General features: G+C 46.8%; 2 protein-coding genes across 3 annotated transcripts in view; one reads left to right on the forward strand and one right to left on the reverse strand.

The window, feature by feature from the left end:
* The first annotated feature begins 10,005 nt into the window (after positions 1-10,005).
* On the forward strand, positions 10,006-65,578 carry LOC113833950 (death-associated protein 1). Its single transcript, XM_027400070.2, has 4 exons — positions 10,006-10,198; positions 21,055-21,151; positions 63,243-63,285; positions 64,397-65,578. The coding sequence occupies exons 1-4, from the start codon at positions 10,144-10,146 to the stop codon at positions 64,508-64,510; spliced, it is 309 nt and encodes a 102-aa protein (XP_027255871.1). The 5' UTR covers positions 10,006-10,143; the 3' UTR covers positions 64,511-65,578.
* Positions 65,579-85,703: 20,125 nt separating this feature from the next.
* Ankrd33b (ankyrin repeat domain 33B) overlaps positions 85,704-144,179 on the reverse strand; it is a 63,898-nt gene continuing 5,422 nt past the window's right edge. For both annotated transcript variants that reach the window (XM_035439158.1, XM_027400071.2), the window contains exons 2-4: positions 108,172-108,301; positions 93,841-93,981; positions 85,704-86,873 (exon numbers count right to left, since the gene is read on the reverse strand). In XM_035439158.1, coding sequence (XP_035295049.1) covers positions 86,041-86,873; positions 93,841-93,981; positions 108,172-108,301 — 1,104 coding nt within the window. In that variant the 3' untranslated portion in view covers positions 85,704-86,040. The remainder of the gene's footprint in view (positions 86,874-93,840; positions 93,982-108,171; positions 108,302-144,179) is intronic.

The following is a 144,179-nucleotide window of genomic DNA, read 5'->3' on the forward strand; positions in this document are numbered from 1 at the left end:
AATCCTCCTTGACTACTCGTCCCACCTATCTTGTTTTCCTATTGGCCAACAGTACTTTATTTTATCAACCAATAAGACAACCATATACACAGAAGGACCTCCCCCATCACTCAAAGGTATTTTTGGAAGTTTTTTTTTTTTTTTTTTTGTTTTTTTTTTGGTTTTTCGAAATAGGGTTTCTCTGTGGCTTTGGAGGCTGTCCTGGAACTAGCTCTTGTAGACCAGGCTGGTCTCGAACTCACAGAGATCCGCCTGTCTCTGCCTCCCGAGTGCTGGGATTAAAGGCATGCGCCACCAATGCCCGGCCGGAAGTATTTTTTGAAGGGGTTGTTTCTTTGTTCTGTTTTTGTTTTTTGTCTCATAATGCTTTGTCTATACATTTTTAACCTTACATATAATTACTCATAAAGTTATGTTACTTATGTGATATTTTTCATTTTATATCTTATATATGTGTGTGCCAGTGCACACCTGTGCATGCACATTCAAGGGCCAGAGGAGGATGTCAGGCGCCCTGCTCATTCTTTCACTAGTTCAAACTGAGCTGTCACTAGGACTAAGGTTTTATCCAAAAGCTCAGCTGAGGGTTGTGAGTGTGGAGCTGCTTCTGAGGCCACTCAAGACTACATGGGCCTCATGGTGCCCTGGGTTAGTCATGCATATATGCAGAATACTACAGCCTGCCTAATTTATAATAATGGAAATTATGAGAACAGTCTGCAAAGTTTTATATGTTTGAATACTTGGTCACCTGTTGGAGGAGGTATGTCACTGAGGGTAGGATCTGAGGTTTCAAAAGGCTGGATCCATTCCCTGTACCTTCTCTGCCTCCGGGCTGCACATCAAGATGTATACTCTCAACAGTTCCTGCCATACTGCCTATGTTCTGCCATCATGGACTCTAACCCTCTGAAAATGTGTCTTAATTAAGGTTTCTATTGCTGTGAAGAGACATGATGATCACAGCAACTCTTACAAAGGAGAACATTTAAGTCAGGTGATGGCTTCAGAGGTTTTGTCCATTATCACCTTGGTATGACATGGCAGTGTAAAAGCAGACATGGTGCTGGAGAAGGAGTTGAGAGTTCTCCGTCTTCATCCACAGTCAACAGGAAGTGATCTGTCTCACGGGGCATAGCTTGAGCATAGGAGACCTCAGAGCCCATCTCCAGAGTGACACACTTCCTCCAACAAAGCCACACCTCCTCATAGTGCCACGCCCTATGGGGGCCATTTTCTTTCAAACCACCACAAAGTGTAGGCCCAATTAAAAGCTTTCTTTTAAAAGTTACCTTGGTCATAGTATTTTATTACAGTAATAGAAAAATAACTAAAACAGAAGTTTATTGGTTCACAGTTCCGGAGGCCAGAAAGTCCAGGACTAAGATGCCAGCACCTGGTGACAGCCTTCCTTCTGCCTCACCCACAGTAAAAGGTAAAGGAGCAGGTAGAAAGCAGGGCCTCAGACATGAACTAGTCCTTCTGTATGGAACTCATATGTTCTGGTACCAGGTCAGACTTATCTGGTGGTTCCCACACAGACATCAGCATGTATTCCATATGAAAATAAGGCAAACATTAAAGTTAAATGCCCAATAGAACTAATGTGCTACCACTTCTGACAAAGCATTAAGCAAATACAATTTACAAATGATTTACCATAAAGAAGAAGGAAGAAAGCTTACCTCAACATCTACAGCTCTCATATTAAGAGGCAGTGTTAGCAATCACTGTCCAAATGTAGCAGGTGTGACCTGTGAGCTCCATCATCTATAATCATTTCAAACATGATATGAAACTGTTGAACCCATGAGGTGAAGGGAGAAAGATTCGGAATTCAGTCTAATGATGAATTTCTTCCTGATCAACCAGAACAATGGAGTGATGGTTAATCTTGATTTGATAGCAAGGAGACAAGTGGACCGGGACAGGGAGGCACACCTCTGGGTGTATCTGAGAGGGTGTCCTCAGAGATGATTAACATTTGGAGTAGTAAGGAGGGGGGCATTGTCCTGAATGTGGGTGCCATCAGATGCCCCACATCTGATGGGGGTGATGAGATGAAACAGAAGCAGAAGGAAGTCCAGTGCAGACGCCCACACCTGCTCTTCTGCCTCCTGCACACCCAGAGATGAGCAGCCTCCTCTCCCACGTGCTCCCTGCACACTCCCGGCCATAACGTTTTGCCTCACTATACAAAGGCCCAGAAAGCAACAGAGTCCGGCACCAAGGCTGACGCCTCTAAAATCATAAGCCAGAACCAAATCCTTTCTGTCTTGTTATTTTCTCAAGACTATGTCATGGTGACAAAAGCTAACACAAGTAGGGCCCCTGTGTGCTCCAGTTGATCACATGACAAAGATTCATTAGGAAATCCAACTGTTTGGGGGTCACAGTCAAGTCTCAAAGTGATAATTCAGGAAGATGACACAGGAAGAACCAGTTTGGTCAACTTTTTTCAAATTTTAGTGTCTAGAAAGAACAGTTAGTCTAGTTAAACATTCATTGAAGTCTGGAACATTCTCACTCATAATCCATCCATATAACCAGAGAAGCTTGTTATTTCAAATAGCAGCCCAGCAGCTCGCAGTGCCTCATTCTGACTGTGTCTTCAATATCCCAGACTTCTTCTTTTTTTTTTTTTTTTTTTTTTGGTTTTTCGAGACAGGGTTTCTCTGTGCAGCTTTGGAGCCTATCCTGGCACTCGCTCTGGAGACCAGGCTGGCCTCGAACTCACAGAGATCCGCCTGCCTCTGCCTCCCGAGTGCTGGGATTAAAGGCGTGCACCACCACCAACCGGCTCCAATATCCCAAACTTCTAAGTTCAGTTTCATATATGTCCATGGTGTGACCTCTTTTCTTTCTAGGAGCATGGGGTGGTTTGAATGTGACCCTCTAAGTCTACACATTGGAAAATTAACCTCCAATGCAACCGTTGTATTTCGAGGCAGGCCCTGTAAGAGGCCATTACAACTCTAGCCAGAGCCCTCCTGAGGGGGTTAATATGATCAATGGGGTACATTCATTATCACCACTGTTTGTGTAAGAGCAAGTTCAGGGCTCCCTGCCTTCCACCATGTTACAAGACACACAAGGCCTCACCTTGACTTCGGACTTTTGCACCTCTATAACTGTAAGAAATAAATCCCTTGCTCTGTGAAATATCCAGGCTGTGGTGCTCTCTTACATAGGAAAAGGTGAGCTGCAACCGAGCCCACTTGGGAAATACCCTAAGATGCGGTATCATGAACCATCCCAGCCAGGATGGATGCAGGAATGTCCCAGCCTGTCCAGTATCTTTTGTGGTTGTCTATGAACCTGCCTCATTCATTGCCTTCTGAGAGCATGGGGAGCTGTTACAATTAATCACACTAACACACAGCCTGTTACCATCTTCTGAGCTGTAACCAAAAGTGAACTTAACAAAATTTAGCCTAAAAAGGGACATGAGTATGATGTTCATATACCAAAGAGCTAGATATCAGCCTATATGTTATAGAATCAACTAATGATCATTTTGTGGTTAAAAAAAAAATTCTCAGTCACTTACGCTATCATCACATCACATCTGTCATCTCCCATACAGCAAACACTTTCTAAAAAGTAAGGAGAAGCTAGGAATCCAAAGCTCCTGAAGGCTACACACTTTCTGAAAGTTCAAGTTCCCTGAAAGCTACGGATGGTGTGATAGATGTTCCGTAGCTCTGAATTCTGACCACAGACTGGAATCACCAATGAGCATCATAGAGTATCAGAGTTTCCGACTCGATAGGCCTGAGGCTGGATGAGAACTTGACATGTATGCTGCTGGGCTGGGGACCATGCTCTCAGAACTACCACTCTAAAGAAGACAACTGCAAATGCTGTAAAAGGCACACACACATGCTGCCAATGGTGGTTTTTGCTTTGTAACAATGCATGGAACAGTTGCAATAGAGGTGGTCTGGGCTGCAGGACTGAAAATAAATACTTTCAGCTGGCTGCCTGTGTTTGTACTTGAGCTTGCTGGAGCCCAACCATACCACACCTAAAAGCTATCTAACTAAAAACTATCTCTACAAAACCTTAGGAATCACATTTGACCAACTATCTGTGGCTCAGTTAAACTAACACTTAAAATAGAGGGCCACATTGTGTCATCCACTGGCAGTTTCCTGAGAGAGGACAATCTTGCCATGTCCAGAACTTCCTGGTCATTGCTGAGGCTGCACAGAAATCTTTCCTTAACCTCAGGCACACCCCTGCTGTGTTGTGCAAAACTTCCCATAAGGTTTCAAAATGTTCTCTTTCAATGGGTAAGTGGAAAGAAAATGAAGATGACAGCACTCCCTAGTGACAAAAACGAAAAAAAAAAAAAAATCAGTAGACAAGCAAACCTAAGACTGGTAGGGAGCATCCTTTTGTGGTTTGTTGCTGAGTGGTGTCTTGTTACACTGTATCTTTTCCGCAACCTTGCATGGAATGCTCAAGTGTAGCATTTCTTCCCCAGATGGCCCTCGGCTCTTTATTACCATAAAGAAGATGGGAAGGCACCCAATGAGCTACTGAAATTGTTTCTTTCCTTTCCCGTGGCCAAAGGTAGTCTATTAATTTGTACCAGGGAAAAGCTTCAGAATGGCACCCAGAGGGTCCTTCTACCCCTAAAGGACAGGTGGAGATTTGTCCTTATCTGGATTAACAACAATTGTATTTCCCAAGCTTGAACTTTTTCTAGTATTGAACAAGAACAAAACAGGCTTTGTTGTAGACACTGAGGACCAGGATATGACAGAAGTCATTATTTACAGCCTTCCCCAGCCTGGGAAGTCACACAGACACTCTGGTGGGAGCAGAATAATTAATCAATGATGGGAAATCACCAGCAGAGAAGAAAAATGGTTTTGAAAGAAACCCAAGTAATTTCAGCAGGAAAATAGGCTTTAAATTTGTTAGGAATATTGCTTTGCCACCTCTAACCTCAGGAGATAGAGAATCAGGAAGAGATGAAGAAAGCCACAGGAAATATCTTCCAGAAGCACATCCAGAGATAAGCTTGTTAATATAGGCTCTTAGCAACTATTATGGGACTTAAACTTAATATCGTCTTAATCTGTTTTTTCATGACTAACAGGAAATACCTGAGTTGGGATTTTTAAAAGGAAGGAAAGAGCTGTTTCTGCTCACAACATAAGATCCAGAGGTCTCATCTAACGATGACCTTGGCTGGCAGTCTCTAGCCAGCATGTGCATCATGGATGAGAGCTGAGCATCTGTGTGTGTGTGTGTGTGTGTGTGTGTGTGTGTGTGTGTGTGTGTGTGTGTGCTCAACTCTCTTCCTATCTTTATAAATCTACAAAGATGCAATGGTATGTCTTCTACCATGATGAATTCCATCCCTTCCTGAATGGCCCATCTCCATGTGGCAACCTCATGTCAAGTCACCATCCTTTTCACCAGGATGGAATTTCCATACATGAAGTCTTGAAGACATTCACATCACATCCAAACACAAATAGTCAGCTGGTTCACCGTGATTACTAAAAAACAACTGACCGCACCAATACATCAACTTTCACCTTATGAAATTGCCATATTTCAAAACCTTCTCTACCAGTGGGATGATAAAGCTCCTGTGACAAGACACACTGACAGGATGCTCTCCCTTGCCTAGTGTGAGGACAATGTCCCAGGAGCTTCCTCCCCAACCCTACAGCCACTGTTAATGAGGAAAGCATCCAACATTAGCCGAGAATCACTCTACAAAATGAGATTGTGGGAAAAAAAGACCTTTGCTCAGCCTTGTCTGGCAGTCTGGGTGGGCACACAAAAGGGCACGGTGGCCAACTCCATGGGCTGGTGGGCCGCTGACCAAGTGCTGGCTTGCTTTTTTTCTCTTCAGATATCTCTCTGCTGTGTAGATTTGACAAAGGGCCTTGTTTTGTAGTTTTCTTCCAAAATGCACTCAGAACATGTCTCTGTTTTCTGAAAGTAGTCTCCACATCCAAGTGGCAAGTTGAGAGAGGGCACAGCACAGAGCTTTGAAGGAACAAAGTGGCAGCAGTATCCGGCAGAGTTCTTTCTCTCTTCCTCTCAGGGGAGCCCTGAGAGGGAAGGGGGTACACTAACTGACCAGAGCTCTGAGACTCACAACCTACCACACAGACGTACAGAGCAGGGCCCAGAAACAGCTGAGGTCAAACATCTGGGGCTGCAGCAGAGCCCACACAGCCCCTATCAAAGGGGCTGCCCAGCAGCTGTGAGGCTGAAGAAGCAGGAAAGACTTTAGATTTCACCTGTTGATTGACACTCCTGTCCACTGGCCAATGTGCTGATAATCCCAAGGCCTCCATTGTTCTTAAGCCTTTTCTCTTTTTCTACTTTTCTTTTGTGCCTGTGACATACATGTATGTGTATCTATGCATTTGCACGTGTGTAGGTGAGCATGCTCATGTGTGCATGCATGTGGGTGTCTGAGGTTGATGCATAATCACCCTTCATTGCTTTTTTACATTGTTCCTTGAAGCAGAGTCTCTTGATCAAAAACCCAGAGCACACCCAAGTAGCTAGTCTTGCTAGCTAGCTTGCTCTAGGATCCCAACTCTGCCTTTTGAGACTGGAATTGTAGAAGGCAGCTATATCCATCAGGCACTTGTATAGGTCATGGGTGATCCAGACTCCAGTCCTCATATGTGAGCAGCAAGGGTTTTAACTGGTGCATCATCACCTCAGTCACAGATTCATCTTTATTCTGAATCTTCAGTCAGTGTCACAGGGCTGACCTACGAAAGTTCACAAACCATCCTGGGGAAACCTGGTGGCGGTGAGAAGAGGCTAGGCTTCTACAGAATGACTGGGAGATAACGCTTATAATGTACTAAGATCTTACTGTTTCCTACTCTGTCTCAAGGCTACATTAGAGCTTTCTTGTAGCTACGAGATGGGAGATATTGAGGTAATAAGTGCAGGTACAAAGATGATGCAGCTATCTGGACTTAGGACAGGACCTCCTATGTCTACTCACTACATTCTCATATCAGGTGTGGTGAGCATGTGGTCCTCCGTCTTCCACCTGCTATGCCTCTCCCCTGTGCTTCCTCTGTATGAACACCCTCCCACCTCTAGCCAAGTAGAAAATCAAGTGCTCTTGGCCTTGGACACCTTTATCCTCACCTTTCCCTGAACCAGCACAAAACAATGGGAGCCTGTGACTATGTAGAATGTGAGTTCATCACATTCTACCCTGTTCATTTTTTTTCCTCCAAAATCTCTAAACAAGCAACATGCTTTGGGTAGACTTATGTTCAACCCTTAAGGCTTACACAGTGTTCCCAGTATGTCATATTATCAATGCATACATCTCAGAGACATTCTAGAGGGTACATTATGAACTCTGTGTTAAGACTTGGGCACTGAGCCTCAGGGAGGGCGGTATTTTCTGGAACTCATAAATTGATGTGTGGTCTAAATGGGTCCAAACATGTCTACAGTCCCCCTTCATTGACTCTTCTTTCTAGTCTACCCACATAGGAAAAGTCCCAGCAGAGACAGGGGGCTTGAAAAGGTCATGATGGCCTCAACACCCTCCTGGGGCTTGTCTAAATCCATGCTCTCTGAAATTGATGGGCTCACAGCCAAAGAACCTTCCGGAAGTGTTTTATGTATTTTTTAGGGCAAAGTTACATCTTAGTAGCTCTGTCTCCTGGATAGATTCTTTAAAAACAAAATAACAAAAAATTTTATTATTCAATTTTAGATTCTGGGCTCCCCTGAGATGAATTTGTCTGGCTGAAAGCCTCTTTATCCTCAACATCTTTGTTGTGTTTATTTTTTATGCTTATAGCAATTTATATACCCTTGTAAGAAATTTTATATAAGGAGATAAATGCTAAACCATAATATTGAATCAGTATTTGAATCCCTATGATAAGTATTATTAAATCCAATACAGAATCATAATCAGAGACTTCCACAAGGTCAAATCATGGCTCAGAGGACAGACTGGAAATGCCATTTGTCCACGCCCTTCCCCTTCATTCTCCATTAAAACCATCTTTTCATAAATAATCGACAACATGCTTGGAGTTCTGCAGGGAATCAATATTCATAGTGCCAGGACTCTCGTTTTCTTTATAGTTTCTGTTTCCTCACTTCCAAATAAAGATAAGAGGAATACTTTCCAGGGTTCAGGTTGGTCATTTCTTTCTTCAAAAGTATTTTACTAAACTATAAGTTCATATGGCGATGAAATTGACTCCATGTTCTTTAACAGCTATCGAGCGCTTCTGAAGATCCCCTGGATGGTTTCTCAATCACTTTGTGACTGAGGACAAGTTGAAACCCAAGTGAAATCTTCAAGGATTACTTGCCTCTGTGCCCACACGTGCACTTGTGTGTGTGCCTGCATGAGTGTGTTTGTGCATGTGTGCATTTGTGTGTATATGCCACAATCTCACTTTTCTTTGGCTTTTGGAACCTGTGTGGAATTTCCCCCCATGTATTACATGCGTGGATGTCAAATCAATTATACTTCATTTTATTTATAGCTTCTATAGCATAGTAAAGAAATATCTTTAATTCTATGAAGCTAAGTAAGGAATGAAAGCTACCTTCCCTTTATGAAGCCAAATCAACAATGGGAAAGAATTCTGTGTGGTGAGTAAGAATATAAAAGTTCTTACCCATAAGACAGCAGTACAGGAAGACAGAAAGTAGAGGCCATCCTGGGATAAAAAAGCAGTTGAACTGACTGATACACTGACTTATTTAAATACATCACAGGACAATTTCTATATTTATACACAGTGATAAAAACTTCCATTGCACAAACAAAAATGTATTCTCTAGGATATCATGGTTCACAAGTACTTTCAAACATGCAACCTGAACAATGGAAAGAGCACATTCTCTCAGGTCAGCCGACCTTACAAGTTGCTTGTGTTGCAGGAAGGAATCGATCTTTCGAGGGTCTGGAGGAGATGGTATGCGGCAATGGAAACGGTAGATACTGAGACTGGAAGAATTGGCCTGTCTCTCTAAGGAAAGGTCAGAATGGCCAGTGTGAGCCAAGGAGCCATGAGCAATGAGCTGATGGTTTGCCAGGCCCCATCACAAAAGAGCCTGGTGGGCTGTGTGTCCTACAGGTTGCATTTGGTGTCTGTAGGGGCTTCAAACTTGGGAGCCTCCTCTACTAGGAATTTGTTTTCTATACAAGCCTGCAATCCACCTGGCTGCCTCTTGAGGACTGTGAGCTAAATAAGTACCTCTTTTATGAATTACCCAGTCTCAAACTACAGGAAAGAGCACCCAAGGAAATGGTAGAAAAGAGAGCTGAGGCTGATGTTTGCGAGATGCAAATATTTGCAAGTCTACAAGGAAGCCGGCAGAGAATGGCAGCCTGGGTGGCCTCGGACTGGACAAGGCGATGGCACAGCATCCCTAAAACTCAAGAGGATCCGCAGCTGTCCCCAGTGCTACTAAGAGATCAAGGACACTGGACAAGTGACCTTTGGATTTGGCAGCGTGGGGTCAGGGAGGGGACTAGTCAAGACGTTGTGGGGTGAGGAGAGCAGAGGCGTGTGGCACCGGCCTCTTCGAATAGCTGTGTCGTCAAGGGTACAAATGCAGCCCAAAGGGGATGGTGGTGCGCCTTTTCCTAAAGACAGGAGACTGCCACTGCTGATCCTGTAGAGATGCACGTTCTGAAGAGGCACTGGATGAGTCAGTCGCACAGCGCACAGCAGAGTGGGCCAAGGAGCCATGAGCGATGAGCTGATAGTTGAGAGATGACGCGGCGGGCGACGCTTCCCTCAGTGACATCTCGGCCTGAGGAGAGCCCTGCTAGCTCAGCTCCCCACCAATCGCGGAGCCCCGCGCCCTCCACGGCCTTGTCACCCCTACCCCGCCAGCGGCCAGGAGATAGACGTGGCGCTGGTCGCTGCGCATGCTCCACACAGCCGGGCGGGGCAGGGTGGGGCGGCTCGCCCAGCGCGGGTGGGCGGGGCCGTGCCACGCAGCCTCCCGGAGCCACGCCCTCGGGCCAAGTCAGCAGTGCGCGTCCCCGAGCTGCGCGCGCCCCACGCCTTCTTCCCCTGGGTCCCGCGCGCGCGTGCACCGCCGCCCACCCCGCCGTCGCCGTCGCCCCTCGGAAAGCCAGCGGCTCCCGCCATGTCTTCGCCTCCAGAAGGGAAGCTGGAGACCAAAGCCGGACACCCGCCCGCCGGTACTGACGGGTTTGCACTTTGTCTCGGGGCGCCGGGCGGGGGACAGGGCAGGATCGGGGTCCCCGTGTCCCGGTGCCAGTGCGATGCGCACGCGCGCACAGGTGAGCGGGGACCCCCCGCGGGTCCCAGGTGAGCGAGACACGTAGCCAGCTGCGGAGTCGCCGCGAGTGCCCGCGCTAAAACCAGTTGTACAAGTCAAAACTCAGACGTAGGCAGTTTCTCCTGCGATTGCACAGATGTTTGGGGTGAGTCCCCAACAATTAAAAGGCAGCGTTATGTCATGGTGATTAATCGTGGGCTGACACCGTTTCACACTGACAGACCAAAGGAGCGGAAATAATTCTGATCGTTTATCACCCGGCGTGACTTCCTTTCCTCACATTTTCTTTTCTCGTCCAGTGGTTAAAACTATGTTCAGAGTTTTTAAAGCAAACTCTGAACTTCCAAGCCAAGGGAGTTAAGTCCAGGAAAGAGCCACCTTTCTTAGGAAATGGCAAGCAACCTTTGTGTGCTTTGGGCGCCGCCTCCACTCGGTTCCTGTTTTTCCTCCCCGAGGCCGCCCTGGTGGGGTTAGGTGGCAAGGATGCCTGTGGAAGAAGCATCGCTGAGAGCCAGCTCGAAGCCTGCGGGTCCCAGAAGCCACGGCTACTTAAAGTTCCTCCAGATCTTGACTGCACATGCTGGTGCTATAAACCAGGGCTTCAAACAGCAAACCTTAGAGGAATGTGCTGGCTGGGGTATACATCTGTGCCTTCTTTCTGTAGTAAAAAGTCACACTGCAGCTGCTGGGTTTAGAAGTTAGAACAGGATCCATTGCTATGCAAACAAACTCTTTGTGTAAGAGTATGTAAGGTTCTGGGTTCAATCCTCACTTCAAACAAAACAAAGCCACCCTTGAAAGATTTCCTTTAAGACACTGGTTCCAACTGTAAGGATTATGCTGGCTGCCCCTGTCACCTGGCAGAATGCACTCAGGCAGTGCTCTGGTCAGCCCAGGATTCCATGAGTACTAGTCTGCACCAGGTGCAAAGGACCCCTTTAAAAGAAAGACCCCGCCCACTTATGCCCTCTTTCCCGCCCTTCCCCTGGGGCAGACAGACTTTTCCTGTCTCCCTCTTCTCTTCTGTCCTCTCAGTCTCTTTACCTCCTTTCTCTTATCTACCATCTCCTCTTCCCTTTCTAATAAAACTTCTCACTTAAGCTCTGTCTGCCTGGCATGTTTGTCCCTCTGCCTCTGTCACCCTCACCTGCCATGGAATCCTCCAAGGTCCCCCTCATGCTTTATCATAATACCAACCCCCAACCAGATCTATCGGAAAGTGGTACCCACTTGCAAAGGGAAAAGTAGTCTTCTCCAGTGGTCTCACTGGGTATACTAAAACCACACTTCAGGGCAGGCCTCATGCCCAGTAGGTACGCGGCCAACACAAACTGAACTCAATGGTAGTCTTTGTAGATTTCCTGTCTCCTATTGCTTTGTTTGGGCCTTTTTTTTTTTTTTTTAATCTTTTCCTTGTGTATTTTGGTTTCTGGTTTTGTGTATTTGTGTGTGTCTGTGTGTGTGTGTCTGTGTGTGTGTGTGTGTGTGTGTGTGTGTGTGTGTGTGTGTGAGAGAGAGAGAGAGAGAGAGAGAGAGAGAGAGAGAGAGAGAGAGAGAAAGTTGATTTTCTGTTTTTAAAAAAGGTGTGAAGTTGAGTGGGTAGGGAAGTGGGGGAGGGGAAAGCACATTCAGACTATATGGAAAAAATTCTTTTAAAAAAGGCAAAACAAAACAACAACAAAAAGATTTCCATTTAATTCCTAAAGGAGTAGTTTGAGTCCACCTACCTGTGGGTCTGCGCTACCTGCCCTGACCCACGCTGCAGGGTTCCAGGCAAAGGCCATGGGCCTGATGCTGTTGAGTCTCCCAGGATAAGGAGTTCATTAATGTGTGCCTGAGTCAAAATACCATTAATTAAATTGCACATGGAGACTATCCATATGCACATCTTTGTGTCAGAGGAAGAAGAAGCACACATGGGGGAAACTGGAGCGTTCCGGCTTTCCTTGGTTTGCACCCAGACTTTTGAATTAGAAATGAAATACCTTGTTGTGCCTACAGAGAGAACCACCTTTCTGCACCTGTGTAGCAGTGCCCTTGGACTCCAAGTCAGAGTTTTGAGGAGGCATACCACTGTGCTTCTCTGGGAGTCCTATTTCCTCACCTGACATTAGAGGCTGGATCAGATTGTCTTCCTCTGGCTAGCCATTGGTTGAGCTCGGCCTTGGGGTTATAACTCTTGCTCCTTTGCCTGTTTGTTCCTCTAGTTAATCAAACAGATAAGCTTAGGTGACCTTAGGGCAAGCCCTTTAGCTATCAATAACCGTAGCTATCTGTGTCACATGCCGGATATCCCAAGGCCAGCTGGAGGTGCAGGTGGGAAGAAGCTGTGGTTTTCAGCCGTGCCCCTCCTGCGCATGTTTCTCCCTATCTGCACAAGTTCCTGGACTTAGCCTTTCTGTGACAGGAAGGCCAGAGTGTGCCTTTCTTGGTCTGGCAGTACTAGAGAGCAGCAGCGCTACAGAATAAACATTTTTAAAAAGAAGAAAGGGCCACCCGCTATTAAAGAATAATAAAGGATTGCCAAGAACGCAGTTCATAAGTCAAAATGACTGCCTTAAGAACTTCGGGAACACTTTCATTAAGTGCTTACGTTGTATAACAGACTTGTGCTTACATCTTTAATTGGAAATAATAAAATTCTCTTCCCATGACTCTTTTGCTGTCCTCTCTCGTGTTTTCTCTTTATGGGCCTCTCCAGTGCCTACAGTGCCCCGTCTCCCTCATTGCCTCTCCCACTCTTCTGGCTTCCTAGCTTTCGGCAGCCTCCCTGTCATCCTCCTTAGCACTGGTAAAGATTCAGAGAGGTTGAAACTGTAACTAGAGTCTGGACAATGTAACAACATACCACCAAGTATGCAAGTGCTAGGCACTTTCACTACAGTGGCCTACCATCAAGCCAACAGTGCCATTTAAGTCATTGGCACAGCTACTTGGGGTGACTTGATAACCTCTAAGAGCTGGTCATGAGGGTAGGGGACTGGCCTGAAGGACTTCAGCAGCCTGACAGTATTCATCACTCAACAGACACCACACCCAAGCTCTGAGACTACTGAGATGGTTTGCAAAGAGGAGGGTGGATGGACGGTGCTGCACAGAGACCTTCCTGTGATAGGTGGTACTTCACTGTGTTCTGCACACACCTCCCTGAAAGCATGCCAGTCAGCCCTAACTGTAGCCCACACTGCTGCTTCTCCTCAGAAAATGTGTACGGAGAAATGGGGGTGAGCCAGTCCATTTCACTGCTGTTACTAAAGCAGCAACGTATAACGAAGCTGCCCGTGTTCAGTTTTAACAGCAGCCATGGTCTTTCCAGCTGCCCAAGCTACATGTACTCATCCCTGCCAGTCCCCCTATGAACTGGATAAAGATTTGCTTGGCAAATACATGTCTCAGGCCTATAGCCCCCAACACATGCACCCATTGCCCAGAGGAGTCAGAGCTCCAGATCAGGTAATGAGATCCTGTCCAGTGTTGTTGATTTTCTGTGAGGCTTTCCCCCCAAAAGTTGTCCTCACTTCCACCACAGAACTAAGTCAAATGAAAATAAATATAAACGTGACTGTTTATGTCAAGTTGCCATTTTCAGCAACACAATAATCCTGCTCCATTACATTAATTGTTCAGACACAGATTCAGGATGTGTTAAAGCCTGGGGATGATAATGGACCCTGAAGTACTTCCTTGCAGGAAGTTTTTTTGGGTTATTCAGACTGTTCCGTTGCTGAAATGGAGAGTGAATCCGCCTTTTATTGCAAAGAGCATCCTGTCACATACATGGAAAACAGGTTCTATATTCAGCTAGTGAATCCAGGCAGTGACCACAGGTGGAAGGGAGCAAGCACCCTCTGCTTCCACTCCCAGCATGCCACGGGGCAGACGATGCTTTACTGACTGGTTTCTCTTAGTTGTTTCCACCAGGGTTGATCTAGAATTTCTAATGCAGTTATAGTTGCTTCCTCTGTCCCTTAAACAGCTCTGGCTCTCTTCCCCTTCTGGAACCTTCTGTGTGTGCCCTATTCATTTCAGCTGCTGCGCTCTGTGTCCTAACTGGGGTTGGTGGCCTTTTCCCATCCATATCTCAGACATCTTTCTGTTTACATAGGGAATATTCACTTTTTAAAAACAGTTCTTTTAGGTACAGTAAATGAGCTGAAGAAATCAAAGTTTCTTTTTCTTCTGCTGAGCCTCCAGCAAGGAGCAGTGTGAGTCCTAGATACTCTCTGTGCCATGATGCTGCCATGTCTGCTCAGGCTGCCACAGAGGGGTGAATGTGGTAGACGTATCAGGTGTCTGGTGGGGCCCATAAGAGGCATGTTTCGCTGTGTGAGTTTCTGTAGCTACTGCAGGTAATTATAGTAAACTTGGTGGTTTTAAACCACTATGAACTTAAAGTCACTAGACAAACAATTGCGTTTATTTAAAGTCAAGTGGGAAATGGTGCACTTTGCTCTTTTTAGTCATGCCCCTTTGCTTTTTTATCTCAGTAAATGCAAAACAAGTCAGTTCTTTCTTCTTGCACAGTCTGGGAAGAGTTCACAGTAGGTTTCAAAATGCTGAGGTCAAGGTGTGAGCAGGGTTAGCATCCTCTGGCGCTCTCAGGAAAGCCTTCTTTCCAGGCCTTCTCCATGTTGAGTTCATCTGCATGCCTTGGTTAGTGGCCCCTTCCTCCATCCCCGCTATGCCCCTGGCTCCACCTGGCTCATAAAGAGTAATCTTAAATTCATCTGATTAGCTTTCTAATTCCATCTGCAACCCTAATTTCGCCTTGCCATAGAACACATTTGGGGAAAGGGGACATTAAACTGTCCACCACAGTTACTCTTCCCCATTCTGTTGCCCATGACCCAGCTAAATGGCCTTAAGCCAATTGCAACAGAGTCCAGAAGTGGCACCAACCAACACCTAACAGTCCCTGCCTCCAGGATTTCTGGTGCCAATTCTCCCCAGCACTTCCAGCAGTGGGTCCTGCTTTCTCTTCTGACTCACAAGGCTGCTCTGTGGCTGCTTCTGCACTCAGACACAGTGGTGGTAGGAAGATAGACACAACCTTCCTAGACCACACCCTGTCTCTTCATTTTTCAGCCCCGGAGAGTGAAAGGAGTTGCCGTGTGTGACTTAAATCACTTAGCACCTCAGCATCCTGTATCCTAAGTGCAGAGAGTTTTCATTTTCCTCTCAGCTTCCTTAGTGATGAGCTATCTGAGGTGCAGGATCAGGGCATCAGGGAGGGACTGATAATTTCAGCACATATCACAGAGAGCCTCTGTTGGAACCCTACACAGTCTGGGGCAGAGGGTTCTATGGGATCTCCCACAGCTGACAAGCTGATAGGCCAGACATCAACACCCAGTGTCTGCACTTGGTTCTGCCCTCTTTCCGCCACCTTTTCCTTACAGAGCTCACAGTCTGGGTTTCATGAGCACCATGGAGGGGAGGCCCCTTCCCTGCCCGGTGACATAGAGACACTCCTAATAAAGATAAGCTACATTCGTTCCTTTGCCCCGTTCCCTTTCATCTCAAGCCCGTATCCCACATCCCCCCACCTATCTCACATATCCTAGAGGAGGTCCAATTCCAGCTCCCCTTGCTTACAAGCCTCTACAGTGCACTGTGCTTAATTCCTAACCTACAATGTGCTGGTCGCTTTCTTTTGTTCTCCCCACCAAAACAGTCGTCAGAGCCCTTCAACTCTTAAGGGTGGATTACCTACTTTAGATACCATTTTCAACCGCTCTTCTCAAAGAACAACAAGGGCAGCTGCCCTTGCACAACATGCTTTATGATCTGCACTCAAGCTTTTGAGACATGGTGTGTGTTATTAATAGCTAAACCCCCGCCCCATCAGATGCTGTGCCCAGTATCCTGCAGGGTCCTGAAAGACCTTTCTCTCCTCCATCTACCATCCTGCTACAGATTTTCCCAGCCTCTTGCTGAGCCTTAACAATAACTGCCAGTGACTCCCTCTGAGTTCAGCACTATGACAGTTGAAGGGAACTTTAGCCAGGGATGTCTGGGTAGTTAGTCACTGCCCCCTCCATTTGCTTCCGGGTCTACCCTCTTTCCATCTGGACAGTTGTTCCACAAATTGCTTTTTATTTCAAACTTTTTCCCTTCCTGCAGGTGATCTGATGATCTGGACTTGACTGTAATCTGTCTGCATTCTGTGCTTGGAAGGGTTCCTGGTGATTAAGGACATAGATCATCTAGATCGGTCTGGTCCAGCTGTGCCTTTTGCAGACTGTGTGCCCCTGGGGGAAACTGGGCCCTAGCACAGGGTGACTGAAGTGTGATGATGGTGCCTCGAACATCGTGACAATAAACAGGCAGAAGTGGCAGGATTACCCAGGATCTGAGAGTCACTGGAAGCGTCCTTACCTAGCCATGATTTCGTGATGAAGGTCGGCTGATTGCCAACTGTCACCTGCCAGCACCACAGTGGTCTCCTTCCCTGTGGGTTCTGTTACCTCCACGGTGAGGAGATATTCAGGCACACAGGCTTTGAGTACTTGAGATTGTTCTGAGCTGTGAATCCTCACTTCAGTGCATGCTTGGTAGAGTGGAGCGTATCATATACGCCAGGCTCTCTCAGGAGATGCCTCGGGAGCTGATTGAGTTATCCTGAGATGTCTCTGGATATCTGGACATGTTTCCTCACAAATAGAGGGCCCTGAGACACAGAGAGTGTCAGACACACATGTATATACGTTTGCACAAGTGGGCAGAGCTGGGGTTTGAATCTGAAGGCTGGGCATACAGTCTTTAACCTCAGCATTACGCTCAGCCTAAAAGGAAGCTGTCACGCTTCAAATGTGAATCTCATCTCAGTAACAACCACAAAACAAAAATCTGGAATTCTCCTTTCTGAGTGTCTCTGAAAAAAACAAAACAAAACAAAACAACCTAGATTTGCAAATGATTCCACAGGGGAAATATAGCTCAGTGATAGAACATTTGACTGTAAATGAGTCCATAGATTTCTAGTTTTTCAAACAGAATTCTAGATAAGGTGATAGAACCATGCAACATGCTGTCATAACTTTTGGCATTATTGCAAGCTAAAATAAATCTGCCTCTGCCTTGAGTTATTATTACCATTGGCACTTTTTATTGCTGCATTAATCACAAACATACTGAGATGGATTAATGGAGTTAATTGTTTTTAGAAACTAAATTAGATGGAAGTGCTAATGCTAGGTGACTGGGCTCTGGCACCATGGGCTTCTGCAGAGGAGTGAACAAGCTGTTCTGGGGACACCTGCAAGGATGTGACCGTTTCAGATGTCACCTTGACATTCACTATCAGTTCTCTTTGCCTTCATGGCACAGCCCTTTTCACTTGTTGTCACTTTGTGGAACACATCTGCCAACTGCCACACTGAAATGTTCCAGAGACGTCATTTATCAGTGACGGTCCCTTTGCCACCGTTTCTGTAACAGAATGCCTCACCTGGGCAGCTCCTGCAATAGACATTTCTTTCTCGTGGTTCTGGAGGCTGGAAGTCCAAGATGGCAGATGGATTTACATGACCTTTTCTCCATGCATGTACACGCCGATGCACAAGTGCAGTTGTGTTGGAATTCACCTTCAGATTTAACTTATCTTTTTAGAGGCAGTGATGGCAAACACCATCGCAATCTTAAGGCTATGAATATTAATACTTCACTATATGTATTTAATGACCATATGTATTTGATGGCATACACATCACAATCTTAAGGCTATGAATATTAATACTTCACCATATGCATTTGGTGACCATATGTATTTGATGGCAAATGTCATCACAATCTTAAAACTATGACTATTAATACTTCACCATATGTATTTGGTGACAAAACAGCATTTTCTGGTGGGCATGGGCAGGAAGAAGGAAGTATATTCTGAACAGCACTTATGGGGCAGTTCTAGACTCTTTGTTTTGTCAAAAACGTCCACAATTCTCACATAGAAAACCACAACACACCACAGAATTTTGATCTAAGTCTCCACTTCAAGTGGGGATGGAAGTCTTAGGTTAAAAATTTGCCTACAAATGCTGTCTCTTTAATTTTTCAATCTGAACTCATAGTGAGGGGAATCCCTAAGGACCAGGAACAAAGAAGGATCTGAAATTGAGACATGAGATGGGCCTTAGTGGATGGGGTGTGGGACTCCTACATCCCCACGTAAAGCTGGGTGCTTAGAGGTCAGACTGTGGAGGAGGGGCCTCTCCAGCGGCACAGTGAAACAGCAAGAAGCCGAATTCCATTAGCCCAGGCTCCAGATGGAAATAAAAGTCTAAGAATTTGTGAACTCAGGAATGCCTTTAGTGCCGGTTAAGTTGAAATATACATTATATGGTACATTTCTCGACTTACTAGGCTATGAGAAAATAACCCGCCAGAAGCAAGGTAAAGGAGGAAAGATGAGATTTGGCTTACAATCTCAGCCTCTTGAAGCCAGGCAGGCATGGCAGAGCTCAGGTGACTAGAGGGTGTGGTGACTGGAGACTTGGCAGATCAAGAAACAGTGCCCAGGACTGTTACCAGAGCTGAGTGATAATCCTCAAAGCCACCCCCACCCCGTTAGCTGTTTATGTCCACCAGCTAGGCACCATATCTCAAAGGCCCACAGTCTTGCTAAGCAGAGCCACCAACTGGAGGCCAGGGGCTCCAAACACAGCCGAGTGGGACATGCCACATTCAAACCATGACATCTGCTGTTGCCCTTTCCATGCTAAGAAATCCACTGGAAGTGTGTCAGGGCCTGAAGGGAAGCGGGTGCAGCGTCTCCACAGAGCTACTGTGTCCACCAGGAAAGACTCATGTGGTGTCGCTCCCAGGGAAGATGGCACAAGGTCCACAGCCATCAAGCTCAGGGTCAGCAGACAGAGGCAGACAGCAAGAGTAGATGCACAAAGACCTCAGATGGCAAAAGAGTGGGACAGGCAATTGTAAGACAGGTGTGCCGGAAACAGCACATGATTAGAAATGAGGGAAGAGCAAGTCCCTTGAGAAACCAGTATCCTTGCCTTCCTAACCTAAGGCTGGCCATGTTTCCCAGGGAAATCCAAGGATGAACCTGAGAAGACCTTCGCCTGCTCCTGGCTGTCCATCCACACTGTAAACTTGTCCATTCTTGTGACCCAGCAGAGTCCATCTAAACCAGGAACACCAGTGACAAGCTGACTAATCCACTCCATGGGAGTGGCTATGCTGTTGTAGAAAGCTATGGATATTCGGGAGGACGGGGAGGGCTCTGAGTGCCACTACTCTGTCCACACTTAGAGGTCTCTGTCTTAGGAGGTCCCTATCTTAGGAGGTCCCCGTTTATGAAGCTATGTGCTGGCAAGAACATGCTTTGGAAACTAATTCTATTTTAAAGAAAACAGTTTATCCTGAGCCAGATTGGCATACCTGTATCTCAGGAACACAGATTTGGGGGACTGTCACAACCCCTGTGAAAGATGTAGTGAGCTTTTGTAGCCACAGAAAGAAGTCACAAGTCAGTACAGTCAGCAGATGCCTTGTCAAGTTGTCAGGAAGGTGGGCTGGCCCCAAGTGGGAAATCTTTCCTACAGGCTTCAGCTGTTACTTCATTCTTAGTTTTAGGTCCAGTGAAGGCTACAGGTCTGCTGTGCTGTGCTTAGCATGAATACATCCTAGAAGGTCATCCAAGTCTTGAGAACATTAGGTTAGAGATAGAGGTTGAAAGTCGATGGCTGAATGTAACCAAAGTAGTTTTAACTCTCAGCCTGCAGGATTCCATCTGTGCACTGTTCCAGTGCTCAGCTCAGGCTAGATCAGGCATTCTCCGGAGTCTTAGAATCAATCAGCTTCTTCAAAGAACTTCAGCTCCATATCATGGTGTAAGGCTTGGTGAGCATAGGGCCTGTACTTGCAAACCCATGTCCTGGAATAAGGCTACTAAAAGATGATACTCAGAAGCCAAGGAGGGATGGGCAGGGAAGACTGTTCATGGGGATGGGATTTCTGCACGGGGTGAGGAAAAGCAGTCACAGCAATGGTCTCATGGCTGAATGTACTTGGGCTGTATTAGACAGTCTACACAGGTGAGTTCTGTAGTACATGAAGTGTGTTTCCATAAAGAGAACATGACCCCTGGGAACCGCAGCCTTTGTAGCACAGTTTGGGAAAGGTTGTTCTGAATGGCCTTGTGGCCCATGGCTGGGCTCTGAGATTCACCCAGTAGCCGTCTCTTGAGAAGAACCCATCTGGAGCTGGGCAAATGGCAGTGTCAGCCCAGTGCTTACTCTGAAAGTCTGAGAACTTAAGTTCAGATTGCTGGCACCCACCCAAAAGCTGGGCATGATTCATGTCTGTAACCCCAGTGCTAGGGAAATTCCCAGAACTCACTGGGCAGCCATGGCTATGTCACCATGTCCAAATCACTGTTGTTTAAAGAAGTAAGGTCACTAAGCGGGGTTTAAGTGGCCCGTGTTATGTCCGTATGACATATAGACCCTAGAGTAGCCACTTTGTCACGTGGCCTATGTTCTACTCACACTGCTATTCTTAGTACTTAAGAGGTGATCAGAAAGGAACTCAGGAGCCTTGGGAAGTCTCTAAGATGTCAAAGGGCACCCAGGACTGTATCAGGCCCAGTCTCCTCTACATCACACTACCCTCCCCTCATTTATGATTATCTCTGTTCTTGGAGTCCATTCAAGAAGGACAGCCTTCCATCAGGTGCACCAGGTCCTGGGGCAGGTGCGCCTCCACCCTGGTCACCCGACTTTGTTTTTATTTCAGTGAAGGCTGGTGGAATGCGGATTGTGCAGAAACACCCACATACGGGAGACGGGAAGGAAGAGAAGGACAAAGACGAGCAAGAATGGGAAAGCACCAGGTAAGAGGCCTCTAGTGACTCTAGCAGACTGTGTGGATGACCACTTGGTTAAACATTAATGTCTGTTCTGTGCTTCTGGTACCTCCTGGGCTTCCAGTCTGCATGCTATGTGTTTTTCTTTCCCATCTTGAGTCAGGGTTCTGTGCAAGCAGGAGGGAGATGGTTCATCTGAAGTGTACCATCTGGCTCACCTCCCCAAGCCCTGTCCTCTGGTGTAGTCAGGGCTGCTGAGCCCAGCAGCTGAGCAAGAGCATAGCCTCACCGGTCGGCACTTTAGTCTGGGACTGGGGAACACACAGCTTCCCCCTCTCCTAGCAGGTCATGATGCTGGAATGGAGGAAATAGATTCTTATGCTTGGTGGTTCTTTGTGCTCAGGTCTCTTTGCATGTTCCAGAGACGTGTGTGCTGCCCATCTGTTGACAAGAGCTCTCCACTAGGCTGTAGCCTGAAACCCCCTGGAAACTCCTGTGGCCATTCACACTAGTGGGACTTTAGCTTCCTCACAGGCAGGCTAGAGAACTTCAGACTTGAGAAATGCTTGGCAGGCAGATCTGTAATAAGCAAGGCTACCCTCCAAGTGACCTTGTGTGTCCTTCAGTCACATCTCACATTCTGTTTGCCCCTCTGTGCTAACCACCTGTTTTCCTTGAAGGTCCTGGGCTCAAAGTTTGGTTTGAGGGCAGCATCCTTCATCGAGAATAACCCTATCATAAGTTGTCACCACAGACACAACCATGAATACATACAAATGGAAAAGCATCCGCAGTAACGTTCCACTGCAGACAGTGTCTCCACTCTAACAAGAACAAAAGGATGGCGGGGGAAGGGGGCAAGAATGGGGGAGGTCCAGCCTCTAGATTTTGAGGGATGGAAAGTTACCTGTGTGTGTAGGAACAAGGACAGGACGACCCCTTGCATTTCTTTCTGACTTTCCTGTGAGAGGAAGTACAGCAGCTATAGGAGATGAGCAGCTACAATAATGAGGATGCGTGGGGTTGAAAGACTGGGCGTGCCCGCCTTAGATTACAGCAACATCTTCACCTGAAAGATTAATCAATCTCCCCCACACCTGTAGAGCTGGGGATGCTGAAGCAAGCTGACTGCAGAGTAGGGTCTGTGTAGATGCAAATAAAAATTCTCTGTAGTGTTTCCCGGAAGTCAGATTGCTGTGCTCCTTGTGGCTACATTGACTTTGGCTTGGCTCTTCACCAATGTGGCTTAACCCTGTGACCTAATGGGAGCATATCCCGAGTGGGAGAAATTTGAACACTAAGCTGTTGACTTGTGTTGCCAATGCAGGCATCAGTCCTGGTACCCTGTGTGACGGTGTGAGTTTGACTTTTCCCACCCTCCCTGTTTTGTGTTGGGTGACTGAATTAATCATAGTCAGCACAGTCAGTAATGATGATTGCTGTTGCTTTTTTTGAGATTTTGAAAATACTTTTTATTACTTCTCTGTATGTGCACACATATGCCACAGTCTGCCTGTGGAGGCCCGAAGACAACAATCAGGAGTTGTTTCAGTTGTACCATGTAGATCCTAGGAATTGAACTTGGGTCATCAGGTTTGACAGCAAGTGCCTTTATCCACAGAGACATCTTGATGGCCCTACTTTCTGGTTCTTTTTGGTTTTGTGTTTTTGAAACACAGTCCTGTTTCTGTCTCTTGAGTGTTGGATGTACAGGTGTATGCCACCATACCAACTAATCATGGTTGCTTTGTGGTGTGTAAGGAGCCTACTTGTTCTGAACATTGCATCCGTCTTAATACAAAGGACGCTCCCCGCTCTTTGTTATTTCCATTTTAGAGTTGGCTATTGTCCTCATTCCAGAATCCCATCCTTAGCTCTCCAGAGGGTACACTTAGCTTCCATGGGCTCTTAGCAAATATGTGTCAGAGTGCAAGCAGCTGGCTCCTTTTTTCTCAGGGTCAGCCTCCAGGCTTTGCTGACCAGTTCACCTCCTGTTTGCAGATGGACACTTGCTGACTAATTCCCATCAGGTTTGACAACAACTATGCCCACTGTATGGATGAAGGAAGCAAGGCTTAGGGAGGTCGTTCAGTCCACTGATGCTTAGCCAGTCAGTGTCTTAGCTGAACTTCAGCCTGAGAAGCCCGAGAGCCCCACTGCAATCTGGATCCTTCTCTTCCTAAGATGAATTAGTTCTGAAAGTCCATACTTCTCGAATCCATGACCCTCCATTACTTCTGCACCTTCACCATGTTAAGATGGGGAGTTGTCGATTTTCAGCAGGACTCCAGGGGCATAGCTGGCATCGCTTTATACATGGAAAGGCCTGTTTGTTTGCAGAGTGTATAGAATATGAAGTCATCCTCCTGGTAATGGCATTGGGTGTGCAATTTGAGCTTACTTATTCTCACAGTCCTAAGCTTTTTCTCCGGGTATGAAAATAAGCATGCCATCTATATCACAAGCCAGTTTCCCCCTCAGATCCAAGACTGTTTACCAACTCCGTTCTAGTGGCTTCCTCCTTCCTCTTGAGGACAGAGCAGAGATTACAGAGAAAATGAATGTTCAGAGCCCCGAGGAGGTCATTTTGTGACCCAAAGAATCCCACAACCTTCCCTGGCAATTATTTCCTCACATAAGCTTATGCAGCCCTTAATCTTTAATTTTCCAGAGATTTAAAAAAAAAAAAAAACCTTATGCTGCAAGGCTGTTTTGAGATATTACATTTAAGGGAAAAGAAAGACTCTATCAAAACCATGAAAATCGGGGCTGGAGAAATGGCTCAGTGGTCAAGAGCACTGGCTGCTTTTGCAGAGGAACCATGTCCCATTCCCAGCACTCAGATGGAGCCTCACAACCATCTATGACTCCATCAAGGTATGCAATGGCTCTTCTGGCCTCTACAAGCACCAGACGCATGAAGTACAGCCCCAGGCACATTTGGTATGTATTCAGACATGCAGACAAAATGCTCATACCCCTGAAATAATGAAAGGTAAAAAGAGAACCTTGAAAGTATTCTAAGACCTCTCTCTCTCCTCTCTTTCTCTCTCTCTGTGCTCCTGGTATTTTCCCTGTACTCACACGTCCCCCACTCTCACTCCTCCCCACCCCTTTCTATTCTCTGTACTCATGTATCATGTTGGGAACTGCCTAACCACATCTCTCTTGAGGACCAAGCCTTGGTATGTAGCACTTGCTGTTTCTGTGCTAAATACTCCCACCATAGCCTGTTTTAAGTAGAAACGTGTATCACTAGCGCAGACATGTGAAGAGGGACCTCTAGCTGACACTCACACCAGAGCTAGCTTAAGTGTGCCAGGAACTACAGTCTCCTTGTATATAGTTGCATTTGTTGTTTATAGTCCGTAGTCTTGAAAGAGATTAAAGATGAGAAATAATTTATGATCCACTGTAGATGTCCACATATTTATTCTGTCTGGTGCCCTCTATAGTGAAGGTGTGTAGCTTGGAAATGGGTTAAGGTTGCCCCTCAGACACTCACTCCTGTGTTCAAATTCAGCCCCCACTGTAGGCACTGAGAGGTGGAAAGGTCAGACGACTAGCAGGCTTTAAGAGGTGATTATGTAAGTCAGAGCCTGAATTCCAGTGGCTTTATATAAGACAAGATGGGGGCACAGAAGAGTGATGCATGCATGATACCCCAAGCTGCCCTGCACTTTCTTGGAGCAGTCACCAAATGCAGCCTCTGACCTTGGAATAGACATGAGCCGAGGTCAGACTCTTTTCTTTAAAATTAGATTACTACGTTACAGTGACAGAAAATGGACTGTGGCAGAATGTCTCTTGGGGATGAATTCTTTTCATCTCTTATCTGTCTGAAAATGTGTTTGTTCTGCTTTAACTTTGAAAAGATGGTATATCCGTTAGCCTCCTTGACACTGTGACAGGACACACGACATCAACAACTTAAAAGGAGATGTGTGCTGTGCTGGTGGAGCGTCTGGGTGTGCCCATTCGGCTCTGCACTGGTGGAGTCTGTGCTGGTAGAGGGTCTTCTCAGGCTGCACAGAAAGTGAAGGGGGCTGTGAACACAGCAACGGTGTCATCCATATGCTGGTTTTGTAGACTTTCTCTCTGAGTCTCATGGCTCCAGTGATACAGATCCTTCTGTTCCACCATGCCCTCCACTCCATGATGAACTTTCAAAACTGCACCAAAATCAATCTCTCTTTCAGTCGTAAGCATTTGGTCATATGATAAAGTCAGTCAGAGAACTGGAACTGTCAGTGGGGTCATCGCTGTGACAGCCTGGCTGTGTGAACCCACAGGAGTGTAGAAGTGCAGAGCCGAGACATAACTGTGGAAGACACATGGCCCTGGGGACCTTACATAGGAACAGGTGGTCTCCTGCACGCCCCATCCTAACCCCTCCACCCCCCAAGAGAAGCTGGATATCCCCAGGTCTATGGAAGTGTTCACAGCTGCTCTGCTTCCAAGTGGCACTAGCCTTGTCCAGCCTAGAAGAAGCAGTTTCCACACAGCCAGCAGTGTCTGAGTTGAGAGATCTAATCACACGATAAAGGAAATGCTCTATAAACAAGCAGGAAGGACCCATGATTGGGTCCTGTCACCAGTCCTCCTAGAAGGGGGAATGAAGGAACCAGACCCTCACCCAGCTCCCTGCTTTAGCAACCATGACAGACTGCAGAAAAGCCCCAGCCAGACGTAGGCCTCTGACTCAGCTTGTGTTGCTGAGTTTCTGGCCTTCTGACCTTGCTGGACCTGCCCCAGTCACTTGGAGATCACATACCTTCCCTGTGGCAAGGAACCAATCAGAAGTTAGCTGGTGGGCTCTGGACGTGCTTTATGTATGGTAACATCTGATGTCCCATGGCTTGTAGATGTGTGCCTTGAATGGTCTGCCTTTACCTCACACACTCCAGCTCCTCCCATCATGTGTTCCCATGGCCTCATTTCCCTTCTTACTGCATTAGGGGTCACCTTGGTGACCTCTCTTTACCCATCTCTGACAAGACCCTATTTCCAGATAATGTCATAGTTGAAAACTTGCAGGTTTAAGATTTCACCACACCCCCTTTAGAATGAGCCCAAAACAAATGCCAAATTATGATCCATTGTGGTCTTAGTGATTCTCTCAGTAAGTTAGCTATTGGGATAAGAAACAGGGAACTCAGAACTCTGAAGCCAAAGGATATCACAGCTGTGTGCCACTTACATCACCGAACCCCTGCATGAGACTGTTTATCTTTGAGCTGTGACCCGAGTGTTTAAATCGTAATGGCTCTGTGTGGTAGACTAATGTGAAAATCATCCGTGAGTTCAGTGCTGTCTTTGGTGTCCAAGCCAGTCACCGGCTACCTTTCGAAAGTGTGTCCTTTTCCTAACATGTATGCAAATATAGGCAGACCAGGACAGCTTGGTGCCAGCAGACCAAACTCTGTGTTGCATTGGGGCCCCAGTGACATGACAGCAAGAGCTGACCCAGGTCAGTATGCAGTGGGTCCCAGAGCCTCGAACTGCACCAAAGGCATCCTGTCTCTGTGTCCAGGGCCTTGTGTGACATGCAAGGTTTTTATGGAGGGCTGACCAGAGGCCCCTGTTTATGGATCTAGAGGACACAGCTGTCAACAAGACCCTGGGAACAGAGTGTACCTGTGGTAAAATGTATGTAAAATGGAAGTGAGCAGCCAGATATACATGAGTATGGCAAGTGGTATGCATTGGTGGCCCTGTCAGTCAGCTCTTCATCAGGGTTGCCTGAGTGAGACTAGGGCAGCATCATTTTAAACTTACAGACAGAACCAAGGCAGGTTGTCTCAGTCACACATGAGCGAAGGACGGGTGAGAGTCACCATTTGACTGTGGCTACTCAGAAGGCTGGCAGGGCCAGCACTGGCTCTGTACCTCAGCAGGTCAGCTGGTAGTGTGAGCTGCACTCTGTCAAGTTACATTCACCGGCATCCAGAAGAGATGTGCAGTGTGATGTCTGTCTGTCTCAGACATTCTCAGTCTATCCCATGGCTACCACCCAGAGTCGCAGACAGACCCACTGTCATAGCCATGAGGCCACTGTAGACAAGACTTCCTCATAGCTGTTGTCTCTCTGAGTTTCCTGGGCTATAATGGTGGTATGCCACAGGCTGGGTGGGTTAAACAGCAGAACTGTGGTCTCTTGGTTTCTTAAAGCTTGAGGTCAAGTGTCAGCAAGTCACACTCCTTCTGATGTGCTAGGGGGTGTCTGCCCCAGTGCTCTCGGCATCTGGTAGTTTATCAACATGCGGACAGAAAATTCCGTTTTCAAAAGTACACTAGCTGTTAGTGGAAGTTTCTGTCCTACAAGCCACTCCCAAATAACTACACAGAGCCTTAATATTATAAATGCTCTGCCAATAGCTCAGGCTTGTTACTAGATAGCTCTCACATTTAAATCAACCCGTATTTCTTATCTATGCTTTGCTATGTGTCTTGGTACCTTTTCTCAGCACAGCATGTCCATCTTCTCTCTGTATCTGCTGGTGACTCCTGACTCCACCCGTCTTCCCGGCATTCTCAGTTTGACTCTTTCACCTAATCTTATCCTGTCCAGCTATTGGCCAGCCAGCTTGTTTATTAAACTAATCACAGTGACGTATATTCACACAGTGTTAAGGAATATTTGGCAATTAGTCATGGTAGAGTATGGCTCTCAAACATTATATAACCTCAGCTTGACTAATTATAACTGCAGTGACATCACTTACAAATAAGACCCCATTATCAGGCTGGAGAGATGGCTCAGAGGTTAAGAGCACTGATTGCTCTTCCAAAGGTCCTGAGTTCAATTCCCAGCAACCACATGGTGGCTCAACAACCATCCGTTATGAGATGGTTATGAGATGGTGCCCTCTTCTGATGTGCAAATATATATGGAAGCAGAATGTTGTATACATAATAAAATAAAATCTTAAAAAAAAAAGACTCCATTATCAGATTCAGGAGCTAGGACTTCAACATACATTCCTTGGAAAAAATCCACCATACCCCACTGACATCCCACAGGTAATGTCAGTAAAACCACTTAACTATGAAGTCCCATGGCATATGAGACCCTCTGCCAGCATTTACTGTTGTCCTGGTTGAGCACTATAGCAACCTGTCTTCCAGGCCACATAGACATTCTGTCCTGAGGGCATGGCCCCATACTTTGATTTCATGCCCCATCAATTTTAAAGAATATTTTCTGTATTCATCCCATTGGATTGTTTGAGAAAGGTCTCATTATGTAGTCGAGGCTGGCTTCAAACCTGAGATCCTCTTGCCTGAGTCTCCCAAGTGCTGGGATTAATTGGCTTGTGCCACCATGCCTGGGTCATTTTTACATTACACGTACACACGCACGCGCGCACACACACACACACACACACACACACACACACACACACACACACTGTTTAGTACTATACCTCCATTCTGTAAGTTATATATTATCTACAAAGTAGGTGGCAACCTAACTGATAAAGGTGAAATAAGCAATAGCAACCTTGATACTATCATTAGCTAATATCTCAAGGTCCAGCCACCCTTGTAGTGAAGTTTCCCATTAATGATTCAGGTTGTGAGTTTAAATTTATAATGACCTTCTGGGTAATTTCAGGTTTGGTGGGGGCGGGCGGCTTCTTGTCAAATCCAATTAGATCATTGGCATTTGCCACATCGTTGGCGATGAACCGAGATGAGAATATTTCCTTTCCTTTTTGCTCACAAGTGTGCATTTAGATCAGCTTCATTGTAAGTCACTTGCCCATTTTCTGAAAACTAGTTTAACTTCATTCCTAAGGCAGCATTTGAACACAGTTCTAGGCACTTGGAATGTGTCAAGTATGAATTGAGACAGTTTGCCTCAGTAAACTGTCAGCCATACACATTGTACATATATTGCAAGGTGCCGAGGGCAGATAAAGGGAGATTGGGTGTGAGGGGTCACCCCATCTGCTTCCACGGGAGCCCTCGGGGCTGTGAGACTTGGTGATAGGCAAATGTGTTAAGTGGTGGCCGATTTAACTTACTATGGTGTGCTTCTCTGGGGCAAACAGGTGTGAATGGAAGGGCTATCGTGTTCATCTGCCTCTCCAGACTAAACACAAGCCATTCCAAGCTCAAGACCTGCCTTTCTTCTCTGACTGGCTCACACCCCAGTTCCCATCTTGTCATTGTGTACAGCAGAAGTTAAACCTGTCTTCCCAGACACATACAGTATGGGTTTTGCATGATGGACAAGATCCTAACTGTCTAAGAAGTGAGTTAAGAGTCTCCTTATAAGCAGAGCAGGCCATGTGTGGAAAACAGCAGCATCAGGCATTGGTGTTTCCCCATCCAGCCTGATTGCTCTCACTAGAACGGCAGCAGAGGAGGGTTGCATTTGGTGCACAGCCAGTCAAGGTGTCCGCACACAGTGATGGAGAGAAAGCACACATCACAGACTCCTGGCTGAACTCTGAGTCTGGGGACAAGAAAGGAAGTATGAAGTCTCAGCTTTCCTCTCTCTTGCTGCAGTAATGGGCTTTGAGGTAGTATTTGTCCAACATCTGGCTCCATAGCAGGTGTGGAAACCAGAAGTGGTTTGTCAGCTTCTCTATGACCCTTGAAAGCCAGATGCATGCACTTTCCGCTGCAGTGGGGCTCTTCTCAGCATGTGGAGGAGGGAAGAAAGAAATGAGACATTTCAGTTTGTTCACACCAGGACTGGCCTCTCTGTTCTGTTTATGGAGACCCCAGGAGTTGCCCTGTGCATCAGGAGTGTTTGCTCACCATGAACACGTGAGGCAAGCTTGGGTTTATAAAATTAAATACTTAACAATAACTCTGTGGAAACAAGCCTTGGTTGAGTCTACTGCCTCATATTTACTTGAACCTTTAGGCTCCTTTAAATAACCCTGTTGGCTTCAGCTGCCCAACAGCATGATGCTCAGAAAATGCCTAGCAGAGTCTTTAAAGATGTATTTCTAATAAGACTACTAACTGGCTGACTTCTTCCAGCCAGTGGGACAGGCTACTGGGCCGGTGGAGGGGAAGAGCCCTCTTGACCTTCCTGGCCCTGTTTTGTCATTGCTCAGCTCTCTTGGGGCAAAGCGTTCATTGATTTCTGCTTGTGTTCATCCAGTGGGACAGGGTTTAGTCATTAAAGGTGAGTTATTGTGGATCGAAAGTCTGAGAAGTGTCACACTCAAAAAGGTCCCTTCGCTTTCACAGGACAGTGACTGCATCTATGGACGCTGTCCCCAGAGTATAGTTGACATGTCTCCCTCTTCCTTTATTGTTGCAACCTATAAAGGCTGTTTGTGCCCAAAAATTGATAGTTCTTTTAGGATATATACTCAAATATTAGAGTTTTTGGTCATGTCTTAAAATATTATTTATGATTAAATTATCTTAAGCAAAATTAAACTTTATTAAGCAAACCAAGAATGTTTTTTTCTTTTTAGAAGAGCCTGCATCTGGAACACTGGAACACTATATAGACCACACTGGCCTTGAACTCACAGAGCTCCACCTGCCTCTGCTTCCCCAGTGCTGGTATTAAACATGAGTACCACCACACCAGGCCAAACCTAGATTTTAAAGGACCTTTTCTCAATACTTTTTTTTTTTTGAGACAGCATCTCATGTTGTCTGGGTTGATCTTGAGCCTGCTATGTAACAGCCAAGGCTAGCCTTGAACTCCTGAGCCTACTGCCTCTCAAATGCTAAAATCCCAGGTGTGCACTATCATTTCTGGAGGTACTCAATATTTTTATGATACTTTTACTTTTAATCACAAAGAGTATGATATACTGTAAGTGTTTAGGACATCTGTACCCGAGTGCTTTGACTTGCACTGATGAGTGTCCCACGAGTTCAGGTGGCCGTGTCTTATGGAAAGAATGTTGTAATTGAAAAACAGCAGCTCAAGAGAGAAAGACACCATGAGAAGGGTTCAAGCAGCAGGTATTTTATTAGGGAAAGGGATCATAAAGGGAGGAAGGGGAAGACCAGCCTCCAGAGGCAGGAGCAGCAGGAGAGATGAAAGAGGGAGGGGGTACAGAGAAAGAAAGAAAGAAAGAAAGAAAGAAAGAAAGAAAGAAAGAAAGAAAGAAAGAAAGAAAGAAAGGAGGATGGGCGGTGGGAAGGACTCTTTTTAAAGGGAACATAGTGAATGTGCACAGGTGGTACTCTTAGTGACTGCAGCTGAGGGTATATCCTGTCAGAACCCCAAGGACAGGCCAGTACAGGTGCCTGAATACTAACACTGAATGGACAGAGATGAGTGTCCCATGAGTTCAGGTGACCGTGTCTTGTGGAATGACTGGATACAATCTGTATCTAGCCCTTCTATGAGCCATTTATGTGCCTGACAATTCATAGGTGAGGGTGGGAAAGAAGTCTCTCCATCACCATACTCTGACCAGCTCCTGGGAGGTCTCTCTGCCCCCAGGACCACACAGGGGCACAGAGTACCAGTGTCATGACAGAGAGCCCTACAGCCACCTTGCCCCTGACCTCCAGCTCTGCTGGCCATGGCCAATCTTGCTGACATTCTAGGAGCTGTGTAAGGGACATGATAAGCCTGAATAGAAAGAAGCAGAAAGGGCCTGCATCGTTTTAATCAAGCATTTACATCCAGTGTTGTTCCTGCTGTGGATAGTGGCTCACAAGCACTTCCCTTGATCTGAGCTCCCCACAAGGGAAATATTTCTCCTTTAACAATGTTTGGGGATGTGATGGAGTTCACCAGTGTAGTACAGTTGATGAAGTGGGCCATGGACTGAGGGTTTGAGGCTTCTGGCTTCAGATGGATCTGGACATCATTTTGGCAGTTGTGCAACATGGTAGAGCCACTATAGCGTGTGCAAAGACGATCCGTAGTCCGTAAGGCTAAGATTTCTTTATTCAGATAAACGCCAGCCATGTGCCTGACAATTCATAGGTGAGGGTGGGAAAGAAGTCTCTCCATCACCATACTCTGACCAGCTCCTGGGAGGTCTCTCTGCTCCCACAGAGCACAGAGCGTGCCCAGAGGCAGCAAGCTAGGAAGGCCAGAGAAAGAAGGGGTCTCCACGTGCCTGCGGGCCCCTTAAGAATTGCCCCTGCTTCATCTTTGACCTCCCCACCACGCCCTCATGGGCATGGCCAGGCACACCTGTAGGGGCTTCTAGGAGACGGGGCTACAGTGTCTCCCTACAAACCACAAAGGTCACAGTCAGGATGAGGTTATCCAGCTGTAGCTGGCGTTCAGGGCTGGTAAGGCATCCAACCACCATTGGCTGTAGATTGGTAAACTAAGTGATGGGGGTCACGGTGATGTTGGTCAGGCCAATGGAACTACTTATTTAGTGTCTCCTGCCACAGCATGAGAGGACCTGAAAATACTGTGTCAAGTGAAAGAATCCAGGGGCAAAAGGACTGTCCACAGGAGTCCATGGGCAGGTCCAGTGCAGCCCCATTTGCAGATTAGGAAGTAGAATGGAAGCTAACAAAGGGTATGGGGGAAATGGGGAGGGGCGTTCGGTGTGCAGTTTGATGCCCAGAGGAAAGGGTTTTGTCTCAACACTGTGAACACACTCAGCACTGCAAAAATGTACACCTGAAAATGGCAAAAGGGGGTCAGTTTGATTGTTTCTTACCAGTATACGTGCATGAGCACAGCACAGCAAAGAGGCCTCCTTGTTCTGGCAATACTTTGGCAGCTCAATTGCTAAACAGCACTACTTGTGATTCAGCAGATGCTAAACAGCACTGCCTGTGACTCAGCACATCTTCCTCTAGATGTTCACCCAAAAGGATTCAAAACCAGGGACCAAACAAAAGCCTGTCTGGTCTTTGACACCGTTGACAAGAGCTAAAAGGTGACACAATGCCAAGTGTCTGTCATCTGATGAACAGAAACCATCTGCTCCATCCATGTGGAGAATGAGTGAGGAATGAGTCTGGTTACGACAGTAGGTGGGACTTGAAAAATGTTTGCCCAGTAAGGGAAGCAGATACCAGTGGCCGTGATTCCAGTATCATTTTCAGGAAATGTCTGAAGGAAGAAAATCTATAGAGACAGAAAGGAGCTCACTGGCCACTGATGGCTGGGGAAGAAAAACGGCCCATACAGTATGGTGGGCTTAATGGGTATGGGTTCCCTTGAAAATAATGGAGTGTTCTAGAATTAGATAGTGACAATGGTCCCATAAGAAAATGAATTCAGTGAGCACTGTCACCTTGTACAATTTAAGGTAGTTGAAATGATGATTCTCATATCCTATGGGTGTTACCTCAGAAAAGGGGAGGGAGCCCTGGCTGTAGTCCAGCCTCCATTTTTTTTCTTAACTGGGAAAGCACACACTCATGTGTCAAAAGGATTTCCTATAGGGCTATGGCTGCTGTCCCGGGGGACCAGGACTTTTCTGAGAGAAGGGGAAAGACAGATGCTTGGACATGATGATCTCATTGAAGAAGAGCCAGGGCAGCTGGGCCAGGCACACACTGGCATCCTGAACTCATTGTACATTTGTTTCCTTAGGCTCAGGGAGCTGGCCACAGATAGATGGGCCATCTCCAAACAAGTAGTCCCTGGAATAGGAAGCAGGCATCTCTTGTGTCTGGTTTTAAAAGCAAGAAGGTTCTATGCCAGAAGAACTGGGTCACATGACTATCCCTAAATCTACCATGCCTAAGATTCTCTTAGACCCACAGTCCTCAGCAGAATGAATGTTTGCCATTGGGCTACATCTTAAAGGTTAGTCCTCATAGGTACCCTTGGCACTAACTCGTTAAGTTGCTAGAATGTCATTGCCTCCAGTCTTCTAGTAGACACGTTCATGGGACAGAGATTTGACATCCTTTCAACAGCAGCTTTCAGCCATCCCAAGGGTTCACACGGCACTGCTGGGTACCAGGTACTTCACTATGCAGGTCATGCTAGTGAGCTTGCATCCCTTTGGTGACTGTAAGCCTGGATAATTGAAGTTATATTTATCACCAGAAAGAACTGCCATGGGCATCTAGGATTCTTCAGCCCCTAAGAAGCTGCATGTAGAAGACAGTGTTCTTAACCACCCATGAAGATAACCTGGCTCAGTCTTCTTAACCTCCCATGCAGAAGACAGCCCCACTCAATGTTCTTAACCTCCTATGATGACAGGCCAAATCAATGCTCTTAACCACCCATGTAGAAGACAGCCCCACTCAATATTCTTAACCACCCATGATGACAGCCAGGGCCTTGTTGGGGATGGGCGTGGGCAGAGAAGCAATGAAGATGGATGCAGGATAGCTGTGTCAGGCCATGGCTGGGGAGGCAGTATCTGATAATCCCACCAGTGTGGGGAGTTCACCAAGCCCGGTTCCTTCGAGTGCCGGGGCATCCAAGCACTTCTGCTCTGCTGTTTGCTTGTGCTGCTGGGAAGAAGGGCTCATTATGCTAAGGAGAAGCTGGACTGGGACATTTGCAGGCATGACTTCGAGAGTTATGGCAAACCCGAGTCTATCATTTACAAATGATACACGGTCATCATAGTTGCAAGGTGTGTGGCCCAGGTACTATTGGCTCAACCTCCCTAGGATTTCACAAAGTAGAGCCCCATTGTGGGACAAGCACAGCATGCTAGAGAAAAATGAGTGTGTCTTAGATCTTTCAAGTATGTCTTTGCTATTTCAGTCAAAACAGTTGTACAGCCACTGCCAGCAAGGTGTTAGGTTTGTGTGAGTCACAAGGAGAAGCTGTCCAGTGACATGTGTCTCCGAAGCTGTCTCAGCGCTTTGAGTTTGAAACCTGTGCTTTTCGTGGGGAAAGGCTTGTTGGTATCTCGCAGTCTTAGTGCATTTTGCATGTCTGTAACCAGACTCCTGGAACCAATGGATTATAAAGCAAGGCTTTGTTTTGGCAAATGGTTCTGGAGATTTATAGCTGAGAGGGACTGCATCTGTCTATGGCCCTTGCAGAATCACAAGGTGACATGGTGTGTCACATGGCAATAATGGGGGGGAGGATTTGTTCGTACATGTAAGTGTGCATGTGTGTGTCCTCCGTCTGTCTTCTGGTCTCTGCCCCTCTCCTTATAAAATCACCAGCGTTCAGTCACTTGGCTTGCTGACCTTATGTAACTCCAACCATCCCCTTAGGCCTGAACTCTAAATACCATAGACACTAGGACTTTCCAGTGGGAATTAAATCTCAGCACTTCAACCCTCAGCCAATGCCCAAACCACAGTGTATTGAGTCCCAAGCTAGGACGAGTGGCCTGAATGGTGTTACTGGATATGCTGTTTAATTTACAGCAGGACTTTTGTATGCTGTGGACTGAGAAGCACATAGAAAAAGTTGTAATTACAGTGTGTGTGTGTGGTGTGGTGTGTGTGTGTGTGTGTGTGTGTGTGTGTGTGTGTGTATGTGTGTGTGTGTGTGTGAATGCCATAATACATACGTGGAGATCAGAGTACAGATTGGGGGACACAGTTCTCCTACAAGGTAGGTCCCAGGGTCCAAGCTTGGCAGCAAGCTCCTTTACCTGCTTAGCCATCACCTAGAATTTTGATGGGAAAGTGTGAGGGTTAGTGTCAGTTAAGGGGAACGGCATCGATGGTCCTTCTGAAGGGGCAGAGTCATGCTGTGGACACTGGAGTGTGGATCCCCTCTTCTCTTCCCACCCCTTCCTGTTCACAGACTGCCACCATCCCCTTTTCTCAGCGCACTCAGCTCCCCAAGGCTTCCAGGTGGGATGCCGTGGATCATGGTCAGATGGTCACTTTTCAAGCAGGACCCACTTCTGGTTTGTCACTGATTTGAGCCTAGAAGGCTGGTGATAGTCTGCTTTGCTCAGTAAACTTATCAACACAATGGAGAAAAAAAAAAAGCCAGTGGAGGACATCAAGGATTGATCAACCCCTAGTATGGGGACGGCTGAATGAAATGTTCTGGCTGACAACAATGACAGCCAGGCCCTGGGGGAACAGACATGTGTACCCAAACAGCAGAGGTGGGTGGGCATTACCTAGACCAACTGGCAGGCTGTCCAGGTAGCATCACTGACTGAAGGATGTGTGTCAGTGAGGTGATCTCACCGGGTCTGCTTTATTTCACTTGCTGTGGAACCTGCATTCTCACACTGGCTTGTAATTCATTTCCCTGAAGCTCTGAGAAAATGGGGCCTTGGTGGTCACTGTCACCTGACCCTGGACAGAACCTGAATCTTCCCAGCCTCTTAAGGATCCTCCGATTTGATGTTTTAGAGCATAGCCTGCTCACTAAAACACAGGACAAACTGTCAAGACTAGTAGAAACCCAGTTCAAATGAGTAAGAATGCCGGATTACCAGGTCCAAAGAGCACAATTCGTAAAAGGCTAAATGTTTGTAAATAAATACATGTGGCAAACAAACAAAAAAAAAAGACCACACTTTGCTTACATGAGAGAGTGCTAACAGGGGCTGCGGAGATGGTTCAGTCAGTAAAGCTCTTCACATAGCATGAAAACCGTTTCAGTACCCAGCACCCTCAGAAAAGCTGGGTGTAGGATTTTGTGCCTGTTATCCTGCTCTGGGGGACATAGTCAGAGGGTCCATGGGACTTACTAGCTAGCAGAGCTGAGATCTACTATGAGGTAGAAAGCCATTGAGAGAGATGCTCAGTGTCAACCTTTGGCCTCCACATGCTTGTGCACGCCCAGGACAGGGAGGGAATTTCCTCCACAGTTTCTTCTGTGTTCAATGCCTGTTGGTTGGCTGTCTCAGTCTAGATGCAGAAACATAGCAGACTGCCTACAGACTCAGCATGCCTGGAATGTCCCTCTCCTTCCTGCTTCCCAGATGCCTTGTTGAGCCAAGGAATCGGCACTTTCTCCTCAATGTCAAGAGGAAGTCCCCTCCTCTGTAGGGTAACCTGTAGCCACGCCTGCTTAGGGGCTGGCTACAGGTCTGCCTATACTCCTCGATGAAATCAAGGCCACAATCCCCTCCCTCATACACCTCACACTTGACTGTGTGGTCCCACTGAACACTGTGGCCCAGCAGACTGAGAAACACTTGGACTTAGGATTCACATAAGTACCAGGGCCTCCCTCTGTCATAGCACTGACCCGATCATGGCCGCTTCTCTACCTACAAGCTCCTAGTGCTGCTTCTGTCATGCCCTGCTGTGTCAGCCACCTGCTGTCCTGACATGTCGAGAATCCATTCTGGATACCTCGAAGTTCTGCAGTCTGGATCCTTACAGCCAAGACACACCCCCAAGATGGCATTGCTCTGTCTGGAAGCATTCCAGTCCTCCAGGCTGCAGAGGCTTAAGCACCATCCCATATCCATCCAGAGTAGAGAAGGGAAGACTTCACCCCTCACCCCTGAGTCGGCTGCTGGTGTCTGCAGTCAAGGAGAGCTGTCTCCCTGTCCCCAGAGAAGAGAGGGATGTCACCAGAGCCCTGTGCAACGTCAGCCAGCCTCATATCAGGGAGGATCCCACTGCATGCACAGGTGACACCTGGTCACCATGACACCACTGTTTCACTGTGGGAACTGATGCTCAAGGGGCTGCTGTTATAGGATCACTGGACTGGTTTTTATTCCTGTTTCTCTGGAAATGGTGATGGTTTTTCTCTGATCTGGAGAGAAAAAAGGAGGGCTGAGGTCTTTGTTCTCTCTCCCTCTCTTAATTTTCTTCAGTGAGTCTCTCTTTCTCTCTCTCTCTCTCTCTCTCTCTCTCTCTCTCTCTCTCTCTTACACACAGTCACACACATACACATACACACACACACAGTAGTAGACTAGCATGTTGGGGCACACACAGACTCACACACACACACACACACACACACACACACACACACACACACACACACACACAGTGGTAGACTAGCATGTTGGAGCAGAGGCTGAACAGCACTCACAGTCCTGGTCTCCTACCCCCTGGACCAGGACCTTACCAGCCATGGCCTTCCTCCTCTGGGTAACAGGGAGTGGGCAGAGCCTCCCACACTAATGTGATGGCAGACCACAGGCCAATCTGTATCTGTGGATCTGCTGGACCTGGGACACATTTCCCTTCACTGCCAGGGCACTGAGATGGGAGCCTTCCTCTAAGGTGTACATACTCCTCAGCCTGAGTAGTGTGCACTGTAAGAGGAAGAACCTCCTTCATGAGAGAGTTGTTACAACTCCCTGATGCACTTCAGGATTGGCAGGTTCCCCTGAGGGGAGGAGGAGGAGACAGAGACAGAGCTGTCCACAGAGTAGCATTCCAAATGTTTTTCATGGGACTCTAATCTGCTTTGCAAAGTGTATGTCATTCAGCCTACTGAATTTGTAATCACATGCATCCTCCCTGGGCCCTGGGGGATAAGAGGTTTAGAAGGTTGTCGTGGATGTTAAACAAGCAATCCAGCCTTGTTCAGGAAGTCTCATGACCAAATAATGGCAAATGTAAGCTGCCCTCATACCCTCAGCCTCATCAAGTTCACGTCCTGCAGGGAATTTGATGTGGCTCCATTTTATGATTGAAGAGTTCAGCCCAGAAGGGCTAAGGGCATGTTCTGGATCACCCAGAAAGAACCGGCCAAGCTAAGGTTTGGCCCGAATGTCTAACTCCAGAGGTGTCTGCCGCCCTCCAGCACACCACCTCTGTTCTGGTGACTGGTGCTGTTTCCTGAAGACCTGGGGCAGATTGTTGAGTAGGGTGTGTGTGGGGGGGGGGGTCTGCCTGTAACTTTGCAATTCCGAAGCATCTTTGCAGAATAGGATTTCTTTACTGGACGCTGGTACCCAGCTCAGGCCATCACAGAAGGGAACACTGCTGTCAGCTCAGGCACTGAGAGTCACATGACACTAGGGCAACTGGTGTGCAAGTGTCTTGCAAGTGGCCCAGGCTTCTGTGGAGACAGCCTTTTTTCGGCTGCTAGTGTGGAATGACAGTCCACATCTCAACCAACCAACCCAGAATCTAGGATCCTATACTTCCAAACTGGACACATTGGGGCACAGATGGACACCCTAGTTTCCAAGACTAGAAATCCCCAAGGCTGATGCAAAGAAAAGAAACCAGGAAGGAGAAATACAAATGGGGGAAGTTTGAGTCATGGTAAAACTGATGACTCATTGATGTTAAGCCTGTTATGACCCTAAGTGGAAAAAACAAAACTTGCCTTAAATGAGAAGGGTGGTACCCATGGAGCCACAAACAAAGACAGTTGAAGAGTGAGGTTTCTTTTCCTTGAGCCACAGCCTGTTCCATGCTGGACTGTAGATGGAAAGGAAGGCAGAATGCTCTGGCCCTGGCAAGACCGCGCCCTTAAAAGTGTCAGAAAGGCAGGAAGTAGGCAGGGTAGGGCTGGACAGCAGGCGGCCCTGGAATCCCCAGGTGTCTTTGGGGTAGTTCAGACCTTGCCTGTGGTGCGGATCTTTTCTGAGAGGACTGGACAGCCCAAGCCAGGGAAGCAAGGAACCTCTGCTCTTCAGCCTCCCCTCCTGCAGCCTCCCCTACATCCTCCTCCCCTTCAGTCTCCCCTCTTGCAGACTCCTCCCCTTCAGGCTCCCCTCCTGCAGCCTCCTCCCCTTCAGCCTCCTCCCCTGCAGCCTTCCCCCCCCCTTGTCTTTCGCCCCCCCCCCCATCACAGGCTTGAGCTTGACTCTTTCCTGTTAGTCTGTCCAACATCCTTTTCAGTCACCGACTACATGTGTGATGTTAAATTAAACAACTTAGGGGCATGTCACCTCCAAGATTCAGAGTTACGCATGGACCATTTTCATCCTAAGCAGAGGAACCCTGACCTGCCTGGGACTCTGTCCCCTGCACCTCAGTTGTCTCTGGGGTCCTGGCCTATGCCGGCTGGGTGGTCACAGGTAGGTCACTAAGCTTTGGTGCTTGTGCCCTTGTCTAGAGCCCAGAATTTTTACATCTCTTTTCCTGATGCGACATTGGTGGTGGGAAGAAAAGGAGGATCTGTAGTTTTGAAAAGTGGTCAAAGCCTGGAGTGCTTTAGTGAGTTTTCCTATTCATGAGGTTCCTGGAGCCTGCCTAGAGACTGGAGGAGACCGTTCTACGGAGAGCTTGCTGGTTGGTCCTTGCAGAACATCTCTATTGGGAGGCTAGTTCCCACGTTTCAAATTTACTCCACTCCAGGATTAGAGGTGCTGTAAGGTTTTTTAATTTAAATAAGTTGGGATTTATTGATTTATTTAGTGTGTGTGTGTGTGTGTGTGTGTGTGTGTGTGTGTGTTGTCTGCATGTATATATGCATTGGCTCGCCTGGAACTGGAGTTACAGATGGTTCTGAGCCTCTGTGTGAGTTCTGGGAACCCAAGTCTTCTGCAATAGCATTCAGTGCTGGTAACATCTCAGCCCCCTCCCCAGCCTTGTGCTTATTATAAAGGCTTCACAGAAAATATTGTGCAACATATGTACAGCACACAGCAAGTGTGTGCTGTGCCCGGTAGTGCATTAGTCCTACCCCACAGGTTACTTTTCATGCTGGACATTTTCTTTGCACCCAAACAATCCACCATTTGTAGCTGGGCATTTGCTGCAGCCATCTTCCAAACAGACGCCTGGCAAACAGTTTAATAAACAGTCCCTGAGATGCAGAGCTGGACAGAAAAGTCCCCTTTTCGGTACCCAAAATAGAAGGTGTTGCCATTCAACATTCTAATGAGGGTAAGACAAAGACATGAGAAAAAATGCACAGCCACTGTAGTCCGGAGAGTTAGATTGATTTAGAAGCCTGAATGCACATGTTTATTCATTTACCTGAGTGTCTGACCTGGAGTCTGTGACGGCATCTCTCCCTGGAAGGGCCTGTGTTAATTAGTGCCTATGGATTGCAGTCTCCCGTTACTGAAAATGCTCAGGACCTCCTGTGGGATTTTTGTTTCTTTGTTCCTATGCTTATTTGTTCAGCTGTGTACAAGTGTGTCAGCAGGTATATGAGTGCAGGTAACCGAGGATGCCAGAGGCACCAAGTCCTCTGGAGCGGGAGTTAGAGGTGGTCATGAGACAACCGATATCAGTGCTAGGAGCCAAACTTGGACCCTTGGGAGCAGTACATGCTCTTAACCACTGAGCCATCTCTCCAGCCCAGGAACTCTCATCTTATGGATTTATGTGGGTCTTCTTAATAGGTAAACCTGCAAGTTCCTCCTCCCCTTGTAGGCTCTACCTTTCTCTAGTGTCCCAAGGACATACAGGACACACACTTAATAGCAAGTCATGGTACTGGTAGGATGGCCTAGAGAGTAAAGGACCGCCGGTGTACAAGTCTAGTGGATCCTATATAAGGCATCATGGAGAAATGTAAGGCCTGTTAGGAGAGTGGGTTGCCAGCATGAATTATCAAACTATGGGGGGGGTGTGAGTGTGTGTGTGCACGAGTGCGTGCGTGCACGCCCCTGCGTTTTATCATTGTTTAATTTTTTATCTCTCTGCCGGGGTTAGAGTCTCCGCACATGCTGCCTCAGACAGACTAAAGATCCGGCTGCTTTCAAGTGCTTGCTCTTCCTTAGAGGTGGCTGTGGTGGCCGAAGGAAACAGTGACACAACTGTTCAGGGCATGTCTGTCTATATCTCCTCACCGCTGGAATGCCATCAAGGAATACAGCTTTGAGGAGTGGCTGTCCCTTACAGTGTCAGGACTTTGTGGATGCAGTGGCTGGAAACATAACATGTAAAAAGATTTCTTGGAACATCGAACTCTGGCCACCTAACACTGTGGCTTTGTTGATTAATACCGGCTCTGTGGGCTCCTTCCCCCATGACCTTAGAGGATGGTGGGGTCTCAATCTCGAAGAAGAGGTAGCACGATTGTCATCCACTGGGTATTGAGCGAGAAGGCCATTATTGTTACGTTAAAACATCTTAATAGGTGGCATCCAGCCTGGGTGCAGTGTGGCCTCTGGCAGCCACCCCTTGCCGAAGTAAATGTTTAGAGTTACCATAATACAGAGGAGCTAGATTTAAGAGATTATTTCTTGGTACCCAAAGACATCTAGATTTCGATTTACCTTGCATATTGACTGTGTTTCTGAGTTCCTTTCTTTCTACCTTTTTCTTTTCTTTTCTTTTTTAAACATTTTTGGGTCTATTCAGCCTCATTTTCTCACAGATTTTTTTCACGGGTGGCAGTTATTTCTACATCTCACTGTAATACCCCTTTTTGTCCCTAAAGTTTGGTATGCAGTAATTACAGAAGTCATTGGGTATCACGATGGCAAACACTGGCCACAGTGCTCACGAAGCCATGGCAGAGTTGCTGTGAAGTGGACACCAAGCAATCCTGGCCCAATATGTTTCCCCTGTCGGAGAAATTAACAACGTTGTTTATTGCTGCTAAATCCGGGCATGATGTATCAAGAGACATGCTGTCAGGCCCAATTTAGGATCATCAGATTAACTATTGCATGTGACAAGCTGACATGTGCAGAAGGTGATAAATAGCTCCTGTTGAATTCTGTGCTGGGTTCTTGTGGTTAGGGGCACAGGTGATGAGCTATACTGACACCCCCCCACACCCTGCTGCATCCTGCTTCTTCTTCCCATGGTGTCACAGAACTGGTCCTCCAGACTTGAGTTACCCACACGCTCTGTGATGCTTGTGTTTACACATTATTGTATTGCTTGAGATGGGTGCTGTTTACCTAGTTTTGACCCAACAGTTATTTTCAACAAGTATTTGTTGGGGACACAGGGGACTAGGGAGATGGCTCAGCAGTTACAAGCACTTGCTGCTCTCCTAGAGGGTCCAGGTTCAATTCCCAGCATCCACTTGGAGGCTCAGAACCTAAACTCCAGTTCCAATGAACTGAATGCCACCTTCTAGTCACCAACGTCACCAGGCATGTGCGCCAAGGATGTAGCTCGATGGCTATATATGCTTGTCTAGCATCACCAAAATAAAAAGAAGGCATTTGCCAGGTTGTCGGGACATTGTCAGTAGTCGGTCTCAGGGTCAACAACTGTCATCTGGGAACTCGTCACTGACCTGCTTCTACACTTCTACACCTCCGAGTAGAGTAGGGCCCACTGCAGGGAAGCACATTGCCAGGCCACAGGTCTCCTGTCCATGTTCAAGCAGAAAAACACTGAGTAGACCAAGGAATTTTCCACATATCAAGTCATTCAGCCCTCAGACCCTGTGTTTTTTCCAGTTACTCTTCATCCATCAGACTTGCCTCTCTCCCTGCCCTGTCATTTCTAAGTGAGGAGCAACCGCTTCCTCCCTGGTTCCAGGATTGTGTCTCTCAGTACACCATGCATGTGTGCTGCCTGGAGTGATAGCTCCTGATGTTCAGCATTCCCTCCATGTCTGGGGCACAGTGCAGCATGGTGGGTGCATGGCTAGGAGAGAAAGACTTAGGTGTTGTTAGCCTCAGCCCTCCAGGACCATGGAGCCTGAGGTTCTGGGTCAGAAATGAAACAAAATAAGAATCTCTCATGTGGAAAGATACAGCATGTTATAGGTGGTGGTCACTGGTCATTCTCAGCAGTGACTATGAATTGATGTTTTGTCAGCTGTAACCAGCCCATGTACCCACAGCTATCATGCTGTTCCACTGAGACGGACTGATCCTGGGACCACTGGTGTTGAAAGTGTAAAGGCATAGCAGCTGGCAAGTAGCCCAGCCTAGGTTTCCATCCTGGCTTGTCCTTCCCACAGCCTGGGCATTTTTGTCTGGCCAGGCTACGGGCTCCAGTGAGAGGCACCATTGTAATGATAACTTTTTCCACCAGCCTCCTGAATTCCACTGCCACATTAGAGCCCCAAAATAACACACAGAGATTAATATTAGATACAGTGCTGCTGGTCAATGACTAGGATTTCTTATTTGCTAGCTCAGTCTTAATTATCAACCATAACTACTAATATATATATATATATATATATATATATATATTTTTAATAAGGATTTATCAACCAATAAGACAAACATATACACAGAAGGATTTCCCCCATTACACCATCTTCCCCGGCCTCCATCTAAGCCAGGCAGAGGGCTGAAAATATTCTTTGTACCACATCATCTGAGGTCATCTTCTTATTCTCGTGATCAGGAGGTCCTGGGCATCCAGCAAATGACCTCCTATGGCACATGTTAGAAATCCACAGTGCACCGTGGCATGGGACCAGGTAAAGGAGTGACCCTTGCCTCAGAGAAAGCCACAAAACTCTGTTCATCCCACGATGCTGTTTATTGCATAGCACCTTCTGGGAGTATCATCGGACATTTCTGGTCACACTCGGGAGGTGTGTAAGGGTGTGAAGCCTCCAATGGTGCCATCTACATGGTGTCCTTCCCTATGGCCATGCCCTGTCTGGGAATCTGCTACATCTGGGTCTTGTACACCAGGCAAGAGTGACGTGGCATAGACAGAATAGCTGTGTATTGCTGGAACTGGGCCTCTGTATATCTTCTGTAACAAGCAGCTTACCTCAGTCTTTTTAGGACCATGTGTGTGTCTCAACGGCAAATAAACATTTGCAAGGTGCAAAACCTTGGCAGTTCATGCTGCTACTGAACGACAGTCTGATCTGTATCTACTGACCAAGTGAGAGAGCAATGTGGAGCTCCCTTTCATATTGCAGTCCAAACCTGTCTAAGGGAAATGTGATTCATGCACAAGCAGAAGTGTCCGTAATAAACACACTAATTATTTGTGTAGAGATTCTTATTATGGGATGTTTCTAATTTCCTTCCAAAGTCTTGTTTTCTTAGGCTTAGGGGTTTTTAATATTCTCCTGCCATCTTTCTCATGTTGTCTGTAGTCCCTCCCCTGGCAAACACAAACTTCAAATTAGTGCAGGAACTAAGCTTGTAGTCTGTTGGAAAACTCGTCCCCCTGTTAGGGACACACTACCTTTCTGTCCTATGGTGTATCTGGTTACAGGTTCTGGGAACCTGTTATAGTGGTCACAGACATTCTGTAGCAGATCCACCCTTGTGACAGTACCATAATGTAGGTGACTTAGTCACTTTTTCCATTACTGTGACAATTGCCAGAGGAAAAGAAGGAGTTGTGTGTTTTGGCTCACAGTCCCTACCCACAGTCCTTGGCACTGTTGAGTGGGGGCCCAGCTCACAGTTCCTACCCATAGTCCTTGGCACCGTTGAGTTGAGGCCCAGCATCATGGTGGCAGGAGCATGTGGCAGAGACCACTTACTCGTGGTAGACAAGAGGCAGAGAGGGAGGCCAGGAACAAGGGCCAGCCCCCAGAATGTGCTCCCAGTGACCTTCCTCCAGCTGGCCTCCACCTCTCACAAGTTCCCAAAACTTCTAAAAACAGCATTGTCAACTGGAGACCAGGCCTTCAGCAATGAGCCTGGGGGTGTCTCACACAGCATAGCAAGAACTGTACTGCATTTCAGAGTTTGAATTTCAAAGCGTATCATCTATGGCTGGAAGCCCAGGCTCTGCTGACAAATCTGTGAGTTTGAATCCTAAATCTTTTGTCACCATTTATGTAACAATAGGCAACAACTTTTCTTTCTTTTTTTTTTTTCCTTCGAGACAGGGTTTCTCTGTGTAGCTTTGGAGCCTATCCTGGCACTCACTCACAGAGATCGGCCTGCCTCTGCCTCCCAAGTGCTGGGATTAAAGGCGTATGCCACCAACGCCCGGCCTTTCTTTCTTTTTTTACTTATGTATTTGTTTGTTTGGGGTGTATGTATGTCTGTCTGTCTGTGTCTATGTGTCTTCAAGAGGCCAGGGGTCCCATCAGTCAAACAATAATATCAGAGATACCAAGAATTAGATGTCATGGGCCACAATCCTGAGGTTGTACATGCAATGGCCACACAGAGTCCTGTGAACATAGGCTAGGTCCCCTTCAGCTCTCAGCCTCCTCTTCATCTGTATGGGATGAGGTCAGCACTGTGTGGTCCTGGCCTGTATATGAGGCTGAGGGACCATGGGCAGAAAGGCACAGACATCAGTGAAACACCATCAAGCCACAAGCCAGAGTGTTCGTACTCAGTGAGGTCAGGGAAGAGAAGAGCAAGCTGTAGCTGGCAGTTCAGAAGGCTGTACCATCCCCTCTACCTGGCAGATGGTTTTCATTGAGAACCTGCCCTTTGCAGATCGTGTGTGGGACTGCACAGAAGTTTTCTAGGCAATCTGAGGGAAAGGCCTCACGACAGTTTTACCATCTTGTCTCTGCCAGGTCCACTCCTCTGTCCCAGTGGGCGGGGTGTGGCATAGAAACAGGTAGGGTGCATAGAGCAGAAAGTGCCAGTGCCACTGAGGCAGGCAGATGAGACGGGGTGGGGGCAGGAGGGGGGCTTGGAAATCTGTGCTGTTTTCACATTTCCGAGCTAAAATGCTGATGACAGTGCCCCCGAGGTGAGCTTCTGGGCCTTATCTCTCCTCCTCAGGGTAATGCTGTGTTTTTCTGTAGACGAATGAATGTGTTTTTGATGGTGGGCTGTGAAGGTCCTCCCCTTCCCCTTCCCTTCCCCACACCACAGGGAGTCCTTCACTCTTACAGGACATGAGGCCTTATAAAATCTGAGACGCTAGGGGACAGTGAGATGGTGTAGTGAGTCAAAAGCACTCACCATACAAACCTAATAGACTAAGTTCAATCCCCAGAAACACCCCCCACAAAAAAAGAAAAACAAAACAAGCAAACCTGTATGCAGTGTGGCATCCGTAACCTTTAGCAAGCTCCTTTAGCAAGATGGGAAGTAGAGGCAAGAGAAGCTCATGAAGCAGCCAGCCAGGAATACCCCTGAGCAGCTGAAACAGCTTGCTTCAATAAGGTAGAAAGAGAACCAACTCCCAAAAGTTGTCCTCTGGCCTCCACGTGCACACTGCACACCCACGCCTCCACAACACCGTAGTGCAATAACAAATCTTTTTTTGTTCTGAAACTGAGAAACAGTTTTGGAAGCCCTAGTGATCCCTGGTAGAAGAGATTGGAGCTGCAATGGAAACTTGGGGCAGAGAGCTGTGAGCTAAAGGTGCCCTTTCCTGCCCTGAGAGTTTAAGGGACATGCCCCGTCTCTCAACCTGGCCAACGGCTCTCATGTCTACTGAGCTTCTCACTGGCATGTTGTGAGTGCTGAGGGCCTCTCCTGCAAAGGCTTCTGCACCCACGCTTGTCTGTCAAGAAGCCATTGGCACACGTCCCAGGATGCTAGCTGCTTCTATAGCCAGCAGGGCCTTCTTGTGCCAGTCCATTATGAATTATTGAATTGCATGCATATTTATAGCAACTTCCTAGTAGTTTAATAATTTATTCATCCCGTATGGCTCCTTCGGTCTATTGCTTTTAATTGTTCGGGGAGTCTTTTTAGAGCTAACTCTACCAGGTTAGGCTCTCAGAATGACACTTGCAGAATTCTAAAATAGAATCCCACACGCTCATCCCTGGTTGGAAGCGCCTGCTGCACAGTAAATAGAGATCCATACAGGAGTCCAAAGCGTGTTCCCTGCCCACACGCATCGCTTCTGCTACGATGCTGCAGAAATAGCCGGCTCTTCTCTTAGCCTGGAGATCAGTACACGAAAATTCAGTATCCTACAGCTGGATTGTTAAGATGAGACAGATGAGGGACATAATGAAAAAGGCATCATATACAAGAAGAAAAGATCCTTCTATGTCTCAACAATAAGCTGCCTGTTAGGGAGCATCCTGTCCTGCCAGTGTGGCCCAAAAAACGAGCCATTCCTCAGATCCGGCACCTCCCCCACCCCCAGCTCTTATCACTCAGTGACAGACAGAGATCAGTGAAAATGGACATCTTCTGTTTCCCTGCAGGCAACTGAACCCAGTAGTTGGAAGATGTCCCCGGGTAAGAAGGGATTCTTTGGTGATAGAGTCTGGCTGTGGAGACAGAACACACCAGATTTTCCAGTTGATGATAAGGCTAACACCCACACATCTTTGTCTTGAGAACAGGCCTTGGACATAGTGGTCTCTTTTGCATTGAGTTAAATGACATCACACAGTATAAAGACATCAGTTACTTTTTTATTTTTTTTAATTTTTTAATTTATTTTTACATCCCAATCCCAGTTCCCCCTCCCTCCTCTTCTCCTATCCCCCCCACTCTACCCCCTACCTCCCATCTGCTCCTAGGAGGAGGGTAAGGCCTCCCCTAGGAAGTCTGTCCATCTAGTTGAGGCAGGACCAAGGCACCTCTCCACCCCCACACCCCTGTGTCTAGGCTGAGAAAGGTATCTCTCCATATAGAATGGGCTCCACTAAATCAGTTTGTGCATTAGTGTTAGATCTTGGACCCACTGCCAGTGGTCTCATATTGTCCTAGTCACACACCATTGTCACCTATATTAAGAGAGTCTAATTCTGTCTTATGCAGATTTCCCATTTGTCAGACCTGAGTCAGTGATCTCTCACTAGCTCAGGTCAGCTGATTTTGTGGGTTTCCCCATCATGGTCTTGACTCCTTTGTTCATATTATCACTCCTCCCTCACTTTGATTGTACCCCAGGAGCTTGGCCCATTGGTTAGTTGTGGATTTCTGCATCTGCTTCCATCTGTTTCTGGAAGAGGGTTCTGGCTTCTCTGGGGTGGTGAATTATAGGATGGGTATCTTTTGCTTTATGTTTGGTATCCACTTATGAGTGAGTAACTACTATATTTGTCTTTCTGGTTTGGGGTTACCTCACTTAGGATGGTTTTTTTTTCTAGTTCTGTCCATTTGCCTGAGAATTTTAGGATGTCATTGTTTCTTAAGGCTGGATAGTACTCTGTTGTATAAATGTACCTTTTTTTTTAATCCATTCTTCAGTTGAGGGACATCTAGGTTGTTTCCAAGATCTGGCTATTACGAATAATGTTGCTCTGAACATAGTTGAGCAAATGTCCTTTTGGTGTGAATGTGCCTCCTTTGGGTATATGCCCAACAGTAGTATTGCAGGGAAGACATCAGTTTCTCTACATGATAAATGTCTTCTATGCCCAAGCCTTATGCTGGTCACTTGGACTTTCAGAACCATCCCAGATTTTTAGGGACATATGGCAAGAGTCCTATGAAGAAAGCCAGTCTTTGCTGGCCAGTGCCATGAGTTAGTATACAGCATGGAAACAGGGTTATTTCTGAATAAATTTAACTCAGTCTCTTGAACATGACCTTCAATAGGAACACACTTTGTCCTTCTCTTTTTTTCTGTCCCCACCATGTCCTTATCATGGATTCAACTCCTGGCCCTGTGCCCATTCTCCGGTTCCCTGAAGAAATGCTTCTTAGCCTGAACTCATGGTAGAAGGTGGAAGGTTGAGCAGAAACTAAGGGGAGAACTCATTAACTTGGGCTCTAGTGTAGTGCCCCATTGTCCATGGATCCAGCTCGACCAGATCACTAGGTAATGAAACTGAATCCACACATGTCCAGTCACTCTTTCTCAAGCTTCTGAGGCTGAGAGTGCACAAGTAGCCACATACATTTCTACAAAGTGAGCAGGGGTTATCACCTCTGGTTCCTGACACAAGCAGCCATATACATTTCTACAAAGTGAGCTGGGGATAGCACCTCTGGTTCCTTGACTCCCTCTGTGACTGAAATCCTCTACCAAGCTTAATGTCATTCTCTGATGACGTTGCTGGCACTCGAGGCACATCTGTGTGCACCAAGCAGTATGCTGGGCACTAGGTACTCAACTCCCCATAATCCCCAATCTTCAGAGGGAGCAGGGGTGCAGGAGCTTCCATCACATCACATTTCGGTTTAGTGGGAAGTTCTTGTGAAAACACAGCTGCCTTGCATCAGTCCTGCCCTTGGGGAGTCAGGGAAAGTACTGAAAGGTACCATGTGTGGCAGCCTTTGGAGCGGATATTAACCAGCTGGAAATCAGCAAGGTCAGAGTCGGCAGAGGGAATATGAACATTGGTTCTACAAAAGAAAAAAAAAAAAAAAAGGAAGTCTCCAGAGCCTGCATAAAAGTTAGGATTGCTCTAGACTTGTGTCTCTACTTGGAATGGCATACAACATTAGTGTGGTTATGCCTTTGAGAATGAAGAGGGCACTGTCAGTCATTACACCTGGACAGACAGACGGACTATCCTGGAGGCATGGCCACCCTGCAGAAGACACCAGGCTTCCTCCGTGTTTCCCTGAGTAAAGTGTCTTCTCCCTCTGCTGGTCACCAGGGAGACAGCAGGAGTTAGGAGTGATCTCATTTGCTAAACTGTTTCAGAATAAAAGGATGGAAGACAGATACAGTACCGTCTGCCATCACAGTCATTTCTGAAAACTACAGTGCCAAAAACGTTTGTACTCTGGTCCAAGATAGCCATCTCAGGCCTCTGTCTCAACCCTATAACTGAGCTGTAAAGATGCTGGGGCTTTCTTTCTCTGCCAATTGGTTCCTTATTGAGGCAAGTGCCAAGGAAATGCACCAGATTGCATCCTGAATGTGGAGAGAATCCCTGCTTCCCCTGTGTTCAGGGTTAGTACTCCTGGTCCATCTTCAACAGCTTTGTATGAGCAACAGAGATGCAGGCATTCCCATCTAGGAACATCTGCTCATATGCCTCATTTTAAATGAGAAACAAATCATAGAAAACAGACTCCCAGGCTGGTGAGATGGCTCAGCAGGTAGGAGCCCACTTGCCACTGTGCCTGATGACCTGAGTCTGATCCCTGGGATCAAACTAAGAGAAAGAGAGCACCAACTCCTGCAAATTTCCCTCTTATATGTGTGCCATAGCATGTACATGTTTACACACATGTACATACACATACAGCATATACACACAAAATACATGTTTAAAAAACTTTGTAAGAAAACAAGTGTTTCAGATCACAGCTGTGTGCACATGTGTCTCATCAAGCCCTAGTTCTCAAGCTGGTGTGGCCTCTCCCTCAGGTCCTTCATGCTGGATGTCTGGTAACTTTTGGGAGGTCCATACAGTACAGGCACAGATTGATACCCCTGCTACTGTACATCAAGGGACACGGGCCTAGGTTTTCCAGGGTAGTTCCAGCATCAAGCATCTTCCCTGACTGTCCAAACAAGACCTGAGGCAGATGGTCTCTTTAGGAATAACAAAATGCAAAACTGTAGCTTCCCAGTCGAGGGAGAGACACCTAGCCCCACAGAGAGACCAGCCCTGAGTCCTTATCTTCTCCCTTAGATCTCAGCACCTTCCTGAGGTTATACTCCATTAGGTCAAGCGTTGCTGCTTCTGGTCCACAGCACCCAGCACTGCAGTAAACACTAGGATGGCTCAGGGAGTGTGGGTGTACTGGAATACCAGTCCCCACAGGCTGGCCACTGTGCTCTGTACACTAGGGTTGCACTGGATCCTTGCATGCAAGGTCCGGTTCCCAGCCAGAACGGCTCTTCCACTAAACCTACCCTCTCCCCAGTCCTGGCAACTCCCTATTTCCTGGCTGGCTGGCTGCCTGCCTGCCTGCCTCTCTCTCTTCTCCTCCTCCTCCTCCTTTTCCTTCTTCTTTCTAATTCTCTAATATGTTACATCCTGACCACAGTGTCCCCTTCTGTTCCCATCCCCCAGGTCCCCAGTGCACCTGCAAAATCTATTCTATTTCACCTTCCCAGGGAAATCCATGGGGTTGCCCCCCTGAGCCTCCTTGTTACATAGTCTCCTGGGTCTGTGGATTGTAGTATGATTACCTTTTACTTAACAGCTAGTATCCATTGTAAGTGAGTACATACCATGTTTGTCTTTCTGGGTCTGGGGTTACCTCAGAATGATTTTTTTCTAGTTCCATCCATTTACCTGAGTATTTCATGATGCCATTGTTTTTAGCAGCTGAGTAGTAATCCATTGTGTAAATGTACCACATTTTCTTTATCCATTCTTCAGTTGAGGGCACCTAGGTTGTTTCCAGGTTCTGGCTATTATGAATAGTGCTTATACCAACCTAGTCGAGCAAGTGTCCTTGTGACAGGATAGAGCATCCTTTGGGTATGTGCCCAAGAGTGGTATAACTGGGTCATGAGGTGGGTTGATTCCCAATTTTCTGAGGAACTGCTGTATTGATTTCCACAGTGGCTGTACAAGTTTGCACTCTCACCAGCTCCACTTGTTGGCAAATGTCATCAACTAATTGGTGACAGTAATGGCTATTCATAAACTCCTGCAATGTAGTAACACTGATCTTATACTTTCTTCACTCAGAATAGATGGGCCTAAGGAGAGATGGAGAGACAGACATTCAGACAGATAGGCAGACAATAGATACTTGCCCAGCCGTGGTGGAAAAGGGACAGTTCAGGTGTGGGCCTGTTCATAGGCACCATCTGAACAAACGGATTATAAATATGAATTCTTCTCTCCTCTCAATGCTTAAAGAGTAAATTTTTATCTAACCTGAATGTTTCTTGGATGCATGTTATATCCAGCCAGTTGAGGGGTTGGTCCAGGGTTTCTTGTAGACACCCTGTTTATACTGTAGCCATGTCTCCAGTTCTGTCTCAATTCTGCAGAGGAACCTGCCCAGATCACTGCTGGCTCAGCCCTTTCTGTAAAGCACCAGAAGAGGGCCACACTGGTCCTGCAGCCCTGCTGCCCCTCCCACCTCCAAGTGTGCTAAGGTGGTCCTTCCCCTCCTACTGCCTGGCCATATGTTACTAACAGGTGTCTTTCTGGGTCACAGCACACGTGGAAGAAGTTTCCCAGATTAATCTGAGCTCCAGGGAGGATGTTTGGCTCCTTGTTTCACAAGGGAAACTGGGGTTCAAAGACTTTAAGTGTCATTGTGCTTGGCTCTGGGTTAGAATACAGATCTCTTGCCTGCCTGCAGGTCTTGGTCTCTTTCAACCTTTGAGAATGCCTGTCAGTCTGTCTTCTGCCTTCTCACTTCACAAAAATAAAGCCCGACAGCATCATCTGTCCCATGGAAAGCACAAGGAAGTAGATACCCCGCTGTCCCAGGGAAAGTGTGGGGAAGGAGACACCCCAGCTATACCAGGGAAAGCACAGGGAAGAAACAGAGCACCTGGCAGGAGGAGAAAAGAAATCTGAGTGACTGAGAGCATTACTAGAACCCATGCTACTCCTCCTCCAACACCTGAAACCCCAATTTGCCAAGATCACAGAGATGCTGTGGTTCATCCTAAAAATAGCTTGATTTGGGGTGGGGGATTGGGCATCCCAATAGAAGTTCCATCGTGTGGAAATTCTGTCTGTCCCTCCTTTAGTACATGCTCAGGGTTTTCATGGTTTCCACAGAGACTGGCCACATTGAACCTTGATAATGTTGTTTCTGGAAGATTATCATGACCTTCCATCTCAGCTCCTAGCAGCCTTCATAGGTTCTTTCACTGGCCTCTTGATGACCTAAGGGACCCTGTGGGAATAGTCCTCACCTTTGCTCCATCTGTGAACAGGTCCCCGGGTGGATGTCAGTACCTTCTTGCTAGGGCAGAGAAGGGAGATAGCATCATGAGGACAAGCCCCACCCCTCCAGCTACTGAACAAGCAGAAACCAAGAAGCACACCAGAGGAGGCACAAACACTCCTGGATTATGAGTATACAGGCCAACCTTAGGGCCCTGAATATTGATTGATCCTAAGTAAGGCAAGATCAGAGAGCATCATGGTTGGTCTTTGTCAGGCAGAGAGTGGCACCTTTCCCTAGGCTCCCAGTGCACTCAAAACCAAACTCTGGGGGTCTTTGGTTCTGGTTTGTACCACAGCCTGCCCTGCTGTGCTCCATGCCTGGCTCTAAACATGAGGGTGGCAGGGCGCCTGGGTGGAATGGAAGTTGTTCTCTTCACTAACTGCTTTTAAGAAAGGAGCAGAATTGGTGGTGGGTTGGATTTTCTTCATACTTTGCTGTCTTCCTTGGCTAAGTCTGGAAGAAGCCCAAGTGCCCGCTGGGATCTAAGGAGGGTTCAGAAGCTAGCATCTCCATCTCCGCACAGGCAGCAGTTGAGTTTGCATAGCAACAGACCAGGCTGGCAACTGATCTGTCATCTCATAAGCTGGAAGAGAATGATGCTGTCCCCTCACCAAGTCCCTCTCCTCCACATGTGATGAAGAGGGTCACAGATACATCATCCTATGCATCCTGCAATTTAAGAAGTCACAGCCCTCCTACTGGGGAGATCCTCTGTGGCAGGCTTGGACCCCAGCTGTGTTTTGTTCTCTTGGCCATGCTTGATTCTTGCTAGATGCATAGCTTCATGGCCTAGTGGTTGGTAGAAGCTACCCTGAGGAGGTAAAATCATCACTTCACTGCTCCTATTGCTGGGTTCTGCCTCCTGGTGGCCATAGATAGGTAAAATCATCACTTCTCTGCTCTTATTGCTGGGTTCTGCCTCTTGGTGACCACTGACCTGGAGATGAAGCCAGTGCACACAGTTTATGATGTGTGGGTTTATCATTGAGCCCTTTCTGGTAAAAATTCTATTAGCAGTTGTCCTGCCAGGTTTTTCTCCTTTGGGAACCATAGAAGAACTTGAGTCTAAAACTACGTACTTTGTCCTTTGAACTATGGATACCCTCCCTGTAGAAACCCTGTCATTGTAAAGCACGACCCTAGAACCTGAATTTTATTTCCTGATGTAACAATTAATACTCGAGTTTTCAGTACCTGCCTAATCAGCATCGGCGATTCCCTGGTACTTCCTTGTAATTGAAATTCAGAAGAATGCACCTAATAACATCACTGCCTTCAGAATCAAAGATGGGAGAGCTTTAAGTGTGCTGCTTACTGAAATCAAGGCACTTGTAAAGCTTTTAATGCGTGTATGGTTTTACACATAGCCTGATGATCACACAGACTAGTCTCAGACAGCTCTGGGTGGGTAACAGCACGCAGGCCACTCCTACCCTGTTCCAGGACACTTTCCAGACATCCTTCAGACAGGCCCAACTCCCGAGTCAGCACGTGCAGGGGCTGCCTTCCACCAACCAAAACCCTTCACCAGCAGCCCTGGAGCTAACCATCGGGGCCCTGCCCTGCAGCTTCTCGCTCCCAAACTGCCATGTGATAGAACACAGAACACTTACAGATCCAGTTTGATTTTTAGATGTGTGTTCCTTCCTTTCATGTTGACCCACATTCTTCCTAAAAGTCATCTTCCCTGGAACCCCAGCAAAGCAAAGCAAAGCAACTTGCCAACTTGTCCTGTCAGAAACACAGAGCATACTCAGAGTGGGCTGCAAATGCTTGAGCACTGGGGAGCCTCTCCTTGTAATTTCTGCCAGTCCTTTGGTACCAATGATGCTTAAGGTGAAGAGAGGGGGAACTCAAGGAGGGCATCCTGATACCCCTCAGAGGAACCGTAAGAAGCCCTGAAATTCTTTAGTCAAGGAAAGAATGAAGAAGGAAGACAGGAAAGGGAGAGAAATTACCTTTGTGAAGGTTTAATTTTATTATATGTATGAGTATGTGTGGGTATGTAACACATGAGTGCAGATGCCCCCAGAGGCCAGAGGTATTGAATCCTCTGAAGTGGGAATTACAGGTAGTCGTAAGCCACCGAGTGTGGGTGCTTGGAACCAAACGTGGGTCCTCTTAACCACCAAGCCACCTCTCCAGTTCCGGAGAGGAATTCTCAAGTTACAGTTCAGAAGACAAAATTAATTCCATTATTGCCTGCCAACGTGAGCTTGTGAACAGGGGTGTGCTACATACTGCCATAGGTTTATGCGTTTAAACTTACAGCTGCTGCATGAGGTGGTTCTCACTCCCATTTTACAGGTAGATAATGAAGCCAGGAGGCTGCTCGTCTGGACCGAGAGCCGCTGTCTCCATAACCCACCCACCCCCAATGCCAATGCCTCTTTGCACACTTTGCTCTGTGCTTCAGAGTGGTAAAGTGTATAGAGACAGCAGTTCTGGGCTTTCGTGGCCAGGGGTCTCTCGTCTGTGGTAGGATGAAGGTAGTGACTCTTGGGCCCCCAAGGTCCTCACCACATATAGAGTCTGGGAGGAGAGATCAGTTATGGAGTAGCAATGATGGCTGTCCTGTGTGTAAGAGAAGGAGGGGAAGTAGGTAAGAAAGGGGGGAAGAGAAAGGGTTCTGTTTTCTGGTTGCAAAGAGTCCTAGCCAAGAATAGCTTTCTTTGACTGCCTAAAGATCAAGTGACAGTCGAAGCCCCTCCTGGGGCAGCTGGTAGCTCTCACCCTGCATCCCTGAGTGAGTGCATAGTGAGACATTAAGTAGAAGCCAGACTAACCCTCACTCAGCCCTGGGAATTTTAGCTCCTGTTGTGTGGAAGGAATAGACTAAGTTCAACCCTCGAGGTCCAGTCAGCCAAGTCTTATAAGAGAAGTGATTTAGAGCCCCAAGCAGGAGCTACTGCTCACATGGTAACCTGGCCCTGGCCACCTCTGACATTTGGGAGAACGGACTAGGTGAGGATTTGTCCTGCAGAGTCAGGCCCTGGACTTGTGAGGTCTACACGAAGGAACTGGCACGTAGGACCAATTCCAGGGAGGAATTTTCTCCTCGGTTCCAAGCAGCTGCTCTAAACCAGAGTGAACACCAGCCACATGTCTGCTAGCCTAGCCCCTGCCCTCTTGAAAAACACGAGCAGATGCACATACCAAGGGGAGAGGACTTGGAGCCTACCCTTTGGGTTAGCCACACTGAAAGTACTTGGGTGGAGTTGTGCCTCCACTAAGACCCACCTGACAGTGACTCTTCAGAAGACACCGGTTTCCTGATGCTGTGCCTGGCCACAGCCTTCGCCAGCTCTGAAAGGACCAATGGCGACATCTGGTGGGAACATTGGGCAGCACAGGAATCAGCCTCAGCCTGCAAACTTGAAGAATGCCATTACAAACCCTGTCTGGGTGCAGTGGAATGAGATAGTAGCCTCCACTCAGCAGCCATGCTAATGGTTATTCAGGTGTCCATGAAATTAATAACCCCAATAATAGGATACGAGGCCAGGAAGGTATTAAAAGGCAGGAAAGGACTCATCTTCCATCTGTTTGCTAGGAGATGCTTTGGGAAACACCCCAGGTGGGAATTCTGGGAACACACAAGGCCACAGGTTCAAAACAAGGCTGAAAGAAGCAAGTTGTCATATAACTCTGCTTCCATGCAAAGGGCAGCCAAGAGGTGTGCATTCCACAAGAGCCGCCCAGCCAGTGGGGCCTCTTTCCGTTTGTCCTGACAAAGCTACTGAACTGCATGCCCACTTCCACTGAAGTCAGTGTGCTCTGACTTCAGCATGGAGTCCTCAGATCTGTCACAGAGATGTGCACACTCACAGAGCTCAACCATAACATCCAAGGGTCAGCACTTCCGTCCCAACCCCTACAAAGTCCCCCAACATAATGAACAGTGCATTGGTATCCACTCAAGGCACTTAGCACTACTCTCTACTCCTGCAGGAGGCCACTGAGCCCTGCTTACATTTGAGCCCCACCCTGGCACTAGCTGTTTCCATCAGCTTTGCCTGGCTAGTGGGAAGGTGCAGTTGATTTCAGCTGAGGTATGGGTATGATTTTGCAGCACACCTCTGAGGGACTGTGGTATCCTACCCAGTCAGTGTGAGCCTCATCAGTCCAGTAGCAGTAAGGCATGAACTGGAAGTGTCCAGTAGTGGTACTGTGACTGACTTTGGTGTCGTCTTCTACCTGGACACCAGTGCCTATGATGGACTTCCCGGGATTGAGGTAGCCTGGCACCCCTTGTAAGTGTGCTTCAGGTAAAGGAGGACTCTACTGCAGGTTTGGCCACAGGAAAGGAACCTGCTCGTGCAACTGCTAAACCTCTTCCTAGAAACTGATGTCAAGACTCTGGCACTCCACCCCTGCCTCACCAAGCAACTTTGACATGCTAGAGGGAAATCCTCTTCTAAATGCTGATGTACCTTCAACCAGGACAGCCCCTCCCAGCCCCTCCCGGAGCTTTTTCTTGATGGTGTTACATTCAGCTGGCCTGTCATATCCCAGCATCGGTCCCTTCATGCTGTTTCCTGCTTGGTGGCAAAGCTGGTAGCTCATTTCTGACAGCCCCCACTTTCCCCTGAGCCAGGCTGGCACTGTCTGTACTTAGGGAGGGCAGAGCCATGGCCAAGCTCTAGCTTTTCACTGCCCTTGGGCATCACGTCACTTTCATTTGTGTCTTGACTTCAGTGAACTAGGAACTAAAGAAGCAGCTGTGTAAATCATGTCAGAGACAGACCAACAGACCAAGTAGAGTGAGGCCTGGAGAGCTGTCTGTCCTTCAGGTGCAGTCTGTGATGGTGTCTGTTCTGATTTGAGGCCTTTCTCTGCTTATTCTGTATAAGCAGGGTGTGACTCCATGTGTCTAGAGGATCTGAGGATAAAAACAGCCGAGGTAGTTAGAATTAGTGGTAGAAACACATGCCTGGGGAGCAGGTAGGGACATGTCGTTATCACTCTTGTCATCAGCTGACTTATGGAGTGCATGATATATGCTAAGCCCCATGAATGTGTTGCGCAGCACAGAAGCACCTGAGGAGGGAGGGTTTGCTGTCCATCCTTGTTACACAGGAGAAACTAAGCCACAGTAAGGATAAGCCACGGCCTATCAGCTGATCATCAGCAGAGCTGGGATCCCAGCACAGACCCTCTGAGAACCTAGCCCCATGCTCTGGTGGCTGGAAGCTACCTTCTGTCCTGTCCTTCCCCTCAGGCCTATCCTCTGTACCATGAGTCAGTGCAGTTCGGAGCCTTTGCTCCACTGTGTTCTTGAATTGAGCTGTTTGAGACACTGGAGCATATTACCAGGTAAGAGCATGGCCTGAGAGCCCCTGAGCTCAGCACCAGGACTCAGAACAAGTCTGCAGCATCTCGGACCTGTGTTTCCTCCATCAGACTGAAGTAACACTTGCTGGGAAGACTCAATGAGCTAGTAACCCATGCATGAGTTCTCTGTATGCCACTTACGTGTTGAAGACATAAATGGCAGTTTCTAAATGAAAAAAAAATTATAAAGTCAGAAAGCAAGTGTTTGAATAGATTTGAATGAGTTCTGTCAAATACGGGGTTCTTGGATTGCATTTACATGCTTACCTTAAAAGGCTGCATCTTGAAGTCATTGCACAGTTTGGTGAGTGAGGCTCAAGTATGAGGCTCACCAAACTGAGGGTGCCTATGATGGTGGCCATGGGCCCTGGACAACCCTGAGTCCGAGTCTGGCTCCCAGCACTTGCCTGCTGTGTGGTTTGAATCCTGCCACTTGGGTTTACGTGAACAGAGGAAAACATTCACAGGAGTAGCTTCAAAGTCTTGCCGTCTTCAGAGTTTGCCTGGGATGCACCATGTGACCCAGACTGCCTCCCAACCCCAGCTTCCCACATTTCCATTTCAGCTTTCCTAGTGCTAGGATTACAGGGTACCGCAACCTCTGACCAGAGTGTACATTTTAAGACATATGACCAAAATGGGTTTGAAAAGATAATATTTGAACTTTATGCCTCATGTTTTTAGTGTTTATTAATTTTTAATATTTAATGTCAACCTGATACAGAAATTTAATATTTACCTCTCCAGTTTGCCGTGTTTATTCCCTCTCAAATTCCTTCCCATGGGGCCTCTGGGCTCTCTGTACCCCAGCGAGGCCAGAGCTATCGGAATGTTGTCCTGTGTTCATTCTTCTTGCTGCTAGTAAGTTTTAGGGACAGTGCTCCTGAAACAACACCCCCCCCCAAAAAAAAAAAAAAACAAGATCTAAGTAGCTGCATTGTACAGGACCTGGCAAAGCTGGCCGTCACCTGCTCATCATTGCACCCACAGACAGTAGAGCCTCTTCCACCTAGTGATCCCCCAGCACAGTTGCTTTTCGGAGTCCAATGTGCTTTCCAGAACTATCCCTTTGAGTACACTGAGATGGGGTGGTGACTTGTAGATGCATTTGTAGGGCGTGGTCATTGTTGTCCTTGAGCTGCCTGTGACCACTGTGCCCCCAAGCCTCCCTGTGATGACTAGGATAGGTCATTCTTACCTCACTCCTGGGGTCTCCTTCCAGCCCTCAAGTCTTTGTAGCCATCTAAGGTTATGATGGGACCATTTCCTTGAGAGACTCAGGGAGTGGTAGGGTGATAAAGTAGCACCCAGGAAGGCTGTCTCCAACCGCCCTGGAGCCAGGGCCACAAGTGGGCAGCTGCTTCCATGAGTGTTTCCTCCTATCCTGATTCTCATACCTCCTGTCAGTCATAGGGCATAAGCCCCACCCACCCATCATGCTTGACTCAGCAAATACCCACAGACCATGGCCGGTGTGGACACAGAGGAGGCAGATAGAAGGACAGTACCCAAGGGAGCCTTGGGGTGCGATGAACTGTCCCTGATGCCCAGGAGCAGGTGCTGATGGGAGGTCCCTGGTAACTGGTTTCCAGGAGACGTGGGCAGCACCTATCACAAAGTAATTAAGAGTTGCAAGCCATTTTAACGGAATGACTCTTGGGACTAGGATGGTAAGTCTCTCTGGGTTCAGGAAGGGGTTAGGCTCATCATTTCCAGTCTCTAATTATTTTCTCACCTTGGTACCAGGACAGCAGCCCTAAAGATTTGTCTGAGCTGGCTGTATGTAGGATAGATGGGTCTGGTGCCCTTGCAGCCGCAGTTCCTGGGGTGACCCCTGCCAGAAGTAGCCAGCACGTTCTGAGACTGCACATCTGCAGCTCCTTCAGTACATGAGGAGGTTGGGAATTAACAAACTGACTCCTCTCTGTAGTTAAACAGGCATGCAGTAGAGAAAACTCCAACCCAGTTAGCCCCACCACAAGTGGGGTGTTTCTGAGCTGTTTAGTGAGATTAAGTTTCCTCGGCTCATGGAACAACAGAAATTAATTGAGGAACTTCAAGTGGTTTTACTGAAGTCTGTAGGATGTAAGCACTAGAGAGCTTTCTAGACACCAGGCCTTTGGCTACACCCACACACAGCCTAACTGTGGCTTCCTTCAAGGAACCCTGCAGCACAGCCAAGCAGCAGAGCTGTGGGAGGTGGCCTGGAATTCCACTCATGAGATACTTCCTTAGCCTCTGCGTAGCAGGCCTGGCATTGAGCACAACTGCATCCCAAGGACCTCCCTTCAGCCCCATGTCCTGTGCCAGTCTTTCTGGCCTGTGACCTCGTCCTTAACCTCCTGTCCCCAGTCTACTGCTGAATGCCTCCCACACATCATTAGAACAAAACACTGTTCCTGCTTCAAACGGAGTTAAGAGATAGTTTGCTCTATGACAGCAAATATGAATTCCATAGAAGTTAATATGGTCCAGACACATGAGTTCCAATGCTTCCAGTGAATTGTTCAACCATGGATGCAGCTACGTGAACAAAAGAAAGTCATAAATCAGTGCATTTGAGTGGGAGAGAGGTCAGTTGGTAACGCCCTTGTAAGTGTGATGGCCTGAGCCCAAAACCCAGTACAGAAACAAGGTGTGGTAGAGTGCACATGTAATCCCAGTGCTGTGGATGTGGGTACAAGCAGATCCCTGAACTCACAAGCCAGCCAGCTGGGCCTACTCTACAATGAGAGGACCTGTCTCAAACCAACAAACAATTAGAGTGTACAGTGCTTGAGGAATAACCCAAGGCTGGCCTCTGACCTCTACACACACACACACACACACACACACACACACACACACACACACACACCAATGCTCCTGTCAGGTTCATCAGGTAGAGGAGGTCATTGCAAAATGTCATTTGCGCTGTGGGTTTCAGACATTGTCTAATGACTTTTTGGCTTCAGGGTTGGTGGCAGCTAATCTTCTAGTCCTGTTTAGTTGATACATTCCAAAGGTTCTGTCTAATAGTCCAAAAGAGCAGGTGCAGATGTGGGTAATGAATGGCTTTTAAAATAACCAGGGAACTCAGTTTCCAACACAGGTGGGCTCTGTCGGGGGACATTGGTTCACGCTCTACCTCCAACTCATCCTGGTGTTTCTAAACTCTGCACCACCCCTCTATCCAAACAATCACTGAACATACAGGACTTTATATATGTAGAAATATGCTCTCCTGTTCCCAGTTCAGAAAGCAGGCTCTAAAACAGTGTGACCAATTTCGGAAGAAAAAAAATTAAGGAAAGAATGTGACCAGTTCCATAGGAAGATGGGAAGGAGACTGTCACAGCAGTAGCAGCAGGGTGAAACTGCAGCAACTGAATGAGTTTGGGCTCATCTGCTTCCCCTGAGCGAACACGTATTCCTTTGATGCTACATTCTGCCCCTCAGTACTGTAGACAGTCTCAGGGAGTTGAACATGAATTAAGATGCTGAGAATTGATAACACAAAGAAAATGTATACAGTTAATAAGTGCTAATAAAAAAAGTTTCAAAAACACATAACGCTGGGGCACTGCAGGTAGGTGGATCCCGGGGGCTCACTGGCCACCCAGCCTGCCTTCATCAAGATCCAGGCTAGGGAGGAGGCTTGTCTCAAAAATACAAAGTGTACTGCACCGGAGGCTGACCTCTGACCTGCACTCGCATACACACACCACACACACTTTAAAGTCCTGAGGCAGAAGAGATGGCTCAACAGTTAACACTGGTTGCTCTCCCAGAGAAGCTGGGTCCCATTTCAGCCATCCTCAGGGCAGTTCACAACGCACCTCCCGTTCTGAGGGATCTGGCGCCCTCTGCTGGTCTCTGTGGGCACCAGGCACACAGGTAGTGAATGCACAGATCGAGCAGGAAAATACACGTGATTTTTTTTTTTTTTTTTTAACTTTTATAATACTTGGGGGCAGAGTGGTGGGGACACCAGGGCTAGGAGTTTGCATTGACCCTGAGTCTCCCTGGTTAGAAACTTCCAGAAACCATGGACTCTAGGGACCCTATAAAGGAATACCCCATGTGAAGCTGTTCCTGCTCTGCATCAAGGGAGCCTGTTTCCACAGTCTCACTCATCTCAGCAACAAAAGAATCGGGGCTTTGATGTAATTCAGCTGCTATTTGCTACAATTTGTTTCCACTCTCACTCTTCCTGGACTAAACTCAGAAGTGTCCCCTGAGCTCCACAACTCCTAAGCCTTGCAGCCCCCAAGTTCCACAGTCCCAAGCCCCACAGACCCCCCGAAGCCCTACAACCCCCCAAGCCCACAGCCTGATTGTTGACAAAGTAACAGAGGGAAAGAGGTCAGCTTTCACTTCCAGGATCCTCCTTCCCTCCTCCGTGGCAGAAGCCACCACTGCTCATTCTAGGCTCTCTACAGTCACTTTGCTCCTTTTTCCATTGTGCGAATCACTCACTAAACCCTCCTTTTTCCTTTTTTGTTCTCCAGCCCACCTAAACCAACAGTGTTCATCTCTGGTGTTATGGCTCGGGTAAGTGTGACACGGATGGATGGTGGAGGTGTCGGGGGGCAGGGTGTGTGGGGGGTAGGGGGAGACCTGCACCTGACCTGTTCCTGTAAGAATGTGGACACAAGAACTCCCATGCAATCTCTTCTTGCCTTTGGTAAGCACCAGTGCTACCCATCTGACCTGGGGCTGATGGCTTTCTTGGGTGACAGACTTTCTTCCAGGAGTGTGAGTCAGTGGGTAGGAATTTGTGATGCCCACAGCTGAGCACCTGCCTCCAAGCTGCAGAATTACCTCTTCATCACAGGCTATGGCTCTGGGCCTTACGAGGCTTGGCCTGCACACATCAGGACAGGGTGTGACACAGGAGACTTAAATGGCTTACCAGTTCAGGATGTGTGAGTGAAGGTTTGGTATTCCGTATGCAACCAGGCATGTACACGTATGCCCTGCCTGAGTGCTCTTGTCTGCCTGGCCTTCAGACTCCAATCATGTTTCCTGCCATACCACGCACTTTTAAGGGTCCCTCCTCTCTTAAAATCCAAGCTCCACTGTCCGAGGAAACCACCGTTGTCGGGGACAACTTAGCTAACAAAACTGTCACAGCCATCTGAAACCTGGGGCCAGCCCATGGCAGGTGTGCCATGTGCAAGAATATTAAATGTCTGCATATGGAAAAAATCTCCTTGATTGCACTGTCCCTTGCCCAGATCAAAGCCCACTGTTGGCATAAAAAGCTGAACATAGCTGGGCCCTTTCTCCAGGCCCCTGAGGGTTGCTTCTCCCTCCAACCACTTATCCCAGGCCTGCTCTCAGCCTTATTGACAGATCCAAGTGTGAAACTAGATTTGGCCTGTCTTGTCCCAATTCAGATGACAAAAACAGACCTAGAAGGGAAAGCAGCTGGGTCTTCTCAAGGCAAACCTGCAAACACAGTCACTGTTCCATCATGGGGCCTCATGCCACTGCCTGCTCCCTGGTTCTGCTGCCCTGCAGGGCCTGGCCAGCCACAACAGTAGCCCACTACTAACACATCCCCCACCCCTCCAGGAAGCTGGTGGAGTGGGGTTCAGAGGACTTTTCTTTCTATTCTATCCATTTACTGTTAACCAGCTTGTATATTGTCTCCTTGCAGGGTGACAAAGACTTTCCCCCGGCGGCTGCACAGGTGGCCCACCAGAAACCACATGCTTCCATGGACAAACATGTTTCTCCAAGAACACAGCATATCCAGCAGCCCCGCAAGTGACCTGCGCACAGACCCCAGTACCCAGGCCCCAGCACCCTCTGCAGCAGCACCCAGGCATGCCTCCCATAATGCCCCCCCCCACCAAAGGAACGAGCACTTTCTGAGCAGTTTACCAAGTTCAGAAACCTAAGACAAAATGAACCCCCATTGTCTCCCATATTTAAAACTACAAGAGGCTCAAACCCCAAACTTTGTTTCTGAGAGTCCTAGTTGTGTGTCACTGAAGAGCTATTGTACCCAACCCCACCCCAGAAGTGCTATTAGCAGGACTTGGCAAGTCCTGAGGAAGCCCTTCATACCAACAATCACTTAAAAGTCCTTACTCTTGATCCTAAAAGTAAGAAGGCATTTTGGGGTGATTGGTAAAGTTAGAAAAACAAAACACTAGGATATGGCTTTTATAAATTGTGATTACTGCTGCAGAATCCCTGCTTTTTTGAAAACAAAAATCAAAGGGCTCCTTTAGCCAGATGTAAAACCTTCTAGAGTGCTGCTCATGGAGAATGCTCCTGCACAGCCCAGTGGCCTGCAGTGGACTCAGCTTCAGGTCACAGAGGCTCTGTGAGCAGTTTCTGCACCACAGGTGTCCTGGCACTGTTCACCAGGACTGTGCCATTTTGCTGAAAGATGGATGGGCTCCTTGAATTTTATAAGCAGTTTATAAGGTGCCCCAGCAGTGGACTTAACAGGGAGCAGGGACACAAACCTCCAGACCCTGTCTTGTCAGTTTCTTCCTTCTTAATTACTGAAATGACGTTAGAGACCTGGATTTGGCTGCAGCCCTGCCATGGAACCTATGGAACCAAATAGACTAAAGGACCTCAGAGCAGGCAATACCAGGTTTCCCCTGTGCAGACCTTTCCACCTTCTGTAGCATAAATCCTGAAGCACCTACAGTCCCTATTAGTTCAGCAGCCTGAGGGGCCACCCCGTGTTCCGTGTACAATGAGCTGGCTCTGATGTGCGTCTGTGGGCTCTAGGTCACTGAATGTGACATGTTTTCTTAAATGAATTTCGTAATCATTGACATTGAGAATATGTTGATTATAATAAAGCTCCTGCATTCTGCCTTGGTCTCCCTCTTATGTCTCAGAGATCCCCTTTTCAGCTCCCCAGGGCTGCCAGCTGTTGCAGTGGCAGTTACAGACAGGCACGTGTGATGGATATCCTCAACACGGATTTCACACACACACAGTTGAGCTGCCGGACACCTGGCAAGTCCGGCATAGTCGCCTTCTGTAACTGTGAGAGGATGGAAAGGCTTAATCCCGTTGATTGACGTGTCCTGATTGGGTCCAGCAGCTGGTGCTGTGCTGTGTAGGACCTTCCAGGGCAGAATTAAAAGAGAATTAGTAGTAGTAAGCCCAGGGGTAATGCTGAACAGCTTTTTATATGCCAGACATTTACCTATTTCAGATCTTCCTAGACAACTGCTAAGGCTGGAGGCCCAGCATCAGGCCACCCAAGTTTTTCCACCCACAGGGTGTGTAAGTTGGGGAGGACTTGAGAGGCTGAGAAAGGAGGACCAGGAGTTAAAAACCACCTTGCATGTGGCTGCTTCTGCAGGTCCCTCTGGCCCTGCCCAGCCTTGGCTAGTCTTGTCACCCATGGAGGCTACTGTTGGTGTCCATGTGTCCCTAGTCATAAAGAACAGCAATGTTGATCTTCATCTTGCATCCAGGGACAGAGAGAGATGTTCTTGGTAACTAAGTGTGGTCAGTAGACACCAAAACATCCCCCCACCTGTCACCTGCTGCGGGTTTCAGAGCTAGCCCCAGAATGGACAGGCAGAGAGGCAAGACAAGAGAGATAAAAGTGCTAGGGCCCCACACTGAGCAACTGTCCTGGGTGCAGTGGCTTATGCTGTCCGTGGTTCAGTAACATGTCTGCAGTTTCCAAGGCTCCCTGTGGTCTAGGCTCAGCTTTGCACTGAGTGACCTATCAGTGGGTGTGTTCCAGTATGAGGGAAGACAAAATAAATCTCTCTAGCAAGTCCCATTATCAAAGGGCTCTCTGATGAGACACACCAATGGCCAGTAAGCACATAAAAGGGACATGTCCTAGCTGGGTATGGTGGCACATGCCTATAATCCCAGCACCTGAGAGGCTAAGAAAGGAGGATCATGAACTCAAGGCCATCTTGAGCTGCATAGTGACACCTTGTCTCAAAAGATAAATAAAAATAAATAAGAGATGTTCCTCTTTAGTCATCAAGGAGATGGAATTTAGACCCACAATGAAATACTGCTGCAGAAAGTCAGCTAAAACCAAGTCAGACAGTTACAAGAACTGACAAGGATGTGTGGAAAGCAGGGTTTTCTTACAGCGCTGTTGGGAGTATAAAATGGTGCAGCCCCATTTGGAAAGAATCTAGCAGTTCCTGAGCAATTTGTAGGAACTGCCAGCTACTTACTGCTGGGCATATGTCCAGTAGAAATAAAGACATGCCTACACAATGCTTGCACACGGTGTCCATAGCAGCATTATCCAAAAGGTAAAAATGACTCAAATGCCTTACCTGGACACTCCCCCCTGGGAGCATTGCAGATGTGAGCATGGAGGTGCCACTGAGGCAGGGTGGAGGCACGCCAGGATGTACATGGGTTAGATAAAACACGAAACAAGATCAGGAAGTTAAGTAGGTGACCCTGGGCTAAGAAAGCTCCCATAAATAACCCTGGGAGTCTGGAACAGAAGAAAGCCCGACATTGTCTCCTCACATCCAAGGAGGACAAATGCCAAATTCAAATGAGTCCTGGATTTGTTCTAGGTAGATTAACACTCATCCGTTCTATAGTTTTTCCTTAGCTCCTAGTGCCTGGGACAATAGAATCCAGAGCTCAGGAGGAGCCTTGGTTTTAAGAACTGCTTTGTCTGCTTGTTACCCAAATGGCCTTGGGAAGCTTGGTTTTTCTTTTCCCTAAGTCTCAGTTTTATCATCATAACACAGGGAAGGTTGCAGAAGTTCCCAGATAACCCTTGTACATGCTAAGACAGTCTCTGTTAACACCGATGTATCATCATTCTTCCTATTTATAAAGCAAGATCAGAGATGCTGTGAATTCTGCCCAATTATCAAATCTCACGAGGAGGTTGGGGAAGAAAAGGGGAAGCCAATCCTGAGATGCTTCCAGGAGCACGGTCAGATATCACAGCTTAGCTGCTGCCCGGAAGGTACACACTGCTACCCTGCACAACCACCACTCACTCTTCCTTATGTCCAGGTGTGGAAAGCAGGTGAGCCTTCACATGCATCCAGGAGCAAAGACACTGGTGGGACATGCCACAGCTTCCAGTAGCCCCAGCCACTGGACAGTGGAATGGCCTTCAGCCACCTGGCCTAGTGGAGCCTAGAACTCAGATGTCCTAGAGCTGGGGGCAGGGAGGGGTGCAGATATTGCCAGGCCCAGCAGGCTTGTGATTAATTAATTATTTTCTAAACATCTGCCTCCCGCCACCACAGCCCATGGTGTTCTGCTGTTCTGCAGATTCCTGAACTTGCCAGCTGCTGTGCTGATTAAATATTGCTTTTTACAAACTCGAAAGGAACTTTTCCCCTAAGACAGGGCATCCTTCTGGCCTCTGCAGGATCAAAACACAAACCAAATAAAAACCTAGGCCTTTCGAAAGGCTCCAGAGAGACATCTACAGCCATATGCTCCTGCAAAACCAGGGGACAGCAGGAGAGAATTCTGAACACTTGAAATTTCATCAAAACTGTGGCCTGGGCCAGGAGTCCCCAGAGAGCCAGAGCCAAAGGGTGTGACTATACACAGTCACATCTCACATAATGGGCCTCATATATCTCATTCTGTTTTACTGGGTGTTTCCATGAGATTACCTCACCTAGGGACACTGCACCCGTCATGGGCTGTGTGAGTACACATGAGGTGTGAAAATGGCAAAACCATGTCATGGCTCATTTCTCAGAGCATACACTTGTCCTTAAGTGGCATCTAACTATATGCATGCATGCATGCATGCACAAACACATTCATGGAATACTTTTGCCCTTATTTACAATCTCCTATCCACATACAATGTGGGTTCTTTTTCATTTTATTTGTGTGTGTGTGTGTGTGTGTGTGTGTGTGTGTGTGTGTGTGTGTGTGTGTGTGTGTATGTCCATGTGCATTATATGGGCTCCTGGTGGAGGGCTATGCTCCTGAGCACAAGAGGAAGCCAGAGGAGGACATCAAGTGTCCTGTTTTCTCATTCTCTGTCCTTTCCTCTTGAGACAAAGTCTCTCACTGAGCCTATAGCTAGGCTGGCAGCCAGCAAGCCATAGTGATCCTACTGTCTCATTCCACACAGCATTGGAGTTACAAGGACACACGGTGAAGCTTACGTGGGGGGCGGGGGATGTTGAACTTGGGTCTCCATTTTGTGAAGCAAGCTGTCTTGCTAAGCCAGCTGCCAGCCCTTCACTCTGTATTTTTAAAGTTTCAAGTACACAATGTATTTTGGCCAGATTTATCCTCCTTTCCCCCGCACATGTCATTCTTGAAACCCTGTCTTTCCAACTAGGCCATGTTCTACTTTTATGTCTTGTTGTTGTTGAGTCTGTGTAGGCCTGACTGGCCTGCAACATGCTAGAAAGACTAGGTTGGCCATCCTCCTGCCTGTGTCTTTTTTTAGTGCTGGGATTACAAGTATAAATCACCAGGTGTGGTGGCGCATGCCTTTAATCCCAGCACTTGAAAGGAAGGAGCAGGCAGATATCTGAGTTTGAGGCCAGCCTGGTCTACATAGTGAGTTTCAGGACAGCCAAGGCTATATTGAGAGATCAAGTCTCAAAAATAAATAAATAATAACAATAAGATACAAGCGTGAGCCACCATTCTCAGTAGAAGGAACTGATAAAAAGAACTGGCCCATGAACCTACAGACACTGGCAAATGGATCCTGCAGACTGTGCTGGGAGGATGCAACCCTAGGAAGGCTGAGGTGGCTGCAGCAACCCAGGGGTTGGTTGTCTGTGATGGGCCTGCATGACTCTCGGAAGCATCAGCCTTGGACAAACTGCTTGGAGTTCAGTCACACAATGGAGGACAATCTGCTTTAGCCAAAATCCACCTATTGAAACCATGTTCAAAAAGCCCCCATTGAGCCTAATGTTTAACCAAATATCTGGACACTGTGGCATGCTGACACAGAAATGAACCAATGTGAGTTCACCACAATTCATATTATCAGGGCCTCAAAGCATTTGGGATCTATTTCCCTCTGGCAGCACTGGCATATCTGCAAGTTTTTGCAATGTTCTGTCTAGCATTTAACTTGCTCTTCTAAACAAGCATTCTAAAATTCAATTAACCACATTCATGACAAGAGAAAATATTTTTCCCTCTTCCTCCCCTTTAATCCTAAATATTGTGGTAAATCCAACTGCCCTGCTTTAAAAAAAAAAAAAATCCAATTTGTCAACTGGAAAACACCCAACACCATCTGATAAAATAAACTAATATAATCAGGAGGATTTGGGAGTCTTCTTGGAAGTCCTAAATGAAATTTTTTTATTGCATGTCAACATTGTTGTTATGCACTACTGCAGGTCACTTGAAAGACACAGGTCATTTGAAAGTCACAAGAACCCTTTATAGTCTCTTCCAGAGAGATTCTTGGGACAATGGAATGTATTTAGAGAATCGATAAGGTCCCTCATTATCCCAAGAATGGTGGCTGTTAGGAGTAATATCACCCAACAGAGAACATTTGGCAAAGTCTGGAGACAATTTTTTTGTTCACAACTGGGAAGCTGGGGGAGGGGCTGGTTGGTCACACAAAGGGGGGGGTGCTCACTCAAAAGATCAACAATGCCAAGACCATCATCATCATTGTATGTGCCCGTCCTGTTCTAGAACCCCTGGTTTATTATAATGGAACTAAACAGTCAAAGGCAATTTCCCCTCCATCTGGAATCTTGAAAACACTCAATCCGAGTTTGCCGGATGAAGGCAGTGGAAGTGGCTGCCACCGCCTGCACTGGTGTGCCTTCCCCAGTCCTCAAAGCACAGTAGAGCAAATTGCCGCCATGCAGATTCGCTCCTGGATGCGTTAGATAGAGCAAATCTCTTCCTTCGGGGACTGCGTGCGGCAGAGCTACAGTGTAATGGTTGTTTTCTCCAACGCTGATACAAAGGAGAAGCGAGATAAATGTCCCCTGGTGGCTTCCCCCGCCAATACACAGAGGGCAGGCAGGACAAGCTTACAGGCTTTTGGCTCAGCTATTTAAATTTTCTCTAAGAAAGGTCTCGAAACCTCTTTCTGAATGGTTGCAGCCTGTTTTCCATAGTGAGCGGTGTGCACTCAAGCTGATTAACCTTGGAGCTATCAGGACTCATTGCAAAAAAGACAAGTAGCTGAAGAAGAAAATGGGTGTCTCTGTAGAATGAGCTGCTAGGAAAGAAACTTGAGTAGGTAAAGAGTGCCTGCAGGAAGAGGGGACATTGGCCTTGGATTGTGTCCCTGTCTTCTAGCACCATTGCTACCTATCACAGCCTTCAACACACCCTCATTTCTGTCCTGGGGATAAAGGACTATTCATGAACACCTATCCACCTGAGAAGGCACTGTTGACAGTCCAAGGACATGATTTCACCCATCTGGCTTGGTGAACTATGAGTTTACTGGGCTTCCTCACAGGTGCCTGGGTGACTTGGCAGCTGCATCACTGAGAGCCAACCCCAGCATGGGTACCACTCATGGATACTACATCTCAGAAGCCCCCTCCACAGCCTGCAGGGAGCTTTAAGATTTGCCTCTCTCTATTTACATTTCCCTATGAAGGTTGTACCTTTCTTCTGAGTTCTTCTTTCTTTTCTGTTTGATAAGCCTCCCTTCTCCATCCAAGAGGTGGAATCAATCTACTCCCACAGAATTCTGTGGAATGTACTCACTGAGCCCCACACCACCTGAAGATGAACCTGGAAATCTGGCTTCTTGACAGCCCTCCTGCAATGAAGCCATATAGTTGTTCTATGTTCAGCTGCAACAAATTCAACTAGGTAAGTCCATCTGCAGTAAAAGACAAGCTTCAGAGCCCTGAATAAAACAAACTCTAAAATCTACTGCTTTCTCACCAACTCTACTCCCACCAGGATGCTGCCTTCACCTTCACCTGACAAGACCGGAAGGCAGGGCAGAAACCCTCCATCCCAAGTTGTGCCTCATCCTCAGATCCTCAAAGTAAAGAGGATTGCAATACAAGAACACCTGTCAAAAACAAGCAAAATCTAGAGTCACATTTCCGTGACTATAATAAGGAACCCTCTTTGAATGAGTTGCAGTGTCCTTCCAGTGGCTTGTGATGACCTTCCTACTCATTTAACACCCTCGATGGACAACAACTGACTGTCCCTCAGAAACTGGTTGTTTGGTATCACAACTAATACCTTCTCAGCTTTAATACAAATTTTCCTCAATCCAGAAAGTCAGATTATTTAACTGTTCTTATAGCTATTCTTATCATAAAGAAAGAAAAAATCCCCAGGTATCTTGGGGTTGGAAAGATGGCTCAGGGAGTAAAGGTGCTTACTGAACAAGCCCTGCAATCTGGGTTTGATCCCCAGATCCCACTCAAAGGTAGGAGGAGAGAACTAACCCTACAAAACTGTCTTCTGACCTCCACATGTGACCTGTGGCATGCTTACGCACATATCACACACATTTCTCTCTCTCTCTCTCTCTCTCTCTCTCTCTCTCTCTCTCTCTCTCTCTCTCTCTCTCTCACACACACACACACACACACACACATACACCAGAGTAATTTTCTAAAGTTAACCCAGAAAAGGACAACAAAATCCAATGTCACACTGGGGGCACAAGACAGCACATCTAAGGCAAGCTGGCATTAGTTCATTGAATAGGTACTTTCTCTAAGGACATTTAGTTAACCTGAACATAATGAGATAATGATAAATGGTGGGCACTTATTTGCTTTGTTTAGACCAAGTAAACTTAACCATGGTAACACCATGTTTCATTAATCATGGAGACATTGAACTAGACAGATACCCCTTGGAGGAAAGTCTGGGGCTAAACCACTACTGTGATCAACCACACAACTGCCACCATCATCGTTAACGTGATTATCAGGACCCTCAATACCACCAACCCTGGCATCTCCATCTTCATCATCACCATCTTCATCAACCTTTCTACATTTATAGAACTAAGTACCCAGCCTCCCAGCAACCCTACTTGCTACACATTGTTATTTTGCAGACAAGAAAAATAAAGTTTAGTGTATTGCAAGGGGATCAAGACTCACTAGACTCAGTACAGGTTAAGTGAAGTTTATCTGGGGAGAATGCACTTACACAAGAGGCGGTGACCACCACAGGTTCCAGCTCCAAGGATCCACCCACACTGTTCTCTGTGACCCGACTGGAAACAAGAGAGAGCACTGGGGTCAGGGGACCCAGATCAAGCCCTACCCTCCTTCACCCAAATGGGCGTGGTTGGTGCTAGAGGTGTGGGTGGGGTAGATATCTCACTACAATTCCTCTTTTAGTCTAAAGAAAAAGATTTAGGATTGATAACAAAACTATATGCAAAGATAGCAAATATCAAGTATGCTCTAGGAGAAGGAAAATTAAGAACAAACACACTATCGAGAGTGAAGCAACAAGAACAAATGGCAAGAACTACATTAGTGACGTAAAATAACAAGCCTGATTCGCACGGTGGCAAAGCTTTGGTTAATCTGACACTAAATTCTATGTTTTCTAATGCTAACCTTTCTTCTTTTTTTTTTCTTTTTTCCTTGTCTCTAAAGACAAGCTATCACACTAGCCCAGGCTATCCTCAAATTCACAAATTTACTATATGGCACTAGCTTACATCTGTCTTATACTGACTTTCTTGCCTCAGCTCCCCAGGGCTGGCATTATCAGCATTTACCACTACACCAGGCTGTCCAGCACCAAAGTGTCAGCTTTGAGAGTGAACACCTAGCTGCTTCTCAGCATCTCCTGTTATTAATAGCAAGACCTCCTAGGTACTTGTCCTCTTCATCTCTCAGTTTTCCCATCTGTAAGAATAGTAACAGTCCCTGTGTTTCAGTACTGCAGCATGCCTGCTCTGTGACTTGTATAAAAGATACTTTGTAACTATTGTTATTATCTGTTACATGGAATTGTGTTTCTCATAGTGTTTTATTAGAGCAACATAAAAAAAAATTAAGACAGACCAACTCAGACCCTGAGGGAGAGGAGGATCCTCTGTACTTACTCTATGGAGGGGGTCACGAGTTACACTTTGTCGTGCCCCGTTTAGTTGGAGGTGGGCACAGGAAACCACACAGGCTGTGTGTCAGGATTATGTGAAACATGCTTTTCCTTTCTGGCTTCCTGTAGCATCTTATCTGTCTAAAGCTTCTTTAAGAAAGTAATATGAGCATTGGCTGCCTACAGATGAGGGGAAAAGGTATAGACTAATTCAGTACTTGGTCTGCTGATTGCTTTCTAGAAGCAGTGCCCAGCTCTAACCTCAGGATCCAGCAAGGCTAGTGAGCAGTACTGATGGGCTATGGGGTTGGCTGGGTCACATGACAGCAAAGTGGAGGCTTTCCTGTCCACAGTAGACTGTGTCTCCTTATTGCCAGGCTTTGTTCCCTGTTCTAAGAAGCTGGATGGCAGAGGGCAGGCAAGCAACATGACCCCACTTAGAGGGGCCCCTCCTTTCAGAAGGTCCAAAGCCAGTCCTCAGACGAGCCCTAACACTAGTCATGGGGGAAATTACAGGCTCTGCCATCAGCCACTCTTGAAACTCCTGAGTTTCAAGATAGTTAGAAAGAAAGATGTTGGCTCGGAGGGTTGGGATGCTGTCTCTGGTACTATGGATACTGCCATTGATACACAAGTTATGGATTGTACTGTCTACTGGACTTCAACTGGAGTGAGACTCCTGGACCACTACTACAATGTGGTCCTGAGACCACACCAAAGTTCCACCCCACCTGCAACTCCCTGACACCAGAGTTCACACAGGGCTGGGACTGAGTGGGTCTAGCCTCTGTCTTCCCAGTGATTAGAATTCAGGAAACCTTTAAAGCACATCTCTCTTCTGCTCCCTGCAGGCCATATTTTGCTACTCGACTCTCCGTCAAGAATTACTGGGGATCTTGGGAGATATCCCTGATGGCCTGTAGGGCCTAAAAGCAGAGGAGCGTTGGGGAATTGTTGAAGATTCTGAAGAGACTGAACACTGAGTCTATGTTTAGAGTCACTCCCAGAGGCCACTCTCCTGAGCTTGAGCTTGGGTCAGCACTTTCTGGATTCACTAACAAAACACATATCACAGAGGAAAAATATAATCAGGACTGGCTTCCAGTCTGTCTGCCTCCAAAGACTTTGCTCGTACAGCTTAGACTATGCACAGTGTCATTCGCTTTAATTAAGCAAGGCAAGCATCTTCTTCCCCGTATGCCTTTCTGGGAGAAGAGCCAGGCCACGTCTAATAAAGCTGGGTATTTTCCACATTGTGTCTTCAGCTGAGCTGACTTAGCTGGTTTTCATATTGTTCAACATTCTCCTAGCAAAATGCCAGTACCCTGATAAGCATGGCCCAATCTGCAATGTCCAGACAGGCATTTCATAGGACAGTCACCAAATCCATGCTGATGGATGGCAAGCCCTTTTTCTGACTCCTGGGCAGAAGGGGTAGGTAGGCAATGGGTGCCTTCCTATGAGAGCTCACCACAGGGAATGATGGGAGCTCACCACAGAGAATGATGGGAGCTCATCACAAGAAATAATGGGAGTTCACCATGGGGAATGATGATGGGAGTTCACCACAGGGAATGATGGGAGCTCACCACAGAGAATGATGGGAATTTCTGCTGGCAATGCTGGGTGCCAGAGAAAGTAACACAGAAGACATCAGGATGACAAACAGGGCAGGGCCATGGAGGGGGTGAGGTTGGTTGGTGAGGGGTTCTCACTAGGCCCATGGGCTACAGGAAAAGTGAGCCACGTGCTGGATTTCTGATATGGGGCTGAGTCTTCCAGATGAGGTGGAGCCATGAGCAGTCCACCTTTTGTCCTTTGGAAAGCTAAAAAGCATGAACCACTGGTCCAGTCTGCCTCCAGGTTCATGCTTTTTAAAGGACAGCAGCTGGACTCTGCTCACAGCCATCGGCATGGTGAACACAAAGGAACAACTGCTACTAAGCAAACCCAGGGGTACAAAGACGTCACCACCTGCTTACAGTGGGTGGAGGAGCAGATGGTACGAGTACAGCTTGTGACCTGAGAAGGTAGGGTACCGGAAAGACTGGTGGGGCCTCTGCTGAGTGGCCAGGACAAAACCAACAGAGGCACTAGGTAGAGTCTGAGTGGGTGGTAAACCTCCAAGCTGTGAGTGTTGCTGGCTAACAGACAAAACATTCCCATCTGTAGGGAAGAAAATTGTTGTCCCATCCTTATGACATCATGGATGAAAGGAGGGCCCGAAGGGCTATTAGTACAAGACAGCGGGAGATTTGACTGCCTGTGCCATTACTGGGAGACAGCAGAGCCTTCAGGAAGTGGGGCCTAGCAACTGGGAGCATGCCCTTGAATATGGCATATCATATCTTACTGGTTCCCTCCTCCTCACCCTTCTCCCTCTACCACAGGCTTCCCTGCCTTGGTGTTCTGCCTTACCAGGGCCCCAAAACAACAGAGCTGGAATTCTCTCTTCCTTTAAGTTGACTTTCTCGGGTGTCTTTCTGACAGCCACAGAAAATTAACAAGAACTAAAATTAAAACTCAACATTAGGCAGCACGTGAACAATTAGCTTAACCATAAGAGACTTTCGTGCCTTAAACATTTTGTTCTTCACTCTGTTCCCTGGAGAAGCCATTTGCAATTGACAGCTGCTGGGAACAGGAAAATTCTCCAATAGCATGTCACTGTGTATATTTTTAACTACACTCCAATGTACTTTTTGTTTTGTATTGCTTTGGTTTGGTCTTTGTCTTACTGGTTTTCTTGTTTTAAGTTTGTTTTGCTTTTGGGGTTTGGGTTTTTGTTGCTTTCTTTGTTTTTTTATCTTTTTGAGAGGGAAGAAGAAGATGAAATTGGGTGTGTAGGGATTGTAGGAGGATCTAGGAGTCTTGGGGGAGGGGAAAGAATATGATCAAAATATATTGTATAGGACTTTGAAGATTCCCCCCATGGAAGGCCTCATCCTCCCTGGGGAGCAGAAAGGGGATGGGATACGGGGTTGGTGGGGGGCAGGGGAGGAGGGGAGGGAGAGGAAACTGGGATTGACATGTAAAACAAGCTTGTTTCTAATTTAAATAAGAAAGAGGAAGAAAAAATATATACTGTACGGAAAAAATTCAATTAAAAAATTTTAAAGAAAGTAAAATGCCTTATACCCTTCTACCTAACAAATACTGTTTCTTTATTCATATATAATATTGATATGTACATACAAACAGGATATTTTATTATCTCTAAATGGTAATGTCCAAGAACATTTAACAGTCCATCAACGAGGAGACAAATCATATTCACTTCCACTCTGGAATTTTACACAGTAAAGAGAATGGAAAGGATCTAAAATGTTTCCTATAAACAATGTGTTCATAGAAACCATGTATTCAATGACAGGGGACTTGTTTGTACAACAAAGAAAAAATACGGTAAAGACATAGTTCTAGGGGCTGGCTCAGTGATTAAGAACACTTGTTTAAATAAGAAGAAAAGAAATTTTGGTCTTGCAGAAGACCTGGATTTGGTTCTCAGTATTCACAAGGTGGCTTACAACCATCTCCAACTCCAAGGGCTATCATGCCACATTATGACCTCTGAGCACACCAGACACACAGTTCAGATGTACATGCTGACAAAACAATCTATCTTAGGGTTTCTACTGCTGTGAAGACACCATGACCATAGCAACTCTTATAAATGAAAACATTTACCTGAGGTGGCAGCTTACATTTTCAGAGGTTTAGTCCATTTTCATCATGGCGCAGCATGGTGAGTGTGCAGACAGAGATGGAGCTGGAGAAGTAGCCGAGGGTCCCCCATGTTGAGTTGCAGACAACAGGAAGTGGTCTCAGACACAGGGTGTGGCTTGAGCATATAGAAAACTTCAAAGCCCACTCCCCCCAATGACCCACTTCCTCCAACAAGGCCACACCCACTCCAACAAAGCCACACCTCAAATAGTGCCACTCCCTTTGGGGGCCATTTTCTTTTAAACAACCACATGCCCATACACATAAAAGAAACTTTAAAAAATTAAAACCACAGTTCTATATAAGCCAGTGTCTACATATAAGGGAGAACATGCACTATTATGTATATAATGCGTATACATAAATCTAAGTGAATGTAGGTAAAACCCAAAAATTTAGAAAGGAGGCTGAGAGGGTAATAGTGGGTGATGTAGAAGGATGGGGTTCAGGCAAAAGCACACATGGGACATGACAGAGGACAGAAAGCTCATTTTTCTCTAGTTTCACAGTGGATGTGTGAATTCAACTTTCTGAGCATTGAAGCAGGGAATCATTTTGCATTTCAAGGGAATCCAGCATGTCTTATTCCTCTGAGCCAGTGAGTATGGAAGCAGGGCTTTCTCTAATTCCATTCACCAATCGTGAAATAGACATGACTAGTCACATTGACCCAACTTAGGAAAGTGATTTTTAAAAATTCGTTCTGGGGGAGGGGGTTTGTAACCCGATTTTTCTCTCTCTCTCTTTTTTCTTCCATTTAAAACTGTATCAGTTCTATTATAATGTTATTTGACATATAAGTCATTATTACTATACATATGATTGTTTTTAAAAATAAACATACATGGCTGGAGAGATGGTTCAACTGTTAAAAGAGTACGGGCTGCTCTTCTAGAGGACCTAGGTTTGATTCCCAGCACCCACAATGGCAGCTGACAGCCATCTGTAACCCGTTCCAGAAGATCTGAGGGCAGCAGGCATACAAAACATTCATACACGTACCATAAAATAATAGTGAATACATTTAAAAGTTAAAATAAAGAGACAGCCTCATATACAGGGGAGCTACTTCTCATCACAGACTCTTGCCATAGCTTTATTTTCCCCTCCCTGTGTTTACTCCCTTTTTTCTGTTAAACCCAATTTCCTAAATACTTTAAACCAGTTGTGGTGGCACATGAAGTAGGAGATGCTGAAGAGGCAGAAGCAGGAGGATCACATTTGAGACCAACCTGAGCTACGCCTTTATACTGGCAAGACAGCCGAGAGTAAAGGGGCTCACAGCCAAGCCTGACTACTTGAGTCTGATCCCCAGTAACTACCTGGTGGAAGGAGAGGACCCGCTTCCACAACTGTCCTCTAACCCAACACACACACACACACACACACACACACACACACACACACACACGAAATAAATATAATAATATGTTTCTAAATTATTTTTAAAACTCCATAAGGAATGAAATAAAATCCCTGAATGACCGACAACACATGCAGTGTGTCACTCAGGTAAAGGGAGACGCAGGAAAACAGGGGTGCATTCTGTCTGAGGGGTGCTCCTTCTGGAAGGCTGGATCACGAGCAGATCGTCAGGCATGAGGATGCCCTCATGAGAAACCCCGCATTAAAGGTCCTGACCCTTGCAAAATACAGTGGAAGGATGTGGAGATAAATGTGGGAAACCACTTCAATCAAAACAAATGACAGGAAAATATCATATGCTTCATAGTATTTTTAAATAATTTATGCACATAAGTTTATTCAAATATCACAATTTTATGCCATGAGAATATTTGTTTGACATGTGATTAATTCTTTCACCATCGTTTTACTTTTTTCTAGTGTCCTTTTTCTACTTTTAAAACAGAATTTGTCAGAAGTTAAAAGAGAGAAACACATTCTTCATACTAAATAATATCACAGTTAACTTAGAGGTTACATAACTTTATCCAGAATTGAAGCTGCTGGGGGTGGGTTGGTCACACTTATTAGTGGGTCCCAAGGTAGCCCTGAGGTCTAAATAGGAAAATATCCTGTATAAACTGTAGCAAAATTCTCATCTCAAAATAAAACACTCTGGAATTTATAGTTATATCCATATTCAACATCTTCACAGCATCCAGAAACTAAGGGGAGTTTTAAAAATGACAAAGGAAATTGTTTCACATTCACAAACAGAAACCAGGAAGGCAGAAACCGAACCCTGGGAAAGCTCCATTCCTCATCCAGCAGTCTCCGAGACAGAAAACACAGATTCTCATACACCCAGCAAATTCTAGGCACAACTCTCTTCTTGTTGTTGTTTGCCTTTTAGAACTATCATTTGGACCAAGAAAGTCCCAGTCATAGTAGATTTTGCCGTCATTTGAATGGACCACTGGGTTCTAACTCCATAGCAGGCCTCAGGTTGGGGATGGAGGGGATAGTGGTGTCAGTTCTGGACATGTAGTCTTCACTCACCCTCTCCATCAAGTATGCTCACAGTTTACCATTGTGAACCAGTTTCCAGAACTTTCTGACTGGTTTGAGTTGGGCTCCTTATCATGACTCCTCAAATCTAGGAAGGGTCAGGTCAACACAGCCCTACTGCTCCACCTCGGATGGCCAGCTTCACTTCTCTCCATCTATATCTTCTTTTAAAACCATGGGAGTCACATCACAGCCAAGAGAATGTTTTCAAAACCAGCGCTAGTCAGCCATTTAATACGAAGGCAGACTGGGAAATCCAAACGATCCACGGTGTCAAATCCCACAGAACATACGCCCCCCCCCTCCAAGCAGGAGGGAGCTCTGGGAGGCTATGGGAGCTCTCCAGGGGGTCCTCTTAAATCTGGGCCCCTCATACAATTGACTCACATCAAAGTCAAAGCCCAGCCAGATGCAACTTTGTTGTTTGCTCTCGGGTCAGCACCATCTTCTAGTAGGACAGCCTAAGGTGTGAAAACTTCAGCCACGTCAGGTCTCACATTGTTTGGGGACTCCAGGTAGACCCCCAGGCCTTGCAGTCTGCCTGAGTACACACCTCAAAAACAGGTCACAGAGACACTCTGTGGGGGCCATGCTGAGCCACTTCAGCTAGTACATTTACAAGCACAGAGTTCCACCCCTTCTGTTTGCATATTTAAGTGGACTTCATGCACGGTCCCCATTAATGTAACCTGCTGCTGAGGGTGATCAATGAGCACCAGGGCCTTTCATTGTCATCTTACTTCAGGGCTGGGACAGAGTTGGAAAATTGCATGTGTGGCACATGGCATCCAAGAGCAACACCTGAAAACCAGCCAGACCAAGGCAGGTAGCATTCCCAATAGCATGGTTGAGTCTTTAAATAATAGTAATAAAGTCTCCAGAGTTATTTTCAGTCACTTATTGAAAACGTTAAGGAATAAACATGGGAATTCAAGAGCAATGAAATGAAGAGCTGACCCGAGTTACATAAATGTCCAAAGCTGGCAATGAGTGACTAAGAAGTGGCTTTTCATTCTTGGTGGCTAACGCTACCCTTGCTTTGCCGGTCCCAGTTATCCCTCTGTTATAAATGTGACTTAGTTGTTTCTTCAGGATCCATCATGGTTAGTGTTCCCTCCTTCACTCTCTAGAAGCCATGACCCTCCACACTGTTGCCCAGCTTGAAGGGGCCCAGGGCTGCCAGCACAAACCAAAATCCAGACAGTGACCAGCACTGGAGAACTCAGAGAGACCCTGCTGGAACTTCCCAAACACTAGAAGAGAAAAGCCCCCGCACTGTATAAGAAGAGGGAGTTTATGGTGAGACATCACTCTGGGCAGCATGGGGAACAACTGTTGATGCTTCCAGACTCCAGTCCCCTCCCAACAAGCCTCTATCATCTATAACAGCCTTAGCTCCACTCTAGAAACCTGGTCCCAGCTGCCATCTGGGGAGCAATGGGCAAAGGCCTCTTGGCATACCCTCTCTGAGTGGCTAAAGTCCATTTTCTAGGCCACATCATGATTCCTCCCTTTCCTGATGTGTAAGACAAGTCAGGGGAATCCAAAGCTGAGATGGAAATGCTTTTGCCATTCTGACGTTTTTCTGAGGATCACATGTGGCCCAGGAGCATGGAAGGAGCTGAAGAAGGTGCAAAGTCCCTCCTGCCACCTGCTGTCCTGATCCAGTACAGCAAGCAAACTGTCCATGGAGGCCATGGGGGACCAAGTGTGCAGAGTTTCCCTCACCCTTCCCGAGGAGCTCTGTGGGTTCCTGTAGAATGACTGTGGACATTTTATCCTCAAATGCAAGGAGAGCAGACCAGGGGTGCGGCAAACAGATCCAGGGGTTATGGGTTGTCCGTCCGGGCATCAGTCACCTCTGTCTACCTGGAGCCAACTGTCAACACAAGGCTCACACCCAGAGACAGTGGCTGAGACACACAGCTGTGGTTTCGTATGCATATCCATTCCCACTGCCATTGTCCCCATAAATCTCCAGAGAGACAAGTTTCAAGAGCTCACTTAGAGATAGCAGCTTTGACACTATACTGGAAATACTTCCTCTGAATGGTTCAATCCTAATTGACTTCAACATCAAAGAGATTTAAAATACACTTCAACTTTTCCCCTAACTAGATTTATGTATAAATCCCTGAGAAGACACCTGTCCACTTGAAATTCACTATTTACAGTTAATACACATGAGGGCAAGCAGATCCCCAGGCCTACTCCACTGCTCTAAGTCAGGAGAGAGGACCAGGCCTCCCTTCCAAAAGCAGAAGGCAGCAGAGCTGATGTCCTGAAGCAACAGCCCTGCCTTCCATCCACTCCTGGGGATCTAGAGGTCTCACCTGGCCATGCAGTGGGAAAAGCAATGGCTTCTCAAGAGCCATTGTTTCCCTGCCTTTTTAGACCTCAAGGTATCTGGTGCCAGATGAGCACAAGTTCAATCAGAGGGGGGAAAGAAGCTACAGGGAAGATGACTTGTCTGTGAGTAGATACAACTGTTCAAACAACAAAGTAAAAACTATTCCTAAAGAATGCTGCTGGAGCTGGGTGGTGGTAGCACATGCCTTTAATCCCAGCACTCAGGAGGCAGAGGTGCAGAGAGTTCAAGGCCAGCCTGATCGACAAAGCGAGTTCCAGGACAGCCCAGGGTTACACAGAGAAACCCTGTCTCTAAAAACAAACAAAAAGGAGGAGGAGGAGGAGGAGGAGGAGGAGGAGGAGAAGAAGAAGAAGAAGAATGCTGTTGGATGTTGGGGCCACTAGGGGACCTCAGAGACTGATGGCATCTCTAGTGAACCCTTCAACTAAAAGGAGATAAAGCTAACAACATGGCTTCAGAGTGGACATCTTCCTTCAGTCACACCCCCCCCCCCTGGGAATACCAGCAGCCTGAGACAGCATCTTCATTTTCAATAAGGAGTGAACTCCCCACCTGTGCCTCCAATTCTCACCCACATCACTCCCAGGTGAGCCTGAAGGTCCTGGCAAGCATGGGTAGGAGGGCTCTGTTCACAAGTGTTTGTCCCCATGCTCCTCCCACCTTAGAGAGAGAACATAAGAGTGAAAGCCAACCCAACCCCAGAATGAGGAAGAGGCTAGGCAAGGTTTTCCTTGACTGGGGACATTCCTGAAGGCATCACTCCTCCACTGAAGAGAAGGCCTCCCACAGGACAAGCTCAGTCACACTGCCGGAGAGACACCAGAAAGACTCTACAGCCCAGGCTGGACTGGCTTCTCTTCACTTGGGTCCCTTGAGTTTCACAGCTCAATTTTTCTCCCCAGGAAACAAACTAAAGGTCACCAGGAAGAGGGGCTTCCCTAAACTTCCACAAATCTGTCATTGACCTTAACCTTCTTAGTGCAAGGCTCATCAGACAAAGGCAGTTCCACAGAATGAGGAGAGAGCTTACATCAAGATCTGCAAAAAAAAAAAAAAGAAAAAAAAAATCCCTGGGCTGACTCAGGCTTGCATCTTTAGAAGCCTTTTAAAATAACACATGCCACCAAATCTTTTGTAGCTAAGAGGAGTGACATCATCCCAATGCCTGGTCAGGACTGGCACATTTAAGGAAGGAGTTCCTCTCCCAAACACTTGGGAAGCAAAAGCAGCCTCCAGCCCCTTACTGTAACACCATGCCCAGTCCATGCTTTTGTGGGATGGTTCTGAAAATGGATCATGAAAAGATAGACGGATGGGAAGGACCAAAAATGGTCATCTCTGATTGGTCAGCAGCAGGGACCCAGGCTTGACAGGGTAATATACCATTCCTCATGTGACCCTAACACCGTATAAATAGGATGGGAGATTTGCCAGTGCACTAATGTCAGACACTAAGTCATCCCATGCAGGAGCTGCCCGAAGCTGGCTGTTCTTGTGACAACCAGACAACCTGCAGAAATGGAGCCTGCTATCGGAGCTTAAGGAAGAGCCCCCTGAAAATCCCCTGCTGAGAAGCTGAAGTCCCAATACTACAGCAGTGGCTACCTTGGTTTTTTCCACAGCACTGGGAGGGAGTGGTAACGGCTCCCCTCTGCAGCAGGGAAGTGGATTAAAACTATTGTATCTATGGATAACCAGCATGAGGCATGTGGATTATAAGCATTGTGGCTAACAGTGGCAGGGTCTATGATAAGCTGGGTGGTGCCGCAGATTACATATTCATGGCAGGAAGATCCACAATGCCAAAAGAGACAGAAAAGATGCTCCTAAAAGATCACCGAGGTTGCTTGTGGTCCTCACACCCCCCCCCCAAGGAGATATAGCCAATCCAAAGTTCTAGGTCACAAGAGTGAACCCAGTCAACTAAGATCAATAGTCATAGAGGAGGGTCCAGCCCCCAGCATTCACCTTGGTACCTTTGTAGAGTTAGAGAGAAACTTACTGAAATGTGATTTTTAAATACTAAATGGTGACACCAGTGTAAAATCTACCTGGGGGCAGCCTACAGTACCATTTTATGGAGTTTTTGGGAAGGTTAGTGAGATCTCCTGTTGTTCAATGCCTAATGGTATCAAATAGGAAGGAATAAGAGTAAGCCAGTGCACCCCCCTCCACCCTGCCTACAGTGTGAAACAGACCTCAGCAAAGGGCTTCCAAATCAACTGTAGCATTCTGAATCTATAGCTTCCAAATATTTATATTAAATATTCAAATAAAGTGCATATGTGATAGATACTCTAAGACCCAGTTGGGATTTTTCAATGCTTTGGAAATAAAAGAAAAATAGAGAGAGCCGGGCGTTGGTGGCGCATGCCTTTAATCCCAGCACTCAGGAGGCAGAGGCAGGCAGATCTCTGTGAGTTCGAGGCTAGCCTGGTGTCCAGAGCTAGTACCAGGATAGGCTCCAAAGCTACATAGAGAAACCCTGTCTCAAAAAACCAAAAAGAAAAAACAGAAAGAAAGATATATAAAGAAAACTTTCACTGACCAGTCGGCACCCATGACAAATCCCATTCCTGCCAAAGTCCCACATGTTGGAAGTTCTACAAAGTTGGTGTGGGGATGAGCCGAACACTAAGGTTCATCAAAGGGGAACTGTCAGTCAAAACACAGAAGGGACTCTCTGGAGGAAAGGGCCACCACAAGAGCATAGCCCACTCCAGGAAAACCTTCCCCAAACTGTCCAGTACCCAGTGTGTACCACCTGCTTGAAGTCACCCATCTGCCCCTCAAAATTTGCAGCATCCCTATGCTCTGCATCTTTGACATCTTTAAGGATAGCCACATTCGTTTTGTCTGATCACATAAGACTTTGTTTCTATTACTCATTTGTCAAATCTTCCCACATTAAACAATTGTTTTTCTCAAATAGCCCAAGTCCCTTGCTTTGAATGAGTTTGGTCCTAGTAAACATATTGCACTTTTGCAATGTGCCATATGTAATCACTTTTAAAGATATGAGTGATGATTATGATGATGATAGGAACAAAAGAGTGTTAAAAAATTGAAACAAAGGAAATAAGACTTGCATCTCACTCGACCATTTTGAATATAAGTCAGTTCCTTCATCAAGTAGAAACAGGCATTTGGCATCACTCAAGTTAATAGGAAAAGCCAGTGCACAGGTGTGTCCATGGGACAAGAGAAGGCAAAAGCCAGAACAAAATGGCAAATGGGGAGAGTCCCATGAGTTCTGTGTAATTCACACAGTCATTACAAGTATTTATTGCTAGAGACAGCATTTTAAACAAAGGGTCTCCAAACACAAGTATTAAAACTGCCTTAATTACAAAGAGCCTGCCACTTGTAAAATGCTGCAATTTTTCATAAATAACAAAATACAAAAGTATGAGAAAATGCCCTTTGATAAATTAGGTTTTTTAATCTTTAATTGGGGTCATTTAAGGGGTGACCTCTAGGTAAACTGCCTTTGGGTGTATAGATTGCTCAGGGAACTAGTTTTAAGCAAAACCATCCGTACTCTTTTCAATTCTTCCTCGGGAGCAATGTGGAGGAAAGGAGACCCAGAGGCTGTGTGATGCAACATGCACCCCATGGCAGAAAGAGTCACCCCTCTCTGTGGTGCTGTCTACACCACCCGTAGCCTCTTAACTGTATCCCGGCGCTGCCTCCTGACACCAGGCACACACGTGGTGGGCATCATGGCCCCTTCACGTCCTTTTTCTCCAGCGTGGCGCCCGTTTTTCCTTCTGAACCTCTGCCTGACGTTTCTTCTCTGCCTCCTCCGCCTTCCTCTTCTCCTCCTTGGCCTCCTTGTACCGCCACTTGGGGATCTGCAGGTATATGCTGTCCTTGGTGTTGCCCTTGGACGCTGCGCGCTCAGGCTGGAAGGTGGGGGCAGGGGCCTTACTGATGCGCACTCTGGGGACCACCACGCCTGGCCGCACGCTGCTCCTCCGCAGCAACTGCAAGGGTAGGAGGCTGGCCTTCCGAGAGACAGGGGCAGGGGTGGATCCTGGTGCCCCAGAGGACTGGGACGACCAGGGGCTGGCTCTGGGGGTCTCCAAAGTCTGTAATTGTGGCTCAAAGCCCTCTACCTTGTTGCTATCCTGAGCATTGGTGTTCTGGTTCCTCCTAGCTGCTAGGATTTCCTGCACTGCTAGGCGTCGCTTCCCCACACAGGGAGGGTTCTCTGGGCACACAGTCTGGCAGACAACAGCAACAGCGGGGCTATACAGGCTTGTGGTCATGCTAACCATATGATCAAGGACACCTCCATCCTGCAGGCTCTGGCCTGAGCGGGAGGTCAGAGTGGTCCGCAGGAACTCGGTGAATCTCTGAAAGCAGTTTTTGGAGCCAACAGTTTTCAAGAGCGTCTCAGCCGGAAGCGGCAATTCCAGCTTGTACTTGTCCCCAAACTGCTCTGGGCAGGGTCGTTCCATCAGCCTCTGCATGACACGAACAGCCTCCACTCGGCCAGTGAATGCAGCCCACTCCTGTGGTGTCATCCCACGATGGGGATCCCTCGCTTGAACATCTGCCCCTGAAAAACAAAAACGCACATGCAGAAGTGGGCCAGGATGAGCTTCCACAGTCAATGAACGGTGGCAGAATTTGGGACAGTCAAGCTGGTTAATTTTGTATTCACTTGGCTAGGCCAGAGTACCCAGTGGTTTGACCAAATCCCAAGCTGGGCACAACACTGGAGAGATTGGACTCAAAGCCAGAAGGGTTACTTTCTGGTTACTAATACAGCGAGCCTCATCCGATCAGCTGCAGGCTGTAAGAGCAAGGACAGGTTTCCCGGAACAGCCGCTCCAGACTGCACACCTTCTACAAATTTCAGAGTCCTGAATGGCCATGATTGCATCTGATTCTTTAAACGAACCGCTCCTCTACTTACGTGTCCTGTGGGCCGATTCTTTAGAGGTTCTCCAGGCACATATCCCTATCTTCCTGGAAAATCTCTACTCCGAATCCCCTTTCCCAAAAGACACTGAAGACTTAAACCCCAGCCTCAGCTAAGATCTCACACATTCCAACTTCTGCCTACAGAAATGGATGTGGAATCGACGTTCAGTTCATCTTGGTCCAATCTCAGCCCAACGTAGTTAAAAATCATGCAGGAGTTCAAGTCCCATTACTCTCCAATGGCAAAGCATCCAGGAGAATGAGGGCAATTACCTAGCCTGTGAATTCTCCAGGGACCCAGCCAGTTGGAGCATCTCCATTTGCATCTCAAACAGACCCACCTGTCTAACATGGTGGCTGATCAGTTGTTCTGAGCCAAGAGTATGGGGCTCAGCCACTTCCCTGCCCTGAAGGCCCACAGCAGCCTTGTGGCTGGGAAGACCACCTCCCTAAACTCACCTACTGAAAGCCTGAGTCCTGCGACACATTAAAAGAATACCAGTCTTAGGAAAGTGGCAATTATTTGGAACTGGAATTCAGGAGGAACTCATTAGCTGGAGCACAATTTATAAACTAGCGAAAATGAAAAGGGGGCAGTAAAAGTGCCACTGCAAAAATAGATGACACATTAAACCTTAATTAATTGCATGTCACTTTAAAAGGGAACAAACTGCAAAATTAAAACTTTAATGAACACTGCATGAAAGAGACATTTTTCAAATGTTAATGAAAAACGAAAGGAATGGCTGTCCAGAGCTTAGCAGTCTTCCTGCCACCTTTTAACATGATCAGAAAACAAACACTATAAATCAAGAAGACCAGCCAATCCTACTTTAGCAGCCCCGAACCCCGAGTCACCATGCTCCAAGTAATAACTCACTTCCCTCAGGAAACTGCTGCCAAGGATAACAGCAACTGAACTATGAGTGATGAGTACAGCTGTCCCTGGTCTCCCTTGACAAGAGATTGGGTCCAAGACCTCCAGTGGATACCAAATTCTGGAGTGGCTCAGGTCCCACATATAAAATGGTACATTTGCATAGAACCTATGCACATTACCCTACATACTGATACACTGAAACCTCTCCTGATTACCCATAATCCTAACTCAAATACAATGCTATCATTGTCACGTTGTGTTTAGGGGATGGGAACAAAAAAGACCTGTGCATGGGTGGGTGGGTGGGTGGTGTGTGTGTGTGTGTGTGTGTGTGTGTGTGTGTGTGTGTGTGTCTGTGTCTGAACCCACAGACACAGAATCTAAGACATGGAGCTGGAAGAACGTGTTACAGCCCTGGGGATTGAATCTAGGAACTTGCACATACCAGGCAGGCAAATGCTCTAGAAGATGATGTAGAAGAATCCTAGAAGATGGTTCGCACTTTACACTGCTACCTTGCACAGAGTGACAAGAGCTTGGGAAATGCTGCTGCACCCATGGTCCTTACAGTGAATCATCAGTGCCCCACTCCCAGCCACTCTTTGCCCTTTGAAAAAAACTGGAGATATGACTTGGGCTCTCACTGTTGTGTCTACTGGCTGCCATGCTGTGCACTGCCATGTTGCCTATACAAAGTGCTTCACTACACTCAAGGCAGCACTATATTCAACCATATAGAATAAATACATCATGATTACACTAACTTAAGGTTGCTCAATGTTGAAAGTACTAGAATTTTTAACTAGTATTTCTTTGTTAAGGGGCTAGCCTATGCACTGTGGGATTCTAACAACATCTCTGGTCTCTAAAAGATGCCAGAAAGTAATCCATTGGTTATGAGAGCCAAACTCTTCTTTGGCCATTTTCAAATACCATCTAGGAGACAACATTGCCCTATCTCAGAATCGCTGGTCTAACCTAAGGACTATGGTCCTGTCCTGTCCCCCATCCATCCAGCCTCCTATGTCCCAGTGAGCCAGACCTGATCAGTGAACCCTAATGAGTTGTTTGCCTCCTGTTGCTGTTGATCCCTACCTGAAACACAGATCAGGTCTGGTGACTCCAAAAGAACCCCTGTGTCAAATGGATCTGGCGAGATGGTGCAGTGATCATGAAGACCTCAACGGACCCCAACCCATGTAAAAAGCCAGGCACTAGGCATGTTAGAGTGCACCTGGAATCCCAGTGCTGGGGAGGCAAAGACAGGGGGATCCCTGGAGCTCACTGGCCAGCCATTCTAGCTGAGTGAGAAAGCTCCAGGTTCCCCAAGTAACCCTGAACATCAACCCCTGGCCTCCAACACACATTCACATTCACATACCAATATGCACACATGTATGAATACATACCCACACACCAACATGCATACATTATGTGCGCGTGCGCGCGCGCGCGCGCACACACACACACACACACACACACACACACACACACACACACACACACCAATATGCACACATGTATGAACACACACACAGAGATCAACAAACTAAGGAGACAAAAGAAAAGAAGCAGGGTCTACGGTGTCATGGAACCTAGGTCAACTCTGAATAGGATCTGCTGACCCCATGGTTTCTAATGAGCTGAGAGAAACATGTCTGCCTTCTTTAAATCATCCCCAGGATGGGATTTTTTTTTTTGTTTGTTTGTTTGTTTGTTTGTTTGTTTTTGTTACTGGAACCATCCCAAGCAGGTGCTAAAGAGAACAGGTGGATCTTCTACCACTCAGGCTCAGAGCCATGAAGGCCCAGGCCCTGACGGCCTATGAGAGAGAGGGAGACAGCAGGAAGCAGAAATGCATCACTTCCCTTTTCTTTTCTGTCTCAGTAGCCACCCTTCATGCCATCTATCCTACAAAACCCAGCTCAGGCCTCCCTCCTGCCACTGCAGACCAGTTCCTGCAGTCATCACCATTGTGCCTGCTCTGACCCATAACCTAGGCCCTGAAAGCAGGGCCAACTGTGATGCAAAAGAGCCACCCTCCAACACAGCAGGTATGACAAGCTCCTGGGAGACTCAGCAAGCAGGAACCTGGCCCTCCTGGGACATCAGCAGGAGGATACATCTCACAGCCTACCTGGGCCTTCAGCTGGCATCCCTGGGGTGCCTAAGTCTCTCAGAGGCCAAGCTGCAGCCCAGTGGCCCACAGGGAACCCAGTCACTCTCACCTCCCTCCTCAAGGTGTTTCTTACAAGGGTCACATACTACAAAACCTACTCCCTGGGTCTTTTCAGTGGAGACTCCCTGCTTGTGGGCAGCTTCCTGGCTTGAAGAGGAAATTGCTGTCTTCCCTTATAAACTGAAAGCAACTTCTGTGTTGACACAAACCCCCTGGTTTTTGAGACGCATGTCATAAGGGCTTGTCTAAGATGAGAGCAAACATACAAGCAACCGTGTCTGCGGCCAGCTCCTCCCCTCCCTTTCAGTCTATTTTGTTCCCAGGAACCACAGTGGGATGCTAGGCTTCAACCTCATGTTGTTCTTTCCAGAGGCTGAGGCAATTACATCACACTTCAGGAATAAAGTGAACTGTTAAGCAAGTCTGGAACCTGGCAACCTCCATGGAAGGGAAAAAAAAAAATCACATCATTGACAGAGCCACTTATGGAAATAGACCTGTCACTTTGTTGCATTAATATTCCACCAGGTTAACAAGGTGCTGCATGTCCCTTTCTATTCTTATCAGAGTGGCTGGCATTATCAGGACTCTTGATCCCCAACAGCCACCAGGTCGGTTTACAGAATCGGCTGTACTCGTCATTAAATTCAAAGTTCTGATAATCCTAACGTTATTTTATTCTACCTGACAATGCAGATAAGGGCTGACATGTGCCTGTGGTTTGCCAACTGCAAAAAAATCTAAAGGGTTTAGGGGGTCAGCCAATTCAATCATTCATCATTCTAGGTGAAGTGGTTCCAACTGAATGTAATAAAATCGCAAGTCAGAAACTCAAATCTGGTGTTAAAAGCACCCAGGAACAAAGAATCCTGCATTCCACAAAATAAAAATCAGAACGAGATACATGTGTTTTGTGCTAATACATGGTATCGTATTGCCTTTTGCTTTTATAATAATTATAGGATGGCCATTCTGCAGTCTGCTACTGAACCACTGTCCTCCGATGTACGTAAGTGAACTCTATGCTGAGAGGTTAATTTCAAGAAAAACACAGGCAACTGGTACCTAGGAATATCTCCATTTTCTTAATACTGTTAAATTCAAATGGAAATAAAAAATCAAAATATCAGTGTAAACTTTTTAAACATCTCAACAGGCATCCTTACTGCTGTCTAACAAACCCAGGGAGGCCATTCACTTACATGCTGGTTTCTTTTAAGATACGTCTGCTATAAAAGGAAAATGAAGCTAAGAAGACAGGTGCAAACTGGAATATTCTAGAGGCTAAGTGTTCCAATCAAAGCTCCTCAGGGAGCTCAAATGCAACCTAAAGGAGGTGCAGTCCAGAATAGAGCAGGCCAGGAAGGAGGACTGTGTCCAGAAACAGAATGATCTCTTCCTCTTTTTTTTTTTTTAATCATATCCCACTTTAATTAATTGTATCTGTGGCTCTTGGTAGGAGACAATCACATCCTTGGGAGGAGGCGATCTCCACAGGCATTTTGGGGTGTCCCAACTGGAGGGTGCTACCAGCATATATGGTAAAAGAAAGTCATAAAAGCTGCTAATGCTCTACACATTGTCAAGATGGCCTCCACAAGGATTAAGCCAGACCTACATGTCACTAGTGTCAAAAAGTGCTTATTAGCACAAATACCTCATCTCAAGGATAGTTTTTAAAAAGAAAAACATGCTCTATTTTTTATTCATTCACAAATAACTCCTGATCGGGTCAATGTATTAAGAATGAAAAAGCTGATTGTAACCAGCACATACCAGCAGGCAGCTTCCTCTCATGAACAAAATCCGACCAACTTCCTGTGATAAGGCTGTCATCAGTCCCCTATCATTGTCTGAGGCCCAGAGAGGAAAGTGACAGGTCCCTGGAAAGGTAAGGAGCAGGCTGCACAGGTAGCTGCACCCCTTACTGGCTTTGGACTTGTTTCTGCTGCATTCTAAAGAATACAAACAACAATGCCATGTGCTCCTGATGATTATTCTAGACTTCAGTGGAGAGGAGAAGTTCAGAAGTGGTTGTGGGGATCAATGGAGAAAAGTTGAGAGACCTTTGTAAGCAAACAGCAGACGGGAGGACTCTCTTTTCTTGAGGTTCATCAATGAAGAGGTCAATCCCAAGGACTTTCTCATGGAGGTTCATCAATGAAGAGGTCAGTCCCAAAGACTTTCTCATGGGTTCATCAATGAAGAGGTCAGTCCCAAGGACTTTCTCATGGGTTCATCAATGAAGAGGTCAGCCACAGGGACTTTCTCATGGATTCATCAATGAAGAGGTCAGTCCCAAGGACTTTCTCATGGGTTCATCAATGAAGAGGTCAGTCCCAAGGACTTTCTCATGGGTTCATCAATGAAGAGGTCAGTCCCAAGGACTTTCTCATGGGTTCATCAATGAAGAGGTCAGTCCTAAGGACTTTCTCATTGGGGTTCATCAAATATCTACAAAGTGCTATCATATTCATCCTGGGGGTGGGGGAGGAAGGTGAGGACAGGGAAGTACTTGGGATGTCAAGGAAGATATGCAAAACAACTGTGCAGTCTTGCAGATCCAGCTTCGGCCTGAGGATATCCAGCCATGGAGGCTCTGCAGGAGCAGCCCATCCCTACCTGTCCCCATCACCTGTGTCATCTTCACAACTGCAGTCCTTAAAACACAGGCAAGGCTAGAATGAACACTTTTTAGGCACATGTGTGTCCAGGTGAATATGCTCATGTACCTAAGGAGCTAGGCACGTGGAGGCCCAAAGCTGACATCAGGAATCTTCCGTGAGTACCTCTGCCTTGTCCTGGAGTGCATTCATTCAGCTAGTCTAGCTAGACAGCCTGTTCCTGAGATCCCCTTATCATTTTCATCTTCCCAGTGTGGAGCCATGTCCACTGAGCTTTTATGTGGGTTCTCAGAATCCTGATTTCAGTCCTCGGGCACGAGGGGCATCAGTCTACCCACTCAGCTATCTGCCCGGCCCCCAGAATATATGCTCTTGAAGAATAAGTCTGAGCACATCTAGAGAGTCAGTAGACAGACAGACAGACAGACAGACAGATAGATGAGGGAGCAGGGAGCAATGGGAGTTTCAGGGAATGGCCAGTGCTGTGGTCAATCCTCATTGGCCAGCCCTGAAGTCGTGTGCTTTGGACTTCTTTTTCCAGAGGTAGACAAGCTCTCACATATCTCAGGCTGGCCTTAGACTTGGTATGTAACTGAGGATGGCTTTGAACTCCTTATCCTCCTGCCTCTGCATCGTGAGTGCTGGGGCATCGCCACACACAGTTTTGCATTATGCTAGGATTGAGTCCCAGGGTTCTGTGTATGCTGGACAAGCATTCTGCTGACTGAGCTATATACCCCAGCTTACTTTTGACATTTCAAAGAAACTCAACCACACAGCTCAAAAGAGCAAAACAAATCTATTCCTTGCTGCCACTGTTTCCGTTAAGTGGCATGGGTCTATTTAATATGCTTCTTTAAAAGAACCACCTTGGTATTTCTAGAGCTTAGAGACTACACTGGACAGGTGGACTTACCTGCCAGCATCAGGGCTCGCACACATTCTGTTCTGCCCTGCATGGCAGCTTTCATGAGGGCAGTGAAGCCGAATATGTTCCGCCTTTCTAGGTCCAGGCCAGGGAAATAATTGAGCAAGTAGTTGGTGATGGTGGCATGTCCTGAAAGAGAATGACATATGCATGTAGATTCATGTACCCACACAGGTGATGGCAGAGAAAGAAACTGCTCATCATCAACCATGTCGGCTGTCACTTATGTGTGCGCTCTTTAAATCCCTAACACCATTTTCCTGGACACAGGGAGCACAGGACAGTGGGAGAGACTGCTCAGAACATTCAGTAAAGTTCACTTGTGGCCCTTCAGTCTCCCTCTGGGGAGGCAGGGCAGAGGTGGGGCAGAGTTCACTTCAGTCTCCCTCTGGGGAGGCAGGGCAGAGGCAGGGCAGAGTTCACTTCCCCACAGTCAGGGGGTAGTCAACTCCCAGCAGGAGTCACCGGGCAAGCAGAAGCTAGGCTGCAAATGAGCCTGGGAAACATTTCTAAATACCAGCTTCAGTGGGGAAACACATCAAAGCAAGACTGTATTATGGTAGCATCTTGCTTTGCCAGTGAACTTGTGGTGGTGGCCGTACTCTATGGACCTATGGACATGGCTTTGGGTATTCCGATGTGACCCCTCATAAGGTAGAGGAGGGGCTGGCTTATGCTCTTGGTTTGCAGTGAGAGCATCCAAAGGACAGAGACTATATCTTCTGGAGCAGAAAGACCTCGGCCGTTATTTACTCTGACCTGTGTAAGCGCCTCCCTAATAAACACCTAATTATCATTTATCATGGGTCTGGTGGACTCATTTAAACCCCGCCTTCAATGTGTCTTAATTCAGGCTGGGTACCTCTGGTCTCTGGTTACCATTTAAAATATATTGTATTTCTCCTTCCCCCTGCCACCCCGCAACCCACTCCACACTACCTCATGCATGCGCGCGCGCACACACCCGCACACACACACAGCCCTAAAACCTGAACAGGTGAAAACCAACACTTAAGAACACAGAAATTCTCTTTCTCGCCTTGCTCCTCACAAACAGAATATGGTTTCTGCTCCTTCCCAGGGCTTTTAAATGCCAGGCACTCACGTTAGGGACCTCTTGGCAAGGTTCACATGAGCAGCAGGAACCCAACTATGTGCACAGCAGAGATGGCTGCTGAATCTACCTCCCCAACTACTCTCGGACAACTAGCCCACCCTTCCTAGTCCTTCTGTGATTGAATCCTCCCCACCCACCCTCAGTGATCAAATCAGGGCCCTGGTTACAGCAGTCTTGTTGCTGGGTAGCCACACTGGCGCTGGCTTGCATACTACAGTTTGGCTAGCAGTATTCTTGGCCTTCACCCCTAGAACACTAACACACCACTCCTCCCCAGCCCTTGACAACCAAGAAAGTATCTAGATGTTACCTCACACTCCCTGAAGGGGGCTATGCAAGATCACTCCCATTGTTTCCTTTGTCCACCTCCCTGTGTTCATGTGCGCCCCTCCCCTTTGCTTCCATCTCCAACCTGACCCTGCAGAAGATGGCCAGCAAGCCTTGGGCAAAATGCAGAATTCCCTCTTCCTCTGTCCTGGGAGAAGCTTCCGGTGCCCAGAGCCATCCCACTCTTATGCAGGTCAGGCTGTCTAAGTCTCCATGTTCAACCTACTCTATCCATGCCCCTTTCAACTCTACCATCAGTCCCATAGGTATGGGGGCTTGGGGCATTCCCATCCTCTCTGTACCTTACTTTATGCCATCCTTCCCTTTACCTTTACACATATGGAAGTCAGACCCCTGTGGCCCAGAGTCCCCTTCCCAGCATGATTCCTGGGCAGAAGTTGAATAGGTGGTATGACATAGGACCTTGTGCCAAGGAACACTTGGGAGGCTCTCCTGCTCGCTGCAGACTGACAAGTCTGAAGCTGGTGGCAGCTCTGAGAATCCATCTCCCTGCTGTGGCTGCAAGCACAGCAAATCAGGTTTCAGGATGGAGATAGAAGGCAAAGGGGTACATATGTCCTTGGGCTTCATCCCCTTCCCCAGTCATCCCACTATGTGAGCACAATATTAAATCCACCCCATACACTGAAGATCTTCAGTCAGCCCAACCACACCCAAGTAACAGATATCTGGGCTACAACCTCCGTGATCCCTTGCGAGGAACATTATATACTCCAGGCTGCTGTCCACGCTATCCAAATTCAATCCTTGGGGTTGACCTGTCACCAACTTAAAAGTTAAAACAAATAAGCCACATAGAGCAGAGTTCTGAGTCATAAGAAGCAGGACTTGGGCTCACCACTGAGCTCAGCCACCACTCTACAAAGGGGGTCAGAGCCTGGCTGACTGTTAAGAAGCCAACAAGACCAGGCTGTGGCTCCAGGCTATGTAACACACAGGTTCCAAATTGCTGATGGTGCTTTCTGGACTCACTGACCTCTTGGCCTCCTCTGTGTAAGGGGGTCAGGATGAAGCCAGCGGTCAAGAGCCCATGGTGGTAGGGTTGTAGAAGACAGACCTTTGATCTCAAGTGAGCTTGTGTTCCGCTTGAATGCTTGCCACACCAGTCAGGTTTAGACCGGGTCTCAGTGAAACGAATTGCGATTTGTTTCGATCGTTTTCTTTAAAGGTGTGACACTGCATGTCAGTCACAATTTGCAGATGTTGTTTGTACACAATCACACACACGCGTGCTCACACATGCACTGTGTATTTATATTAAACACACAATCTTTTTACTGCAAGGGAACCCAGACACTGAAATCTGGTTTGAGTCTAACCCAACTTACACATAGGAGTTGGTTCCATCTTAAGGGCAGGCTCACCACAGAGACTCCCTACTCACCAGTGAGCCTCACCCTGCCCAAGAAAAGAGCACAAGTGGTGACCACATAACTAAGAGATCACCACTATACTCAAGAGAGCTTGCTCTAAAACTACTAGAGTTCAATTCCCAGACCTGCCCCTCAAAATTCCAAGTGTGTCTATAAAAATGGGACATAGTATCACTGCACAATTACAAATGGCACATCAGGGAAAGTGTGCAGAAAGTTCCCAGCAAAACAAGATAAATAGAAAATGTCAGGGGCACACTGATTCCCCCAGCACATGGGAGGCAGAGGCAGAATGATTGAGGCAGAAGCTTGAGCTCATCCCAGCTTTTTTTTTTTTTTTAAAGACTAGGTATTGAGTATTGTTGGTTTAGAGTACCTTCTACTTTTTTTCTTTTTTTTAATTTATTTATTATATATATATATAGTCTTCTGCCTGCACGCCAGCAGAGGGTACCAAATCTCATTCAAGGTGGTTGTGAGCCACCATGTGGTTGCCAGGAATTGAACTCATGGCTCAGCAGTTAAGAGCACTGACTGTTCTTCCAGAGGTCCTGTCCAGAGGGACATCCAACAACACACCAGGACCTGTGTGCAAATCTATTATTAAGATCACCAAACACAGGGGCAGGCTGAGAAAGTGTCACAGCCACACAGAGCCTACAGACACAGAAATGCAATATGGAATCCCAGGTGGATGGGAACCTGGAACAGAAAAGGGACATTAGAGGCCAACTGTAGTGGCCCATGCATGTAATCCCAGCATGGAAGAGGCAGAGGTAGGAGGACTGATGCAGACTCTAGGCTAGTCTATATAGCAAGCTCCAGGACAGCCAATGCTACATAGAAAACACTGTCTTGGGAATGGGGGGGGGGGTGAGCAAGAATGACAGTAGGGAACATTTAAGATCCTCACACTCACACAGCAGACATTTTAACAATGAACCATCATCTCCCCCAGCAAAAATAACACTAATCAAAGATGCCAACTTTCCTGTTCTACAGTAGTAACAACAGCAACGGCCATGATAACATAGTAACTAAAGATGCCAACCTGGGTTTGAGCCATCTGTGCCCACTTTCCTGGAATATCTAGCCATAATTTGCCTCTGCTCATCAATCGCACCCTCCTTGCAGACACATTCACACAAGATCACATGAATGGCCCAGGGTTCCTCACCCTGCCCCTTGCTGTGTGACATCATGGTTTCTGTGTCACAAGGAACTCAGCCCGTGGGATGTCTGCAGGTCAGAATCCAGCAGAAGCTCAAATGTACTAACCCAGACTCTCCTCATGGTGAGGCTTCTCCCCCTTAGGTCATTCCCCAGCTGTCTCATTGCTCCCAAAAGCAACAGGACAAGAATGCTAGTATAGCTGCCCTGGATAAAACGTCCAAGAACAGGGCCTCCAGCTTAACCACAGACATGAGCAATAAAATCAAGATCAGTGGCCCTCCAGCCTGTCCACAGAAGCATGCAGTAATAATGTTGGAAACTTGGCTCTACAGAGGCAGGGGAATCACTCAGCAGTAGCAAGCTGGCGTGCATGCTCAAGACTCTCATCTCTCTGTGGCTAGGGGATGGCTCTGCTGTTAAGAGTAAGTACTGCTCTTACAGAGGTCCTGAGTTCAGTTCCTAGCACCTTCATCTGGTGACCCACAACACTATGGTGACCCACAATCATGTTCTATGGGATCTAATGCCCTCTTCTGGCCTCCTTGGGCAACTACACATGTGTACACAGGTACACACACATAATTAAAAACAGAAACTGGGTATTTCCAACAAATGCAACAATGACCCTGTGGACCTGTCTTCACACACAGCCACCCTCCACTAACCACTACTCTCCTTTCAGTCCCATGCTTAGCTAAAACCGACACTCTTCCAGCTCTGGCTGAACCCTCTAAACAGCTCTCCATCAACACCTTGTGGTGAATTTAGTGGCTGTCCATTCTGTTACTTTACGCCCTCACAGCGTTGACCACTTCCCCATCCATCATTCACAGAACTGTCTTCCCATGATCACTCCAGAAGCTCACCCTCTGACCCACCTCTCTGCTTTTCTTGCTCCTGGAGAGTTGTGCTCCCCAGATGATGGACAAGCTCTCTCTCTGCATCCCACATGCTCTCCTCCTCCCATCATCTCCATGTTCCTTGTACTCTGTTATTTTCTCTAAATCTCCAACCCACATCAACTTCTGCCCTTTTTATAGTTTCTCACCTAAATTATCTGTCCCGGGTACTTATCCTGGGTGTCCCCAGCATTGCATCAAACCCCAAACATCTTCCATTCTGGTGCACTCCTCTCCCTGAGCCCTTCCTCATTGATGGATAGCACCAGACTTCTAAGCCAGAAGCCTGAGCTTGGTACCAAACCCTCCACATCTCCTACATGGCACAAGTTAGCAAATTCTGCAAATGCCCCCCTTCCCTGTCTTCCAACACGTCCCTTCTTTGCTTTTCCATGCCCATGTCTACCAACTGATCTGGGCTATGGTGTTTCCTCTGGCTGCAGCCACTCCTGTGGCTGACCTCCCTGGTTTCCCTGCTGCCCACTCTCCACCTACAGCATGTGGGGTCCAGGAAGAAGCCTCTCTGACCACAGCAACCACTCAAAACCCTCAGTGGCTTGTGCACCTCGGACAAGTTCACTTCTGTAGTGAGCAGCTCTTCTTCACCCTCTATGCCCCAACCACACCCCCTTCCTCCCCCTCCCTCCCCCAACCACACCCCTCCCTCCCAAACCCCACCCCCCCTCCCTCCCCAACCCCACCCCCTCCTCCCCCCAACCACAACCCCCTCCCCCAACCCCAACCCCATCCCCCCCCCCCCCCTCCCTCCCCAACCCATCCCCCTCCCTCCCCCCCCACCCAACCACAGACTTTCTCTGCTACCTGGTGACCTTTGTGTTATGGTTTGGGTTTTTTTTTTTTAAGCTTTTGCTTACACACACACACACACACACACACACACACACACACACACACTCTCACACACACTACTTTGATCACATTCTCCTCACACTTCCACTCACTTTTCTCACCCCTCCCCATTCCCATTAGTCCTCTTTGTTCCCTTAGCTCAGTGGTTCTCAACCTGCCTGATGCTGCGACCCTTTAACACAAATCTGCATGTTTAGAGACCCCCCCAACCATAAAATTATTTTGTTGCTGCTTCATAACTGTATGTTTGAGCTACTGTTATGAATTGTAATGTAAATATCTAACATACAGGATACCTGATATTTGACCCCTGTGGGGTCTCAACACACAGGTTGAAAACTACTGGTTTAGAGTTTTACTTCTAATTGGATGGTGTGTGTGTGTGTGTGTGTGTGCATGAGTGTATTGTGTGTACATGTTTATGTGTACGTGTGTATGTGTATGTGTGTGTGTGCATGAGTGTATTGTGTGCATGAGTGTGTATGTATGTGTGTATATATATGTGTATGTGTGTGTGTGTGTGTGTGTGTGTGTACATGACTATATAGCTGCTATATAGAATAAGGAATGACAATTGAGAAAAGACAAACAATATTTGTCTTTCTGGAAACTTGTCTCCAGCCATATCCATTTTCCTGCAAATAACTTCCTTCTTTATGGTTGAAAAAATCCATATGTATATATACCACATTTTTTTTTACACAGCCCAGCTGCTGAATTACCTAGATTACCTAGGTTTGTTCTGTAACTTCACTACTATGAATAGCGCCACCATAGACACGGATATGTAAGTATCTCTGAGATGTCTACACCTCTTCTGCTAACCCCCAGGAACTCTGTCTCTAACCTGTGGTCTCTGTACACACCCCACCCACAACACCCAGCTACCTGATGGACCGTCCTTTCAAACACTCCTTCCTCCCTGGTTTTGCAACAGGATTGAACCCAATGTGCCAAAGTGAGCCACAGCCCTCCAACTGGCTGTAGACTCCAGGCTCGTGACTACTCCCTTGGAAACAGCTCCCTTAGCAGACAATTCATGATCATCAAGCCATGAGCCCCACCGTTTAAGATTAAATGGCCGCCACAGTAATTAATTACCGACTCATTCAACATTGTCATAAACACCAATTACAGCTGAGTCTTGCTGTCACTAAGCACAGGGACAGGTGAAAAGATGTCTTCCTTCACTCAGAGCTGCTTTAGAAAGGGGAAGCTGTTGTCCACAGTCTTGTCTGGCTTGACTCACTGTAGTCTCTGGATCAGGCCAGTAGAGGGAGCTGGTGGCTTTGGAAATGCAGCATCCCACTAAGAGGACAGGGATTCCCTGGGAATTGCTACTAGAAGAGGGGAGATTGGAGGAAGGCAAGTTTCACTTCCTGTCTTCCAGGATCAAAGAGGAGAGGCTGGGAGTGCTCTGCCTGACTGCCCCTCAGGCACAGGGGTAGTGTGTTATAGGTACGACAGCTGGATTTGCTGGAAGAGGCAGGGCGGGGCTAGGAAAACAAAGGCTTGCCAAAATTCTAATCTTTTCGTTAAAACAGTAAGAGAGGAGGAGGGAGAAAAAGGGAGGGTGGGGAGGAAACAAGCACTGCCTGAAACTCAAGGTAAAACAAGACCCTGATGGTTGGAGGTGACAGATTGTTTTAAAAATAAAGGGCTGCCCTCACATGCATGAACACACACACTCTTAAATGTGTTTTACAAGCTGGGCGGTAGTGGCGCACGCTTTTGATCCCAGCTTGGGATGCAGAGGCAGAGGCAGGTGGATCTCTTTGAGTTCCACCTGCCTGGTCTGCAAGAGCTAGTTTCAGGACAGCCTCTAAAGCCACAGAGAAACCCTGTCTTGAAAAACCAAAAAAAGAAAACAAAACAAAAAATAAAAATGTGTTTCACAAATGAAGAGCTGGGCACAATGGAACGAGCCCATAATCCTGATTGCTCAGGAAGCTTTGATGGGACACCTGTTAAGTTGAAGGTCAGCTGGGCAATGCAGTGGGACCATGCCTCAAAAGGGCTGTGGACGTGGCTCAGTTACCCCCCTTCCCCCTGCTGTCCCTTAGTCCTCCACCTCCTAAGGGCATGGGAGCTGGAGAAATAGCTGAGTGTTAAGAGCACACGCTGCTCCCAGCACCCACGTCCGTCCGGCAGTTCTCAACCGCCACCATCTCAGCCCAGCAGCTTCATTTCTATTGTTTCAACAAAAGGCAATCTGGGGGAGAAAGGGTTTATTCAGCTGACAATTGTGGGTCACAGTCCATCACTGAGAGGAAGTCAAGACAGGAGTTCAAGCAGCCACTCACAGCACATCCGCAGTCAAGAGCAGAGAGAACACACACATGCTAGTTTCTACTTAGCTCACTTTCTCTACATGTATACACCCCAAAACCGATTCCCAGGGAATGGTGCCACCCACAGTGGACTGGGTCTTCCTCTATGAGTTAATGTAACCAAGACAATCCCCCACAGACATGCTTACAGGTCAACCTGATCTAGATAGTCCTCACTGAGGCTCTTGTCTCTGGCAATCCTGATCAGTGGTCAACCTTCCTAATGCTGCGACCCTGTAATACAGCTGTTGCAATTTCATAGCTGTAATTTTGCTACTGTTACGATTGGTGAATACCTGATATGCAAAATATCTGATATGTGACCCTGGTGAAAGGGTCATTTGACCCCAAAAGGCCATGCCCCTACAGGTTGAGAACCACTGTTTCAGCGTGTGTGAAAGTTGATGAAATTAACTGTTGCCCTAGTTCCTTACTTGACATCTGGGTGGGAAATGGAAGTGAGTCCCGCATACCATGAGGACTGTGCAAAGCTGTGAGAGTTCCATAGAAAGAGCTCCTAGCCAGACCAAGGGGAAAGGCTACAATCACAATCTCAACAGCTTTGTCCATCATGTACGGTGGTTTGAATGAGAATGGCCCCCACAGGCTCATATATTTGAATGCTGGACCACAGTTAGTACAACTGTTTGGGAAGGATTAGGAAGTGTGGCCTTATCGGAGGTGGTAAGTCACTGGGGACAAGCTCTGCAAGTTGCTAAGGACAGAGAAGAAAGAATGATGCTATAAAGCCTGACTTTGGATGGCATGGTTACCATGGTTACGTGGGGACCTGCAGAGTGCCGATTAGTAAAACAGTGGTAAAGGATGGAAAGGAGTTCTCTCTCTCTCTCTCTCTCTCTCTCTCTCTCTCTCTCACACACACACACACACACACACACACACACACACACACACACACACACAAACCATTTGTAGTGACTTTACTGCAAGCAGCAATTTCTAGATAGTGGCTGAAATAAAAAAACAAAAAACAAAAAACAAAACAAAAAACAAAAAAAAACAAGCAGATAAGAGGCCTCCTGCTTCCCAGGAAAACCACAACAGCCTCACTTTCTGGTTTTGCACTTGACATTTGCAGTGCCTCTGTGCCCCTCTAAAGTCATCTCGTGGGGGTCAGTGGTGCTGCCATGGGAGTGGTTTCTGGGGGATCCCCCCATGACATCTGCTAGGAGAACCTCTGGAACCCAGGCCTTCAGAGTGGGTCCCCTAATCAGGACACTAGCATACCTGACACTTGGTGACAGGCCCAGACTTGTTAAAACACAAACTCCTAGCACAGGGCCTGGCAGTCAGTGTTTTAAACAGCTCTATATTAACTGTGGGTGGATCAATCAACCCAGGTTCTACAGATGCAAGAGCCAGGCTGAGAATACACACCGTGGGACTGAGGCAGCCTTTGGCATTTCCAAAACAAACTAGGGAAAATCTTCAAACTGAGATGAAGAAAAAATGGGGGTGCTGGGAGCTCAGAGGTAGAGGGCTTGCCTAGTAAGTACATAGGAGGCCTTGGGTCACCCTCAGCACCATCAGGGCCGGGACTGGGGAGATGACCACCCTGCTAAGCAATTTGCAGAGCTAGAAGCCTGGGCTGGCAGAAGCATATGGGGGCCCGTGTGTGTGTGTGTGTGTGTGTGTGTGTGTGTGTGTGTGTGTGTGTGTGTGTGTGTGTGTGTGTGTGTGTGTGTGTAGAGGTGGGGGTGAATTGGGGTGGGCCCAAACAATACAGTCATATACAGAGTAGAGGAGCAAACTGGCTGTCAGGGTGCAGTAACAGAAGCCAGGGAAGAGAAAAACGCTGTTAAAACAAAAAAAGAAAGAATAAAGAATTGATTTTCTTTTTTATATCATAAAACCCTTATTTAGACACTGGGAACTAACTAGAGTTGCCTCCACTGGGCTGTCTAACAGACCATGGACCATATGTGGTCAAGAACAGCCACTAATGCAACCCAACACAAAACTACAGACTTACTAAAAACATTATGGGGGTTCTATTGTTGTTTTGTGTGGTTTGTATTTGGTTGGAGGGTTGGTGTTTCGTTGGTTGGTTTTGGTTTCTGTAACTAAGTTGGTCAGTGTCAGGTCCCAGTCCTCCGAGATGACAATTTTGCCTCAGCTAGGGCTGGACTCTGACCAGACAAACACTCAGCATTCCTCAAGAACCTTGTAAAATGGGTTTCTATTCGCCAGAAAAAAGCCACTACTTTCTTATCTGCTCCTACAGTCTCCCAACCTCCAGGGAAGGCATCTGGTTCTCTATTAACTCAAACACATGTCCAGCAGTTCCAAGCCCCACACTAGTTCCCAGGCTGTTCCAGTTAACCTGCTCTCCTCCTGCTGTAGCTTTACCCCCTTAAGAGACTGACAAGGCTTCTTCCCATCATTTTTGCTCTCCTCCCTGCTCTCATTACCCTGGCAACTGCCAGCCAGTCTCTCTCTCTGTCCCTAAAACGTAGCCATGGATGGGGTGATAACTAATCTCTGTTGTCAACTTGACTGATTTTGGAGTCACCTAGGAGACACACCCCAGGCTACGCTGTAAGGATGCTCCCAGAGAGCTATCTGGGGACAAAAGGCCCACCTTAAATGTGGGTAGCACCATTCTATTATGTAGACACCCTGAGTGAATTAAAAAGTGAGATGGGCATCAGCTGTGCACTTCCTGGCTGTGATGGCAGTGTGACCAGTGACCCAAGTCCCTGCCACCACAGCTAAAGCTACTCTCAACCCTATAACCCACACACACACTGTGATGGACTGCACCTTCAAACCACAGAGCTCACATAAATCCCTCCTTCCTGACGTTGCCTTTACCAAGTATTTTGTCACAGCGGGGAGAAGAGTAACTAATATGGGTAGTCAGCTAACACAAAAGGAAACCGGCAAAATTGCCGGCTGCCACCAGGTCGCTGGTACTTTTCTTTGAACGCTTCTGGATTTCTCACAGTAAACTCATTTGCCAGCCCAGGAGCGCTAATCAAAGCTGTGGGAACTGACATTAAAAAACAAAAATAAAAACAAACAGCAATGTGAGTACCATGAGGCATTTCCCACTGCAGAGAGGGGGCTGTGGGTTGAAGATGGACAGGCTGTTCCACCCCACAGGTGAGAGTAAATGCTGAGAACAAAACAGGCAGATGGGGATTCCAGAAGCAGCTGGAAACTGTCTCCTGAAGTAAACACACACCCAAGAGGAGCCCAAACAAGCGCAGAGGAGCTGAGACTGCAATAGCAAGTTTTTGTAGATTTTTAAAGGTTTGTTTATCAAACCTGAGTGTGTGTGTGTGTGTGTGTGTGTGTGTGTGTGTGTGTGTGTGTGTGTGTGTACGCACGCACATGCATGTGCACATGTCTGGTGCCCAATGCAGCCAGAAGACGGTGCCAGATCTCTTAGAATTGTAGTTAAAGACAGTTACAAGAAACCTTGTGGGTGCTGGAAACTGTATCTTTGTTTCCGGTGTCAAGCATGAAGGATGGGTGACATTTTCGTGTGTCAATAAACTATAAAAAGCAAGTGGGACTCCAACTACCCCCTACAACACCTGGGAGGGAAGACACTGGAGAGGGAGGGAGCGGCAGGCCAGGGGAGAAAAGCAGGAGGGAAGGGCAGGCGATATCATAACTCAATCAAGTTGTTGCTCATATGCATACACCAACCCAGAAACACTTCAATTAGGCAAGAACTCAGAGAGCATCCCTCAGGCATTGAACACTAACATGCAAATCGATCAGAAAAGAGATCTTCACATTCTCTCAATGTTGAGCTTGCCTTTGTCCATAGCCCTCACTACCCTTACCCTCCATCAACACCACACATTCCTGGTGCTATACCCTTCACCAGCCACTGGACCCTCCTTGTTGATTATTCCAGCATTTCAAACAGAACCAATGCTTCTCCAACTCCCCGCTTCTTACTTTTTCACTCTCCACAGTCAGCACTGGCCCCTGAGCAGACACCTGAAAGCCCAGACTCCTACCTCATCCATCACCCACAGCACCACCACTGACAGCTGTGGTCCAGGCACCGCTCTTCTCCCTCATGTCACTTGGGAGTCACCCTGCTGGACACTGGGTGTCCCAGCCCCTACTTTCCTCACAGGACTCTCCTGTCTTGTAGATATTGTTACTAAATCACATTTCCTACACCATCCCTGGTCCCCTCATTCCTGAGACCCATTCCTGCACCTCCATCCCAGCCCCAGGCTTTGAGACACATTAGCTAAGGTATTCTGAACCCTGGCCCTGAGTCCAGGCCAGATAAAATGTCCCTATTCCACACACAGCACACCCTTCCCCAATGCCTGAGCAGACAGTGCTGGGCTCTGTGTCTATTTCTTTGTCCTGTGAACTGGAGAATGACTCAAAGCAAACCGGCCCTTCACTTCTGAGTTCCACCTCTTCTACCGCCCTCTTGGGCCTCTGTGGGCACTGCAAGCAGGCAAAATACCCACACATCTAAAACAAAATAATTTAATTTTTTAGAATAGTGTTGTGTTGGCATATAACCTACACACATCGTCTTGTGTGCTTAAAGCATCTCCATATTACCTACAATAACTAATGTGGTATAAATATAAGTATTTTATTACACTGTATTTAAAGCAAATAACAAGGAAAAATGTCTATCTGTGTTTTAGTGCTGATATACTATTTTTATTTGAGTGGGTTTTATTGATGTTGATTCACTCAGAACCAAATCCATGGCCGTCTGCTTGGTTAGAAAAGCACTTTACCACTGAGCTATCTATGGCCCCTGTCCCAGATCCAGTTAAAACAATGTACTTTTTCCCCCCATTTTTTTATTTGAATTGGAAACAAGATTGTTTTACATGTCAATCCCAGTTCCTTCTCCCTCCCCTCCTCCCCCTACCACCTCCCCACAACTAAAACTCTACCTATCACATACCCTTTCTACTCCACAGGGAGGGTGAGGCCTTCCATAGGGGGTGTTCAGAGTCTGATATCCCAAAGGGCATATCCTTTGGGATAGGGCCTAGGCCTAGGCCCTCCCCTATGTGTCTTAACTCAGGGAGTATCCCTCTATGTGGAATGGGCTCCCAAAGTCCACACCTATGCTAGGGATAAATACTGATCTACTACAGAATGCCCCATGATTTCCAAGGCCTCTTCACTGACACCCAGGTTCTTGGGGTCTGGATCAGTCCCATGCTGGTTTCCCAGCTATCAGTCTGGGAACAGTGTATTTTCTAACCATGTTGAATCTGCAGATGGGGAATCTCAGGATACAAAGGGCCAAATGTGATCTGCAGAGGCTAAAAACGTAGGGAAAGATCAGATACATAACTGTTTGAGACAGTGTAAGCATTCACGTTAAAATGATTGAATGGAATATATATGTTTATTTATGTATTTGTTTGTATATTTAGTTATTTGAAGACAGGATTTCACATATTCCAAGCTAACCTCTAACTCCAGACACAGCCAAGGATGACCTTATGACCCTAAGCTTCTGGTCCCACGGCAGCCACACTTCCTGAGTGCTGACATCACAGCTGAGACCATGCCTGGCTTGGGCAGTACTGGAGATGGAACCGGGGGCATTCAGCACACTAGGCAAGCATTCTACTAATGGAGATACATCCCAGTTCTCTGAACGCAGTGCAAGCAAACCTCTGGGAGTAAAAGTGCATTTGGTAATGGTGCTACTGTATTCATTCGCTTCCAGAGATGACCGTGAAATGTACTTGGAACCACATTCACACGCACGCCTCTTACTAATTTTGTCTCACTCTGGTACATGAATTCTCCACAGCTCAGAGAGCTGTCCCTGGCGTTTCTTTATAGGTAAAGTGCAAGGTCACCTTTTCAATGTACATAGTTATATAACTGTCAGCAAAGCCTGTGACTATGACTCCTGCCCACCGGCACCGTGCCATCCAGTCTTGGAGGGTATTGGTGTTCTGAGTGGCAGGAAAGCCTGCCTTCCTACGGTAGCTATGTAGTGGAGAGACACTTGCTGGTGGCGGCTCCATTCTGAATCCTGCCTGAGTGGGTAAACGTGTTGCTCCAAGAGCACAGAGAGAATGTGTGCTCCTGCATGCCAGTCAGCACCCTCCTGGCACCTGCTACTAGCACACCCAATTCCATCTTCATGGCACACATTCAAGAGCCACAGGAGCCCATACCGCCCAGCGGCAGCACCCGAGGAGATGAAGGCCAGCTCTTACCTGCCTGTGCAGCAGTGATAAGGGCCGTGTTCCCTTCGCTGTCCTGCCAGTTGACGTCAACATGGGGGCACTCCGCTAAGGCCACCACAGTATCCACAAAGCCATGGTAGCAGGCAACAATGAGGCCAGTCTAGAAATGAAGAGGGGAAATGGGTCAGAGGCACACAGCCCAGGCATCACCAGTGAGCTCTGGGAACCCTGGGGGGAGGGGGATGGACTGTCCTCCTGGAAGCTGGAGGGGAGGCAGCAAGGACCACAAGTCCCCAGTTCTCACAGTTTCAACTTTTAGGACAACCACTTACTTATCTGCAAATGAGCAGAGCCCATCCCCATGAGGCACAATGTGCAGGGACATCAATGAATGGCTAGATCTCTGCCCTCAGAACTGTTTTCCTCTGATGGCACACACACATACACACACACACACACACATGCATACACACACCATCAAAACACATTGGAGGTTATATAGGAGAAAGGACCCTAAAGGGAGGGATGGGAGATGGGAGAGAAGAAAATAGGAAAGACAAATATTGCTTATTTTCTCATATGCAGAATCTATCTGTATACAGGTTACAATAGCATTCATTAAAAATATTTTATGATTTCAGTTGGGCGTTGGTGGCGCACACCTTTAATCCCAGCACTCGGGAGGCAGAGGCAGGCGGATCTCTGAGTTGGAGGCTAGCCTGGTCTCCAGAGCCAGTGCCAGGATAGGCTCCAAAGCTACACAGAGAAACCCTGTCTCAAAAAATCAAAAAAAAAATTATGATTTCAGACCTGAAAGCAGAAGGCAGACCACTTGTAGGGTCAGAAAGAACCAGTAGAAGGAGAAGCAGGGAAAGATTGCTCTTGGCTCTGGCTAGTGGCAGGGGAATTGGGAGGCACATTGTGATGCTTGGAGGGGAAAGGCTGTTGCTGAACCCTGAGGAAGGTGTTCCTTCCCCCAAGAAAGGTGAAGACACAGAGCCCAGGCTGCCAGGTGCAGTGTGAGCAGCTGCATCAGCCTTCCTGCCTGGATGGTTCTGGACTTTTGTCTTCGCTGGTGCTTAGGGAGGTAATAGCCAACACTAATTAGAAATGGATGTTGTTCAAGTGCTCTTAACACTCTTGGCTCCATCCACTGGGCCACCATGATGCTAGAGTCACCATCAGGCCTATGCTATACCCTCAGAGGTCTGTGACTCCCAAAGAAAGGACTCCAGTTTTGGAACTCAGAGATAATCTCTCAAGTGTCTGAGGAATTACAAATCCGTGGCTTAGTTCTGTCAGCAGATCAAATCAGAAGTAGACTACAGGAGCAGGGATTCCATGCTGCCTTCTGAACATGTGTAAGCAAAATATCTAGGCATAGCATCTTACACACACACACACACACACACACACACACACACACACACACACACACACACACTTTCAAAAAATGTGTTGGGTCTATGACTCAAGAAAGCACAAATATGAGATCCAATGCAAGGATCTAACTCTTCGTCCCCAAAGGCTTTACCTGGAGGGCCTGATTCTATAGACAGACTGCCTTTGTCTTCCTTCAAGTCACCTATGGACTCCTAACCCACAGTATGATGACATTAGAAGGTGGAACCTTTGAGGATGGCACTATCATGAATGGGGCTAGTGCCTACAGAATAGGGACTTCAGACAACTCTCCAGAAGTTTTCCCAGCATAAGAAGGTGGCCATCCGAGACCTGAAGAGGCTTGTGCTCAGCAGAACTGAGCCCCCCTAAAATCCTGACCTCTGGCTTCCACAGACTACAAAACTGAAAAGGAAGAAATTTCCATCATTTGTTAAGTCACATCGTCTACAATGTTTTGTTACAGCTATCTCGGGCAACCAAAACACTTCTAATAGCAAATATGCAGGGTTGCCTTCTCTGACACACAGACTGACAGTCACCTAATCCAGGCTCTCGGGAGCCAAGTTTGATGATTGAGCCTGTTTCGGCACAGCTAATGCATGCTCTCTTCTGCATGTGTGTGCCAAGGTTAAGTTCAGAGCAATCCCACAGTGGCCCAGAGCTGCTACAACAAAAATGTCACGTCTGAGTCGGCGTGGTGGCATATTCCTGTGCCTCAGGGGGCGGAGGCAGCAAGATCTCAAACACAAAGCCAGCTTGAGCCAAACTGATTCAAAGCTACAGGAAAAGAATGATTTTTCATAAGGTGCCGTTTCCAGTTATCACAGTAAGTTGTCCTGCCAAAAGGATATTAGATCATGTGTCCACATGTCTCAAGCTCTAAGGAGTAATATTGGTGTTTTAAACTGACATCCATCTCATACGATCCACTCCATAAAGATAGCCCAATACTCTCTGGCTGACTGGGTTTTGAAATAGGTTGCCCAAACATAAAGTAAAAATTTTTTCAGCTCTTTCATTTTAAAAAGAAAGCACAGAGCACTGCAGGAGGGCTAAATGAGCAAGATGCTGGAGTTGGCAGTTTTCCTGCCAACCTGGTCACTGCACCGACTTCTCTGTCCTCCTCTCTCAATTGTCAGCTCAGCTCATGGTTGCACAAATAAGCCAGAATGCTCCCAGCACCACCTGGAAACACCTGAACTCATCCTGAACATCTCTGAGTGGAAGCATTGCTCTAGCATGTGGCAATTTCCTGACTTAGAAATAAGATGTACTGAACATACTGTAACTTCCTCTTTATTTATCATGTGTGTATGTGCGTGCATGCACATACGTGTGCGCACGCGCGCGCGCGCGCGCGCGCGCACACACACACACACACACACACACACACACATATGCTCACAGAGTTTTTCTTCCTATTAAAAGATTCTTTGCTGTATGCTTCTGGCCTTTTCCCATCACCAAGAGCACCCCTGAAAACAAGTCGTAGAGCTAGAGGATTACACTCACAGTTACTGAAAAGCCCTTTTGTTTCTCTTAGGAGTATATAGACCCCGGTGAAGCCCTTGGGCCTAAAGCTTGCTGCACTTGGGTCCTGGTGCTCCTAAGAGTCACCCATGCAGCATATCCGGATTAAAGGAACAGATGGAGACTAACAGCTTTGTACAGACAGCCCAATCACCCTTGAGAGAAGTCCCAGTTGCCACCCCAACAGGATCTTCCTCCAGTACATACTCCAGTTCCATGGGTGGTTATGTGACTCTTGGGGTCCTTGGGTTTTGACCAGCCCTTCTCCTGGGACCACTGTCATTGTGATGCTGCTCCCTGACTACTCAGGGGTCTGTTCCACCCACCACCTGAGAAAGAGTTCCAGAACAGGAAATAGGTTTGGATGACAGCAGTCTGATGCTTGGTCAGAAATGAAGACTGCCAGAGAAAGAGATGACTAAACACGGGGGTTCAGGATGAACCAGCAGGAGACAGGAAGCAGTGACGCTCATCTTCTACCCCTGGGCCTCGGTGACTATGCAAAATCGAGACGTTCGGGGGCCCATCTTCTTGAGCACTGGTCCAAAAGGCCAGCATATCCACATTTAAAACTCCAGTTCCCATTCCAGAATGTACGGGGAGTTGCTCAGGATGCCTCACCCCTAGCTGAGGAACTACTGATAACTGAAGGCTTCTGGGAAAGAAGAGTCGGTTCTCTTCAGGGCTATCGGCCTTCGTAGGCTGTCTAAGCCCAGGTAGATGGGCCTACACCCAGGCACATGAAGCAGTTCGTATGCACAAGACACAAAGTTGGGAGGGGTGTAGAGCAGGAAAGATGGGAGGAATTACAGGGGTGATATGGTCATATACACTGGTAAACATGTCTGAAGTCCTCAGGGAATAAAAAATATTTTTTTAAATGCTCATGTTTAACTAGTTTAAATTCCGTCTTGGCTGAAGAACATGTTATTGTGATTTTTAGTTTATGCTGCCCTGATTTAGAGTGAGATGGAACATCTTCGATGTCTGTCAGTCATCTGCATTTCCTCTCTAATAAACAGTTTATTTATAACCTCTGTCCACCTCCTGCTGGCTTCTTCACCTTTTCCTCATTGACCAGGCTAAGTTCTTTATGTATTCAAAGTCAGCACTGTCCACAAGAAATAGAACAGGTACTGCCAATGACTGTCCTATAAAACGTTCTAATGGCCCTATTGATAAAAGCAATTATCCTAACAGTGTACTTTATTTAACCCAACATATCCAAAATACTTCCATTCTAACAGCAATCGATATGGGGGAAGGGCAAAACCTATCTCCCATCCTTCCTATTTATAAAATTTTGCAATAAAATAATTTCATCTTGACATAACAAGATGGTTGGTGTTTTCCATTATGGTAATGCTTTTTGTGATTTAAGACATCTTGCCTAGGCTGGAGAAATGACTCAGTGGGTAAAGGAACATCCTACAAAAGACTGACAACCTGAGTTTGAGACCCAGAGCCTACATATAGGTGGCAGGAAGAGAACTGACCTCCACATGCGTGCTGTGTCATGTGAATACACACACACACACACACACACACACACACACACACACACACACACACACACACACTCACACGCTAATAATTCAAAGTCTAAAATTTCTTCTGGTTGGGTATGGTGTATACTCCAGTGATCCCAGTACTCAGAAGGTGGAAGCAGGAGGATTAGAGGTTCGAGGCCAGCCTCAGTTACATGAGAAACTAACAAAAAAGAAAAGAAAAGAAAAGAAAAGAAAAGAAAAGAAAAGAAAAGAAAAGAAAAGAAACACCCCCTGTGTCTTTAAAGCACCACAAAGATACTCATGCTTCATTTGGAAAGTTTCAGGGTTTACATTTTCATTTTTAGGTTTAATCCATTATTGCCTCGTGTTCTATAGGTAAACTTTGTAAAGATCTAATTTTCCTTCTTCCACATGGCAAGCCAATTTTGTCATCACAATTTGTGAACAAATTCATTGTCACTGGTCACTAACACCACACTCAGGCATGTCCCAGTGTCACACAAATGTCAGTGCGCTCCTCCGGCCCCTGGACAATCCTGAGTTCACACTGTAGCCTTAATCTTCCTTATTCTCACACTACTTCAAAATTGCTATCCCATGCATGCCAAGGTTTGACCGTATTGGACACTTACTGTGCAAAGTGGCAGGGTAAGGTGGGTAGCTCTCAAGTGTGGATTGCCGCTAGTTTTATGAAGGCAGCAAGCTGAGTTCTGGCTTGCTCAAGCACGCAAGCTGTTTAGCACTTCTTCATTCAGCCACAGAATGACACAGCAAGAAAACCTCTGCTGGACATGGCTCCTTGATCTAGACTTACTGACTTTCCAAAGCCAACCACACTTTTATTGTTTATGTGCTATTGAATGTACTGCAGAATGAAACAGACTAAGACAAGGGCAGTGTTTTGGATTTTGTTTTTGTTTTTAATTAAATCACATTAGGAGGGGGAAAAGTAAACCACACAAAATGCCAGGCCACAAGCCATGAGAGCACAGCCCAGGACCATGCTCAGGTTGCCAGCAACAGACATTTCCTATGTTTCCTAGGGAAGGACAAAGGCAACGGCTCGCCAGAGTCACTGACTTAATACTGTTGCACTACAAGAGGGAGTCACAGAACCTAGCAGCAAAACAAGCAGTTAGAAGTAAAACGTCATCCAGTGTTTCTCTCTGATCTAAGTAACAATATCATATTCTCAGGAATGTCTCGAAGCTACAATGGAGACCCCAGGATACCGAAGATGCCAGAAACATATGACATTCATGAGGCAAGCTGCAGACAGAGTGGAGTGCCCCGAGAGAGAGGCCACACGTGCCATGGGCAACACTGTGAGAGAGATGGGGCTCCCGAAGTCCACTGGGACCCAGATGATGACACCATGAGCCCCGATTGACAAACATGGAGCTGCACATTGGTGGCCTTGCTGCAGTCAACTCTGTCCTTGCTAACCTTCTGTCCCAGCCCCCTCTTGGACTGGGAATGCTCACACTGCACCTTTGTATACTGGACCTATAGTATTAGTTACTTCTCTCTTCGCTGTAACTAAATACCTGACAATAATCAACTTCAGAGGGGAGGTTCACTTTCACGTATAGTTGAAGAAGAGATACAATCAGTTGTGGTGGGGAAGCCATGATGGCAGGAGACGACAGGTGATCACATTGCACCTGCAGTCAGGAAGCAGAAGATAGGAAGTAGAGCCATGTTCTAAAACCTCAAAGCTTGTCCCCAGCAACCCTCCTCTTCCAGTGAGGCTACACCTTGAAGGTTCCATAGCTGGGGACCATGAGCTACAACAAAGAGCCTACAAACCAGGCAGTGCACATGCCTTTAACCCCAGCACTCAGGAGATAGAGGCATGTAGATTCTGTGGATTCCAGGATAGCCTGGTCTACACAGTGGGTTCCAGTATAGCCTGGTCTATATTAGTGATACTCAGTCTCAAAGTCAAATATCAAATAAAGGGCCTATGGCAGTGATTCTCAACCTACAGGCTGTGACCCCTTTGAGGGTTGAATGACCCTCTCCCAGGGGTTGCCTAAAACCGTTGGAAATTATCAGATATTTACATTGCAATTCATAACAGTAGCAAAACTACAGTTAGGAAATAGCAACGAATATAATTTTATGGTTGGGGGGTCATTACAACATGAGGAACTGTAGCAAAGTGCCGCAGCATTAGGAAGGGTGAGAACCACTGGCCTACAGGGACAGTTCACACTAAAACCACAACAGTATCTAACTTGGTTTTGATTTTCACAAGAGCTGACAGCTAATGGACTACTGTGAGTCTCAGAGGTGACTTTGAACTTGGAGTTTTGAATGTGTTAGGATGGCTAGTTCTCTGGGAACTCTGGAGATGGGCTAAATGCATATGGCATTGCGATCAACATGAGACTTTAGAGCCCTGGGGTGGGATGTTACAATCGAGTAATGCACTTGGGATGTCAAGTTGACAAAAGGTAGGCTTGTGATGATTCATTTTCATAGTCAACTTGACTGTATTAAAACACACCTAAGGAAGTGGTTCTCAACCTTTCTAATGCTGTGACGCTTTAATACAGTTCCGTATGTTGTGATGACTCCCTAACCATAAAATTATTTTTGTTGCTACTTCATAACTGTAATTTTGCTACTGTTATGAATTGTAAATATAAATATATATATATATCTGTTTTCCAATGGTCATAGGCAACCCCCGTGAAAAGGGTCATTCAGCCCCCAATGAGGTCCCATCTCACAGGTTGAGAACTGCTAGCCTAGTGCATTAACAACCTACACTCTGGGTCTTGTATGCGAGGGTGCTTCCACAACAACTGAGAGGTGAAGGTCTACTCTAAATGTCAGTGCCACCACCCCATGCACTGGGGTTGGAAGCTGAACAAAAAGGAAAAACCCAGCTGAACACCAGCAATCCCTTACCCCGATTCTGAATCTGCCCAGATGTGAGCAAGCAGCTCCCACCACCAGGCATGACCTGGCCCCTCTGTTAGTCCATCCATAAGTAGATGGATGGCATGGCATCCCCTAAACCATGAGCCAAAGTTCTTTCTGCCTTAAGCTGCTTCTTGTGGGGTATTTGGTAGGGATGACAAGAAAAAATTAACATATTGAAATACATAAAGATTGTCATCTTGTCAAAAATCATAAAAATTACTAGATGTTATATGAATTGTGGTTAGAGACATATAACTAATGCCACATATCAGCTTGGAAAATTTCCCTCTAGGCTTTAAATAGGATTTTCTGTATGCTTAGAAGGCATGACAGCAATGCTGTTTCTTCCCCCAAAACAGTGTTCTTTTGAAATTAGGACAAAGAGTTAAAGAACAATTTTCCTATTGTATAATCTCATTAAACATTTAAAACAGATATGAAATTTTTAATCAAAAGGAAAGTAATAAATAGTAAAATAAAGTAAAAAAAAAAAGATAAACTTTTATGGGGGAAAAAAAACTCTGAAAAAATTAACTTTTAACAATGCATGAGGCGAGGGTAGTAAGAAAGTCACCCTAATTTCAGCCTGTCTGGTCTGAGGTGAGGCTACTTAGGAGCTGTGGTGGTTTAAATGAGAATGCACCCCCCACCCCCCCACCCCCGCCTCAGTCTCAGATATTTGAAACTTGCTTCTCAGTTGGTGACTCAGTTTAGGGGGGTCATGGAACCTTTAGGAAGTGGAGACTTTGCTGAATGAAGTACATCACTGGGGCCAGTTGTCAGAGTTTCTCACTTCATCCTACCTCGGTCCACTCTGTTTTCTTCATGTGGTTGAAGATGTCATCTCTCAGATTCCCAATCAGGCCACCTGCTGCCACATCTGCTGCTAGCTGCTGAAGCTAAACCCTTATGATGGACTCATTATTCTGGGACCACAAGCCAAAATAAACTATCCCAGAGGTTGCTCTACAGGACACGATATTTTCTCACACAAGAGGCAACCAATACACATGTGACATTTTTCCTCCAGAGTAGTCAGTCTCATTCTTATGTAATGAATAGTGGGTTCTATTTAATAATTGAAAACTTAATTTTTTTAAAAGATAAAAACTTCAGTAAAGCTTCCCCATCTTGTGCCTTTAGCCACACAGGCAAGTTCACAGGTTGTGGAAACCTTACAGGGGAGAGACAGCTGCTGTTTGTCCCACCGAAAGCATCAGGAGGGTATCCTGAGCTTGTCACACCAGCCAGTCAGTCAGTCAGTGAACAACAACATGAACCCCTCAAGGGCCTCAGCTTATGATCAGCTTATGGATTTCTTGGGGTGGGGGGAACTCTTACATACAACTTAAGATACAATTTAAATTAAGTCTAAATTGCCCACGGATGTCAGGCTCGAAGAAGTAAAGCCCTTTGAACATTTTTAGGTTATCTGCAAGCATTTTCCCCTTCTGCAGCTGCTCCCAGCTGGTCCACCACATGCCCTAGACAACACGTTCTACTTAGAGTTAAAGAAAACCAGTGTGTGTGTGTGTGTGTGTGTGTGTGTGTGTGTGTCTGTGTGTCTGTGTGTCTGTGTGTGTGTGTGTGTGTGTGTGTGTGTGTGTGTGTGTGTCTGTGGTGTGTCTGTGTGTGTCTGTGTGTGTGTCTGTGTGTGTGTCTGCCTGTGTGTGTCTGCCTGTGTGTGTCTGTGTGTGTGTCTGCCTGTGTGTGTCTGCCTGTGTGTGTCTGCCTGTGTGTGTCTGCCTGTATGTGTGCCTGTGTGTTTTGTTTGTATATGTGTGTCTTTATAGGACTGTGTGTGTTGGTGTATAGCTCTGTGTGTTGTGTGTATATCTATGTCTGTATGTGACTGTGTGTGTAAGTGTATGCCTCTGTGTGTGTCTGTATATGACTGTATGTGTTGGTATATCTGTGTGTGACTGTGTGTGTAAGTGTATGCCTCTGTGTGTATATGACTGTGCATGTGTGTGCATTCTTATGCACTAAGGCCACATATGCACATGTGGAGTTTAGAGATTGATGTCACATGTCTAACTCTGTCCCTTTCCAACTTACTTTTGGCAGTCTTTTCACTGACCTGGAGCTCACTTATTAGCTAAATTGTCTTGTCAGTAAACCCCTTCCACCGATTTCCACCTGCCCCACACAATTTCTGGTTGAGGCGAGTGCTGGAGATCCTAATGTGGGTCCTCAGGCTTGTCTAGCACGCCCTTCATACATTAAGCCATCTCCTAGTCCCCCCGCCCCCAGCTCCCCACAATGTTTTGAAAGACCACTTTCCCAAGCACTGGGATGGATACACAGATGCTAGTTTACACCATACAAAGTGTGGCGTGATTGAAAGCAAACAGTGCAACGGGTGGAGAATGAACAAGTTGGCTGATGACTCCAAACAACCAACCCGGTTGGGTTCAGCCTCTGCCCCAGCCACTCAAGGGAGGTCTCTGGACCAGTAACACCAGTGTTGCCAGGAGCTCAAGAGAAATGCAAACCTCAGACCCCACCACCGGCCTCCTGAGTCAGAGCCTATACTTTTTAATAAGCTCCCAAGTGGCCTAAGGGACACGAGGCAGGAAGATGTGGGCAACGGTGCTGGGTGAGCAAGGCTCTGAGCAGTGAAGGTGCTCATCTGCCCAGGAACCCAGGTTCAAACATCTCTCCCTCCTTCAGCAATGCCAGGTATAGAGTTCACCTCACTTTTCTGCTCTCCTTTGTGACTGGATTTTTTTCTTTGAATGAAGAAGCACACCCACTCTCTTGCCTTGTCCAGTCTTTCTCGTGGTATATCCTAATAAATTCTTACCTATTTCCAGACTAGGTACCCACAGTCACCCTACATGATACTGTCAGTAGACTGCCTCCTTGTGACAGGCTGGGCTGCAACGGTCAAGAAGAAAGGCAGGAAATGGTGACTTGTAATTTTGTCTTCTAGATTTAATAATACATAGGCATTGGTATATTTGCTAAGAATGGGTAACGAATCAAATATCCACAGAAAGAGACCCCCAAGGAAGAGAGTCACACTGCCTCTTGAACTGTCTTCATTCACCACCAACCAACAGGCACTGATACCCTGACAGGACTTGGCAGGGAGTGGAAACAAGAAGAGGAGCCAAGGAGACAGACACAGAAGTTCCTTTCTCTGGGGACACAGGGTCTAGGGAAGGAGCCCAGGAAGCAAACAATGCGACATGAGCTGGCCCAGGGGACAGTGGGTGAAGCAGAGTGGGAGGAAATTGTCCCATGCTGGGGAGGGGTTGGCACAGTGCAGACAACCTCCTTAGCCAGGCCACCGGAGGGAGAGGGCCTTCTCACTGGGCTAGGGAGGACAGGACTTTGTCACAAATTCACAGATGCCTCCAGGTCAAGATGGTCACAATGTGGGCTGAGACTTCGACCCATGACCTCACCAGGGAGAACCACAGCAGGCTCCACAGCATGGGGTAGCATCAGACTTTGCTCCTAAAAGCCTAGCTCTCCAGCGGGAGGCGAAAATGAAAGACGGCCTTCCAGGTTCTTTTATTTTCAAAATAGTCTTTAAATACATGTCCCTCCCGAGGTTTTGTTTTGCTTTTTAACCGAGCTCATTTGTGATTTCAGATGTAACTGAAGCCGACATGTCTGTCTGTCTGACTCATAACTGTCAGGACAGATGACTTGGATGGGACATTCTGGGCTTCGGAACGTCTGTGCTTTCAGGTGCTCGTTAATGTCTCCTAATGTGATTTCTTTATGTAAAAGGATTTAAATTATAACCTTTTCCAAATGTGAAGGTGCTCAATATCATTAGTCACCAGGGAAATGCAAATTAAACCCACAAAGAGACAGCACCACACACCCACCAGCACGGCTAAAATTAAAAAGACTGACAATACCAAATGTTGTCGAGGGTGTGGAGTGCTCATGTTCCCAGCAGACGGAGTGGGGGCTGGGATAGAAGCACCCCTGGAAAGCTGGTTGCTGTTAGAGCTGAGCACATGCCTACCTCATGATACAGCAATGCCACGCACAGACAGGCTCCGGAGAAATAATGTCTGTGCTCAAATTAAGACAAATCTAAGAACACTGGGAGCCTGATTTTGTTTGTTTGTTTGTTTTGTTTTGTTTTTTTGGTTTTGGTTTTTCGAGACAGGGTTTCTCTGTGTAGCTTTGGAGCCTATCCTAGCACTCGCTCTGGAGACCAGGCTGGCCTCAAGCTCACAGAGATCCTCCTGCCTCTGCCTCCCCAGTGCTGGGATTGAAGGGGTGTGCCACCAACGCCCGGTGGGAGCCTGATTCTTAGCTCACAAGTCCAAATGGCAAGCAGTGCAAACACTCATCAAGAGACTTAAAGCTGGGTACTGCAGCTCATGCTTGCTATCCTATTTCTTGGGCTACATGGAAGAGGAAGAGGAGGAGGAGGAAAGAGGCAAATGACTGAACAAGTAAAGCTGGAAAGTAAAGCTAGAGATATACAAATATACAAAAACTGCTTAACAATAAAAGAACAAAATCTTGCTACACGCTATGACACTGACAGACCTCAAACATTCCATTGGGCAAAACAGGCAAACTCTAAGGAGCGTTTGCTGTCATACAAATCAGCAATTCCAGCCTGAAGTACACATCCAAAGGAGGTTAAAGCGGGAATTCAAAGAGAGCCCAGCACACTTGTGTTCATAGCTGTATTATTCACAATAACTAAAGCATCCCAGGCTTTGGCAGGTGATTAGCCACACACGGGGTACATATATAATAGCATTTTTTTAAAGATTTTATTTATTTATTATACAACATTCTGCTTCCATGTATAACTGCACACCAGAAGAGGGCACCAGATCTCATAATGGATCTGGTTGCTGGGAACTGAACTCAGGACCTCTGGAAGAGCAGTCAGTGCTCTTAACCTCTGAGCCATCTCTCCAGCCCCAGCATTTTTCAACTCTATAAAGGGATGGAATTCTAATACATGCTACAACATAAGTATGCTGTGGGAACTCATTCAGCCAACAGTCTTTGAGGTACCCGCCCTTTGGGGCGGGGTTTCAGGTGCTATGTGTGGACTGGGAGCAAGCTGGCTCTCTTGGGAGGTGGTAGCAAAGTAGATGGCAGCATCCAGTGCCTAAGGGCAGGAGACCTAGGCTCTCTACCTATGTCATTCATGGGTGATTCCCCAATAAATACCTGACTTCCCTTTATCCAGGCTTTCGTGAACTCTATTACTTATTACATAAGTAGGCCTTGAAAATACTATGCAAGTGACATACACCAGGCACAAAAGAGCATGTATATCCCTCTATGTATTAGCTGTGCTCCATTGCTAGGATAAAATAAATCATGATGGAGAGAAACTTATGGAAGTAAGCGTTCTGTTGGTTTATGGTTCCAAAGGAGAAATCTATAATAATAATGAAGGCATAGTGGTGGGCAGCAGGAACACATGGCTGATCACATTTTGTCACACAGGAAGCTGGGAGAGCTAACTGAAAGTGGGGTGAGCCTATAAACCCTCAAAACCCGTGATGTACAACCCTAGCAGAACAGACCCTCCTAAAGATTCCATGACGTTCCCAAAAAATACTACCAACTAGTGACAAATGTTCAAATACCTGAACCTGTCACTGCTCATCCAAACCACTACATTCAGTCTATGTGAAGCACAAAATAAACAAATCATAAGACAGATGAGGTGGGAGACAGAGATACCAAGTGAGGAGGGAGCCGGTAATGGCTCCGTGCTTACGGTGATAAATCTTGGGAAACAGCGGTGATGGCTGCATAGCATTGTGAAAGTAATTAATACCACGAAACAGCACTCTTGCAACAGTGGTTAAAAGAGACAGTTTTGTTACACATATTCACTACAACATTTAAAAACAATGGAATATGCAAAAAAATAACATTGAGCTGTTTCTTTCAAACAGGTGAACTAACGTGTGAACTGTATCTCACTACAGCTATTTAAAGTGCAAAGAAAAGGGTTGGAGACATGGATCCGTAGACTAGCACACCTACTGCTCTGGCATGGACTGAAGGTAAATCCGCAGCCCACGGCAAGTATAGCACAACCGCCTCTAAATCCAGTTCCGCTGGACCTGACTCCTCCTTCTGGACTCTGTGGGCTCCTGCATGCAGACAAGCACAGACATCTACACACTTACATACATATGAGACACCTCACCCACATTTGTACATATCAGACACCCCCACATGCTTACATATATATACATATATATATATATGTATATATATATATATTAGACACACACAAATACATACATATGTATATACATAACTTTAAAAATAAAAAGCATTTAAGTGAAAAAAAAAAAGGCAACTTAGAGGTCCACAGGTAAATCTCAAAACCCTTTGTGATGAATGAAAGAAGCCAGACTCGGGGATTCCAGAGGTTTCTGCCTTGGCTCCACTGATCCTTGGTTTTAAAGCACCGTGGCTGCCTCTGATGGGCAGGGACTGACTGGAAAGGGGGCAAAGGGAAATCCCCAAATCTTGGAGTGGGAGATGACGACACAAGTGTGGATACAGCTGCATGCCACACATGGCACCTGGCTGATGATGCACCACACAAGACAGTGGAATGTCCTGCCACTCACTGACCTCACAGCCATCATGTCATAACCTATGATGAATGTGTTGGTGGTAAATTTACTATGCTGACAGTCATCAGGAGTGATGTTCAGCACACTGTATCTGATAAAAGTAAAATGTATGAGTATGTTGCTGGAGTCTATTTCCTGCCTTTTGTACCTTTCATCATTTTTGTATGTGTATATGCATGCATACACTCATGTGTGTTCATGTATGTGAAACTATACATGTTAAAGTGTGCACACACATGATGTGCATGCTTGTAGAAGACAGATGACAGCCTCAGGGTCATTCCTCAGACACCTGTTTTTTGAGATAGGGTCTCCCACCAGCCTGTAATTTGTCATGTAAGCTAGCTAGCTGGCCTATGAGCACGAGGGAACTACCTGTCCCCAATACCAGGATTACAAGTGCCACCAACCAAGCCTGGCTTTTTCTAATGTGGCTTCTGGAGATTTTCCTCAGAGCCTGGGATCTCTCTAAAGCTCTGACCATTACTTTTTTAATGTATTAATTTTACTAGCAAAAATAATTTTTATAGTAAAACAGAATGTTCTATTAATGTTCCAATAACCTCCTGTCTCCAGTTTACTTTGGGTTTTTCCTGCACCACGAGGCCAATGAGGGATGGGCCCATACAGGCTTTCAGGAGCAGTCTACGGTACCAATACACTATCACCTAACCACTCATTGGCAGAGGGCATACCTATATTAGTAGTGCATGGCCAACCTGTTGAAAACACCCAACTGTTAGAGTGCACACACTTTGCTGTATGTAAGCAGCACATCTGTAAAGCGCTGGTAACATAGCACCAAGCACAGCTAGAGCTGGCAGGGTAGGGTTACAAGCCAGAGCTAACAGCACTGTGGCCACAGAATGAGAAGACAGCATCTCCTCAGGGTGGAGAGAGAGAAAGCAACTTAAGGAAGAACGGTAGGAGAGAGTGATCAGGGTGAGAAGCTGAGGGCAGAGGGATCTGACGGAGCCCCGGATGAAGGAAACATTGAGGGGAAAAATTCTAGGCCTCTTCATAAACACACCAAAGTCCAGAAATCCAAACCCACTGGAAGAATGCCCCTGTACACACTCAACAACTTGAGGTATAGGTTTGTATTAGCACCAAGTTGAGGTATGGCTTCATAATAACAAGTGTAATTAATTGCAAAGGATGCTGGGATTACAAGTACACACATAATGACATCATTCTATTGCTTTGGTGTGTTTTCTGCCTTGCCTGGAACAGGCTGTCCAGCTTATTCCAGGAACAATAGATGCCCCAGGCACCACCAAGATGGAGTCACCAAGTTCTGAGTCAGCCACAGCAGCTCTACCATGCCCTGGATGAGCTTCCCCAAGAAAGCACTCTCCCCTTCAAAGAGGGTGCTTCCCACCTTGCAGCTCTTCAGCCTCAGACTGGCATCATTCATTAAAGAGGAAAAAGCTTGTGACTTCCAGAGTCAGAATCTACTAGGTAATGATCAGGAAAGACAGGGAAACATCAGGATAGGGACCCACAACGGGCATACAAACCCTGAGGGATGCACAGTGCACCCTGCTACTAAGGATTGTGAGCCATGCACCCCTCTGGTTCAGTTACTACTGTCTGGGGCTATCTTAATCCATGGTATCCGTGAATGTGATCTTATTTGGATACGGTACCTGTGTGGATAAAAACTTAAAGATCTCAGGGGGTTTCCAGGAGGCTTGAACAGAAAGAAAACTATATGGAAACAGGCATGGTTTTGGAGCAATGCCACCACACACCCAGGAATGCCTGGCTATGCCAGGGACAACAAGAGGCACAAGAGCTGTGCATAGGAGACAGGGAGCATGGTTCTGCTTTCACCTGGATTTCTGACTTCCAGACTTCAGAACTGTGGGCTTAGGGCCCAGTTTGTAAGACTGAGACAGAGTAAGGAAAATGGTAGAGGCCAATGCCCCTCCCCCAACCCAGCACCAGGCTAGCCTTGACTCCTTGGCTTCTCCACTGACCCCCATCATGCTCAGGGTATCCCCCCTTGCCTCACTTCCCCCTTCAAGCCCCCCATCCCAGACCACTGCTCAGCTCTCTATGGGCCCACACACACACACACTGTAGCTTACACCTCCTCTATTGCCCGTCCCATTTAAAGGTGGTTCATCTCCAGTGAGTCAGTTTCCTGAGATCCAAGTCCCAGGCCTAAGTAAGTGTGGTTGTTCATCATGTGGTTCACTGAGGTGACAGTGGTATAATGATGACAGGTAATTTGTTCAGTAGTCCCCTCAAAGAACAAAGCTGGCAGACCAAATGGTGAGTGACTGCCCTCCAGGGACCTCAGAACTGTGGAGTGCTTCCCTTCTCACCAGGGTCAGCAGTGAGGGAGGGCTGTCTCTCGACCCTTTCTGTTTGTTAGTCCCTTCAACACAGTCAGTTGCCCCCATGAACTCTCTGGAAGGCCTCAGCAGCCACAAGGGCTCCTGAAGTCCCTGGAGACATTTCTTCTATCTACTGGGTAGGTTGAGACAGGAAGCTAAAAAGAATGACTTCTTGGCATAAAAAGAGGTGACAGGAAAGGAGTTCACCCAAAGGTGGATGCCAGGAACATGGAGCTGCTGGGACTGGGTGAGATCAGCAGACAGCCCTGGTAGGGAGAGTGCAGAGTGGGCAGGATCTGACCACAGATGGGGGATGAGAAGGTATCTTATAGGACTGGTGGCAGAGCTGGAGGTGCTCTCTCAGGATGGGTCAGGTATGAGCCAGGGTAGAGACTTCGGGAGGTAGCAAGAGGATAGAATGGGTCTAGAAGTGAGCAAGATGAGGAGACAGCTACAGCACACGAGTGGGAGATTGGCAGAGAGGGTCCAGGGCTCCTGAGTTCCCTGTTTTCCATCCTCAACACCCGGACAATTTATTGTGGAGATGAATATGTGTGTGAGACAAAGAGGACGCGGAAGAGGGAGAGAGAATTTGGATGGTTGTCTTGTAAGTTTTACCCATTTGAAGAGGCAAGAGGATTACAAACCTGATGCCAGTCCAGGCTAAACTGTAAATAAACTTTCCAAGAACCTTAACAGAATGGACAAGCCTGCTTCCAGAAGTGACTTAACTGTCATCTACATAGTCTGTTAAAACTATCTGAGACTCTCCCTCTTTGCATACCAGGGGCTGGTTCCTTCATCAACCCCACAGCCCTTTCACAAGGGCCACATCTGACAGCTGCCCTTACCTTTTCTTTGTACCAACATGCAGAATGCAATGCTTTGCCTGCTGCTCATGGCTTCAAGAAACCCTGGAAATGCTACTGTTTATGGTAGACACCCTCTTTCTTTAGCCAAAGACATTTTATTTCCTCATGGGTGATATAAATATTAAACACAAGTACTTATAAATTGATCACATCAAATAGAAATACATCATTTATATATAAAATAAATAAGATGAAAATGTATTATTTAAAAAACAGCAGTTTACTGGATGAGTATATAGAAGTAGACCTCTCATAGCTCCCATCCCTCATGGAGGGTGGGGTCCTGCCAGCCTCAGTGGTACCCTGTCATTGGCACCTGTTCTAAAAGTAGGTATTTGTTTGGCACATTTGCAAAAAATAAAATAAAATCTGACTATGCCACACACACCTATACTCAAAACATTTAGTCATTTGCGTACCTTTTCTTCTTCCAACAACCGGAAGGCTGGGTGGATGTTTAACAAGAGAGACTAGCAGCTGATTCAGGAAATACACAGGGCAAATGTGCTGCAAATGTCATGTACATGTTGCCACCTTTAAAACAACTAAATGAAAAAGCAGCCATCAGGGCACCTCACGCCATCCGAGAGATTCCCGGGTTCGGCAGGTTAAGGCACTTGCCACCAAGTCTGATGACCTGAGTTGTCCTCAGACCTTCACACTTGCACCATGACATTCACACACAGGCCATTTTAGTCTAAGACTCGCTAGTCAGAGAGTTTCAACTCAAGAGTCATTTGTTTACAAGCTGACAGTGAATCTGTGAGCTGGTACTGTCTTCACCTCTAGCTACTTCCGGTTACAGCTGTAACATGTGTCCCTTAGGCCCCTGTAGACACGGACACATGGAAGAAGTTGATCACATACCTCAAACACTTGCTTTCTAATACCTGACACAGTGTCTGACCTAGGGAAGCTTCCAGAGTAGAGCTGTGAAAGACCAGCTTTGCTTTTTTTTGTTTGTTTGTTTTTGTAAAGAATAATAAGTTAATAGCTAAAGTTTTACCCCCAAAACAAGGATAAAGACCAAGTAAAATACATGCTTCTGTAAATTAAAATCTATCACCCAGGAGAAAGGATCTGATTCAGCAAAGCAATACTGTGTTAGAACAACACAAATTTTACTTTTCAGTTTGTAAAATCAAACTAGAAAGTTGAGATAGAAGCATGGTTGTGAAGTCAAGAAAATGTCATTTATCTTGCCCGCGGCAGAGCACTGAAGACAGAAAGACAGACGGACATGAGGGGAGGGGGCGCTAAGAACACCTTTAATCCCAGCACTCGGGAGGCGGGGCAGGTGAATTTCAAAGAGTTTGAGGCCAGCCTGGTCTATAGAGCTAGTTCCAGGACAGCTAGAGCTACACACAGAAACCCTGTCTCAAAAAAACAAACCAAAAAAAAAAAAAAAAAAAAAAAAATGTCCTTAACTACCAGAGAAGCTGAAAAGGCAAGGTAAAGAGAAAAAACAGAAAACATCCAGCACTGAAAGGCATGGACAGACAAGGGTGGGAGAGCTGGCGGTATGTATATCTGTGACTTTAATACTCCGGCTTCTAAGACCAGAGAATCCCAAGTTTGAGGCTAGCATGGGCCACATAGGCTACAAACATGTTCCAGATGCACGCACGCATGCACCCACCCACGCACCATACAAGGAATGAGAATAACACGTATGAAATAATGCTGATAGGTGGTTGGGTCTGACTCAGGAGGGGAAAGAGAGGGTTAGGAACAAGAAACTCCATCTGCCACAGCAGCAAGTCATGAACATCATCCCAAACTGATAAATCAAGACTCATCATGAGTGAGCAGGTTCCCTGACAGAAAAGCATTCGGTCCTTGACAGATGAAAGTGAAAGCGAGAACGGTGGAAAGTGATCCATCACTCTAAGCGGCAGCCAGGCAAGAGGTCTGGGGCAAATAACTGCTGCTTTCCACCACAAACTCATGGGCTTCTAGATGGTTTTCTAAATGCATGTGTGTCTCTTACATTAGAAAAATGGGGAGTTTAAAAAAAATTAAAACACAGGAATGAGAATGCAAATTTGTAGGGATGTGGGTACAGCAGATGACTCTGAAGAAAAAACTTTAGAGGTTAAGTGTTAAAAGAAATGACCTGGACAATGGATTGAAAATGCAAGCAACTTTGGGGGGAGGGGTGCTAGTTAATGACTGAGTAATAAAATCATGTAAAAGTCAGGGGTGGTGGCACATGCCTGCAATCCCAGCATTCACGAGGAGGCAAAGGGAGTGAGATTTCTAGAGTATACAGGATAAACATTGTGAACTTGTCACACACACACACACACACACACACACACACACACACACACACACACTCACTTACACACTCTCACATACATTCTCTCTCTCTCTCTGTATGAAAGTGTATGCCTCCAATCCCAGTATTTGACCAGCTGCACTGTGAGTTAGAGACCAGCCTGAATTACACAGTAACTACAGGACCAGCCTGGGCTACAGAGTAAAACCTTATCTCAGAACACAAAGCAGGAGAAAACACTTAAGGAACTCAGTAAGATGGGTCACCAAGGAGAGGTGCTGGCTACCTAAGTTCCATCTCCAGGACCCACACTGTAGAAAAACAGAATGGGGTCCCTGCAGGTTGTCCTCTGACATCCACATGTGTGCCTTGCATGCATGGCATGCATTCCATCCCCCTCCCCACAGGCACACAAAAGCAAACATAAACAAATGTTTAAAAACTTAAGAGCAAAAATAAATGTACAAACACATACATATACACCTATATCCTAAAATAGTTTATTAATCAATGAGACAAAGAAGTGCTTGGAGGACATAGAAACAATTAATTCAACAAATAAGTGTACTAGACCAAAAAAATTATATATATATATATATATATATATATATATATATATATAAAACCATGAATGAAACTGTCAAAAGCAAAATTAAAAGGCCATTGAAGAACAGCAATCAAAATGCACAGTAAACATGGGTTTATTTAAATATCTACGGGAGCATATTAAATATCAGCCTGAAGCATCAACAGTATAATTATGATATTAAAATTATAATTATCCAAATGGGTAAAGAACAGGATAACCAAAGACCAGCAAAAAGCTAATCTAATAAGCATGTGTAAGCTACACAGCAGCTCATCAGCAGGCAGAAGGTAAATTAAAGCATTAACGAGATGCCAAGTAATCAACAATGAAGACAAAACATCAGATCATCACAGAAATTACATTATCCAATTTCTGGTTCTGGGCAAATGCCCCCAGCCCCTCTGGGGGAGGAAAGTAATGCTGCATCTTTTCCTAGCATCTTAAGCCCAAAAATGAATCAATAAACATACAGTCATAAAGACACTAGGAGGAAATTCCCATGGCTCCCTCTATAACCCTGGCTTAGAAAGAGTGGCTTGCAGCTCAGTGGCAAACCCCAACCCATACAGAAATGAGTTGACTCTGGCTGTAGGAAAATTAAATTCCCCTCAGCAAGACTGTGCCAAGCAAACCAGAAACTGCAGGCTTCAGCTGCAAGAGAGGGCACCACTCAGACACTCTTTTCCTAAATAAAGGTGACTAATATTTTCTGAAAGTTCCACAGCTGAGTGTGGTAGTGCATGCCTTCACTGAGAGGCAAATGTAGAAGAACAACCTGGCCTACAACAGTGAGTTGCAGGCCAGCCAAGCCAGCTACATTGTAAAACACTGTCTCAACAAAACAAAAATCCTAATGGAGACATCCACCTTCCAGCTAAGCAGGATTGGCAGACCCAGGCCCCAGGAAGGTGAAATCCCCGAGACCAGCTTCACACTCCCATCCTAATAGCTGTTTACTCAACTAGGCTACAAGGCACAGAAACCAGGCCGGGATGATGAAGGTTATTACTCACAGATCCTGAGGAGAGAGTGGTACTCCCTTGCAGGGTCAGTGAGGAGGGAGGAGCCACCCAAGAAAAGCACACTTAGCAGTCTGAGCAAGCTGGGATCCAGAGTGTTACCTGGTGGTTTGACTGAACTGGACTGGATCATTTGGGGAAAGCACAAAGCAAATCTCAGAAACTGGCTGTACTGGTCTGAAAGAGTCGTGATGATAAGCATGGCGGTCCCTTTAGGGGGAGGCAGTTTGTCATATGTGCTGTCTTGGTCAGTACATACTAGGTGACAATGCAGTAACAAGCAAGCCCCAGTCCCAATGGCTTTGACAGGCATCTCCTTTTTGTTGTTTTTTGGAGGGTTTTTTTCTTTTTTTAAATTTATTTATTATGTATACAACATTCTGCTTCCATGTACATCTGCACACTAGAAGAGGGCACCAGATCTCATAAGGGATGGTTGTGAGCCACCATGTGGTTGCTGGGAATTGAACTCAGGACCTCTGGAAGAGCAGCTGGTGCTCTTAACCTCTGAGCCATCTCTCCAGCCCCCAGGCATCTCCTTGGTCACACTAAATGTCCAACTCAGGTTGGCTCTACCTCTTTTCCATGGAACTTTTTCAAAGGCACTTGATGGTGGATTAGACTCTACCCAAAACTGTAGGCCTCCTTGAAGAGGGAGAAGAGAAATGACCCCACCCAACCCTGGTGAGGCCTGGGCAGCAGAGGAGCATGGGAGCATGAAAGTTCACATGTCTGTACTTTTGAGAGGGGGAAAAACTCCTGCAGGGGAAAGGCAGGGATGATCTTGGATGAAGCTCAGGTGGGGGTCATGACGAGGTCCCTCAGGAGACAAATCATTAAATCAGAAGCCTTTTCTTGCAACGAAAACTTCACCACCACCACCCCCCCCCATGCATTTCAGCAGGAGAGCATCTCCCAACTCCTTAGACAAGCACACACTGATGGCAAGTTGAAAGCCAGCAACCACGTGGATAATGTCCTGGCACATGTAAATGTATGGGGAAAGGCACACATTTGCACTGTGAAGTCCAACACCAGGAAACATGAGTCATGCCCCGGGAATGTAAATGTATTGGGAAAGGTCCACATTTACCCTGAAAAGATCGATATTTGAATCTGGCTCTGACTACCGGAGATAGACAGTCAGCAACTTTCTGAATTATGCATCCCAGTGCCTCGCAGGAAAACTGTTCAGCACTAAAAGACAGATGAGAACTGTACTCTGATCTAAATGTCATCCTACAGAGTGTTTGGGAAAGTGAGGGAAGAAAGCCACACACACACACACATACACACACACACACACACACAGAGGCACACCGGTACAGCAACAGGAGCCCCTGGCACATGATATTCTCACATTGCATCAAATCCCAAAACAGTGGTTTCTAAGCAAGCAGAGGTCACTGGCTGTGACACCATCCTTCCTTCTCCACATCCAGCTATGTTATCACAAACTGTCACCTGATGGCAGAGACAGAAGCAACTCTGTAATGGCAGAGGAGAGGCAGTACTACATGGTGAGGCTAGAACTTCAACCCTGTTTTCTACTTCACACACCCCTGTGGTCACCTGTCACATGCCACAGCTCAAGGTCTCTCTGGGGGCACCAAGGAAAGCAGTCATCAAGCATGCCTGGTGCACTGGGCAGCCAGGTGGGCCTGTGGGCAGCAGGCTGTAGGATGGAAGAAGGCATGACACCCACAGAGTGAGTGCTTTCTTGTCTCAGAGGTCCACATGCTACCCTTCCCCAGACCAAGTGAGGTGTCCTCATTCAAACTCACAGTCACACCCTGAACCCTTGTGTGTCCCACAGCAGTGGTCACATAGCTGGGAGCTGCTACCATGGTGACTCCCCAGTCCCTTCTGCCCTTGTTCCTGCCAGTGTCCTCGGTCCTCCGCAATACCTCCTCCAGCTGGCTTATTCTAGAAAAGTCCAAGCTCTCCCAATCAGTTCCTTCTAAAATGGTCTTTCCCTAGACTTGGAAAAAACACGGTAGGTTTTTCTCCTGCTTCAGTCTTTAACCAAGGACTTCTCCCTCGGCAAAGAGGGGAAGTTTCAACATGAACCGAACACCCAGAGACCCCATCACTTGCCTGCTTGTCTTCTGTTCTGAGAACTCACCATCCTCCTCCAGGAAGCAGTTCTCATGTTTTACTTCGGCATCTCAGTAGTCACTCCTCTCCCAACAGCACACAGACTTCATGAAAGCAGCCAGGGACCCTCTGCTCAGCACCCTTCCCACCAGAACTGCCCAACACAGGTACACACGCTCAAAAGTGTTTGCATAATAAATATGGTAAACCCAAAAGTCAACCGTATGAAAACTCTAGCATGTTTATGCAAGTCCTTTTCGGCTTCAAGTACTACCAGCTATTAAAAATCCCTTTGAAAGAGTCAAAAAGCGAATGTGTGCCAGGGACACATGCACATTCACCAGTGCATGCTGGTGAGGAAGGAAGAGGACAATTCAAAGGTAGCATGGGTTATATAGTGAGTCTCTCTCTCTCTCTCTCTCTCTCTCTCTCTCTCTCTCTCTCTCTCTCTCTCTCTCTCGGTAAAAGATAGATCACACAGTCACAGTAGGAACGAAGCCACAAGCCACCTTCAGCTTCTGGCTAGCTCCCTGGTGAGCTATGTCGTCACTGAGCACATGCTGGCTGCCTCCACTTGTCCTCAGTACCCCTCACTTCGAGCACTGGATAAATTCGGAAGGGCAAGAAGGAAATCTGGAGAAATTTACAGAATTAAGAGTAGAGGTTTTAAATTTCCTTGGGGTTAATCCCCTCAATTCAGAGTTTTGAAAATTCATTTATTCTGTCATACTCCCTAGAGGAATAGTCTAGTGTCAATATTCAAAACAATAAAAATTCCAAATAAAAAGCAGCTGTGTGCCAGGTGCCATGGCTCATGCCTTTAAATCCAGAACTTGGGAGGCAAAGGCAGGCAAATGTCTATGAGTTTGAGGGCAGCCTGGTTTGCATAGAGTTCTGGGCCATCCAGTGCTACATAGTGAGACCCTGTTTCAAAACAAAACAAAACAAAACAGGAAAAGAAAAACAGGCAGCAGAGCTTACATGGCCAGGAAGCCTGATTATGAGAGCATGTGCCAGAAATGTCCTGAAGAAGCCAGTAGGCAGTTTCCTACAATGGCATTTACATTAACTTTCAAAAAACAGTATTCTCTCAAAGTCATCCTGGGTGACACATGACCATGTCTCAAGAAACAAAGTGCACCAAGGAAATTTCAGAAAAAGAATGACTATGTAAATAAAAGCCACTTGACCAAACTGCTGCTAAGGAAGTGGCAGAAGCCGGGCAAGCAACTGCTCCTGAGACCGAGTTCACCCTCTAGAGCATCACATGTACCTGCTCTAGCTTAGGGACTCTCATCCCAGGCTGTGTCCCTATGGAACACTTGACAGTGTCTAGACAGCGTTAGCTGTCACTACTGGGGAGCAGGTTTATCCTATCATCTAATATGGGAGTGTCAGGACACTACTAAACATCCTACAAAGCTGAACACAGTCTTCTCAAAAAAGTTGTGGGGCCAAACAACCCAGAGTGCCAAGCTTGGGAAATCCTATTCTATTTTTAAACAATGACAGCCATGAGTTAACAATGCTGTGACTTAGATTTTGAAGACATGGTGACTTGAGAGTAATACACGTGCAAAACCAGAAAAACAAAAACAAAAACAAACAAACAAAAAAAACCTACTCTGTGTTTTGAGTTGGGTCACTTCCCAGGTTAGTAATACCTTCCTTTTTAATGCTAAATAGCAGCAGCAGCAGCATGCTACAGCCCCTGACCAAGAGGGAGACAGCTAACAGTGCAAATGCATGCTGCCAGCCTGGGGTGCTTGACAGGCTAGGTATACATTTTCTTGAGGGAGGAGATAACTGGTTTTGAGACACAAGTCTCACTTGGTAGCCTCGACCTCACTATGTAGCCCAAGCTGGCTTCACAACCATCCTCCTTCCCCCACCTCCCAAATGCTAGGATTACATGAGCCACATGCCTGGCTTAAAAATGCACCTTGAATTTGTGGCATTTTAAAGTTGTGACGGATTTGTCATGCGTGACCTCATCATACAGTAAGGAGCACTGTTATTTCGCAAAATCAAGAGCCACGGACAACAGAACACAGGTGCCCAAAGTTTCTTAAGCCAAAGCACATGAACATAAAGAACACACGCCGAGTGTTGGACTGGGGGAGGGTGTTCCTGGCCGTGCTTTCAAGAAAAAAAAAAAAACTAGCCAACCCTTAGTTATAAGTGAAGCATAATGAAAACCAAGGTGCAGAGGGTCCAAAGTCAGAAGGGAGTTGGACAATGAAGGACCCAGAAGCCATTCACAGGCAGGGGACATCTGAGTGTGCCTGCAAAGTGAAGCCAGAGAAAGGGCTTGTGTCCCAAGACTGAACACAGGTGGCACTGAGTGTTTATGGCATGGGGGGGGGGGGAGGACAGACCACCCAGCTTCTGTGACAGGAAGGGAAGCTCGGTGGACACTGAATGAAGCTGAGTGACCACTAGAAGGCAACCTTGAAGGAAGAGACTCCAACAACAGTCCTGTTGACAAAGGTTGGACTTGTGGAGGTAACTCCAGATGTGAGGCAGGGCAGATTAAAGAGCAGGGGGAGAGCATTGTGTAAGTGAGGCCCATCAAACAATGGGCGCCCAGATGGAAAAAAATCACTTTGAGGGACATAACCAGAGCCAGATAAAAATGTACACTTCGGTGCAAGAAGAAATAGCAAGGCCACCAGGCACTGTGGTGCATGTCTGTAATCCCAGCCCGTGTGAAGTTGAAACAGAAAGACCATGAGTTTAGGGTCAACCTGGACTACACGGGGAGGGGGAGGGCATCTCTAAAAAAGAGAGAAGGGGGAAGGGGAAAGAAGGGGGAGGAAGAAGAGGAAGAGAAAGAAGAGAAGGCAGCAAGGTATGCCCCAGTCCAAAATCACCAAGAATTTTTAGCAGTCACAGCAGAGCACTGGCCCTGGTTGCACAGTCCACACCCACAAGCCTAGAGAGGCAGCAGCAACATGGGAAATAAGCGAAACAGGGAGAAAACCAACCCCAGGAATTCTGCTGACCTAACTGGTAGTGAGACCCTCAGGACAGCAGCTGAGGCTGAGCAGGCAATTTCTGGATGCTCGAAGGCTTGGCCAGCAGATCATACAGCTAAGACAGAATTAGTCAGGGCTCTCCAGAGACACAGAACCAATAGGAGGTTCAGACATAGGGCAATTTATTTTAAGGAATTGGCTCACATGAGTGTGAGGTCTACCAAGTCCAAGACCCACAGGGCAGCCCTAGAGGCTGAAGATGGGCAGGAGTTCACGCAGTGATGCTGTTGGGTTTCAGTCTGTCTGTACTGTACTGTGTTATGTTATGGGTGTTGTGTGTGCATATTCTTGTAGGCATGTGTGGGTGTATGTGAGTGCACGTGTGCATGTGTGTACATGTAGTGGAGATCAGAGGTTGATATAAAGTGTCGCTCTCAAATTAAATATTGAGTTTGCTTATTTGGCTAGACTGGCTGGCCAGTTGGGTCCAGGGAGCTACCAGGGATGCAGACACACAGCTTCCATGGCCAGCTTTCACACAGGTGCTTGTGTGGCACACACTCTACTCACTGAGCCCTCCCCTAAGCCCTGCTTTTGTTTCTGTTTTTGAAACAGGGTCTTACTCTAACTCAAGCTGGCCAAGAACTCAATATGAACTTGCCCAAATCCTCCTACCTCAGCCTCTCAAATGCTGGGATGGCAGGCTAGAGCCATCATACCTTGCAGCACTGTCATCTTGAGGCAGAATATTTTCCGAAAATTTCTAGTTTTGTGTATGAAGTTCCAATTGATCAATGAGCCCACTCCACGTTATGAAGGGTGACTTCTCTGAGTTAAAGTCAACCGACTACAGATACTGACCCCAGTTACAAAGTCCCTGTAAAACAATGCCCAGACCTGTGTCTGATTAACTACATCACTATACCACAGCTAGCCCAGCTGATTCAGGAATGAGCCACCACAGGAAGAAGAGACTAGACCGAGGAAAGAGCCTCAGAGGACAGAGATGGAGGTCTGGAGACCAGGTGGTCTAGGAGGGACTGGGAAGCAAGCAAGTGGGAAGCCAAGAGACACATCAGGCTGCAAGACAGATGCTGCAGAGGACAGACCAAGGTTTCTGACCAAGACCATTTTGGGGAGTGGTTGTTTGGTTTGGGTTTTGTTTCAAGTAAAAGTGACTTTCAGAGCTGGACAGGGTTGAACACTATTGTAATCCTGGCACTCATGAGGGTGAGGCAAGAGGATTACTTCAAATTTAGGGACATTTGGACTACTGGATTAGTTCAAGGCCAGTCTGTGCTACAAAGCAAAACTCTGTTGCAATAATAATAATAACAATAACAATAACAATAATAATAATAATAATAATAATAATAAAGGAAGAAAAAGAAAACTGGTTTGGAAAGTCATGCACATATAATTTTATGCATGTGTTTTCAAATTGCATGTCTCTTCTGCAGCAGAGACACTCAAAACACACAATGCTTTACTTGTCCCTTCAGCACCCAGTGCTGTTCTCATAGCAGAAGCTTTGGCATGGCCTTTCGGAATGCCATCGCTCAGCAGTGACTTTTCCAGTGTCACTGAGAAACGCAGACGCTTCCTGCATTTGCTGGTGTGCACATCACACACAGTCTAACCCACTGCAAACAAACAAAACCAGCAAGAACAACAGGATGAAAAGTCTCCACCCTGGGCTAAAGCTAGGGAATAAAAAGAGTGCCTTCAATGTTGATGACCAACAAAACTGTCCACAGGACTTTAGACCCTGTGAGTGACACAGCCTCTTACAAGCTAAGTAGGCTTCATCTTTTTAAAAGCACCCCAAATGCTTCCACAACTCCCTGCAAAGGAACCCAAAGGATTCAGATTTGTTTATCCACAAAAGGAAATTAAAGTTGAGTTTTTTGTTTGTTTTGCTTTGTTTGTTCTGTTTTTGATACAGAGTTTCTCTGTACGACAGCTCTGGATTTCCTGGGAACTCACTTTGTAGACCAGGCAGGCCCCAAACTTACAGAGATCCACCTGCCTCTGCCTCTGCTCCCCCACCCCACCCCAGGTGCTGGGGTTAAAGGCATGCACCACCACGTGGTTATTATTAAGAACAAAGTCACCAGTTTCCCTAGTTGGAGTGTCTTCGAGAATCTATTTACTTTTCCTGATCATGGGGGTGGGGGGCTGGAAGCCCTAACTCCCCTTCCCCACTCTAATGGGACTCTCTACCTCCCAAAGACCCCCCCCCCAAGAAGACAGCTCTGGGCTGTGTTCCCCAGCTGTGTGATGGCTTTCATGCGATAAAGAGCACAGTGTAGGGCTAGAAGATAGCTTGGTGGGGAGGAAAGCGTTAGCTATGTAAGCAATGGAGCCTGACTGTGGATCCCGGCACTCACACTAACATCGGGAGTGATGTGTACACATCTGTAACCCTGGTGCCAGAAGGATGAAGGACACACAGAGGCAGGGGGACCAGGACTCACTCACTGGCTAGCCAGTCTAGCTGAAATGGAGAGCTTCAAGTTCAGTAAGAGACCCTGGCTCAAAAACTAGGGTGGAAAGTGATCCAGTAATGGAAGGTGGCACCCAACATCTGTGACCCGTCTCCACATGAACCTACACAGTAAGTGCACACTTGCAAATGAACATGTACATGCAAACACAAGAACCCAGGGTAAGCTCAACGCAGTCCAGCTGGTGCCTTTGGGGGGGGTGTTCCCCACCATCACAGCCAACCAATCAAGGCCTGGTTCAGACCACCATGGAACACAGAGCATACAGACGACAAAATGTGCTAGTCTCTCCTTCCCCTGCCCCACAGTGTCCACCGAGGGCCTTAGAAACTTTTGGAAAAACGCTGCCCCCCCCCCCCGCCTGCTCATGGCATTTGTACTCCAGAGAAAAGGTAACCACAGTTCAGCAAGCTGTGTTCAAATATTAACTAGGTGAGAGACGCTGACTTCTCTGCACCTGGAACTCACTTCTCAAGCCCACCCATGTTCTCAAGCCAGAGAAAAGAACCTAGCACCACTCCAAGCCAAATTGGAGGGAGAGCCAGGTCAGCGTCAGCTATTTTTAGCAGATGACTATTGTCCCTTGAATTGTCAAGTGGCCGTGCTGACGGATTAGACAGAAACTGCATAGTGGGAGGGGAGGGGCCCTTTTGAGCTGGCACTGTGCCCCCACACTGAAGTCAAACAGAAGGTGAAGGAAACTTCTGAAGTCTGCTGCAGCCGCTGTTGACCCCAACATCAGACCCAGGACGGGCCAGAACCACCTCCCCCAAAGCTGGAATCTTTGCTCTGACTTGTACTCAAGGAAGATGAAAAGTTGTGGCCATCACTGACAGGACAGCTGCAGTCCCTCAGAGATCCTCCCTCTGGATGCCTCTGGCTACTTCCAGGCTCATCTGCTTACCACAGCAACACCTCAGTCCCTGCTCGCTGTGCAGCCAGATAAGTGCCACAGCTGCTTCCTCACCTACCCCTTCCTAAGAGGACAAGAGTCCTTGGCATGTGGGTGTGCACATATTACCCTCTCTGTGCAACCAATGACGACCTTGAACTCCTGGTTCTCCTGTCCCTACCTCCAAAGTGCTGGTATGACAACCGTTTCACACCAGCGACGTCTCACACTGCAGCCCAGACTGGCCTCCAGATTCACAGCAGGCAATCCTCCTGCCTCAGCCTCAGCCTCTTGAACGCTGGGATTACAGGTGTAAGCCACCACAGCCAGCTCCATTTCCTTAATTACCCTTTTTCTCACTTAAACATCTGCTTGGCTTCCACCTTTTCTCAGGGCCAAAGTGCAGCCAGCAATACTGAGAAACAACCTCGATATTGATTTGCTCATAGCAGCCATAGCTGCCGACTGAACAGCTACCACTGGACTAAAGTTTCCTATTTAAGGAACTCGAGTATCCCCCACGGAAGCATGGGAAGGTGCTGTAATTCTCACAGACCTTTCCATGTTAGGCCTACAGTACAAAAGACCAGGTGCTAGTGAAGGCGCTTCCTGCCGAGCCTGACAACCTGGTCTACCTCCGCATCTCACAGAAGTAAGGGAGAACTAAGTCCTCCATGCGGCTCCCTGACCCCCACACAGGCACCAGGGTACACATGTACCCACACACAAAGAAAACAAATAAGTATAAAAGGTATTTTCAGGGCTGGAGAGTGACCGGGCCACTAGAGGCACTTGTCGCTCTTGCATAGGACTGGGCTTCATTCCCAGGGTTCACATGGTGGTGGCTAACAACCATCTGTAACTCCAATCTCAAAGAATCCAAAGCCCTCTTCTGACCTTCAAGGGCACCAGGCACACACAGTGCATATACATATATGCAGTCAAAACCTGCATACACACAAAATAGTAAAATAAATCAATCTTTTAAAATATAGTTTAAAAGAGTAGATGGCTGTCTCTGAGCAGATCTCCCCCGCGAGCGCGAGCGCGCGCGCACGCACGCACGCACAGCAGCCAGAAGAAGATCTGGGAGAGGGGGTACAGGCAGGATACGATGGAAAGATAAAGATCAGCACTCAACTGTAGCTTCATCCCTGTTCTGAGCCCCCATAGCACAGTATCCAGCCGAGACAACAGTCATGGCAGCTGGTGAGAATGGCCAGAGGATGGCTGGCATCGAGTAGTAAACGATGCCTGAAGCAGAGCATCATCTGTATCCAGCCATGTGGGCTGGAGTGTCCCTTAGTGTCCAGAACACAACGCCCTGGGTCAGCAGCCTAGGGAGGCCCGAGACCCTGCACATAAGAAAGCTTCTGCTACCCATACTCTGAGCCAGGTTCATTTCAACTACATCACCAAAGGTCAAATCAAGCAGAAAGTGAAGGTGACATCAAGGTAGGAACCCCCATTAACGTCTTGAAATAGTTAACAGGCCCACAGGAAATTGCACTCTTCAACGCTTGTCCTTGATGCCAGTACCCTGCATATGACACAACAGCAATACCAGGAACTTGACATTGCTCCAAACCACGTCTTTATTCAAACTGCACCTGTATTGCAAGTATGTATGTGTGAGGGTGAGTGCATGTGTGTTTAAGGGAATATGTGTGCATGTGTGGTGTTCAAAAGTACGTGCGTATACACATATATGAAAGTGTGTCCATGCATGTGTGTCCTGGAGTGTGTGCATGCATGTGTGTGGGGGTGTGCACATACATGTGTGTAAGGATGTATGCATGCACTGTGTGAGAGGATGTGTGCACACATGTACATGAAGGTGTGTGTGTGTGTGCCTATACGTGAGGGTATGTGCACAAATGTGTGTGTGAGGGCATGCGCATGTCTGTGTTTAATTCCACTACAAGCAAGGTGCAGAACTGTTTCATCCTCAGTTTAGAATTCAGGCATCTGTACTGGCCTGCCCTGGGGATTCTGGCAGGATACGCCCTCAGCTTCAGCCACTAAGAGCACCACCTGTGCACTCTGTTCCCTTTTAAAAGGGTCCTGCCCACCTCCCATCCACCTCTCTCTTTTCTTTCTCTCCATCTGTCTCTCTCTCTCTCTCTCTCTCTGTCCCTCTGTCCCTCTTTCCTCTTTCCTGCTGCCCCAGAGGCCAGCCCCCCTTTCCCCTTTCCCCTTTTTATGATCCCTTTCCCTAATAATAATAAACCTCTGCTTGAACCCTGTCACATGGCCTCTTTCTCTCATGAGCTGCTTTTCTTAAATTACAACACTCAGGGCTTCTCCAGTTGTCTGTCTTTAGCAGCCTTGCCTTCTTCAACCCTGAGTCATCCTCCATCTCTACAGCCGCACTATTCAATAGTGTTACAGTCTTCAATAAGCTCTTGTTCACTCAGTATAACTTCCCTGTCTTCCTTCCCCTACTCCCAGAACTGGATACTGACCCCAGGGCCCCCCACGTGCTACAAGAGATTATCACTGAGATGCACCTCTCTTTTCACTTCTTACTTTGAGATAGGGTCTAAGTTGCCCAGGCTGGCCTTGAACTTTTGATCCTCCTGTCTCAGTTTTCTCAGAAACTAAGATCACAGGCTTGCACTATGAGGCTCAACTTCTCTATTTTAACCAACTTCATGGAAGGACACTTTCCTAGCATATGTGAGGACCGAGTTCCCAACCTCAGCATCACTAATTAAAGAAACAACAACTACATATTGTTGAAGGAATAGGTACTATACATATTATACCCTTAACTGACAGGAGATAGATACTACCGCCTCATCATCTACACTCCTGTCTGTGCCTCTCTCTCAGCTGAGACAACCCAGGACAGTTGTTGGGAACCAAACTCGGCTCTTCTGGAAGGGCAAGAAGAACTTCTAACCCACAACCCATATCTCTAGCCCAAAATTCTTAACATTTTACCTCATCTAAAATGCAACCTCTTGAGAGCTACAAAGAGGCTCTGTGGTCATACTCCCAAACCGCCTTTCCCCATGTTGCTCAGATCTCTGTGGCTCTCCTCCACCCCCATCTCTGCCTAGGTCTTTCTCTTAGTATTGCTAGGTATCTAGTTAGGTATCAGCAGACTTGACAGGCATTGGGTATGGACTCCTCCCCCTCATAAATTAACACTATGTTAAACCAAGAACTAGAACAGTAAGACTCAAATGACCAGTCAAAGGAAAGGGACCTGAGTTCCATCTCTGGCCCTGGAAGGAGATATGACATTCTGGACTTCCAGGAAGGTCACCAACTGATCAGTATCTAGCACTGATTCCAGGAATCTTGACTCCTTCAAGATTGCTATCTAACAGAAGACTTTACAACCATTGCTCCCTCCTATAAGAGTCAATCCAAGCATACCTATCAATCATCTGACAGGAAAATGGCTATGGGGAAGGCTATTCCAGAGACGTTTGAACTAGTATAAGATCTGCCTGAAATATAAGCTGGGAAATGGCCATTCTAGCCACTCTGCATGCTCACCCACTGAAAGTATTCTGCTCTGCAAGGGTCTCTTTGGCCACTGGGCAACCTCACCCTCTGGGAATGATGCAACTTATTCAGTAATAAATTCCACTTATTCTCTACACTGTAATCTGTGTCTCTCATCTGAATTCTTTCCATGGAAATCAGGAAGCTAAGGGAAGGCCAGAGAAAGATCACGATGACATTGATGACACATATGCATTTGTGTGTGCATGTATACACACACGCACCCACTTGTGCGCACACACAGCAGACTGCCTACAGGAATTACTTCCCAACCTTCTTGAATGAAACACATTACCTTAGCTTAATTCAACAACTTCTGTTTTCTTCTTATTCTTTTTAGTTAAAAAAAAAGATAACATTGTTTTACATAAGGGATTGTTTTGACTTACATATGCCCTGTCGCTATGATTTAGAATTACTACCCCAATAAGCTGAAACAGTGATCCACAAAAGTTAAAAGGGAGGGTTAAAGTCAATCCTAAGCAAAAAGACTAAGGTCTCAGCATGCCCAATCTCAAGTTATACTATAGAGCCATAGTAATAAAAACACAAAAGCACAAAAACAGACATGTAAATAGACTAGAGAACCCAGACTTCCATCTACACAACCACAGCCCCCCAATGCTTTACAAAGACAGAAGACACTGAAGAGAAGACTGTTGTGATGAAGCGAGAGGGGAACCTTGGATTCCATGGCAGGCGGGGGTGACCAAGGCGGAGGGACAAACATGCCAGGCTGGCAGAGCTTAAGTGAGAAGTTTTATTAGAAAGGGAAAGGAGGGGGAGAAAAGAGGACAGGGGAGAGAAGAGGGTGACAGGAAAAGTTCTGCCTGCCCCAGGGGAAACAGCGGGAAGGCAGGAGCAGAAAGAGGGTATAAGTGGGAGGAGGTCTGTCGTTTAAAGGGGTCCTTTGCACCTGGGCTGACCAGGGTTTCACCTGAGTGCATTCTGCCAGGTGACAGGAGCAGACCAGCATAATGCCTGAATCCTTACAAAGACAATTTCAACAAATGGTGTTGGGAAACTGGATGTCCACCTGTAGAAGAAAGGAACTAGACTCTCATCTCTCACTGTACAAAAATCAACTCCAAAAACCTCATGCAAAACCTGAAACTGCTAGGAGAGACGGCAGAGAGTGCACTATAACACACAAGCACAGGTGAAGATTTCTAAATAAGGATCCAGCTGATGAGGAAATGAAGCCGACAATTGAAAATGGGACCACATGAAACCCAAAGGCTTCTGCACAGGAAAGGAAACAGCCAACCAAGTGAAGCAGCAGCCTACAAAATGGGAGAAAACCTTTGCCAGCTACACATCCAACAGAGGAGAGTAGTACCTAGCATCTCATGTGATGGTGCCTGTGTGACCCAGTCAGAGGACAACTCGGGTCATCAGACTTGGCAGCAAGCACCTCTATCCTCTGAGCCTTCTTGCCTGCCCCATGAGCCAGACCCACTGTTACCAGCTATAAAATGAAAGGGGACTATATGTTATCTCACTATAAAATGGACATTGAGTGTTCCTCAAAGGTCCATGTACAGCAACTGCAGGTCTGCTGTTAGCAGCTATGGCAGCTAGGCTCAAGAGCCGTAGCCTAAGGAAATTCTGTTCCCTCGGACACCAACTCTTTCAAAGCTACTAAGGAAACTTATTCAAATCTTTGTCCCACTAAAGAACTCAAGATCCAAAGGTTGAGGTAGAATCTTGCTTCCCAGAGAGGCTGAGTAGCAAGAAACTCAAGAAGTCCTCATGCTTATTCTCACCACTTCTCCACCTGGCTCCTCCCTACAACTTCCTGTCAGCCTCATGACTGCAGGTGAATTTTATTTAATCAAACACATCTTTGCATCATTAAATGTTCCAGAGCATAAACAAAAGTAACACACCTTAAATTAATATTCTACAACCCTCCTCCATCGTATGTTCCCACCACGATGTACCTTGCAGCCACAGGCCCAGTACAACAGGCCCAAGTGACTGAACACAAAACTTTGAAACTGTGAGCCAAAATAATCCATTTCCTGGTGCACACACCGCCCAGCGTGTATGTGGGCAGGACCAGAACCAGAAGACAGCATTCTCCAGTCGGATTTCTCCTCCCATCTTTATGACAGTTCCCAGGATTAAACAAGTTGTTAGTCCTGTGTATCCAGCATCTTTACCTGCTGAGCCATCTTGTCAGCCCCTTCATCTGTTCAGAAATAACCACCCCCTCATCACAGCCTCCTGGGAGCTGAACTCAAAATCAAAGGTTGTTTCAGTGACCTAGAAGTCCCAGGCATCCTGTAGACATGGAGGCTGAGTTTGCATCATTAAACAACTCAGAAAAGCCAATAGAGAGCCACCCCCATCAGCACAACCACACTGATCAAAGAGGGTTGCCCTCAAACCATGACCACCTTAGCTCCCAAACACTTCCCCGTGAACTCAGACATACACACGCGCACATCGCTGCTCAACAGCTAAACATACAAAGAAAGGTCTGGGATTCGATGAAGACACCCAGGAGAGAGCATATCATTGTCCTAGACTTAGCCTCATCTTCCCTCAGGTAGGCTGACAGCAAGAAGAACTTCTCCCCCCCACCTTCACCTCCAACTTCAGAGGGAAAAGCCTATTTTCTGCACTTGAACTTCGACCTGTGGCTTTCTTCCTTTCTTCGGCAGAAGTGGAATTAAACCTGGGCCAAAATGTCCCTCCTGGAACCTGCATGTGCCCAGGAAGCCAGCAGGGCCAGCCTGCTGGAGGGTGAGTGCTCATGAGGAGCAGAGATGAGTCATCAGTCGAGGCCATCCTGGCCTTGCCATCTGCAGCTCCCCACCAGCTGGGTGCAGCAGACAAATGGAAAATCTAGCCACCCTCAGCAGAGAGGTTACTATTGAACCCCTGGGGTTTCCTAGGTGTGACTTACATGAGTAAATGTCTCGTTGGGCCCTTGGGTTAGAAGTTTGGTAG

This window comes from Cricetulus griseus, chromosome 2 (assembly GCF_003668045.3).
Source record: "Cricetulus griseus strain 17A/GY chromosome 2, alternate assembly CriGri-PICRH-1.0, whole genome shotgun sequence".
Classification (NCBI taxonomy): Eukaryota; Metazoa; Chordata; class Mammalia; order Rodentia; family Cricetidae; genus Cricetulus; species Cricetulus griseus.

Excerpts from the sequence above, each read along its gene's own strand:
- LOC113833950 (XM_027400070.2), top strand. The coding sequence starts at position 10,144 with ATGTCTTCGCCTCCAGAAGGGAAGCTGGAGACCAAAGCCGGACACCCG. Across the intron at positions 10,199-21,054 it reads AGCCGGACACCCGCCCGCCG|TGAAGGCTGGTGGAATGCGG; the intron begins GTACTGACGGGT and ends TTTTTATTTCAG. Across the intron at positions 21,152-63,242 it reads CAAGAATGGGAAAGCACCAG|CCCACCTAAACCAACAGTGT; the intron begins GTAAGAGGCCTC and ends TTTGTTCTCCAG.